Source organism: Candoia aspera, chromosome 2 (genome assembly GCF_035149785.1).
Source record: "Candoia aspera isolate rCanAsp1 chromosome 2, rCanAsp1.hap2, whole genome shotgun sequence".
In the NCBI taxonomy this organism is placed as follows: domain Eukaryota; kingdom Metazoa; phylum Chordata; class Lepidosauria; order Squamata; family Boidae; genus Candoia; species Candoia aspera.
The window spans coordinates 173,779,406-173,910,025 of record NC_086154.1 but is presented as its reverse complement, the minus strand read 5'-3'; the positions used below and the strand labels follow the sequence as shown (position 1 = coordinate 173,910,025).

The 130,620-nt window shown below is 45.5% G+C and overlaps 5 protein-coding genes and 5 long non-coding RNA genes across 10 annotated transcripts; all 10 read left to right on the top strand.

Annotated features, from left to right (window-relative positions):
• Positions 1-19,365: 19,365 nt before the first annotated feature.
• Positions 19,366-23,276, top strand: LOC134492465 (uncharacterized). Its single transcript, XM_063296637.1, has 11 exons — positions 19,366-19,505; positions 19,642-19,789; positions 20,542-20,705; positions 21,236-21,358; positions 21,479-21,596; positions 21,937-22,020; positions 22,200-22,376; positions 22,504-22,647; positions 22,759-22,878; positions 22,986-23,094; positions 23,173-23,276. Exons 1-11 carry the CDS (start codon positions 19,366-19,368, stop codon positions 23,274-23,276), a joined length of 1,431 nt encoding a protein of 476 aa, XP_063152707.1.
• A 134-nt stretch (positions 23,277-23,410) lies between these two features.
• LOC134492523 (uncharacterized) lies at positions 23,411-24,361 on the top strand. The gene is made up of 3 exons (XR_010067454.1): positions 23,411-23,477; positions 23,663-23,854; positions 24,116-24,361. It is a non-coding gene; the product is annotated as an uncharacterized LOC134492523 (long non-coding RNA).
• A 17,244-nt stretch (positions 24,362-41,605) lies between these two features.
• On the top strand, positions 41,606-45,690 carry LOC134492461 (uncharacterized). Its single transcript, XM_063296634.1, has 11 exons — positions 41,606-41,919; positions 42,056-42,203; positions 42,951-43,114; positions 43,650-43,772; positions 43,893-44,010; positions 44,351-44,434; positions 44,614-44,790; positions 44,918-45,061; positions 45,173-45,292; positions 45,400-45,508; positions 45,587-45,690. Exons 1-11 carry the CDS (start codon positions 41,780-41,782, stop codon positions 45,688-45,690), a joined length of 1,431 nt encoding a protein of 476 aa, XP_063152704.1. The 5' UTR covers positions 41,606-41,779.
• Positions 45,691-45,824: 134 nt separating this feature from the next.
• LOC134492522 (uncharacterized) lies at positions 45,825-46,768 on the top strand. The gene is made up of 3 exons (XR_010067453.1): positions 45,825-45,891; positions 46,069-46,260; positions 46,523-46,768. It is a non-coding gene; the product is annotated as an uncharacterized LOC134492522 (long non-coding RNA).
• A 17,255-nt stretch (positions 46,769-64,023) lies between these two features.
• LOC134492456 (uncharacterized) lies at positions 64,024-68,108 on the top strand. The gene is made up of 11 exons (XM_063296628.1): positions 64,024-64,337; positions 64,474-64,621; positions 65,369-65,532; positions 66,068-66,190; positions 66,311-66,428; positions 66,769-66,852; positions 67,032-67,208; positions 67,336-67,479; positions 67,591-67,710; positions 67,818-67,926; positions 68,005-68,108. The coding sequence occupies exons 1-11, from the start codon at positions 64,198-64,200 to the stop codon at positions 68,106-68,108; spliced, it is 1,431 nt and encodes a 476-aa protein (XP_063152698.1). The 5' UTR covers positions 64,024-64,197.
• A 134-nt stretch (positions 68,109-68,242) lies between these two features.
• Positions 68,243-69,185, top strand: LOC134492521 (uncharacterized). Its single transcript, XR_010067452.1, has 3 exons — positions 68,243-68,309; positions 68,487-68,678; positions 68,940-69,185. It is a non-coding gene; the product is annotated as an uncharacterized LOC134492521 (long non-coding RNA).
• A 17,250-nt stretch (positions 69,186-86,435) lies between these two features.
• On the top strand, positions 86,436-90,520 carry LOC134492454 (uncharacterized). The gene is made up of 11 exons (XM_063296627.1): positions 86,436-86,749; positions 86,886-87,033; positions 87,781-87,944; positions 88,480-88,602; positions 88,723-88,840; positions 89,181-89,264; positions 89,444-89,620; positions 89,748-89,891; positions 90,003-90,122; positions 90,230-90,338; positions 90,417-90,520. Exons 1-11 carry the CDS (start codon positions 86,610-86,612, stop codon positions 90,518-90,520), a joined length of 1,431 nt encoding a protein of 476 aa, XP_063152697.1. The 5' UTR covers positions 86,436-86,609.
• A 134-nt stretch (positions 90,521-90,654) lies between these two features.
• On the top strand, positions 90,655-91,602 carry LOC134492520 (uncharacterized). Its single transcript, XR_010067451.1, has 3 exons — positions 90,655-90,721; positions 90,902-91,093; positions 91,357-91,602. It is a non-coding gene; the product is annotated as an uncharacterized LOC134492520 (long non-coding RNA).
• A 17,237-nt stretch (positions 91,603-108,839) lies between these two features.
• On the top strand, positions 108,840-112,923 carry LOC134492451 (uncharacterized). The gene is made up of 11 exons (XM_063296623.1): positions 108,840-109,153; positions 109,290-109,437; positions 110,190-110,353; positions 110,884-111,006; positions 111,127-111,244; positions 111,585-111,668; positions 111,847-112,023; positions 112,151-112,294; positions 112,406-112,525; positions 112,633-112,741; positions 112,820-112,923. Exons 1-11 carry the CDS (start codon positions 109,014-109,016, stop codon positions 112,921-112,923), a joined length of 1,431 nt encoding a protein of 476 aa, XP_063152693.1. The 5' UTR covers positions 108,840-109,013.
• Positions 112,924-113,057: 134 nt separating this feature from the next.
• On the top strand, positions 113,058-113,993 carry LOC134492519 (uncharacterized). The gene is made up of 3 exons (XR_010067450.1): positions 113,058-113,124; positions 113,294-113,485; positions 113,748-113,993. It is a non-coding gene; the product is annotated as an uncharacterized LOC134492519 (long non-coding RNA).
• The last annotated feature ends 16,627 nt before the right edge of the window (positions 113,994-130,620 follow it).

Below are 130,620 nucleotides of genomic sequence, written 5' to 3'. Positions count from 1 at the left end.
TATATGTTCTCTTAGCATGTTCTAAGCTTTTGGCTAGTTTATGATTCAGGGTATCACTGAGATGTTTGGCCAAACTTTCCAAACAACTTTCCAGGCTAACCTCAGGGCTAGGTGACCTGGCAGACTGGGTTTGAGAAAGCTGCCACTATTCAACCAGCTAAAATCTGCAGGGGAGATGATTCTGCATCCCCCATTACATGTAATTTTACGCAGCCTGATACTTCCAAGGTTTCTGGAATTGAACCTGGTTGTCTGGATGGTGTGAAATAATTCTCCCACCTACCTGGCTGTTTGAGTTTTGTTACTGGCTTTGGGACATAAGTAAGAGTGAATAAGATTTCTTTAAATCAGGCATATTTTCATTCTTTAAAACCATAATATGACTATATTATCTGACAATTTATTGCAAAACTCCTATCGGTGTTGAAAAGAAATGCAGGTGAGGAGAGAAATTTCAAACACAGGAAGCACCTTCTATTCGTTATTACCACTTGAAGTTGTCCTGGTGATAAATTGAAATAAATGACTCTTTTGGAAACTACCATTTACTCTGATTGGATGCCATTATGTCTAGAGCAAATGTGAAGAACCTCACTGAGCATTAGGATTTCTTCAATAGTGAAGTGAAAAAGAACAGATTGAGGCCCTGGGCACAGTGCAATATCTGATTATATGCCTCCTGGGAATGAACTAGCATTAAAAAAATGCTGATCCCAAAACAATTACTGGACTTTGTACATTTATTTGGAAGCAAGATGCAGAAAGGAAGAATGGATGTGGTGGGTTGGACTGTCTGACTTGAAAGCCAAATGTACCAAGCTAACTCAAGACTCATTGCTATATCAAAATAAATCCCAACTCATTTTCAATGGTGTCAATTATTGTGAAGATTCTTTGCTGGATTAGTGCAATGCACTCTGTGCAGTAATGTCTTTGAACCATGTCCCAAAACTGCACATGATCCAGAAAGTTGCAGTTTGGTTGATGTTGTACTTACCAAACAGAGCACCTAATGTCTATTATGAGTGAATTGCACTGATGACTGGTTTATTGTCTCTGGACTCAATTCAAATTACGTTTTCCCTTACAAATCTGGTTCACCTGATTTTCAGAAGATTAGTTAGGTTGGTCGTGTTTTGTTTTCTTTTTTAATAGTCAAGTCAGCAGTCCCCTGCACATCATTTCTGGGGGCTGGAATAATCCTGGGTCTTGATAGGAAGGAATCAAGGACAATTTTCAGTTAAGACGCATGTATCTTTTCCTCTCCTCCTCCTCCTGCTGTCTATACTTTTCTACGTTGTGTTTGTCCAGTGAATTGTAAAAATGCACAGTTGAATCTGGAGAATGGTCAGATCCATATGGCTGTTCTGTTCTTGCATATAATGTTGAAAGCTTTTTATTCAGGATGGCTCTTGGAAAACCAGTGGGCAGATGGCTTCAGTTTTAGTTAGTTCTGCTTCTGACCTTTAATTGCTGTGCGTTGTTAACACTGAATTTTCTAGTGCCATTTCTAAACATTGGATGGGTGGGTTTACACATTGCACTAAGCCATAATAAAGTCAGTTGACTTCTGCTTAGCCTATTAGGAGCACCAAGCCATTTTAATCTATTTGGCTAGCCATGATTAAAAGAAACCCCAAATTAGGCTCCCTAAACTTGGCACTTTGCCCCTAAATATTGGTAATGCAGTCTTGGAAGTTGATGACAGTAGTGGGGCTGGGGCATACATGGCTTTGCTCTGTCCTGCTTTGCAAGTAACAAAGCATTTAAGTGGTTAGAAAAGAATGAATTCAGCAAGACTTTTTTTTCCCTAGCCATCCTTCTAGCTTTGCAAGACAGACAGATGCACTTGCCCAGCTTCAACATTCCCTTACCAAACTAAAAAAATCTTTCTTAGGTTGCTTCTGTAGTAGAATTGCTGCTGCCTCTTCACTAAGCTTACTTTGGTAGTATCCTGTCAAAGATTCAGTATGACACACACTAAGTTTGTCGATATGACTCTACTTGCTCTAGAAAGGCTGGAGAAGGAAGAAGAAGACATTGAAGTTTCACTTATTTTCCAGGTTCCCTAATTAGGCCCAAATAATCCATGCATCCCTTCACAACTGTCTTCCACCAGCTGAGGGAAAAGACCTCTGAAAGCTGGTCAAGATTCTTATCTGTATTTCTCTTTGAAATAAAACTATATTGTAAACACTGTTACTAGAGCAGGGTTTCTCAACCTTGGCAAGTTTAAGATGTGTGGACTTCAACTCCCAGAATTCCCCAGCCAGCAGTCCACACATCTTAAACTTGCCAAGGCTGAAAAATTGTGTGTGTGTGTGTGAAAGAGAGAGAGAGTGAGAGAGAGAGAGATTTTCTACTACCAAGCTGGATACAACAGCATGTAGGTCATAGATACAGTGGCCATACCTCCTTTATTATAAAGGACAGTCCTTTATTTCAGAAAGTTGCCCTTTAGACTGATTTATTTTTCAAAAATTCACTTTTGTCCTTTATTTGGTTTTTTTTTATCATATGCCGTAGTTTAACTTTTATCGTACAAATGGTACCACAATGCACAGTCTTTCACATTCATGTGAAAAATATGGAAATGGAATTGTCTTTTTAAAATAAGTTTACATGTACTGTTTAATTTTAGATCTTTTTATTAGAACATGCATTTTTGCAAACTTGGTTTTGCTCTTGAATTTTCATTTGTAAAGCAAAGTTATAAACATAAATGTTATTTTTTTTATCCTTACAAATCTCTTTCAGATTTGCCCCTTTTTCAGATTTGTCCTTTATGTTTTCCAAGAAAATATAGTCACTGTAAACATGGAGCAATAAGGTGAGAGTCCCACTGACATTAGCTCATTAACCCTTGCTGAATTTTACTGGCTGTAAAGCAAAGTTGCGATGTTTAGGGAAATGGCTGTATTTCTGCAAGGGAATAAATAATTCAAGGGAAAACAAATCTGAGCACCCTGAGAATTTTCTTATTAAAGGGGAGAAGGTTACCATATGTTTGGCACAAAGCCTAATAATGTGGTGTTCAACGAGGCTCTTACTGTCAGGTTCACTGTTTCAATGTAGTTTATATCACCCTGATCTGGTTGCTGCTTTGGAACTGCCTAGTTTCCCCCTCCAGCATCCTTTGATCTTCACACAGTTGGATGGTTCAATGGCAGGGGGGTGGGGGCAGCAACCCACTTCACTGGAACTGTGGCAATGCAAATGGGCAGCCACAGTGAGACTTTGAAATTCATTGTAGCCTCTGTTGGCAATCCCTTGGTAATCCTGGGGATCCCCTGGTTGACCTATCGAAGCCCCTATATAAACTGGGAGCACAGAACTGTGACTTTTAAAGATGGATTTTACCAGACTCCTACAGCGGAGATAGTTGCATGTGCAGGGGTTGGAAGGGCAGCGATTGCCATGCCGCGCCCTAACTTGCCACATTTAGAAGGCTTGCCCGATCAATACCAAGACTTTGCAGATGTATTTGGGGAGATGGAAGCAGATCAGTTACCCCCCCACCGGAAAACTCACTGTGCAATAGAGTTGGTCCCCAATGCTCAATTGCCCAAGCCAAAAATTTATCCGATGACTCATAAGGAGCTCGAGGCATTATGGGACTTCATTGACAAAAATCTGTCAAGGGGGTTTATTGAACCTGCTAATTCCCCAGTTGGGGCTCCTGTGTTATTCCGGGAAAAGAAAGATGGCATGCTTCAACTTTGTATGGACTATCACGAGTTGAATTGTGTCTCTACTGCCCCTCATGAAGGACATGTTAGCTCATTTGGCAAAGGGCAAGATTTTCTCCAAGCTCTATCTTCACAAAGCCTACTTCTGCATTCGCATAAAAGCTGGGGATGAGTGGAAAACTGCTTTTAATTGCCCACTAGGATTGTTTCAGTACAAAGTCCTCCCTTTTGGGTTGGCAGGGGTGCCTGGAGTCTTCATGCAATTGGTTAATGAAGTATTACATGATTATTTTTTTAAAGGGGTCCTGGTTTATTTAGATGATGTTCTCATTTACACTGAAACAGAAGAGGAACACAAATGCCTCCTTAGACAGGTGTTACGCAAACTTAGAGATGCCAAACTCTATGCCAAACTTTCCAAATGTGAGTTTCACAAAACCCAACTTGACTATCTGGGCTATCGAGTGTCTGACCGGGGTCTACAAATGGACCCTGCAAAAATTCAGGTGATTCTAAGTTGAGAACGTCCCCGCACCTGGAGGCAATTACAAAGTTTCCTAGGATTGAGTAATTTCTATCAGCAATTTATCCAGGAGTTTGCTGAGATTGCTCTGCCCCTCACTGATTTACTCCGTACCAAGGGCTTGGGGGAGACACGCAAAGTAAAAAACCCTTGGGCAGTGCTGAAGTGGACGCCTGAATGCCAGGCAGCATTTGAGAAATTAAAAACCCTTTTCACTGCTGAACCTATTCTACAGCATCCTGATCTTGAATGCCCCTTTGTGGTCCAAGTTGATGCTTCTGACTCCTCTATTGGGGCTATTTTGTTACAAAGGGATTTAGAAAATCGCTTAAAACCCTGCGCTTATCTATCCAGGAAATTCTCTGAAACAGAATGCCATTGGCATGTTTGGGAAAAGGAGGCGTTTGCTGTAAAAGCAGCTTTAGAAACCTGGCACCATCTCCTTGAAAGTGCTAAATGCCCTTTCGAGGTTTGGACTGATCACAGGAATTTAGAAGCCCTCCGCACCCCATGACATCTCAGCCCTAAACAGATTCGCTGGGCTCAGTTTTTCAGCCGCTTTAACTTCCAGTTAAAATTTATTCCGGGAAAGAAAAACTTTCTGGCCAATGCTTTGTCATGTTTACCTCAGGACCTCGACCAGGTAGCAGATGTGGTTGGGACAGTTCTTACTGAACCACAACTAGGCTTGGTTGCGCTCACTCGGAGCCAGACCCATGCGCAGGCAACCCCGCCCCCAGCCCAGTCTGGGAAGTGGAAAGTGCTAGTTCCTTGTCAGTTACAGAAGGACTTTCTCCAGGCACTGAAATCTGACACTTGGTTGCTAGCTAATAGAGATAATGTTTCTTTTGAAAACGGTCTGGCATGGGTGGAACACCACCTTTATGTGCCTGAAACTTTAAGAGCTGATGTTTTGCAGCGTTCCCATGATGATAAACTTGCTGGACACTTTGGTTTTGTCAAAACCTTGCATTTGGTTCGCCGTCAATTTTGGTGGCCGACCTTAAGACATGATGTAAAAGACTATGTTGCTTCCTGTCCTGTTTGTGCCATGTCAAAACAAAAAGGGGGGAAACCACAGGGGTTTCTACAGCCTGTGGCCTGCCCATCCTGCCCCTGGGATGAGATTTCTATGGATTTCATTGTGGACCTACCTCCCAGTAAGAAGAAAACTGTCATTTGGGTTGTAAAAGATTTTTTCTCTAAACAAGCTCATTTCATTCCATGTGCATCCATCCCATCAGCCCCACAGCTGGCGCGCCTATTTCTCCACCACATCTACCTCCTCCACGGTAGCCCCTCCTCTTTGATCTCTGACCACAGCACACAGTTTACTTCCCAATTTTGGAAATCATTTCTAAAATTGATTGGCACAAAACAGGCACTGTCCACATCATCCCATCCTCAGACTGACAGTTCTACCGAGATTTTAAACTCCACTCTTGAACAGTTGCTAAGAGCATACATTAACTACCATCAGGACGATTGGGTCAAGTTGTTACCTTTTGCTGAAGTTGCTTACAAAAATGCTGTGCATCAAAGTACCAGACAAACCCCTTTTCGTGTGGTTTCTGGTCACGACTTTGTTTCCATCCCTGAACTGCCACAGCCCCCTTCCCAAACATGTTCTGCATCTGACTGGGCTGTTAAACTGTCTGATTCCTGGCCAGTAATTCAACAGGCTTTAGCTGATGCCCAGGCTGCTTACAAGTTTCAAGCTGATAAGCATCGCTCTTTACAACATGACTTCAAAGTTGGGCATCAGGTGTATCTATCTACTAAATTTATCAAATCTCCACAACCCTCTAAAAAACTTGCTTCCAAATTCATTGGTCCTTTCCCTATTGTTGGTCTTGTCAATCCAGTTACTGTTAAATTGGAACTGCCTCACAATTTGAAACACGTGCACCCTGTTTTCCATTGCAGCTTGCTTAAGCCTGTGCACCACTCACCGCGTTGGCACCCTCAACCTCCTCCTCCTGCTCCAATTATGATTGACAGCCAACAACACTTTGAAATCAAGGACATCATTGATTCTCGCAAGCTTCGGGGCACCCTTCAGTATCTGGTCCGATGGAAACACTTTCCTCATCCTGAATGGGTGTCTGTTCACCATGTTAACGCTCCTGATTTAGTTCACTGTTTCCACCTTGCTTACCCTTTGAAGCCTGCTGCTTAATGTATTCTTTATTTTTGGGGGGGCAGTATGTCATGTTCACTGTTTCAATGTAGTTTATACATCGTAACATTTCACATGCCACGGCGCTGACACGCATTTCTGTTTGGGAGGGAGCTGCTGTGAAACCTTGTGCCAAGCTCTGTATGTGAAATCAGTACAATGGAATGTGTTTAGGTTATTTTCTCTGCTCAAGGACTTTTCCCGCAGACCATCAGAAACCATTAGGAGCACCTGTGGCTGTGGACTTGAGAAGATTCTATGGGGGGAGGGATTTCGTTTGCACCGAGGGTTTTTAGTCTGAATTTGGCGCGCTTTCATCATTCTCAGCTTTCTCTATGATCCTGCATACTATTCTTCAATAAATCAGATATCTTTGAATTCCTGCTCATGAGTCTGATGGTGTTTTAGAATAGGCAACCATTACACTTACATGCTCTTAAATAAAAGATGCAATGGGAAAAATGGCTTGAGTGGAGAATCCCCCCTTTCTTTTATCTTGCTGTTGCAGACATCATAAAGGAATTGCCGGCAGCCTCTCTAAGGATCAGTTTTAAACAGCAGTCTGCTTCATTAGATAAGGTTATTGAGCCAGTGGAGAAATTTTGCAGAGGTACTGGCCTGAAATGCTTTACTTTATCTTAATCAAAATGTTTATAAGCTTCCTCAACCCAAGAGGCCGACAGCCAAAGATTTGCACCTGGTGTTCCCCCCTCCGCTCAAACCCCTCTGCTGTGAAATTAAATAAAAATTAAGAGTACAGTTCAAAAGTGAGCAACCCCTTACATCCTTTATTAAATGAAAATCAGAGGTATCCATCCAAGTGAGACATAATTCACTTCAGAAACAATGTTCTGCATCATGCTTCAGATGCTTCCATGATAAAACTGGGTTTGGCTAAAGCCAGTTTGAAACATCAGCTCTTTTGAAATAGTTGAGAATAAGCCAAAACATTTTCCTCGGTTGCTTTGGAAGGGTAGGTGATTTTTCTGGAAAGCATGGTTGAGGTTGGAGGCTGGACATCCACACAGCAGCCAGGTGGGCTAAGAAACAAACCATCGGTGGCCACTCTAGGTGATCTGTACAATTGATCTGGGACTCTGCCAATCACACATGCATATATCATAAGTGGGAAGCTTTGGAGACCTCAAGTTAATATCATTATTTAAGAGCATCTTGCAAACAGAGACTGCATGTTGGCAACAAAGCCAATGTGCACACGGCCTTCTTCTCCTTGAGGAATAGTTAGTAGCTGCTCCTTCAGGGGTATTCACTGAGTAGAGGTGCCCAAAACATTCTGATTGTGAAACCAAATGTCCATGTTCTGAATTTTGGCCAGATATACAGGCTTCGTACTGAACTTGGGACAAAGCATAGACAGCATTCTTCCAAGAGTTCCAACTATTGTGATTGGTTTCTTGCTTGCTAACTTGTATTGCTGTTTTTAAATTCCTCCATCACTTGATGTGTTAACTAATAAATAGCAAACCGCATTTCCACCCGTGCAACTATTGGCTGGGACAGATGGGGTGAGGTGGGGGGGGGGGGTCCATAGGACAAAGGGAACAAAGGGAGAGTAATAGAATCACATGCTCAGATTGCAAGGAAAATGTCATGTTGCTGTCTTATTCCAGGTCTGCTTTGTGCTTTAGTAGGCACTGCAAGTAGACAAACATAAACATGTATAGTGTGTGCACTATAAGTGTTGTTAATGGTGTTGCTCAGGTTTTTGATTGGTAAACTCTGTACTTGCTTTTCTTTGTTGGGTCATAGCAGATTGACATTGTGAAATGCAAAAGCATGTTGCTGATGCTATTCAGTTTTCCTTTGGACAGAATTAGTGCATTGCCAGACTGGGCTTTTGTTGTTTACTGAGTGCTGTTGCAGACAGGCCAGGTTCATAATGCAAAAAGCATGGACTTATGCATTAGGGAGAAGTCTCTCTATAGCCAGAAAGATGTGTATCTCTCTCTCTTTCTTGTGTGCATTTGTGTGTGCATGTACAAACACACACACGTATTAGGCTGAAATGATTCCAATTAATCATTGCTGTTCTTGCTGGGTTCAGGCCAAGTTCATAATGTAAAATGAATGGCATACACTTGTTACATTAAAAATACACTTTTGCAAACCTATAGTCAGTGTATTTTGTACTGTTGCTGTTCATAGGCAGCACTGAAGTGAATCTAACTGCTATTGGTTGTTTCTTTCTGGAGGGACTGTGGTTTTGGTTTATGTACTGCAAAAACCCACATCTTTTAAATTCATTTATATTGCTTTCTAGCTGAATTTTTTAAAGTTTTCATAATATGTACTGTATAAAGTCATAATCTTGAACAATCTTTTTGTAAGTCTGTTGGTAGGCAGCACTCAGTATAGCTATTAGGCAACAAAGAAGGGAACAGAGGCTTATTTTGAGTCCCCATTGTCCTCTATGATGGAACATTCAAAATGGTACATGAAACTTAAGGCATTCTGAGTTTTGTTCTATCATAACGCATGGCACTTGGAATGTTCTCATGTCACTGAATGGGATTGTGTTGTCTTAAGCAAAAAGCAAGGTACTTTTTATGTTTTATGTTCACCCCTAGTGGTAAGTGATTGGAGTCTTCAGGAACTATAGATCATTGGCACTATTACTTTGAACTATGTATCAAAGGCACTGGCTCCAGACATACTGATGTACTCTCCATTCTCATCAGGCGAGTGGGGAATAAGAGGGGTTCCACTGTTACTTTACCAAGATGAAAAAGAGAGGATGTGACCTAAATGTGGCTCTGGGTTGGAGCTTTCTCAAAACAGAAAACTCTGGAGGTGGGGTAGTGATGCTTGTGATATTAGAGCCATTCCCTGCTTAAGTCTTATCTCTTCTGTTTCTTCCCCATTGTCACTTTCTCCCCAGCTGGCTCCTTCTGTGAAAAGTTGCAGGATATGGAGAGAGGATAAGGCAAGCTCAATTGATAGCCATCAACAGAAATATTGCTTTTTTTTTTTTTTGTATCTGGCATCTGTTGGTTCTCCCAAGTGCAGTGTGAATATTGGTAAACAAAATAAAAATTATGTTGTGCATGATAACTCTCAGCAATCTGTCACCTCATGAAAATGAAACCTTACAGTTTTTTCCCCAGCATGGCTCCCCTTCAGTCAATAGAGAGTTCATCCTTCTTTCCTTACTGCTTTCACTTGTGATTCCCCCTATGTGATTACAAGGTCCTTGGTTAAGGCAAGATCTTTAAGAGCCATGCAGACTGATGCCATTTTATTAAGTATGGGAATAAGTGTGTTATGTAATAATACTGCCATATATTATAGAATGCTACTCTTTATTTTGTGACTGTTTCTCTGAAGCTGTCTTCTGTCCCTGCTTTTGAGGTAACCTGATTATATATCATAAACATTTACATTACTTCATTCCAACATTTCAGTTCCTACTACACCTAACTATCGTGAACTGAGAATGCTTTTGTAACGATATATTCCACAACCAGCACTGTGGTGAGGAAGGTTGTAAAAACGCTTAGACAGAATTTTGGATGCCGTTTAAGACCAAGCATCCAAATCACAACTTTGGATCATCAATATTTTTTCCACTCAGAGACACAACAGCACCTTCAGATTCTTCTATAGTTTGAGTTTCCGCAAGAATCTCTATCTCTGGCTTGTTTATCTAACAGCCAGCATTTTTTGGGTTCCAGAGAGAGAAAACCTCAGAGTTACAAACAACTCTGCTGCTCCTTTAGAGTCAGAACTCCTGTTTGGGTCAATGCTAGCAGTGTACAGATTTTTGCCTGCAGAAAAAGCAAGAATCACATAGCTGTCAAAATGTCTACCTTGCCAAGAACAGAAGAGAAGTGTTCGACACTTGTGAACTTCAGACATAGGAGGGTGAAGAAAAGATGAGCATTGTGGGAACACTATCAAGTTTCCTTCATGGCCTCTGTGAGGACATTACAATGAGCTTTTGATTTTCTTGCAACATTGTCTGTGGGGTTCTCAGTATGAAAACTGTAGTTTCTCTCTGCTTTGTTTTACTATGTACAAAGGGAATCTAAAATCATTTGTCTAGGGGAGATGGGTTTCAAGGAAGGCTTTATATTTTCAACCATTGTTTATGCCTTTATCCTGGCAATCTTGGAAGAACGATAGTGGGATGCAAAACACGACTGAACATCTAATAAAGCCTAATTGGAATGTCTAGAGCAGGGCTTCTCAGCCAGGGTTCTGTGGAACCCTGGGTTTCTGCGAGAGGTCACTAGGGGTTCCCTGGGAGATCATGATTTATTTAAATAATTATTTCAAATTCAGGCAACTTCACATTCAAGAGGTAAGTTTCATTCCTTATTTTTAGTTTAAGAACACTGTTAATGCATATATTCAGGCCTACACATGGAACAAATATAATAATTTTGTAAGTTGTGGCCTATATTTGAGCCTGAGTGTGCAGGGGTTCCCCGACACCTGAAAAATATTTCAGGGGTTCCTCCACGGTCAAAAGGTTGGGAAAGGCTGGTCTAGATTGTTCAGACAGCAACTCCCAGAATTCTTAGCCAGCATAACCTCTATAATGCCAGGACTGAGAAAGCAATGAACGGTTTTGGGACCAACATCCTATTGTATTTGTGTCCCATCAGTTTTAAAAAAGGAAACTCAGTATCCCATCCCCTGAGCTGCCACAGCTTCTGGAGTAACAACACACACACCCTTGCCCTTCTCCACACAAAGGGAAAATAAATTGCTAGCACTGTATCAGTCCACATTTTTAGTTCAGGTTGTATGTAGTTTTTGAACTACGTTGGTGGAAGGGAGGGAGGGACGGAAGGAAGGAAGGAGGGAAATTGTGAAGGGGAAATCCACCCTGCTGTGAAGGAGCCCTTGCTTTTATTTCTTTAAAAAAGATTCTGCTAGCTGTGATGCTAGAAGAATTGCATGCACACGTGTGCAACATGATGCTTTTCATGATAGCTTGATTATGGTTGTAATTTGAAGTCTAAACATGTGTGTGTGTGTGTGTGTGTTTCTGAGAATAGGGAGGAAGGGAATGAATCAAGCTGGCCAGTTTTTGTCAGAGATTATGAAATTGACCAGAATCTGTCTAGAACAACTGAGGTTGGATTCAAGTGCCTGTATTCTTTCCCTAGCATAGTTAGGTTGCAAAAGATGTTGAGCAAGAGCTTGCTTGCGCTCTGAAACTGGAGGATGAGATAACACAGAGGCAAAGCCAACCAGCTATGAGCCTCAGCAGTGGAAAATAATAATAGCAATAGCAATAATAATAACAATAATATTTGTAATTATTATTTTAAAATCAGCTTTGCTCTGGTTTCACTTAAACTTCTGTGGAGCTAGTAAAACTTCATGGGGCTGAGGCTGGGGACAGGAAAGGACATGTCTGGAGCCACACCTGGGTCCTGCAAAAGATGGATATGGAAGGCTGCATAGCACAGGGCTTTCCAAGGAAAAAGTCCCAGAACATGGGAATCGTAGTTAGTAAATAGGGAGTTAAACCAGTTGGATCTTTTGTCTTTTAATAGAAACGTATTTGTGAAAAGCAGTGTATTTATTCCCTGTACATCCCCCACTTTTTCCTTTATGACATTTATTTTTCCCTCATTTGGCTGCAACTTCCCCCCAAGGGAGCGCTATTCCATATGTCTCCATTCCCAAGGGAGATACAGGGTGAGGTCGTGATTCAACAATCTGCCACTAATTAGGAACAGTGGGTAGCAAGGGCATAGAAGGACAGGCAGCCTAGAATCAAGATTTATTCCTTAAAAAGCAATTCCACAGGAAATAACTGAGTAATTTCCTTGCCAGATGAAAAGCTGCCTTTGTACCAGAATACCAGGGGCCAGAATAGGAAGATGAGCCTTTTGCAGCAACGGGGTATTCAGACAGGAAAGGTGCCATGTGCATATAACTCCCACTGATGTGAATGTCAGCTGGTTGTGCCTAAGGCTTGATCAAAGCACAAAGGTCAAGGCTCTGATTCAGGGAGAGTGGCAGGTCTGAAATGATGTTGAAAGGCCATGAAATGTGAGCATGGCTTGACATTTCTGGATAAAGCTTAAGTATATACAAGATACGATCAGCTTACTGTCTGTACGTTGTATACATTTGAGCTCCACGTGATTGAAGTGTCACATGTACCTCTTAATATTTCACAGCCTTTTGATTAGCACTCCCTGGATCATTGGAAGGGAGTGCCAATCCATAAATGTCCATGCCTTAGTGAATCTTTATCCTTATGGTGCTACACCATTCCCCTTGGAGGACAGTTTTGTTTATGTTTATTGTATCCTAAGAGATGCCACTTGGTTAGTTTGAGTGTGTCAAATTAGTCTAAAAAAGAAAGAAAAGGAAATAGTGCTAAATTGGAACTGGGCAGGTGGGAGGGGGGAAGATGGATTCTTTCGCACTGTGATTCTACCCCTTCAGAACTGGGGACCTGCTATCCTCAATGGGAAAGCAGCTTTTCTATAGGTCAGAACTGGGCTATATTTTAAGGACTGGGGAAGGATGCACTTTAAAAAGAAAAAAAATCACCTCCAAAGTTGCAGAGGGTATGATATCAATGTGATGACCAAATCAGAGGCCAAATGTGAAAAAGTCCAACCCTTTGTCCTTTTGGGTAGGATTTAGAGGGTTAAAGCAAAACAGATCCATTAAATCAGGCAGAGGCTTAATAAATCTATTTTGCTTCTCATCCTGGTTTAACAAACCTGAACTGAAAAACTGCTTCACCTAAAGCTGGCAACTGGATTCTTAATTTCAGTGGCGGAATGAAAGGGCTACATGGGGTGGGGCCCACAAAAACCAGCCCGTTGTCTGTAGGCAGAAGGCTGCCTATCTGTCCTCTAAATTTCCTCCTGTTGAGAATAACAGACACACTCTGATCAGGAGCAGGGTGGAGGCCCATCCTCCATCATCCTGAATTTTCCCCCCAACACCAGCAATGTCTTTTTAGAAAGGGCACACAAAGAAACGTTTGGAGGTAAAGCTCTATGGCTCTAGGAGAGCAGTGGAGCTCAAGCCCAGAGCACTTGTCAGTTATTTGTTGCCACAGTCAGAATAAACTATCCTTTCAAATAATGGCTTATATAGCCACATTTATTCCACCTGCCATTTGGGTTTTTGTGTGTTAAATCTTCCTTGGTCAAGGTTATCAGTGATACAAAGGCAGTATATGTGCTACAGTGATACCTAGGAAGTGGAACAAGAATGACTTCTCATGGTACAGGGAAAAGTTCCCCATTACCATATTATTTTTGTGAGAAGGAGTGGGAATCCCACTCTGCTGGCATTCTGGAGGGTTATAACGATCCCTGTCTGTTCTCCCAGGCCTTGGACCAGGGTGGCTGGAACCCCTCCACTGAGTGTGAGATGGTGGGGTGTTTGGAGGTGTCTGTCAGGTTCACCATCTTGTTTTTCTTTCTTGCTCTTCTGTTCTAGTTTGGTTTTGTTGTTTGTTGCTACTTATATTATTTTTATATTGTCTGGTGCATTGTGAGCTGCCCAGGGTAGTATGGAGCTGAGGAGCATCAAAAACAAACAGACAAAGCCTACTCTATTCCAGCTTCATGTCCATCCACAGGCTACTTCCAGCTGCTGCTGATAACAAGAACAAAGCTCATTCATGATCCATCAATCTCTCCTGCTTCACCCTCCACCCTTTCTCTGTGTCTGTGACCAGTCAGACAGGCTATTTTGGGGCATGAGTTTAGCACTCTTTCAGAAAAGCACTAGACCCATGTTCAGAAATAGCCTGACTCACAAGTCATAGCAACTTGACAGTGTTAAGCAGGCCATTCCAAGCACCTGTCTATGCTCACCCAACTCTTCCCCATCCCAAATTAGGGAGAGTGACTGGGAATTGTTTTCTTGTTGTTGTTTATTTGTTCAGTCACTTCCGACTCTTTGTGACTTCATGGACCAGCCCATGCCAGAGCTTCCTGTCGGTTGTCAACACCCCCAGCTCCCCCAGGGATGAGTCCGTCACCTCTAGAATATCATCCATCCATCTTGCCCTTGGTTGGCCCCTCTTCCTTGAGCCTTCCACTCTCCCTGGCATCAGCATCTTCTCCAGGGTGTTCTGTCTTCTCATTATGTGGCCAAAGTATTTCAAAGACATGCAATCACATGGAAATGACAAGCTAGGTGACTTCCGGTGGGGACATGGTGGACTGAACAGTTGTGCCCGTGGGCTCAGAGGACAGAAACGATAATGTGGCAGTTTTTTCAGGCTCAGGCAGGTTTTTGATTACAGGTATTGTTACCTGGAATTGTTAGGCTTCAATATTAGCTTTTAAGGAAAGGTGATATTGGCATTTCTAACATGGCAGTCTAAGGCCTCTTTTCTAACTTTAGGAAAACATGTTTTTCTTCTGGGCCAAGGTTATTTCTTCTGGTATGTGATAACTTGCCTTTTCAGCAACTAAACAATAAGAAGTGTATTCTGAAAGTCCTTGAATACACTTGCAAGTTTTAAAAGATTTTAAAACAAACCCCGCTGGGAAAGGGATTGATGTAACTTGTAAATTTGCCATTTGTGGAATGTTATCTAGAATCAATGTTTTCTATTGTTCAATTGTCACATCAATGCCTCTTATTGTTTGATTACTTGCTTTCTGAAGTGTCACATATACTGAATGTATGTATCATTTGTTTCTGTACCCTATAAAAGATTTTGATCCCCCTTAATAAAGGCTTTCTGCTTTTGCCTGAAATACTTTGTGATTCATGTTTTCGGGTAGGCAGAAAGCCACCTTTGCAAAGGTTGTTTCTCTTCCAAATTCAGGGAATAGGTCTTCAGCTCCATGCCACTCAGGCTGCCTGAGTTTTAAGGCAACAGTATCTTTCTGAAAAGGAGGCAGATGGGGCCTTAATTTGGGTTTGAAACAGCCTTGGATCCATCTGAGAGTTGCTAATTCTATGGGCATAAGGACAAAAAGATTCCCTCGCCCAGAATATTGAAGGGCATTTCCCCATCTCACGGTCCTCACTTCCCATTGTTACCTGGAATCTCCCATCTCCTCTGCAGCCCCCACCAGCCATTGCTCTGTATCTATGACGAGTGACTACTGGCCTTCTTGGGCTTCCTACATGACCACCAGCACCTCCAGGCTGGCTGGCACAGAGGGAAGGTGGCTTTGAATGACATTGGAGAGGATGCCCTGCCCCTGTTGTATGCCCCCCAAACTCTGTCGCCATGTTCAGACCCCAGGCCCCCACACCAGAAGAAAGAAGGGAATTCTCCTCTGAGCAGACAGGACTCAGACCCCGCTAAGTGGAGGGTGGGAGATACCAGGCTGTGCTGGCCTAAAGGAGAAAGGAAAGTCAGATTGCCCGAGAGGCCCCACAGAGAAGCAAGTCAGCCTCTCTGGCCCCTCTCTGTGCTTTGTGCCACGTGTGATTGTGTTTTTGCACTGCTCACGAACAGACAGCTTCCCACACAGAAGGCAGAGGCCAAAGGCCACCAAGAGAGTCGGCCACTGGGCTGCCCAGCCACTCCTGGCCCCGAGAGAGCTGCCATCCTTGTGGAGGTTCAAAAAGTGGCTGTGGGGCTGTTTCCCCAGTAGCTCAGGGAACGATCTTCCAAGCCTGCCTATAGGTCCACCATCATTGTGTAGGTTCAAAAGTGGCCCTTGGGGCTGTTTCCCCGGTTGCCGAGGGAACGAGCTTCTGAGCCTGCCTATAGGTCTGCCATCGTTGTGTAGGTTCAAAAGTGGCCGTTGGGGCTGTTTCCCCAGTTGCTGAGGAAACAAGGTTCCGAGCCTGCCAATAGGTCCGCCATCGTTGTGTAGGTTCAAAAGTGGCCGTTGGGGCTGTTTCCCCGGTTGCTGAGGGAACGAGCTTCCGAGCCTGCCTATAGGTCCGCCATCGTTGTGTAGGTTCAAAAGTGGCCATTGGGGCCGTTGGTTGCCAAGGGAACGAGGTTCCGAGCCCACCTATAAAGCCACCAGCCGATGCCCAGGCAGCTCACTCCCTTTCTGGACTCGCCCGCTGGCTGGCCGACACTCCCCTGAGTCTCTCCTGCTGGTGCCCTCTCCTCGTGCCATCCAGCCCCTACTATGGCACTACGACGGCTGTTCAGAGTAAGCCAGACCCCCCCAGCTGCCAAGAAACCATGAAGGGGGGAGAAAGTCAGGGCCCCCGACTCTCTCTCCCTGGCTCAGGCCTCTTTCTCTGCTCCCCTCTGCTCACAGAATGTCTTGAGAAGGTGTCCATTTTGTTGCTACGTGGACAACAGAGTAGAAGACCTTCCTGTGCCCCTTGCCAGGTACCAAGGCCTTCTCCCAAACCTGGGCTGGGCTCGGCGGGGCCCCATTGACAGGCCGCATGAGTCTGCAGGAGCACCCAGCCCCCCCAGGCTGCTTCCTGTCCACAAGGGGCTTGCAGGGGAACGAAAGGCCGACTGACTGACCGGCCGGTCTGGGAAAGGGGAGGCGGAGCTGGCTGGATGTTCTTCCACGCCTCACCTCCTTCCTCCGGTCAGGACCCGAGAGGCACAGGAAGGAGTCGAGGAGCAGGAGCAGGACAACTCTCGTGATGGGGACAGCTCTGCCACCTCAGGGGTAAGGAAGGTCTGGCAACGAGGCCAACTCTCTTGCTCCATCTTCTCAGGCTAAATACCATATATTATTTCAGTACAATAACATTTCTATGATAAACTGAAATTCTTAATCTTCTGGGATTTGGATGCCTTAGAATAATGTATATCGATAAGTGAATACTCTATCAATATTAATTGTAATTTTGGATATTAATATTACAAGCATTAGTTATTTAACCCTTTCTTCAAAATTAAATATAACATTAGGAATGAATGAGAAAATAAAGGAAGAGCATAAGTCAAGATATTTGTTTTCTGATAAGGGCTTGGAACTTAAGCTGAATTAAAGTCTCCACATTGTTAATTGGTGTATGTGTATGTTTGTATGTATATATGTATGAGTATGTATATATGTGTTTTTATACATGTTGACAAAGGAAAATAAGTGAACCAAATGAAACAAATCTAGCAAATTTGACGTACTAAAAAAATAAAAGAAGAAAGTCAAAAAGAAGAGTAAAAAATTGAAAAAAGGAAAAGAAAAAAGAACAGTTGGGTTTCTGACCTGCCCCCTTTTACACATCTGCTGGTTTGCAATACGCACAAGGGTTTATGGCCCCTTAAAAACCAATCTGTAGATGATTATATATCCTCTTGACCTTCCAAAGGCTCTCTTCCTGTCGGCACTGGGGCCGAACCTTGCGCCCAAGGCTTTAGCCATCCCGTTGGGATGCAGAGGGCTTTGGATTTATGTCTTAATAGGAACAAATGCCATTTGCAGGATTCGATGGAAGCCCAGGGGGGCTCCTTAGACCAGAGCTTTGAAGACGCGGAGTCCATTCCGGATTCGGCAAGGTACTGCTCTCAGCTGAGGGATTCTGAAGCCCCCAAGAAGACGGCTGCGGTACCGTCCCCAAGAAAAAAAGCTATGAGAAACATCTGCTGAGGGGAGGGATAGACTTCTATGGGATGTTTGCTCAACCCCCTGGCCAGGAAGCTTTCTCTTCTCTCCTTAATCAATGGGATGAAGGGCCATTTGGGGCCAAGGGGGAATTAGACAATGAAGGCACCTGCCCATTGCTAGTTTTGATCTTGGCCCTTCAATCTCTCCCCAGGGATGAGGACCTGGAGAAGAAGAGGCAGGGGACCTACACAGTTGAGGAGCTCTCCAGCAACATCTCCTCCAGTGCATGGGTAAAGAAGGGCAAACTGTTTTCTGCTGGGGAGGCCCATGGGGAGGGGGGGGCATCAATTCACTTCTCCCAGCCTGAGGGTACCATGCAGGGCTGCTGTGGGGAGCTGGGGTGAGAGAAAGCCTGACCCTTGGGGCAACTTACACAGGCTGGAAATGGGTACCCAAGCTCATGCAATTAGCTCATTCTCTGCAAAGCAGCAGGGACGGGCCCTTTGCGGCTGACTGGTGGCCTAAATGGGTGTGGCCCCCTGCCCATGCCTTTTCTGCTTCATCCTCTCCAGCTCCCCGCTGCTTCTAGACAGGGCTTTAACAGGTGAAGTGTAGCAAGCCTACTTTTCTGGGGGAGGGCAGGGCAGGGCGGGGGATTCCTCCAACTTGGGAGATGTGTCATGCAAGAGAAGCACCGTCCTGGTCAGGCATCCTGCATTGGATAGGCCTTCTCTTTATTCTGGAGCCCACAAGTTCCATGGAATTACCAATTCTGGGTCACTTTTCCCTTTGTGGACACAGAGGAGTCATTGTCATTCACAGGATTCCCCCGAAGAAGCCCAAGATACCCTGGACGATGTCAGCAGCCTGCAGGACGAGACCTGGGACCCCAGTCTCAGTTCAAACAGGTGCCCTATTTTCACCTCTACAGCCGCTGAGGGACTGCCACCCCTTCCCCACAACACACGGCTGAAAAGCATGAGGTCTTCTCCGCTTGTTTATTTAATCTATTTGGTGGAAGCCTTGCAAGATGGTGGCTATTGCGGATAGAAATGTTTCTCTCTTCTCTTCTCACAGTGGAGCGAAGGACCTACGGCGATGCTGGTGCGCTGTGGGTGTGAGGCAAAATGCCACCCGACCAGTTGATGGTGGAGGGACCTCTCCAGGGAACAGAGGGGCCCTTGGTTGGATCCTGCACGGTTCTATCAAAGCTCTACTTCTCTGTCCTGCTTCAGAACCTCAGTTATGACTCCTTTTCCACAAACTGACCCCTAATCTAGATCTAATCATCCTGTATTTCTCCTCTCAACAGCACATCCCCGGAAGAAGAGGGGAATACAACAGGGACCCAGACGCAGTCAACATCTCTGCAAGAATGTCGAGTAAGGCTTGACACCCAGGGTTAAACTGAAGGCTTCCCCAGAAAAGGACCTATTCCTGCAACCTCCAATTCCTTCAGCTCTCACCTGGAGGAATCGACCTTTCACCATCCCCTTCCGTTTCTTCTTTCTTTCTCTCTTGTGTATGCAGGAAGTCCTGGATAAGATCTGCCGCCTGGCCTCTCCTCCCTCCCTCGGAGCAAGTCAGGTTGTGCACCGCCTACAAGTTGTGGCCCGGAAGAACTTGGAAATGGTCACGTACCGCCTGTTAGAGCTCCCATGGAGGTAGGCAGGGCTGTGGGTTCTTCCTCCCTTGAGTTCCAGGGAAGTCTGGCATCAGGCCGACCATTCCATATTTCTTCTAGTGGACCTGAGACAGGCAGAGGGCTCTGACTTGGTCTCCTCTCGATTTTCTTCCCAGCACCTGCGGCGAGCTGCTCTGGGACATCATCACCTCGCCGTACTGCAGCGGGGATGCGGTCCTGTTCCTGCTCCTGGCCAAGGAGAAGGAGGGCCCTTGGCCTCCTCAAGGAGAGGAACAGACCACCCATCCTCTTCCCGCAGCTACGGTAAGGGGTAGAGCTCAGAAGGAGGTGATCCTCTTGTACGCCAAGACTTCAGCCTCTCCCTCTGGGAGATGCCATTGTGACTTCTGTGTCTATGGGCTCCCCATGGGCAAACAGGAAGGCATTTCTTGAATTCTGCTGAGAAGGAGTTTGGGAAGGAAGCGGGGGAGAGAGGGAGGAAGGAAGGTCCTTTGGGTGGTGAGGGTTGGCAGAGAGAGCGATTCTACCAAGAGGTAGGGTGGGCTCTGTTAGCCAACTTGCCTAAGGAGCTCTGTGGGTGAGTGTCAGGGCCAGCCTCGTTCCGAATAAGACACGGACTCACTTAATAGGGATTAAGGATTTCCAGTTTATTGAAACGGGTCTGACAGAGAGAAAAACGGGAATGGGGGTGCGGTGGTGAGGTGTCCTGTTTATACCCCTCTTGCGGGGTCCCGTGCTTCTCCACCCTCCATTGTCCCCATTCCCCTTGATGGGTTTCTTGATGGCTGTGTGGGTGTTTTCCCGGTTGCTGTCCTTGTCCTCTTGGTTCAGGTGTGTCCTCCAGGGCACCAGGTGCGGGCTATTGCTGCTTATCTGAAGTCCTTCTATTCATCTGTATATGAGTCCATGGGTGTGGGTGCTTTGGGTGCTTGGTTGAAGCGTTGATTTGATTATCTGCTTCCTTTCTTTCTTAATGATCATGCTCCACGTTGTGAGGCTCTTTGTGCCTTGCAACGGGGTCATGACAGTGAGGCAGACTCTCCTTCCCTCCTCAGGCCAGAGCGATGAGGCTCATCAGGAGGATCGTCCGGTCCGAGGAGTGCCCCGTGATGCTGGAGGCTTGGTTCCCCGAAGTTCTGCTCTGCCTGGTGGATACCATCATCACAGGCACCAGGCAGCAGAATACATCAGGCCAAGGAGGGGACCATCTGCCTCTGGAGTAAGCAGTGGCACTGGGAAGGAGAAGCCTCCTCTTTTTCTTTTTGCACGTCCAAGCAGCATTTCTGATTTAGCAATGCCCCTCTGGCCCTGCAAGTCCTCCCCTTAGATAGGCCAGGTGTTATATAGTCCCCAGGAAAAAAAGCTCTCAAACACGCAGTGCTCCCAGCTTGGGCGCCTTGCTTTTCTCATGAGGTCTGTCCCAAAGCTTTAAGGAAAAGAAAGAAAATGGAATCTGGCATCCATGATGTTTCCAGAACACCCTTGGGGTGGGGTGGGGTGGGGTGGGGTGGAGGGACATACTCACACAGATGCAGCAACTCCCATTTGGTGGTGAACAGCTGCAAGGGAGAAGAAAGGCCCCTCTGGAGCTCCCTCCCTCTTTGCTCTTCTCGTGGGTGGTGTTAGCAGGGAAAGGAGGGAAAGAACGTGCAGAGGGATGTTTCCCTGTGGGCGTCGCCCAAAGGGTTTCTTCTGCCCCTCAGACTATGGGTTGGTGCCTTGGTGACTCTGGCCTTCTTTTCCCTGCAGGGAGACGGTTGACACCATCCAGGTGCTGCTAGCCAGGGTGGCACACCTGACCCTGGAAGAGAGCTGCAGGGAGATGTTGTGCCGCCCCAGCTGCTGCCTCCAGGGCGTGGCCATGTTGGTGACGTAAGTCAGAGGGCAAAGGGCAGCTTTTCTCTCCACAGAGAACCTTTCTTCTGCTCTTCTAGCCCAGCATGGCCTGTCCGTCTGATGTCTTTTTCTCAAAAGAGCCTTGGTGTGTTGCAGGGCCCTCACGGAGACCTCCCCCTCTGCCACGTGCAGCCTCCAGAGACATCTGAGTTCTGTCCTGGAGAAGGAAGAGGCAAAGGAGCATTCAGCTGCAGTGGTGGCCTTCTTTGTTGAGGTGGGAAAATCCCCCCCACCCACACCCACCCCGTCATAGGATTCTGAGCCAGGGAGCCAATGGGACCTGGGCGAGCAGGGTGATGTGGAGGAGAAAATGGGAGTCGCCCCAGACCACCTTTAGGTCCCGTTGGGAGCAATCAAGCTCCAAAAGCCATTTCTCTTGCTTTCCCTGCAGCTAAGGGAGAGCCTAGAGGCATGTTCCTGCTTCCCCAAAGAACGAGGGTGAAGCATCTTCCCTGGGGGTCTTTTGGGCACCTTCTCCCCAGTGCAGCTGGCTCACTCCTTCTCTTTCCTCCTCCGGCCACTGACGGGCCTTCGACTGCTCTGCTCTCTTTCAGCTGCTGGCTAATTACAAGAGCCAAGCCCCCATGGAGAAGACCTGGAAACTGCTAATGGCTTGGATGGAACACCGCAGCCAGACTGTTCACCAACTGAGCAGGAAGGGTCTTCTCCATCTCTGCAAGAACTACAAGGTGGTAAGTGGCCCTCGCCCACAGGGGATAGACAAATACCGAGCTCCTCCGCTTTGGTAGAGAAGATTAGGCTTGTCCTCTCTCCTTCATTGGAGGAGAGTTTTTCAGATCTCCCATTTTCTCTGCAGATGATGAGCCCCGAGGAGCTCTGCCATGCCATCCTCGGTGGGCTCAGCAGTGACAGCTCCGCCATCACCTTGGAGTTCTTGGGCTTGGCGGAGCAGCTCGGCCTCCAGACAGAAGGGGAAGTCTGGACACCCCTGAATGCCTCCTTGGCTGCCCAGTACCACTCACTCTTCCACCACGTGAGTCCTCAGCTCCTCCTTGCTTGGAAGAGGAGGAAAAGGTCAATGGGAACCTTAACTGTGAAGCCACACGGGACCCATTTCTTGCAGGGCAAGGGAAAAAAACCTTTTCCTTGGTCCTTCATAGGAGGCGGTAACCATCCGAAGGGCAGCCTTGAAACACATCTGGCCTCTTCTGCAGCACCGGAAAGATCTTGAGGGGATAGCAGCCATCCACACCCTCATTGCGGTGCTGATGCACGTGGAGGATGTTGAGGAGGAGGTGGCGAAGGTGAGGGCCTGGCTTGCCTGGGAAAAGAGGGTGGCGGCTTGGCTAGCCAATTCACTCAAGGAGAGCAGTAGAGGAATGGCCCCAGCTTTTTTCTCTCCTCTTTTTCTGAAGGCAGCAAAGCTTACCCTGCGGCACCTGGCACAGGCCCTCCGTTGGCACCTTGGGGGCACCCTCCTGGCGGGGGGGACTTACAGCCTGCAGGAGCTACTTCATAAGATCACCAAGCGCCTGGTAAGAGCCCTTGTCTGGCTCCCATTCCCCTCTAGAGGTGAGAGGCATGGGTGGGGCGCGCAGCACTTGGGAATCTCCCACTTCTGCCTTTCTGCCTCATCTCCTAGATTCGGTTCCCCATCCCGGAGTCGCAGTTGGAGATGGAAGTGTTTACCTGCCTTTGGTACTTCAAGAGCAAGCAGGCTTCAGTGAGGAGAACGGCTGCGATGTTCATTGGTAACGAAAAGAGAAGGCTCTTTGTGGGCAATCAGGCGGGAGGTCTCATCCCCCAGGTTCAGGGTTTCTTCTGCCCAGGGATAGCCACGTTCCAGCCAGAAAGGCACGGCCCCCTGCAGCCTTTCATGGAGTCACTCGCCTGTTTGGGCCATGGACCTTCCTTTAGCCCAGGCCAGGCGTGAGCCTGTAGTCCACTTGCTGAGTTTCTCGTTATCCCCAGGATGAAAGGTGCAGAGAATTCTGGAGTTAGGGCTGCATTCAGTCGAGAAGCAGGTTTGAAAGAGACAATGGTGTGTTTTTCTCCCTCCTTTCCTCTATAGGTCACCTACTTCATCAGAACGGCAGCCTCCTCACTGGAGGGACGCTTCCTGTCTACCTTGCTTGTAAGCAATGCCTGTGCAAAGACAAGAGGAAAAGCTTTGGGTTAGGAGTGTGGGAGAGGAAGGAAGGAAGGAAGGAAGGAAGGAAGGAAGGAAGGAAGGAAGGAAGGAAGGAAGGAAGGAAGGAAGGAAGGAAGGAAGGAAGGAAGATGCATTTCAATGCTCTGGTCTAACTTTTGTCTTTGCAGATGTGGAGAAGCTTCTGGGTGACCAGGACCCTGCAGTCAGGCGAGTCGCCCAGAGAACAGAAGCTTTGGTACAAAAGGCCTTCTCCCTCCACTCTGCACACGGGCTGGTGGCTGCCCTGCGGCGCTTGGCGGCAGGCTGTAGGAGACAACGTTATCCCCCCGAGTATGAAGGCCTTTCCGCCTGATGGACCGGTGAGGGAAGCTGGGAAACTCTGCCCCAGGTGTAGGATGGAGGCCAATGGCGGGAAAGCAGGGGAAGAAGGCCAGGGTTGGGTCTGGTGGGAGGGGACTTGCCGTGGCCTGAGTCGGCTCTCTTAGGGGGGGGGGCAAAAGCAGAGGACCTTCCCGTGAAGGGAGGAATGTCCACTGATGGGCTTCCTCCCAGTGAAGGTTGAGGCAAGGCTTGCGAGCGAGCGGAGAAACTAACTGCCTGATATCTCTGTGTCTTTTCAGGGATTCGAGCCCTTCCTCCTGTGCCAGTGAACACCTTGCAGCACCGCAGGAAAGACCACTAGGGTGCGTACCATCTCCTTGCTACGGACGAAAGTCAGTCGCCGGTTGACGGGGCTGGGAAGGAATTTTACCCCTAATCTGCCATTGGAGTCGGCAAGTGGGGTTTTTGCCTTCCCCGTAGCAACGTTCACCCTATGTTGGAGGTTTCCAGTTAAAATTGTTGAATAAATGGTAACATGTTACTTTTGACCTTGTGGCTTAGGTTATTTCATGTGTCTGCTCGTGTCAGAAGACCCAGGACCCTTTCCTCTCGCCTTGATCACACGGAGCGCTTTCTCCCTCTCTCGCTTTTGAGTGCCTTCTTATCGGTTGTTGGGATGGTTTTGAAAGGAGAGGGAGACAGGGGAGAGCAGGCAAAGGCCGTGAGCCCAGATGCAGCAGGCTTTGAGCCATGGAGGAGAGAGGATGGTGGCTTTTGGAAGAAGCTGCACCCTTTTCAATTTTCCTCTCTTATACAGCAGCAGTGCTGCATTCCCCAGCATCCAGAGAAGGAAAGATGGGTTTTACCTAGTTAACATCTGCCACCAAAAGAACAGCTGCTCTCTGGGATTAAGTCTCCCTAATGCCAGGAAGCTGCTCACAAAATCTGGAGCAACAGACTTCTGAGCATGGAGGGTTAAGATTTAGTGCCTTTTAAAAACCTTTCCTCTGTTGTAACTCAGAAACCAGTCCTCGGTTTTAGAGTGTCTCACTCCAAAGAATCTCAGAAGAAGGGTCATTTTCATATTTTACAGAATTTATTCTGATCAAACCTACTTCCAAACTTCTAGGAACAGAGATGTTCTAAGGAGCAATTTTCCTCCCTCTGGAGCATCAAAAAAGACATATATATATTTCCTTTTTCTCCTGATTTGGGTTTGTGTGAGAGGGTTGCCTCTGAATCGATATGTCCACAGTTTTTTTCTTTTCCCAACTCTGAGTCCCACTCCCTCCACCTTTCTGGAGGTCTTCAGTTCTTATCTCCTTGCGGGCTCCACAAATTAACTTCTTTTCCTGCCAACCCCTACTTCTCTGTATCAGATCTATTTCCAAACTCTCCTGCCTTGTTCTGGGTTATATTCCCTGCCATAGGATCTACTCAACTATCTGGCAATACCACTGTGGAATGGTTCAAGTTTCCAAACTCTCTTCTTGCATTGCTGTTTTGAACATGCTCACCGCATTGACTAACCTCTATATTCTTAATTATTATAATTGTTTTTAAGTATGATGGAATGGTTTAGAAAAACATTAAAAGTTCTCAAGTGAATAGACAGGGCAGAATTTCAATTAAAGAATCAATGCACGAACAATCTGCTGTTGGCTATGTTTTGGAGCTGACCACCTCACAGAGTGCATGTCTTGCATGTGGAAAATTCCTGTTGACAAATCTGGGCATCTCCATTTTAAAAAAAGGATCTCTGGTGCAGTGCTAGGGAAGTTTTTCATAGTAAAGTTCTGTCAGACAGCAAAAAATGCATCTTGAAATCCAATGCATCTGAAAGGTATCAGGGCAGAATGCCTGTAATGACCACCCCATTCCAAATGTGGATATTGTGCAGGATTTCAATCATTTATTTTTATTTTACTTCATTTTTATTTTGGAATGAGTGAGAGATTGATAGCACTTAACTCGGAAAGGTTACTCAGCTCTGATGCGATGCAAATAGACGATTAGGAAAAGGTAGATCATGGTTTAAAAATTACCTTGCAACATCTTGTCTTTGACTTTGCTAATCAATGCTGCATCAGCCACACTTCAGTTGGAAGAAGGACATAGAAAATACTGGGCTGTGATCATCTGACAATGACTTCAAAGACTGTATACTCTTACACTTTGCTATTCTGCAATTATTAAAAGTGGAATTAAAATGGATGTTCCCTAAAAGATTGATAATGTATACTTTATAAATCTTTCTAGAACTGTTTACTGAAAGACACAGGAGTCTTCAAAGCGTTGGTGGTGTTTTGCATATTCCTGTTTCCTCCCTGCCCCCACCACCCCAAGATGCCAAACATCCAAACTGAAGATACCTAAGAGGAGAGGTGTAACGATTGCCTATCCTAATGGACTCAGACTCACAAGCAGGGGCTTAAGAATATCTGGTTTATTAAAGAATAGCATGCATTTACAGAGAAAGCTGAGAATGAGCAAAAGCGCGCCAAATACAAACTAAAAACCCTCGGTGCAAACGTAATCCCTCCCCTCGCCCAGCTGTCTCAAATTCCCCACCCCAGGCGCTGGTAACGGGTTCTGCTGATCTCCTGGGAAGAAAACCTTGAACGCACTGGATAACCCAAACACATTCCATTCCCCTGAATACAGATAACAACCCCAGCAGAAGGAGTCCGCACAGCCCCTCCCAGACAGAACACGCACCAGCAATTGACATGCGAAACGTTACGATGTACAATGCACATTGGAACGGTGAACATGACATACCGCCCCCCCAAAACAAAGCGGAAATACCAAGGAGCAGGTTTCAAAGGATAAGCTAAATGAAAGCGCCTAACCAAAACAGGAGCGTTAACATTGCGAGCCGACACCCATTCAGGGTGCGCGAAGTGCTTCCAGCGGATAAGGTACTGCAGTGTGCCACGAAGCCTGCGGGAATCCAGGACATCCTTCACTTCAAAATGTTGCTGCCCGTCAATCATGATTGGGGCGGGGGGGGGGGGGAGGCGACAGTGACAAATCGAGAGAAGGGCTACCACAAGTAATGCCCAGCCAAACTGCATGTAAATTCCATGCAGCTGCCCACCAGGGGCTTGTCAGAAGAGCAAGGTTGCCGCACATGATAGATGGGTTCTTAGATGGACCATTAAGTCGTTCCCTTCTCATTTCAATAGGCCATGAATTTTTCAACTGCCCTGTCCCTAAGCAGGCTGTTGGTGCCCTTTATTGCAGAAATCTTTCTGGTGAGTTTTTTTTTGGGGGGGGGGGTTGTTACTGGTAAAACCTCAAGAGCACAAAAGCTCCTGCATGGCAATGCATTTTGCATCTTTCAAATGTCACAAAGATCCTGATGGGACCACTGGCTTTGTTCATCTCCAGCATCTCAGATTCCTTTGTGGAATACTTGCATTACTGTCCCCTTAGCATCTTTCCCCTCCCTTTTCCAAACAGGAATACCAGTCAGTGGGTAGGTTTTGGAATCTGAAATACACAATTGTGTCCTAAAGGTCTACATCATTTTTCATTCCAATGCTTCTCTCTTGAGGGATGGCCCAAACAGTCCAAGAATCTATTTCTTCATCTGAAACCTTTGTCCTCTGCAGACAGCAATGCCCTTGATAAAATACCCAGTTTAGTTGGGCCATGCCAAACATGCACCTGTCATCTCAGTGGTGTATTTCAGTTATGATTAGGCTATAATTAACCCATGAGTTTCCCATACTTTTCTTGCATTTCCACGCTTCGTTCTTTGACTTTCCTTATGAGAGTGCCCTTATGAGACCGATTTAAGTATGCATAGATTGGCAGCTGGGGGTGGGGGACACAACCAGGCCATGCAAAACCATGGCATAACTAAAATTCATCCTAGGTTATTCAGCTACCTTCCAAATCTCTTTCTTTTTTTTTCCTGGGCAGGATCCTTCTCATTTGCTATTGCTTTTTGTTTGAGGCAACATCTAGTGGCATGAACTTTTTTGAGCTTGATGTTCTACTAGTAACTGAAAAGACTGCTTGAATAATCAACACTGTATCTGACCCTGGAAAAAGGCTAATAATGTTCTGTTGCCCCTTTATTGCTGCCCCTTGGTTTGCATTTTGCCTATGAATAAAATAGTTGCAGGGCATCTGAGAGGCCGGCTGTACAAGAGGAATGAAATAACACTGGTCAAAATCAGCTTGGGTAATATGAGTACAAACTTGAGAGTGACCTAGTGATATTTATTTTGACCAAATAATAATTCTCAAATCATTTTTTAAATCCACAATCATGATGCCACAGTGGTCTGTAACTAGAGCTAATGCATCTGAATAGCAAAATGTCACATTACCACTAGGTGGCAGGAACAAGAATTGTGTTTTTTATTGTTGCCATCTAGTGTTCATTCAGTTTTTTGCAGCTCAGATAAATATCCCCACCATAACAAAGGAAACCTTTGGGCCAAGTGGCTGGGGTTCATACAACCTGCTGAATCATAAAGCTGGGTTAACAATGACTGGGTTCATATAACGTATTCTCCCAAACATAATTTATATTATGGTGTAATGTAAAGGCTTAGTGCATAAAACATGCTAAGAGAATAGTGGGGTCCCTTCAGCATGACAAACCACAAATCACCCAACCCTGTTTGAATCTAGCCAAGCATGCTGCATCTTCTAAAAGCTCATACTGATGTGACAGATTGTTTTAGACCTTAGAAGTCACATCAGAAGATAGGATAAGGGTAGAAGTATATTTATATTAGAAAACAAAACAATTTTAAACACAAGGGTGGAGTTGTATCATTTTCCTGGATTAATTTGCTTGCAGGAGACGTATCTTTCCCTAACTGATAGTTGTTTGGCTCAAATAAGTATATAGGAAGCAATTTTTTTCCTCATGAGTTAGTCTGTTGGTTCACCTAGCTCATTATTACCTACACAGGCAGAAAGCATAAATCTGGAAATGCAGAGGGTGATTCTGTTTCTAGCTGGGGCCTGAACCCAGGTTCTATTACACTTAAATTGTTCCCAAATGCTTTCCAAAAATGTACTTCCTTCTTTGTGTATTTTATAACACAAACTTCTATTTGCACAGGAGCACTAGCGCTTGAAGAGGTTCACAGGAAGCTGTTAATATCTTGTAATATTTGTGGTGAGGCTGGGATGCCCACAAGGTATGGTTAAAAAAACAACAGCAAGATGGTGGCCATGACAGTGCAATTGAAGTTCCACATGTTTTTTAATAAGCAGCATACTGTTGTGAGTGCCATCTTGACATTTTTTTGACCTGCAGCCATCCTTATGTGTACAAAGCTAGAGGTTCAGAGTTTAAAATGGTTCCATGCAATGCTGTTTCCCCATCAGATTTTCTGAGGTGAGAGTTGGGGCTCCCTGAATCTTCAGATCTGATAAAGTGTTCTAGTCTCTTCTGAAAAACATGTGAGTTTTCCCTTAACTCCACACCAAAGAAAGAAACAAGCCTTACTGCATTCCTTAGGTCATAGAATAGGGAGAAGACACTTCTCATTGACTCATCAGTCTTACGGCTACCATATCTGAGCTACAAAAAAATCCAGATGACCAGTAGATGGCAGCAAAGTGATATAGAAAACATTTTAATGCCATCGAGTGGATGTCCAGATGTTTGCTGCCCAGTTCCAGTAACTCTAATCAATCTGCTAATTTATTTGTCAAGTTGAAATGCCTAGGTCAGATTAGGTTCTCATTAACTTTCTTTAATAATCAGGAACTAAAACTGAGAAACAATTGAGCTAAAAAATTAGTAAGCAATTCAATCTGCTTACTCATAGGTTGAACAGAGACCAAGAGTTTTCACAGTACATGTCTTAAACAGTTCATTAATGTAAAGATGCTAGTATCATACTAAACAACTGTTTCTGAATTACCACTACTTGCATGTTTCTGTTACCATCCACCATCACCACTGCATTTAATTTCTTTCTGATGTTACTGTTTACTATCTTTCCCACCTCCAAACTATGGAAGTATATATTTCTCACTTAAGATTAAGCTCCATCATCTATCATCTATCCGTTAAGTTGGAATCCACAACATCTTATCCCATAATAATTTATTAATCAAGTGTTGCAAGACAACTATTTTTGAGTTGGCAGAAATCTTGGGGGAATCATTGTAAGTCCTCAAATTTTTAGCAACATATTCTAGGGCAAAAAATATTGGAAAGCAACAAGCTGTTGATTCTCTTCTGAGCTTGTCTGAATACACAACTACAACTATACCTTGATTTCCTAGATGTTCAGGCGCCAGATATGGTAAAATAAAAAGGAAGGATGACTAATGTAACTCAACTGCATCCAGTGTATTTTTTTCAAGCAAACATAATCAGGCTGGAACATGTTTTTTCAAGCAACTGCATCAGGGTTAACCACAGTTTGTTATGACTATGGGCACTTGATAGTGATAAGTTATCTCAGAAGTGAGACGCCAAAACAGCGGCACTGACTATACCATTGATTTGTATATGATTGGAGTATGTTTCAGGGTTTTCTTTCTCTAAGAGTTCCTAGGTTGATCAATGGTATTGATGCCAACAGGAGGTTACAGTGTCAGTACTGGCTCTTATTTATTTATTTATTTAAATTTATTGGCCGCCCAGCCTCAGTGGACTTGAGTTAATTTGATGGTCTATGCACAAACCCACCTTTGTAGGTCATCAGGGCTTGGAACATAAACCCAAGCAGTTAATTTTCCATATCCTTGTCTCTTGAAAGGGAGAAGTTACCTCCTGATCTCTGAAAATGTGCAGATGTTGGTAATATTTAAAAGGGAGAAAGGAGTAACCTCTCTCACCAGGCTGCTCTTGGGCTAAAACAAGACACGCCTTTAGCTTTATTTCTAAATGCTGTCATTTTTGTTACACCCTATTAATTCCACGACAAAGGTGAGCAGTAGGGCTCAGCTAATAAATAACTAAACAGGTGAGTTTACATCCACATTTTCTGTTCCTGGACTCGTGAATATGTTCTAATGAAGACTGCAGGTAGGGAATGGAAGTGAATGCATTGCAGATGCATTCAGGATAGTCAATAGAAAACTTGTGGTCAATTGAATGAATACTAGAAATTGTTTAGGAGATGCTTCTGGATTTTACCCTCAGTGTATTTTTATACACTCCCAAATTCTCCAACGTAGAAGATCTCCATATTACTCAAAATATGGAGACCTGATATGGTAATTATTGAATTTATTTACAAATACAGACTTGGCATAGCATTGAGCCACAACTAATATTGCTCCTTCTATCAGATGTCCAGAGAAGCATCTGTGCCATGGTATTCTTGCAAAGAGCAACATAGCTTCCTGTGTCTCCCCCAGTCCATCCCCAAATGGCAGACTGATCCTTTTGCTTCCTATTTGCATGTCGACCAGCTTCTTTAGTACGTGCAGGTAACGATAAGTCTGTGTCCAGTACATTATTTAAGCTTTCTTGAGCTATTTTCCCTTCCATTCAGAACCACCTGACTAATTCAGGCCGACAGCAGCGCTTTCCTAGTCTATCCGCAACAAGGTCAGAATGGATCCTAAGAGGCCATTGAGACTTTACTGCCTCTACAGCCCCAACTTATAACTGTATTATATTATCATCTATCTCAAGTTTTTGGGACAAGGCAGGTAGTGAACACTAATAAGTTTCCCTTTATTGGATTTCATTTTGAAAACTGGCATTTGCATTGGCTTCAGGGAAGCTAATCTGATGGTGTCTGTCTGGATAAAGCTGTCTGATTTGCGATCATCCAGCAATTCTCCACTATCTTTGTTCTGAATTCTCCTGCTAACTTCAGCTCCCGGTTGCTCTTCACCATTAAAGATGCACCATGACCGCCTCTTCAAGTTAAGCTGCCTGCTGAAAAAGCATCCAAAGAATTCATCTTCCTCAGGCAAACCTTGGAGGATTTTTTTCCAAGTGCTGGTCCAGGCACAGTTGCGCCAACATTGAAAATTCAGAGGCGCTGACTGCATGTGAAAAGCGTTCGCCCAAGTGGAACATGTACATATGGTACACCCTGCACGGTTCTGGACTTTGCTAAGCACTGCACAGTAAAGAAAGAAAGAAAGAAAGAAAGAAAGTGTACATATAAATGTATTTTAAGGGAAATGTGCACAAAAGAAACCACATTAGGATAAGCAGGCGTAGAAATGCGTATAATAGAGGAAGACATTGAATCATCAAATTGGAAGGGGCTTGTACATGAAATGCACTGGGGAAAACTGGCAAACATGCATATAATTAGGACATGAATGAGCCAAGAGCTGGACTTCAAATTTTTGTGAGGATTGAAGACTCAGAAATGGGTAGAGGGAATGACTATATCGTTGCCATGCAGAGAGTGGTGGTGATAGTGCTAGTATTTTTTTGTTTTTAGTAATACACTGTAGTTTTTATGTATTCCCGTCTCAAAATGTCCATGTATAATTTTAGGGCTATCAGATGGGATTTAGGGGACCATAAGTTGCTCACCCTTGAATTGGGACACATGTGTATCGACATGTTTATATTAGAAGAACATGCAGCAAAAATGCATACAGGTGTTTCTGCAGACTCTCCATTGTTACTGAGTATGCTGAATTCATCCTACTGGCCACAGCTGAAGGTCATCAAACCCCCCCCCCCCCGTTTATTGCTGTAAAATCTTTGCCCAAAACTTTTTTTCTCCCACTATCTCAAATCTTCTCAGTATCTGCACAAAGGCACCAAAATGATAAGATGAAAATGTTCTGCTGAAATCATTGTAGCAGTACTTTCCTGCAAAAATGGCTACACCCCCCCCCCCGCCGCCAGTAATAGGAATGGGGGGGGGTGTCAACACTGTGTGCAAAATAAATATATAACCTCCCCAGCTGGATGAACTGGTGGTAGGGGAGAGGGAGAGGTCACACACAGAGTAGTGGTATTGCACAATATTGCTCTCTGCTAATCCTTATAGAATAAAGCAAATTGTGCAAAATAACAAGAAAGTGAGGATTGTGTAAGACAGACATGTGACATCTTTTTTATACCCAGCACTAACTAATCAGAGATCAGAAGCAGCTGAGTACAGGACCAAGAGTTGGGTCAGTTCCAATGTGAGAAAAGCTCTATTTCTAAATGATTTGGGTTATAACCAACTTACCTTCATGCCACTGGAACAGCTTTTATTTGCAGTGTGAAATAGATGCAACCCGTCATAACTTTGTACAAATGCTTGCTGAGGTGCATACATTTCAGGCTGGTCCAGCTGATGAATAAGAATTCCAGTTTTTTTTTTTCCTCCTCTTCCCTCCTCATCCCATTTTCCTTTTATGTCCAAATCATTTAGTTTGTAAGTCTATGGCCAGGGGAAGAATAGCTTTTCTTGATGATATTTTAGGAACTGGTTAAAATTCTGTCCAAAAATGTCATGACAAAGCATTTATAGGAGAATCACTTAGTGACATATTATATTTGCTAATTAGAGTACAATGTAATCTGTTGAGACAGAGGTTTTCAAGGGGAATGGGGTAGTCTGCTCTTGAATGGTGATATAGCCACTGTCAAGAATCTTACCCCAAGTTTTATTAGGAGTGGCATCCCCAGTTTATCCTATAATTTTGCTAGAAGAACCAATAAATCACAGGTCCTGTAGAGTTACAAAGAAAAAAGGCATTTTATATTTTCTCTTATTGATCCAAAAAGAAACTTCTCACTGTTGGTTTTTCTCTCTGAGAAAACTATTAGCTTTTCAGGCTTAGGCAAAATTCTTCAGGCTGTTGGAGGCTTCTGACTCTTACACATCAGCTACAAAATGTTAGGGTGGGGAGTCAGGTTATGAACGCCATCCTTATTTACATGAGAGCCCAAGCTGAATTTGTACCTCAGTGCCAAAGAAAATAACAATTGGCTGTAAAAATGCAGTCACAGAAGAAACTCCCCTAAAGAGGATCTGGCTTGAAAATGTGCAATCATATCATCTTTGAGTTAGAGGAAGAGAAAGAAAACGTTGGTGGGCCTCTCATGCATTCAGCTCCATAAATAGCATGGCTGAAAGCCAGCAGAAATGTGTAGGATTCCTTGGCTTACACAAAATGCAACTTTGGGGAAGAAAGAACCAGGAAGCAGGTGGGCAACAGTATGTCAGATGGAGCTGAGGTTGCAGAGGCTTTGCCCACAAACTCACCGATTCACTGCCGTGTGAGCAGAGACACTGATTCTTGGCTCCTTTCTCTCCCTTTGCTGGTGAACTGCAGTAGATCCTTTGGAAGAGCTTCTCCTTTTGGACACATCTGAATCACTCAATCAGAAAACTGTTTATGAAAAGCAGGTACATTTTTATGTGGTCCAGAATTAGAACTAAGGCAAAATTATTTACTGTTGCCTAAGAATAGGCTTTGCAGGTTTGAAAAACGTAATTCATTTTCTGGCAGTGCCTTAAAAATAGCTATAATTGGTCTTTCTTTCTCAGCTTTAATTGATTTCAGTAATTTTAGTACCCAGCCCAATCTGATTGACTATGTAATGTCATGACATCAATCCTTCCACTGTGTGATCCTATCCTGTAACTAATACCAGAAGGACTGTCCTTATTCTCCATTGACTTCACATGGAAACCATATCTGCTTGACTAGAGTATTGTGATGTCATTTTGTTTGCTATAATATTATCAGTTGGGTAGAGTTGCCCATATACCATAGGAGGAAGGGAGAAGCAGTAATCCAGAGGGGTAAAAAGGCACTGAAGCAGCCATAAATATGGAAGACTCCCCCAATATGAACAGCCTCCCCCAATCTCTTACCCTCCAGTTCTGTTAGAACTACAAGTCTGGGAACTGACATTTGGAGTACTCCAAATTGGGAAAGGTTGTGATAAAATAATAGAATAATACTGCTAGGTGGATTTGGGGCAGTCAATTTCCTTTAATAGTCTGCTCTAGAGCATCAGCTTTCTGTTCAGGTAAATTTTTGTTCTGATTTTTAAATTGAAAATCCACAAGAAAATTTGTGAGATTGAATCTGGGGATGAGTGGAGCTTGAATTATTAATTTCCCATTTTAACAAGATGGCTCAATTTCTCTCTCTCTCTCTCTTTCATGTTAAAAAGCCTAGTGAGGAGCTCTTTGAAAAATAAGCCCATTTCCTTGGACTTCCTGAACTGACCATGTAAAGTTGTATGATCACAAGGCAAATCACAGAAGAACCAGAAAGAAGCTTTTACTCTTCAAAGAGCTAGCTGCTCCTGGATTTCTTTTTTAAAACGTTTGTTAAGAGACTCTCTGTCATCTGTAAAATAACCTCCTCCTCCTCCTCCTCCGTGGAATCTTTCCAGGATAGGATAAATACTATCTGATTTTTATTCTGGCTAGCATTCACCCTACTGTGAATCAGTTATAAATCCTCTGCAGCGAAATTGCTAAAGTTGTTCCCAACAGGATCTGTGGTAGAATTCTTTTTAAGCCCTTCTAAAAGAATAGGAAAGAAAAGCCAAAGTTTTTTTTTTCTTTTTTAAAGAAACAATTTCCCCTTCCAGAACATACTTCGCCTTTCCAACTTGATTTTTACTCTCCAAATCCAAAGAGGAGAATATGTTCTGTAGCTTTATTGGCATTAGATTTTAAATTTTTAACCAATATGCACATGTGCATACTAGAATGTGAATGCTATAAAAGACACACACACACACACAAATAAAGTTCCCAGCTGTGCTACAGGTTGCTGATTTGTGAATACTCAGAGGATGTTATGCAGGTCAAGGACGTGTTGAATGCGATGCTGTATTTCATAGTAACATCAATTCTATAACACACCTTTCAATTCTCTTTAAGAAACTGCTGTTCTGCCACTGACTGAGGCTTCTGAACTTGCAGTTCCCTTATGGACCTCAGCTACTCAGTCCTATTTATCTGTTGGATCACATACAGATGTGACAGCGAAGGCATGCAGGAAAGAAGGGTGAAACATTCTACTTTGCCAGTGGTAATTGGGATCTCAGTCACTGAGACATGCTTCTGAATGGACATGCTTAGAACTGTGCTGTCAAGCTAAAATATACTGTATGACAGAAGACAATTCATTGAAGTCAACTGGTTTTATTTTGGAGTAGACTATAGGGCTGCACTGTAGGACCTCTTGCTGTATTTCAGAGTGAAGGGAGGAGAGACATTCAGTTGCGTTTTCTGTATGAGTGTTGCAGTTTCATTAAGATGTAAAAGATACCCCATAATATTGGGATCTATCAGGAAACTTCTTGGCAAATAAGGTGCTGCTTGCCCAGTCTGAACCTCTAGGGAGGGCCTATTGAGGGTCCCACCCCCACGAGAGGTACACGGGGTGTGGGAGAGATAGGAGGTCTTTTCTGTAATAGACCCCCAACTTTCGAATATGCTCCTCCAGAGGTACGTTTGGCCCCAATCCTCCCTGAATTCCTCAAGGCTGCAAAGGCCATCCTGACCCACTATGATTGTGGGTAACCATCAATTCATTGCACTTATTGGAGTAGTAATGGGGTTTGTAATATGGGGATGCTTGTTGTTCTTCCTTGTTGGGCATTGCTTAGAATCTCATAATTAGGGTGGAATCCATATAGTTTAAATAGGTTTGTTTGTTTGTTTAAAAGATTTGTATGGCTGCCTATCTTAAAACACAACTCTGGGAAGCTCACAACAATAATAAAACCCAGAATCATAACAAAAAAAACCCCATTAAACATAAAACCATAAACCAAGACAAAACCCACTGCCTCAATCATCCCCTTGGATGATGACCAGTTCCAGACATCCTCACTCTACTCCAGTGCCTGGGTAAAAAGCCAGGTCTTGGTGGCCTTCTGAAAGGCTAAAAGGGATCACTGGTGGGAAGGTGTTCCATAAGGAAGGGGCAGCCGTGGAAAAGGCACACTTCGGAGGTCCCACTAGATGGCAAGATTTCAGGGAACGGACCTGGAGCATGCCTACCCTATTTGATCTGGTAGGATGGACAGATACTCTCAGGAGAGGCAGTCCCACAATAGTTGAATAGTAACTCTGACAAAGACATGCAATCACATGGAAATGACAAGCTAGGTGACTTCCGGTGGGGACATGGTGGACTGAACAGTTGTGCCCGTGGGCTCAGAGGACAGAACCGATAATGTGGCAGTTTTTTCGGGCTCAGGCAGGTTTTTGATTACAGGTATTGTTACCTGGAATTGTTAGGCTTCAATATTAGCTTTTAAGGAAAGGTGATATTGGCATTTCTAACATGGCAGTCTAAGGCCTCTTTTCTAACTTTAGGAAAACATGTTTTTCTTCTGGGCCAAGGTTATTTCTTCTGGTATGTGATAACTTGCCTTTTCAGCAACTAAACAATAAGAAGTGTATTCTGAAAGTCCTTGAATACACTTGCAAGTTTTAAAAGATTTTAAAACAAACCCCGCTGGGAAAGGGATTGATGTAACTTGTAAATTTGCCATTTGTGGAATGTTATCTAGAATCAATGTTTTCTATTGTTCAATTGTCACATCAATGCCTCTTATTGTTTGATTACTTGCTTTCTGAAGTGTCACATATACTGAATGTATGTATCATTTGTTTCTGTACCCTATAAAAGATTTTGATCCCCCTTAATAAAGGCTTTTTGCTTTTGCCTGAAATACTTTGTGATTCATGTTTTCGGGTAGGCAGAAAGCCACCTTTGCAAAGGTTGTTTCTCTTCCAAATTCAGGGAATAGGTCTTCAGCTCCATGCCACTCAGGCTGCCTGAGTTTTAAGGCAACAGTATCTTTCTGAAAAGGAGGCAGATGGGGCCTTAATTTGGGTTTGAAACAGCCTTGGATCCATCTGAGAGTTGCTAATTCTATGGGCATAAGGACAAAAAGATTCCCTCGCCCAGAATATTGAAGGGCATTTCCCCATCTCACGGTCCTCACTTCCCATTGTTACCTGGAATCTCCCATCTCCTCTGCAGCCCTCACCAGCCATTGCTCTGTATCTATGACGAGTGACTAGTGGCCTTCTTGGGCTTCCTACATGACCAGCAGCACCTCCAGGCTGGCTGGCACAGAGGGAAGGTGGCTTTGAATGACATTGGAGAGGATGCCCTGCCCCTGTTGTATGCCCCCCAAACTCTGTCACCATGTTCAGACCCCAGGCCCCCACACCAGAAGAAAGAAGGGAATTCTCCTCTGAGCAGACAGGACTCAGACCCCGCTAAGTGGAGGGTGGGAGATACCAGGCTGTGCTGGCCTAAAGGAGAAAGGAAAGTCAGATTGCCCGAGAGGCCCCACAGAGAAGCAAGTCAGCCTCTCTGGCCCCTCTCTGTGCTTTGTGCCACGTGTGATTGTGTTTTTGCACTGCTCACGAACAGACAGCTTCCCACACAGAAGGCAGAGGCCAAAGGCCACCAAGAGAGTCGGCCACTGGGCTGCCCAGCCACTCCTGGCCCCGAGAGAGCTGCCATCCTTGTGGAGGTTCAAAAAGTGGCTGTGGGGCTGTTTCCCCAGTAGCTCAGGGAACGATCTTCCAAGCCTGCCTATAGGTCCACCATCATTGTGTAGGTTCAAAAGTGGCCCTTGGGGCTGTTTCCCCGGTTGCCGAGGGAACGAGCTTCTGAGCCTGCCTATAGGTCTGCCATCGTTGTGTAGGTTCAAAAGTGGCCGTTGGGGCTGTTTCCCCAGTTGCTGAGGAAACAAGGTTCCGAGCCTGCCAATAGGTCTGCCATCGTTGTGTAGGTTCAAAAGTGGCCGTTGGGGCTGTTTCCCCAGTTGCTGAGGAAACAAGGTTCCGAGCCTGCCAATAGGTCCGCCATCGTTGTGTAGGTTCAAAAGTGCCCGTTGGGGCTGTTTCCCCGGTTGCTGAGGGAACGAGCTTCCGAGCCTGCCTATAGGTCCGCCATCGTTGTGTAGGTTCAAAAGTGGCCATTGGGGCCGTTGGTTGCCAAGGGAACGAGGTTCCGAGCCCACCTATAAAGCCACCAGCCGATGCCCAGGCAGCTCACTCCCTTTCTGGACTCGCCCGCTGGCTGGCCGACACTCCCCTGAGTCTCTCCTGCTGGTGCCCTCTCCTCGTGCCATCCAGCCCCTACTATGGCACTACGACGGCTGTTCAGAGTAAGCCAGACCCCCCCAGCTGCCAAGAAACCATGAAGGGGGGAGAAAGTCAGGGCCCCCGACTCTCTCTCCCTGGCTCAGGCCTCTTTCTCTGCTCCCCTCTGCTCACAGAATGTCTTGAGAAGGTGTCCATTTTGTTGCTACGTGGACAACAGAGTAGAAGACCTTCCTGTGCCCCTTGCCAGGTACCAAGGCCTTCTCCCAAACCTGGGCTGGGCTCGGCGGGGCCCCATTGACAGGCCGCATGAGTCTGCAGGAGCACCCAGCCCCCCCAGGCTGCTTCCTGTCCACAAGGGGCTTGCAGGGGAACGAAAGGCCGACTGACTGACCGGCCGGTCTGGGAAAGGGGAGGCGGAGCTGGCTGGATGTTCTTCCACGCCTCACCTCCTTCCTCCGGTCAGGACCCGAGAGGCACAGGAAGGAGTCGAGGAGCAGGAGCAGGACAACTCTCGTGATGGGGACAGCTCTGCCACCTCAGGGGTAAGGAAGGTCTGGCAACGAGGCCAACTCTCTTGCTCCATCTTCTCAGGCTAAATACCATATATTATTTCAGTACAATAACATTTCTATGATAAACTGAAATTCTTAATCTTCTGGGATTTGGATGCCTTAGAATAATGTATATCGATAAGTGAATACTCTATCAATATTAATTGTAATTTTGGATATTAATATTACAAGCATTAGTTATTTAACCCTTTCTTCAAAATTAAATATAACATTAGGAATGAATGAGAAAATAAAGGAAGAGCATAAGTCAAGATATTTGTTTTCTGATAAGGGCTTGGAACTTAAGCTGAATTAAAGTCTCCACATTGTTAATTGGTGTATGTGTATGTTTGTATGTATATATGTATGAGTATGTATATATGTGTTTTTATACATGTTGACAAAGGAAAATAAGTGAACCAAATGAAACAAATCTAGCAAATTTGACGTACTAAAAAAATAAAAGAAGAAAGTCAAAAAGAAGAGTAAAAAATTGAAAAAAGGAAAAGAAAAAAGAACAGTTGGGTTTCTGACCTGCCCCCTTTTACACATCTGCTGGTTTGCAATACGCACAAGGGTTTATGGCCCCTTAAAAACCAATCTGTAGATGATTATATATCCTCTTGACCTTCAGGCTTCCAAAGGCTCTCTTCCTGTCGGCACTGGGACCGAACCTTGCGCCCAAGGCTTTAGCCATCCTGTTGGGATGCAGAGGGCTTTGGATTTATGTCTTAATAGGAACAAATGCCATTTGCAGGATTCGATGGAAGCCCAGGGGGGCTCCTTAGACCAGAGCTTTGAAGACGCGGAGTCCATTCCGGATTCGGCAAGGTACTGCTCTCAGCTGAGGGATTCTGAAGCCCCCAAGAAGACGGCTGCAGTACCGTCCCCAAGAAAAAAAGCTATGAGAAACATCTGCTGAGGGGAGGGATAGACTTCTATGGGATGTTTGCTCAACCCCCTGGCCAGGAAGCTTTCTCTTCTCTCCTTAATCAATGGGATGAAGGGCCATTTGGGGCCAAGGGGGAATTAGACAATGAAGGCACCTGCCCATTGCTAGTTTTGATCTTGGCCCTTCAATCTCTCCCCAGGGATGAGGACCTGGAGAAGAAGAGGCAGGGGACCTACACAGTTGAGGAGCTCTCCAGCAGCATCTCCTCCAGTGCATGGGTAAAGAAGGGCAAACTGTTTTCTGCTGGGGAGGCCCATGGGGAGGGGGGGCCATCAATTCACTTCTCCCAGCCTGAGGGTACCATGCAGGGCTGCTGTGGGGAGCTGGGGTGAGAGAAAGCCTGACCCTTGGGGCAACTTACACAGGCTGGAAATGGGTACCCAAGCTCATGCAATTAGCTCATTCTCTGCAAAGCAGCAGGGACGGGCCCTTTGCGGCTGACTGGTGGCCTAAATGGGTGTGGCCCCCTGCCCACGCCTTTTCTGCTTCATCCTCTCCAGCTCCCCGCTGCTTCTAGACAGGGCTTTAACAGGTGAAGTGTAGCAAGCCTACTTTTCTGGGGGAGGGCAGGGCAGGGCGGGGGATTCCTCCAACTTGGGAGATGTGTCATGCAAGAGAAGCACCGTCCTGGTCAGGCATCCTGCATTGGATAGGCCTTCTCTTTATTCTGGAGCCCACAAGTTCCATGGAATTACCAATTCTGGGTCACTGTTCCCTTTGTGGACACAGAGGAGTCATTGTCATTCACAGGATTCCCCCGAAGAAGCCCAAGATACCCTGGACGATGTCAGCAGCCTGCAGGACGAGACCTGGGACCCCAGTCTCAGTTCAAACAGGTGCCCTATTTTCACCTCTACAGCCGCTGAGGGACTGCCACCCCTTCCCCACAACACACGGCTGAAAAGCATGAGGTCTTCTCCGCTTGTTTATTTAATCTATTTGGTGGAAGCCTTGCAAGATGGTGGCTATTGCGGATAGAAATGTTTCTCTCTTCTCTTCTCACAGTGGAGCGAAGGACCTACGGCGATGCTGGTGCGCTGTGGGTGTGAGGCAAAATGCCACCCGACCAGTTGATGGTGGAGGGACCTCTCCAGGGAACAGAGGGGCCCTTGGTTGGATCCTGCACGGTTCTATCAAAGCTCTACTTCTCTGTCCTGCTTCAGAACCTCAGTTATGACTCCTTTTCCACAAACTGACCCCTAATCTAGATCTAATCATCCTGTATTTCTCCTCTCAACAGCACATCCCCGGAAGAAGAGGGGAATACAACAGGGACCCAGACGCAGTCAACATCTCTGCAAGAATGTCGAGTAAGGCTTGACACCCAGGGTTAAACTGAAGGCTTCCCCAGAAAAGGACCTATTCCTGCAACCTCCAATTCCTTCAGCTCTCACCTGGAGGAATCGACCTTTCACCATCCCCTTCCGTTTCTTCTTTCTTTCTCTCTTGTGTATGCAGGAAGTCCTGGATAAGATCTGCCGCCTGGCCTCTCCTCCCTCCCTCGGAGCAAGCCAGGTTGTGCACCGCCTACAAGTTGTGGCCCGGAAGAACTTGGAAATGGTCACGTACCGCCTGTTAGAGCTCCCATGGAGGTAGGCAGGGCTGTGGGTTCTTCCTCCCTTGAGTTCCAGGGAAGTCTGGCATCAGGCCGACCATTCCATATTTCTTCTAGTGGACCTGAGACAGGCAGAGGGCTCTGACTTGGTCTCCTCTCGATTTTCTTCCCAGCACCTGCGGCGAGCTGCTCTGGGACATCATCACCTCGCCGTACTGCAGCGGGGATGCGGTCCTGTTCCTGCTCCTGGCCAAGGAGAAGGAGGGCCCTTGGCCTCCTCAAGGAGAGGAACAGACCACCCATCCTCTTCCCGCAGCTACGGTAAGGGGTAGAGCTCAGAAGGAGGTGATCCTCTTGTACGCCAAGACTTCAGCCTCTCCCTCTGGGAGATGCCATTGTGACTTCTGTGTCTATGGGCTCCCCATGGGCAAACAGGAAGGCATTTCTTGAATTCTGCTGAGAAGGAGTTTGGGAAGGAAGCGGGGGAGAGAGGGAGGAAGGAAGGTCCTTTGGGTGGTGAGGGTTGGCAGAGAGAGCGATTCTACCAAGAGGTAGGGTGGGCTCTGTTAGCCAACTTGCCTAAGGAGCTCTGTGGGTGAGTGTCAGGGCCAGCCTCGTTCCGAATAAGACACGGACTCACTTAATAGGGATTAAGGATTTCCAGTTTATTGAAACGGATCTGACAGAGAGAAAAACGGGAATGGGGGTGCGGTGGTGAGGTGTCCTGTTTATACCCCTCTTGCGGGGTCCCGTGCTTCTCCACCCTCCATTGTCCCCATTCCCCTTGATGGGTTTCTTGATGGCTGTGTGGGTGTTTTCCCGGTTGCTGTCCTTGTCCTCTTGGTTCAGGTGTGTCCTCCAGGGCACCAGGTGCGGGCTATTGCTGCTTATCTGAAGTCCTTCATCTGTATATGAGTCCATGGGTGTGGGTGCTTTGGGTGCTTGGTTGAAGCGTTGATTTGATTATCTGCTTCCTTTCTTTCTTAATGATCATGCTCCACGTTGTGAGGCTCTTTGTGCCTTGCAACGGGGTCATGACAGTGAGGCAGACTCTCCTTCCCTCCTCAGGCCAGAGCGATGAGGCTCATCAGGAGGATCGTCCGGTCCGAGGAGTGCCCCGTGATGCTGGAGGCTTGGTTCCCCGAAGTTCTGCTCTGCCTGGTGGATACCATCATCACAGGCACCAGGCAGCAGAATACATCAGGCCAAGGAGGGGACCATCTGCCTCTGGAGTAAGCAGTGGCACTGGGAAGGAGAAGCCTCCTCTTTTTCTTTTTGCACGTCCAAGCAGCATTTCTGATTTAGCAATGCCCCTCTGGCCCTGCAAGTCCTCCCCTTAGATAGGCCAGGTGTTATATAGTCCCCAGGAAAAAAAGCTCTCAAACACGCAGTGCTCCCAGCTTGGGCGCCTTGCTTTTCTCATGAGGTCTGTCCCAAAGCTTTAAGGAAAAGAAAGAAAATGGAATCTGGCATCCATGATGTTTCCAGAACACCCTTGGGGTGGGGTGGGGTGGGGTGGGGTGGGGTGGAGGGACATACTCACACAGATGCAGCAACTCCCATTTGGTGGTGAACAGCTGCAAGGGAGAAGAAAGGCCCCTCTGGAGCTCCCTCCCTCTTTGCTCTTCTCGTGGGTGGTGTTAGCAGGGAAAGGAGGGAAAGAACGTGCAGAGGGATGTTTCCCTGTGGGCGTCGCCCAAAGGGTTTCTTCTGCCCCTCAGACTATGGGTTGGTGCCTTGGTGACTCTGGCCTTCTTTTCCCTGCAGGGAGACGGTTGACACCATCCAGGTGCTGCTAGCCAGGGTGGCACACCTGACCCTGGAAGAGAGCTGCAGGGAGATGTTGTGCCGCCCCAGCTGCTGCCTCCAGGGCGTGGCCATGTTGGTGACGTAAGTCAGAGGGCAAAGGGCAGCTTTTCTCTCCACAGAGAACCTTTCTTCTGCTCTTCTAGCCCAGCATGGCCTGTCCGTCTGATGTCTTTTTCTCAAAAGAGCCTTGGTGTGTTGCAGGGCCCTCACGGAGACCTCCCCCTCTGCCACGTGCAGCCTCCAGAGACATCTGAGTTCTGTCCTGGAGAAGGAAGAGGCAAAGGAGCATTCAGCTGCAGTGGTGGCCTTCTTTGTTGAGGTGGGAAAATCCCCCCCACCCACACCCACCCCGTCATAGGATTCTGAGCCAGGGAGCCAATGGGACCTGGGCGAGCAGGGTGATGTGGAGGAGAAAATGGGAGTTGCCCCAGACCACCTTTAGGTCCCGTTGGGAGCAATCAAGCTCCAAAAGCCATTTCTCTTGCTTTCCCTGCAGCTAAGGGAGAGCCTAGAGGCATGTTCCTGCTTCCCCAAAGAACGAGGGTGAAGCATCTTCCCTGGGGGTCTTTTGGGCACCTTCTCCCCAGTGCAGCTGGCTCACTCCTTCTCTTTCCTCCTCCGGCCACTGACGGGCCTTCGACTGCTCTGCTCTCTTTCAGCTGCTGGCTAATTACAAGAGCCAAGCCCCCATGGAGAAGACCTGGAAACTGCTAATGGCTTGGATGGAACACCGCAGCCAGACTGTTCACCAACTGAGCAGGAAGGGTCTTCTCCATCTCTGCAAGAACTACAAGGTGGTAAGTGGCCCTCGCCCACAGGGGATAGACAAATACCGAGCTCCTCCGCTTTGGTAGAGAAGATTAGGCTTGTCCTCTCTCCTTCATTGGAGGAGAGTTTTTCAGATCTCCCATTTTCTCTGCAGATGATGAGCCCCGAGGAGCTCTGCCATGCCATCCTCGGTGGGCTCAGCAGTGACAGCTCCACCATCACCTTGGAGTTCTTGGGCTTGGCGGAGCAGCTCGGCCTCCAGACAGAAGGGGAAGTCTGGACACCCCTGAATGCCTCCTTGGCTGCCCAGTACCACTCACTCTTCCACCACGTGAGTCCTCAGCTCCTCCTTGCTTGGAAGAGGAGGAAAAGGTCAATGGGAACCTTAACTGTGAAGCCACACGGGACCCATTTCTTGCAGGGCAAGGGAAAAAAACCTTTTCCTTGGTCCTTCATAGGAGGCGGTAACCATCCGAAGGGCAGCCTTGAAACACATCTGGCCTCTTCTGCAGCACCGGAAAGATCTTGAGGGGATAGCAGCCATCCACACCCTCATTGCGGTGCTGATGCACGTGGAGGATGTTGAGGAGGAGGTGGCGAAGGTGAGGGCCTGGCTTGCCTGGGAAAAGAGGGTGGCGGCTTGGCTAGCCAACTCACTCAAGGAGAGCAGTAGAGGAATGGCCCCAGCTTTTTTCTCTCCTCTTTTTCTGAAGGCAGCAAAGCTTACCCTGCGGCACCTGGCACAGGCCCTCCATTGGCACCTTGGGGGCACCCTCCTGGCGGGGGGGACTTACAGCCTGCAGGAGCTACTTCATAAGATCACCAAGCGCCTGGTAAGAGCCCTTGTCTGGCTCCCATTCCCCTCTAGAGGTGAGAGGCATGGGTGGGGCACGCAGCACTTGGGAATCTCCCACTTCTGCCTTTCTGCCTCATCTCCTAGATTCGGTTCCCCATCCCGGAGTCGCAGTTGGAGATGGAAGTGTTTACCTGCCTTTGGTACTTCAAGAGCAAGCAGGCTTCAGTGAGGAGAATGGCTGCGATGTTCATTGGTAACGAAAAGAGAAGGCTCTTTGTGGGCAATCAGGCGGGAGGTCTCATCCCCCAGGTTCAGGGTTTCTTCTGCCCAGGGATAGCCACGTTCCAGCCAGAAAGGCACGGCCCCCTGCAGCCTTTCATGGAGTCACTCGCCTGTTTGGGCCATGGACCTTCCTTTAGCCCAGGCCAGGCGTGAGCCTGTAGTCCACTTGCTGAGTTTCTCGTTATCCCCAGGATGAAAGGTGCAGGGAATTCTGGAGTTAGGGCTGCATTCAGTCGAGAAGCAGGTTTGAAAGAGACAATGGTGTGTTTTTCTCCCTCCTTTCCTCTATAGGTCACCTACTTCATCAGAACGGCAGCCTCCTCACTGGAGGGACGCTTCCTGTCTACCTTGCTTGTAAGCAATGCCTGTGCAAAGACAAGAGGAAAAGCTTTGGGTTAGGAGTGTGGGAGAGGAAGGAAGGAAGGAAGGAAGGAAGGAAGGAAGGAAGGAAGGAAGGAAGGAAGGAAGGAAGGAAGGAAGGAAGGAAGGAAGATGCATTTCAATGCTCTGGTCTAACTTTTGTCTTTGCAGATGTGGAGAAGCTTCTGGGTGACCAGGACCCTGCAGTCAGGCGAGTCGCCCAGAGAACAGAAGCTTTGGTACAAAAGGCCTTCTCCCTCCACTCTGCACACGGGCTGGTGGCTGCCCTGAGGCGCTTGGCGGCAGGCTGTAGGAGACAACGTTATCCCCCCGAGTATGAAGGCCTTTCCGCCTGATGGACCGGTGAGGGAAACTGGGCAAACGCTGCCCCAGGTGTAGGATGGAGGCCAATGGCGGGAAAGCAGGGGAAGAGGGCCAGGGTTGGGTCTGGTGGGAGGGGACTTGCCGTGGCCTGAGTCGGCTCTCTTGGGGGGGGGGGCAAAAGCAGAGGACCTTCCCGTGAAGGGAGGAATGTCCACTGATGGGCTTCCTCCCAGTGAAGGTTGAGGCAAGGCTTGCGAGCGAGCGGAGAAACTAACTGCCTGATATCTCTGTGTCTTTTCAGGGATTCGAGCCCTTCCTCCCGTGCCAGTGAACACCTTGCAGCACCGCAGGAAAGACCACTAGGGTGCGTACCATCTCCTTGCTACGGACGAAAGTCAGTCGCCGGTTGACGGGGCTGGGAAGGAATTTTACCCCTAATCTGCCATTGGAGTCGGCAAGTGGGGTTTTTGCCTTCCCCGTAGCAACGTTCACCCTATGTTGGAGGTTTCCAGTTAAAATTGTTGAATAAATGGTAACATGTTACTTTTGACCTTGTGGCTTAGTTTATTTCATGTGTCTGCTCGTGTCAGAAGACCCAGGACCCTTTCCTCTCGCCTTGATCACACGGAGCGCTTTCTCCCTCTCTCGCTTTCGAGTGCCTTCTTATCGGTTGTTGGGATGGTTTTGAAAGGAGAGGGAGACAGGGGAGAGCAGGCAAAGGCCTTGAGCCCAGATGCAGCAGGCTTTGAGCCATGGAGGAGAGAGGATGGTGGCTTTTGGAAGAAGCTGCACCCTTTTCAATTTTCCTCTCTTATACAGCAGCAGTGCTGCATTCCCCAGCATCCAGGGAAGGAAAGATGGGTTTTACCTAGTTAACATCTGCCGCCAAAAGAACAGCTGCTCTCTGGGATTAAGTCTCCCTAATGCCAGGAAGCTGCTCACAAAATCTGGAGCAACAGACTTCTGAGCATGGAGGGTTAAGATTTAGTGCCTTTTAAAAACCTTTCCTCTGTTGTAACTCAGAAACCAGTCCTCGGTTTTAGAGTGTCTCACTCCAAAGAATCTCAGAAGAAGGGTCATTTTCATATTTTACAGAATTTATTCTGATCAAACCTACTTCCAAACTTCTAGGAACAGAGATGTTCTAAGGAGCAATTTTCCTCCCTCTGGAGCATCAAAAAAGACATATATATATTTCCTTTTTCTCCTGATTTGGGTTTGTGTGAGAGGGTTGCCTCTGAATCGATATGTCCACAGTTTTTTTCTTTTCCCAACTCTGAGTCCCACTCCCTCCACCTTTCTGGAGGTCTTCAGTTCTTATCTCCTTGCGGGCTCCACAAATTAACTTCTTTTCCTGCCAACCCCTACTTCTCTGTATCAGATCTATTTCCAAACTCTCCTGCCTTGTTCTGGGTTATATTCCCTGCCATAGGATCTACTCAACTATCTGGCAATACCACTGTGGAGTGGTTCAAGTTTCCAAACTCTCTTCTTGCTTTGCTGTTTTGAACATGCTCACTGCATTGACTAACCTCTATATTCTTAATTATTATAATTGTTTTTAAGTATGATGGAATGGTTTAGAAAAACATTAAAAGTTCTCAAGTGAATAGACAGGGCAGAATTTCAATTAAAGAATCAATGCACGAACAATCTGCTGTTGGCTATGTTTTGGAGCTGACCACCTCACAGAGTGCATGTCTTGCATGTGGAAAATTCCTGTTGACAAATCTGGGCATCTCCATTTTAAAAAAAGGATCTCTGGTGCAGTGCTAGGGAAGTTTTTCATAGTAAAGTTCTGTCAGACAGCAAAAAATGCATCTTGAAATCCAATGCATCTGAAAGGTATCAGGGCAGAATGCCTGTAATGACCACCCCATTCCAAATGTGGATATTGTGCAAGATTTCAATCATTTATTTTTATTTTACTTCATTTTTATTTTGGAATGAGTGAGAGATTGATAGCACTTAACTCGGAAAGGTTACTCAGCTCTGATGCGATGCAAATAGACGATTAGGAAAAGGTAGATCATGGTTTAAAAATTACCTTGCAACATCTTGTCTTTGACTTTGCCAATCAATGCTGCATCAGCCACACTTCAGTTGGAAGAAGGACATAGAAAATACTGGGCTGTGATCATCTGACAATGACTTCAAAGACTGTATACTCTTACACTTTGCTATTCTGCAATTATTAAAAGTGGAATTAAAATGGATGTTCCCTAAAAGATTGATAATGTATACTTTATAAATCTTTCTAGAACTGTTTACTGAAAGACACAGGAGTCTTCAAAGCTTTGGTGGTGTTTTGCATATTCCTGTTTCCTCCCTGCCCCCACCACCCCAAGATGCCAAACATCCAAACTGAAGATACCTAAGAGGAGAGGTGTAACGATTGCCTATCCTAATGGACTCAGACTCACAAGCAGGGGCTTAAGAATATCTGGTTTATTAAAGAATAGCATGCATTTACAGAGAAAGCTGAGAATGAGCAAAAGCGCGCCAAATACAAACTAAAAACCCTCGGTGCAAACGTAATCCCTCCCCTCGCCCAGCTGTCTCAAATTCCCCACCCCAGGCGCTGGTAACGGGTTCTGCTGATCTCCTGGGAAGAAAACCTTGAACGCACTGGATAACCCAAACACATTCCATTCCCCTGAATACAGATAACAACCCCAGCAGAAGGAGTCCGCACAGCCCCTCCCAGACAGAACACGCACCAGCAATTGACATGCGAAACGTTACGATGTACAATGCACATTGGAACGGTGAACATGACATACCGCCCCCCCAAAACAAAGCGGAAATACCAAGGAGCAGGTTTCAAAGGATAAGCTAAATGAAAGCGCCTAACCAAAACAGGAGCGTTAACATTGCGAGCCGACACCCATTCAGGGTGCGCGAAGTGCTTCCAGCGGATAAGGTACTGCAGTGTGCCACGAAGCCTGCGGGAATCCAGGACATCCTTCACTTCAAAATGTTGCTGCCCGTCAATCATGATTGGGGCGGGGGGGGGGGGAGGCGACAGTGACAAATCGAGAGAAGGGCTACCACAAGTAATGCCCAGCCAAACTGCATGTAAATTCCATGCAGCTGCCCACCAGGGGCTTGTCAGAAGAGCAAGGTTGCCGCACATGATAGATGGGTTCTTAGATGGACCATTAAGTCGTTCCCTTCTCATTTCAATAGGCCATGAATTTTTCAACTGCCCTGTCCCTAAGCAGGCTGTTGGTGCCCTTTATTGCAGAAATCTTTCTGGTGAGTTTTTTTTTGGGGGGGGGGGTTGTTACTGGTAAAACCTCAAGAGCACAAAAGCTCCTGCATGGCAATGCATTTTGCATCTTTCAAATGTCACAAAGATCCTGATGGGACCACTGGCTTTGTTCATCTCCAGCATCTCAGATTCCTTTGTGGAATACTTGCATTACTGTCCCCTTAGCATCTTTCCCCTCCCTTTTCCAAACAGGAATACCAGTCAGTGGGTAGGTTTTGGAATCTGAAATACACAATTGTGTCCTAAAGGTCTACATCATTTTTCATTCCAATGCTTCTCTCTTGAGGGATGGCCCAAACAGTCCAAGAATCTATTTCTTCATCTGAAACCTTTGTCCTCTGCAGACAGCAATGCCCTTGATAAAATACCCAGTTTAGTTGGGCCATGCCAAACATGCACCTGTCATCTCAGTGGTGTATTTCAGTTATGATTAGGCTATAATTAACCCATGAGTTTCCCATACTTTTCTTGCATTTCCACGCTTCGTTCTTTGACTTTCCTTATGAGAGTGCCCTTATGAGACCGATTTAAGTATGCATAGATTGGCAGCTGGGGGTGGGGGACACAACCAGGCCATGCAAAACCATGGCATAACTAAAATTCATCCTAGGTTATTCAGCTACCTTCCAAATCTCTTTCTTTTTTTTTCCTGGGCAGGATCCTTCTCATTTGCTATTGCTTTTTGTTTGAGGCAACATCTAGTGGCATGAACTTTTTTGAGCTTGATGTTCTACTAGTAACTGAAAAGACTGCTTGAATAATCAACACTGTATCTGACCCTGGAAAAAGGCTAATAATGTTCTGTTGCCCCTTTATTGCTGCCCCTTGGTTTGCATTTTGCCTATGAATAAAATAGTTGCAGGGCATCTGAGAGGCCGGCTGTACAAGAGGAATGAAATAACACTGGTCAAAATCAGCTTGGGTAATATGAGTACAAACTTGAGAGTGACCTAGTGATATTTATTTTGACCAAATAATAATTCTCAAATCATTTTTTAAATCCACAATCATGATGCCACAGTGGTCTGTAACTAGAGCTAATGCATCTGAATAGCAAAATGTCACATTACCACTAGGTGGCAGGAACAAGAATTGTGTTTTTTATTGTTGCCATCTAGTGTTCATTCAGTTTTTTGCAGCTCAGATAAATATCCCCACCATAACAAAGGAAACCTTTGGGCCAAGTGGCTGGGGTTCATACAACCTGCTGAATCATAAAGCTGGGTTAACAATGACTGGGTTCATATAACGTATTCTCCCAAACATAATTTATATTATGGTGTAATGTAAAGGCTTAGTGCATAAAACATGCTAAGAGAATAGTGGGGTCCCTTCAGCATGACAAACCACAAATCACCCAACCCTGTTTGAATCTAGCCAAGCATGCTGCATCTTCTAAAAGCTCATACTGATGTGACAGATTGTTTTAGACCTTAGAAGTCACATCAGAAGATAGGATAAGGGTAGAAGTATATTTATATTAGAAAACAAAACAATTTTAAACACAAGGGTGGAGTTGTATCATTTTCCTGGATTAATTTGCTTGCAGGAGACGTATCTTTCCCTAACTGATAGTTGTTTGGCTCAAATAAGTATATAGGAAGCAATTTTTTTCCTCATGAGTTAGTCTGTTGGTTCACCTAGCTCATTATTACCTACACAGGCAGAAAGCATAAATCTGGAAATGCAGAGGGTGATTCTGTTTCTAGCTGGGGCCTGAACCCAGGTTCTATTACACTTAAATTGTTCCCAAATGCTTTCCAAAAATGTACTTCCTTCTTTGTGTATTTTATAACACAAACTTCTATTTGCACAGGAGCACTAGCGCTTGAAGAGGTTCACAGGAAGCTGTTAATATCTTGTAATATTTGTGGTGAGGCTGGGATGCCCACAAGGTATGGTTAAAAAAACAACAGCAAGATGGTGGCCATGACAGTGCAATTGAAGTTCCACATGTTTTTTAATAAGCAGCATACTGTTGTGAGTGCCATCTTGACATTTTTTTGACCTGCAGCCATCCTTATGTGTACAAAGCTAGAGGTTCAGAGTTTAAAATGGTTCCATGCAATGCTGTTTCCCCATCAGATTTTCTGAGGTGAGAGTTGGGGCTCCCTGAATCTTCAGATCTGATAAAGTGTTCTAGTCTCTTCTGAAAAACATGTGAGTTTTCCCTTAACTCCACACCAAAGAAAGAAACAAGCCTTACTGCATTCCTTAGGTCATAGAATAGGGAGAAGACACTTCTCATTGACTCATCAGTCTTACGGCTACCATATCTGAGCTACAAAAAAATCCAGATGACCAGTAGATGGCAGCAAAGTGATATAGAAAACATTTTAATGCCATCGAGTGGATGTCCAGATGTTTGCTGCCCAGTTCCAGTAACTCTAATCAATCTGCTAATTTATTTGTCAAGTTGAAATGCCTAGGTCAGATTAGGTTCTCATTAACTTTCTTTAATAATCAGGAACTAAAACTGAGAAACAATTGAGCTAAAAAATTAGTAAGCAATTCAATCTGCTTACTCATAGGTTGAACAGAGACCAAGAGTTTTCACAGTACATGTCTTAAACAGTTCATTAATGTAAAGATGCTAGTATCATACTAAACAACTGTTTCTGAATTACCACTACTTGCATGTTTCTGTTACCATCCACCATCACCACTGCATTTAATTTCTTTCTGATGTTACTGTTTACTATCTTTCCCACCTCCAAACTATGGAAGTATATATTTCTCACTTAAGATTAAGCTCCATCATCTATCATCTATCCGTTAAGTTGGAATCCACAACATCTTATCCCATAATAATTTATTAATCAAGTGTTGCAAGACAACTATTTTTGAGTTGGCAGAAATCTTGGGGGAATCATTGTAAGTCCTCAAATTTTTAGCAACATATTCTAGGGCAAAAAATATTGGAAAGCAACAAGCTGTTGATTCTCTTCTGAGCTTGTCTGAATACACAACTACAACTATACCTTGATTTCCTAGATGTTCAGGCGCCAGATATGGTAAAATAAAAAGGAAGGATGACTAATGTAACTCAACTGCATCCAGTGTATTTTTTTCAAGCAAACATAATCAGGCTGGAACATGTTTTTTCAAGCAACTGCATCAGGGTTAACCACAGTTTGTTATGACTATGGGCACTTGATAGTGATAAGTTATCTCAGAAGTGAGACGCCAAAACAGCGGCACTGACTATACCATTGATTTGTATATGATTGGAGTATGTTTCAGGGTTTTCTTTCTCTAAGAGTTCCTAGGTTGATCAATGGTATTGATGCCAACAGGAGGTTACAGTGTCAGTACTGGCTCTAATTTATTTATTTATTTAAATTTATTGGCCGCCCAACCTCAGTGGACTTGAGTTAATTTGATGGTCTATGCACAAACCCACCTTTGTAGGTCATCAGGGCTTGGAACATAAACCCAAGCAGTTAATTTTCCATATCCTTGTCTCTTGAAAGGGAGAAGTTACCTCCTGATCTCTGAAAATGTGCAGATGTTGGTAATATTTAAGGGAGAAAGGAGTAACCTCTCTCACCAGGCTGCTCTTGGGCTAAAACAAGACACGCCTTTAGCTTTATTTCTAAATGCTGTCATTTTTGTTACACCCTATTAATTCCACGACAAAGGTGAGCAGTAGGGCTCAGCTAATAAATAACTAAACAGGTGAGTTTACATCCACATTTTCTGTTCCTGGACTCGTGAATATGTTCTAATGAAGACTGCAGGTAGGGAATGGAAGTGAATGCATTGCAGATGCATTCAGGATAGTCAATAGAAAACTTGTGGTCAATTGAATGAATACTAGAAATTGTTTAGGAGATGCTTCTGGATTTTACCCTCAGTGTATTTTTATACACTCCCAAATTCTCCAACGTAGAAGATCTCCATATTACTCAAAATATGGAGACCTGATATGGTAATTATTGAATTTATTTACAAATACAGACTTGGCATAGCATTGAGCCACAACTAATATTGCTCCTTCTATCAGATGTCCAGAGAAGCATCTGTGCCATGGTATTCTTGCAAAGAGCAACATAGCTTCCTGTGTCTCCCCCAGTCCATCCCCAAATGGCAGACTGATCCTTTTGCTTCCTATTTGCATGTCGACCAGCTTCTTTAGTACGTGCAGGTAACGATAAGTCTGTGTCCAGTACATTATTTAAGCTTTCTTGAGCTATTTTCCCTTCCATTCAGAACCACCTGACTAATTCAGGCCGACAGCAGCGCTTTCCTAGTCTATCCGCAACAAGGTCAGAATGGATCCTAAGAGGCCATTGAGACTTTACTGCCTCTACAGCCCCAACTTATAACTGTATTATATTATCATCTATCTCAAGTTTTTGGGACAAGGCAGGTAGTGAACACTAATAAGTTTCCCTTTATTGGATTTCATTTTGAAAACTGGCATTTGCATTGGCTTCAGGGAAGCTAATCTGATGGTGTCTGTCTGGATAAAGCTGTCTGATTTGCGATCATCCAGCAATTCTCCACTATCTTTGTTCTGAATTCTCCTGCTAACTTCAGCTCCCGGTTGCTCTTCACCATTAAAGATGCACCATGACCGCCTCTTCAAGTTAAGCTGCCTGCTGAAAAAGCATCCAAAGAATTCATCTTCCTCAGGCAAACCTTGGAGGATTTTTTTCCAAGTGCTGGTCCAGGCACAGTTGCGCCAACATTGAAAATTCAGAGGCGCTGACTGCATGTGAAAAGCGTTCGCCCAAGTGGAACATGTACATATGGTACACCCTGCACGGTTCTGGACTTTGCTAAGCACTGCACAGTAAAGAAAGAAAGAAAGAAAGAAAGAAAGTGTACATATAAATGTATTTTAAGGGAAATGTGCACAAAAGAAACCACATTAGGATAAGCAGGCGTAGAAATGCGTATAATAGAGGAAGACATTGAATCATCAAATTGGAAGGGGCTTGTACATGAAATGCACTGGGGAAAACTGGCAAACATGCATATAATTAGGACATGAATGAGCCAAGAGCTGGACTTCAAATTTTTGTGAGGATTGAAGACTCAGAAATGGGTAGAGGGAATGACTATATCGTTGCCATGCAGAGAGTGGTGGTGATAGTGCTAGTATTTTTTTGTTTTTAGTAATACACTGTAGTTTTTATGTATTCCCGTCTCAAAATGTCCATGTATAATTTTAGGGCTATCAGACAGATGGGATTTAGGGGACCATAAGTTGCTCACCCTTGAATTGGGACACATGTGTATCGACATGTTTATATTAGAAGAACATGCAGCAAAAATGCATACAGGTGTTTCTGCAGACTCTCCATTGTTACTGAGTATGCTGAATTCATCCTACTGGCCACAGCTGAAGGTCATCAAACCCCCCCCCCCCCGTTTATTGCTGTAAAATCTTTGCCCAAAACTTTTTTTCTCCCACTATCTCAAATCTTCTCAGTATCTGCACAAAGGCACCAAAATGATAAGATGAAAATGTTCTGCTGAAATCATTGTAGCAGTACTTTCCTGCAAAAATGGCTACACCCCCCCCCCCCGCCGCCAGTAATAGGAATGGGGGGGGGTGTCAACACTGTGTGCAAAATAAATATATAACCTCCCCAGCTGGATGAACTGGTGGTAGGGGAGAGGGAGAGGTCACACACAGAGTAGTGGTATTGCACAATATTGCTCTCTGCTAATCCTTATAGAATAAAGCAAATTGTGCAAAATAACAAGAAAGTGAGGATTGTGTAAGACAGACATGTGACATCTTTTTTATACCCAGCACTAACTAATCAGAGATCAGAAGCAGCTGAGTACAGGACCAAGAGTTGGGTCAGTTCCAATGTGAGAAAAGCTCTATTTCTAAATGATTTGGGTTATAACCAACTTACCTTCATGCCACTGGAACAGCTTTTATTTGCAGTGTGAAATAGATGCAACCCGTCATAACTTTGTACAAATGCTTGCTGAGGTGCATACATTTCAGGCTGGTCCAGCTGATGAATAAGAATTCCAGTTTTTTTTTTTCCTCCTCTTCCCTCCTCATCCCATTTTCCTTTTATGTCCAAATCATTTAGTTTGTAAGTCTATGGCCAGGGGAAGAATAGCTTTTCTTGATGATATTTTAGGAACTGGTTAAAATTCTGTCCAAAAATGTCATGACAAAGCATTTATAGGAGAATCACTTAGTGACATATTATATTTGCTAATTAGAGTACAATGTAATCTGTTGAGACAGAGGTTTTCAAGGGGAATGGGGTAGTCTGCTCTTGAATGGTGATATAGCCACTGTCAAGAATCTTACCCCAAGTTTTATTAGGAGTGGCATCCCCAGTTTATCCTATAATTTTGCTAGAAGAACCAATAAATCACAGGTCCTGTAGAGTTACAAAGAAAAAAGGCATTTTATATTTTCTCTTATTGATCCAAAAAGAAACTTCTCACTGTTGGTTTTTCTCTCTGAGAAAACTATTAGCTTTTCAGGCTTAGGCAAAATTCTTCAGGCTGTTGGAGGCTTCTGACTCTTACACATCAGCTACAAAATGTTAGGGTGGGGAGTCAGGTTATGAACGCCATCCTTATTTACATGAGAGCCCAAGCTGAATTTGTACCTCAGTGCCAAAGAAAATAACAATTGGCTGTAAAAATGCAGTCACAGAAGAAACTCCCCTAAAGAGGATCTGGCTTGAAAATGTGCAATCATATCATCTTTGAGTTAGAGGAAGAGAAAGAAAACGTTGGTGGGCCTCTCATGCATTCAGCTCCATAAATAGCATGGCTGAAAGCCAGCAGAAATGTGTAGGATTCCTTGGCTTACACAAAATGCAACTTTGGGGAAGAAAGAACCAGGAAGCAGGTGGGCAACAGTATGTCAGATGGAGCTGAGGTTGCAGAGGCTTTGCCCACAAACTCACCGATTCACTGCCGTGTGAGCAGAGACACTGATTCTTGGCTCCTTTCTCTCCCTTTGCTGGTGAACTGCAGTAGATCCTTTGGAAGAGCTTCTCCTTTTGGACACATCTGAATCACTCAATCAGAAAACTGTTTATGAAAAGCAGGTACATTTTTATGTGGTCCAGAATTAGAACTAAGGCAAAATTATTTACTGTTGCCTAAGAATAGGCTTTGCAGGTTTGAAAAACGTAATTCATTTTCTGGCAGTGCCTTAAAAATAGCTATAATTGGTCTTTCTTTCTCAGCTTTAATTGATTTCAGTAATTTTAGTACCCAGCCCAATCTGATTGACTATGTAATGTCATGACATCAATCCTTCCACTGTGTGATCCTATCCTGTAACTAATACCAGAAGGACTGTCCTTATTCTCCATTGACTTCACATGGAAACCATATCTGCTTGACTAGAGTATTGTGATGTCATTTTGTTTGCTATAATATTATCAGTTGGGTAGAGTTGCCCATATACCATAGGAGGAAGGGAGAAGCAGTAATCCAGAGGGGTAAAAAGGCACTGAAGCAGCCATAAATATGGAAGACTCCCCCAATATGAACAGCCTCCCCCAATCTCTTACCCTCCAGTTCTGTTAGAACTACAAGTCTGGGAACTGACATTTGGAGTACTCCAAATTGGGAAAGGTTGTGATAAAATAATAGAATAATACTGCTAGGTGGATTTGGGGCAGTCAATTTCCTTTAATAGTCTGCTCTGGAGCATCAGCTTTCTGTTCAGGTAAATTTTTGTTCTGATTTTTAAATTGAAAATCCACAAGAAAATTTGTGAGATTGAATCTGGGGATGAGTGGAGCTTGAATTATTAATTTCCCATTTTAACAAGATGGCTCAATTTCTCTCTCTCTCTCTCTTTCATGTTAAAAAGCCTAGTGAGGAGCTCTTTGAAAAATAAGCCCATTTCCTTGGACTTCCTGAACTGACCATGTAAAGTTGTATGATCACAAGGCAAATCACAGAAGAACCAGAAAGAAGCTTTTACTCTTCAAAGAGCTAGCTGCTCCTGGATTTCTTTTTTAAAACGTTTGTTAAGAGACTCTCTGTCATCTGTAAAATAACCTCCTCCTCCTCCTCCTCCGTGGAATCTTTCCAGGATAGGATAAATACTATCTGATTTTTATTCTGGCTAGCATTCACCCTACTGTGAATCAGTTATAAATCCTCTGCAGCGAAATTGCTAAAGTTGTTCCCAACAGGATCTGTGGTAGAATTCTTTTTAAGCCCTTCTAAAAGAATAGGAAAGAAAAGCCAAAGTTTTTTTTTTCTTTTTTAAAGAAACAATTTCCCCTTCCAGAACATACTTCGCCTTTCCAACTTGATTTTTACTCTCCAAATCCAAAGAGGAGAATATGTTCTGTAGCTTTATTGGCATTAGATTTTAAATTTTTAACCAATATGCACATGTGCATACTAGAATGTGAATGCTATAAAAGACACACACACACACACAAATAAAGTTCCCAGCTGTGCTACAGGTTGCTGATTTGTGAATACTCAGAGGATGTTATGCAGGTCAAGGACGTGTTGAATGCGATGCTGTATTTCATAGTAACATCAATTCTATAACACACCTTTCAGTTCTCTTTAAGAAACTGCTGTTCTGCCACTGACTGAGGCTTCTGAACTTGCAGTTCCCTTATGGACCTCAGCTACTCAGTCCTATTTATCTGTTGGATCACATACAGATGTGACAGCAAAGGCATGCAGGAAAGAAGGGTGAAACATTCTACTTTGCCAGTGGTAATTGGGATCTCAGTCACTGAGACATGCTTCTGAATGGACATGCTTAGAACTGTGCTGTCAAGCTAAAATATACTGTATGACAGAAGACAATTCATTGAAGTCAACTGGTTTTATTTTGGAGTAGACTATAGGGCTGCACTGTAGGACCTCTTGCTGTATTTCAGAGTGAAGGGAGGAGAGACATTCAGTTGCGTTTTCTGTATGAGTGTTGCAGTTTCATTAAGATGTAAAAGATACCCCATATGGGGCTTAATATTGGGATCTATCAGGAAACTTCTTGGCAAATAAGGTGCTGCTTGCCCAGTCTGAACCTCTAGGGAGGGCCTATTGAGGGTCCCACCCCCACGAGAGGTACACGGGGTGTGGGAGAGATAGGAGGTCTTTTCTGTAATAGACCCCCAACTTTCGAATATGCTCCTCCAGAGGTACGTTTGGCCCCAATCCTCCCTGAATTCCTCAAGGCTGCAAAGGCCATCCTGACCCACTATGATTGTGGGTAACCATCAATTCATTGCACTTATTGGAGTAGTAATGGGGTTTGTAATATGGGGATGCTTGTTGTTCTTCCTTGTTGGGCATTGCTTAGAATCTCATAATTAGGGTGGAATCCATATAGTTTAAATAGGTTTGTTTGTTTGTTTAAAAGATTTGTATGGCTGCCTATCTTAAAACACAACTCTGGGAAGCTCACAACAATAATAAAACCCAGAATCATAACAAAAAAAACCCCATTAAACATAAAACCATAAACCAAGACAAAACCCACTGCCTCAATCATCCCCTTGGATGATGACCAGTTCCAGACATCCTCACTCTACTCCAGTGCCTGGGTAAAAAGCCAGGTCTTGGTGGCCTTCTGAAAGGCTAAAAGGGATCACTGGTGGGAAGGTGTTCCATAAGGAAGGGGCAGCCGTGGAAAAGGCACACTTCGGAGGTCCCACTAGATGGCAAGATTTCAGGGAACGGACCTGGAGCATGCCTACCCTATTTGATCTGGTAGGATGGACAGATACTCTCAGGAGAGGCAGTCCCACAATAGTTGAATAGTAACTCTGACAAAGACATGCAATCACATGGAAATGACAAGCTAGGTGACTTCCGGTGGGGACATGGTGGACTGAACAGTTGTGCCCGTGGGCTCAGAGGACAGAACCGATAATGTGGCAGTTTTTTCGGGCTCAGGCAGGTTTTTGATTACAGGTATTGTTACCTGGAATTGTTAGGCTTCAATATTAGCTTTTAAGGAAAGGTGATATTGGCATTTCTAACATGGCAGTCTAAGGCCTCTTTTCTAACTTTAGGAAAACATGTTTTTCTTCTGGGCCAAGGTTATTTCTTCTGGTATGTGATAACTTGCCTTTTCAGCAACTAAACAATAAGAAGTGTATTCTGAAAGTCCTTGAATACACTTGCAAGTTTTAAAAGATTTTAAAACAAACCCCGCTGGGAAAGGGATTGATGTAACTTGTAAATTTGCCATTTGTGGAATGTTATCTAGAATCAATGTTTTCTATTGTTCAATTGTCACATCAATGCCTCTTATTGTTTGATTACTTGCTTTCTGAAGTGTCACATATACTGAATGTATGTATCATTTGTTTCTGTACCCTATAAAAGATTTTGATCCCCCTTAATAAAGGCTTTTTGCTTTTGCCTGAAATACTTTGTGATTCATGTTTTCGGGTAGGCAGAAAGCCACCTTTGCAAAGGTTGTTTCTCTTCCAAATTCAGGGAATAGGTCTTCAGCTCCATGCCACTCAGGCTGCCTGAGTTTTAAGGCAACAGTATCTTTCTGAAAAGGAGGCAGATGGGGCCTTAATTTGGGTTTGAAACAGCCTTGGATCCATCTGAGAGTTGCTAATTCTATGGGCATAAGGACAAAAAGATTCCCTCGCCCAGAATATTGAAGGGCATTTCCCCATCTCACGGTCCTCACTTCCCATTGTTACCTGGAATCTCCCATCTCCTCTGCAGCCCTCACCAGCCATTGCTCTGTATCTATGACGAGTGACTAGTGGCCTTCTTGGGCTTCCTACATGACCAGCAGCACCTCCAGGCTGGCTGGCACAGAGGGAAGGTGGCTTTGAATGACATTGGAGAGGATGCCCTGCCCCTGTTGTATGCCCCCCAAACTCTGTCACCATGTTCAGACCCCAGGCCCCCACACCAGAAGAAAGAAGGGAATTCTCCTCTGAGCAGACAGGACTCAGACCCCGCTAAGTGGAGGGTGGGAGATACCAGGCTGTGCTGGCCTAAAGGAGAAAGGAAAGTCAGATTGCCCGAGAGGCCCCACAGAGAAGCAAGTCAGCCTCTCTGGCCCCTCTCTGTGCTTTGTGCCACGTGTGATTGTGTTTTTGCACTGCTCACGAACAGACAGCTTCCCACACAGAAGGCAGAGGCCAAAGGCCACCAAGAGAGTCGGCCACTGGGCTGCCCAGCCACTCCTGGCCCCGAGAGAGCTGCCATCCTTGTGGAGGTTCAAAAAGTGGCTGTGGGGCTGTTTCCCCAGTAGCTCAGGGAACGATCTTCCAAGCCTGCCTATAGGTCCACCATCATTGTGTAGGTTCAAAAGTGGCCCTTGGGGCTGTTTCCCCGGTTGCCGAGGGAACGAGCTTCTGAGCCTGCCTATAGGTCTGCCATCGTTGTGTAGGTTCAAAAGTGGCCGTTGGGGCTGTTTCCCCAGTTGCTGAGGAAACAAGGTTCCGAGCCTGCCAATAGGTCTGCCATCGTTGTGTAGGTTCAAAAGTGGCCGTTGGGGCTGTTTCCCCAGTTGCTGAGGAAACAAGGTTCCGAGCCTGCCAATAGGTCCGCCATCGTTGTGTAGGTTCAAAAGTGCCCGTTGGGGCTGTTTCCCCGGTTGCTGAGGGAACGAGCTTCCGAGCCTGCCTATAGGTCCGCCATCGTTGTGTAGGTTCAAAAGTGGCCATTGGGGCCGTTGGTTGCCAAGGGAACGAGGTTCCGAGCCCACCTATAAAGCCACCAGCCGATGCCCAGGCAGCTCACTCCCTTTCTGGACTCGCCCGCTGGCTGGCCGACACTCCCCTGAGTCTCTCCTGCTGGTGCCCTCTCCTCGTGCCATCCAGCCCCTACTATGGCACTACGACGGCTGTTCAGAGTAAGCCAGACCCCCCCAGCTGCCAAGAAACCATGAAGGGGGGAGAAAGTCAGGGCCCCCGACTCTCTCTCCCTGGCTCAGGCCTCTTTCTCTGCTCCCCTCTGCTCACAGAATGTCTTGAGAAGGTGTCCATTTTGTTGCTACGTGGACAACAGAGTAGAAGACCTTCCTGTGCCCCTTGCCAGGTACCAAGGCCTTCTCCCAAACCTGGGCTGGGCTCGGCGGGGCCCCATTGACAGGCCGCATGAGTCTGCAGGAGCACCCAGCCCCCCCAGGCTGCTTCCTGTCCACAAGGGGCTTGCAGGGGAACGAAAGGCCGACTGACTGACCGGCCGGTCTGGGAAAGGGGAGGCGGAGCTGGCTGGATGTTCTTCCACGCCTCACCTCCTTCCTCCGGTCAGGACCCGAGAGGCACAGGAAGGAGTCGAGGAGCAGGAGCAGGACAACTCTCGTGATGGGGACAGCTCTGCCACCTCAGGGGTAAGGAAGGTCTGGCAACGAGGCCAACTCTCTTGCTCCATCTTCTCAGGCTAAATACCATATATTATTTCAGTACAATAACATTTCTATGATAAACTGAAATTCTTAATCTTCTGGGATTTGGATGCCTTAGAATAATGTATATCGATAAGTGAATACTCTATCAATATTAATTGTAATTTTGGATATTAATATTACAAGCATTAGTTATTTAACCCTTTCTTCAAAATTAAATATAACATTAGGAATGAATGAGAAAATAAAGGAAGAGCATAAGTCAAGATATTTGTTTTCTGATAAGGGCTTGGAACTTAAGCTGAATTAAAGTCTCCACATTGTTAATTGGTGTATGTGTATGTTTGTATGTATATATGTATGAGTATGTATATATGTGTTTTTATACATGTTGACAAAGGAAAATAAGTGAACCAAATGAAACAAATCTAGCAAATTTGACGTACTAAAAAAATAAAAGAAGAAAGTCAAAAAGAAGAGTAAAAAATTGAAAAAAGGAAAAGAAAAAAGAACAGTTGGGTTTCTGACCTGCCCCCTTTTACACATCTGCTGGTTTGCAATACGCACAAGGGTTTATGGCCCCTTAAAAACCAATCTGTAGATGATTATATATCCTCTTGACCTTCAGGCTTCCAAAGGCTCTCTTCCTGTCGGCACTGGGACCGAACCTTGCGCCCAAGGCTTTAGCCATCCTGTTGGGATGCAGAGGGCTTTGGATTTATGTCTTAATAGGAACAAATGCCATTTGCAGGATTCGATGGAAGCCCAGGGGGGCTCCTTAGACCAGAGCTTTGAAGACGCGGAGTCCATTCCGGATTCGGCAAGGTACTGCTCTCAGCTGAGGGATTCTGAAGCCCCCAAGAAGACGGCTGCAGTACCGTCCCCAAGAAAAAAAGCTATGAGAAACATCTGCTGAGGGGAGGGATAGACTTCTATGGGATGTTTGCTCAACCCCCTGGCCAGGAAGCTTTCTCTTCTCTCCTTAATCAATGGGATGAAGGGCCATTTGGGGCCAAGGGGGAATTAGACAATGAAGGCACCTGCCCATTGCTAGTTTTGATCTTGGCCCTTCAATCTCTCCCCAGGGATGAGGACCTGGAGAAGAAGAGGCAGGGGACCTACACAGTTGAGGAGCTCTCCAGCAGCATCTCCTCCAGTGCATGGGTAAAGAAGGGCAAACTGTTTTCTGCTGGGGAGGCCCATGGGGAGGGGGGGCCATCAATTCACTTCTCCCAGCCTGAGGGTACCATGCAGGGCTGCTGTGGGGAGCTGGGGTGAGAGAAAGCCTGACCCTTGGGGCAACTTACACAGGCTGGAAATGGGTACCCAAGCTCATGCAATTAGCTCATTCTCTGCAAAGCAGCAGGGACGGGCCCTTTGCGGCTGACTGGTGGCCTAAATGGGTGTGGCCCCCTGCCCACGCCTTTTCTGCTTCATCCTCTCCAGCTCCCCGCTGCTTCTAGACAGGGCTTTAACAGGTGAAGTGTAGCAAGCCTACTTTTCTGGGGGAGGGCAGGGCAGGGCGGGGGATTCCTCCAACTTGGGAGATGTGTCATGCAAGAGAAGCACCGTCCTGGTCAGGCATCCTGCATTGGATAGGCCTTCTCTTTATTCTGGAGCCCACAAGTTCCATGGAATTACCAATTCTGGGTCACTGTTCCCTTTGTGGACACAGAGGAGTCATTGTCATTCACAGGATTCCCCCGAAGAAGCCCAAGATACCCTGGACGATGTCAGCAGCCTGCAGGACGAGACCTGGGACCCCAGTCTCAGTTCAAACAGGTGCCCTATTTTCACCTCTACAGCCGCTGAGGGACTGCCACCCCTTCCCCACAACACACGGCTGAAAAGCATGAGGTCTTCTCCGCTTGTTTATTTAATCTATTTGGTGGAAGCCTTGCAAGATGGTGGCTATTGCGGATAGAAATGTTTCTCTCTTCTCTTCTCACAGTGGAGCGAAGGACCTACGGCGATGCTGGTGCGCTGTGGGTGTGAGGCAAAATGCCACCCGACCAGTTGATGGTGGAGGGACCTCTCCAGGGAACAGAGGGGCCCTTGGTTGGATCCTGCACGGTTCTATCAAAGCTCTACTTCTCTGTCCTGCTTCAGAACCTCAGTTATGACTCCTTTTCCACAAACTGACCCCTAATCTAGATCTAATCATCCTGTATTTCTCCTCTCAACAGCACATCCCCGGAAGAAGAGGGGAATACAACAGGGACCCAGACGCAGTCAACATCTCTGCAAGAATGTCGAGTAAGGCTTGACACCCAGGGTTAAACTGAAGGCTTCCCCAGAAAAGGACCTATTCCTGCAACCTCCAATTCCTTCAGCTCTCACCTGGAGGAATCGACCTTTCACCATCCCCTTCCGTTTCTTCTTTCTTTCTCTCTTGTGTATGCAGGAAGTCCTGGATAAGATCTGCCGCCTGGCCTCTCCTCCCTCCCTCGGAGCAAGCCAGGTTGTGCACCGCCTACAAGTTGTGGCCCGGAAGAACTTGGAAATGGTCACGTACCGCCTGTTAGAGCTCCCATGGAGGTAGGCAGGGCTGTGGGTTCTTCCTCCCTTGAGTTCCAGGGAAGTCTGGCATCAGGCCGACCATTCCATATTTCTTCTAGTGGACCTGAGACAGGCAGAGGGCTCTGACTTGGTCTCCTCTCGATTTTCTTCCCAGCACCTGCGGCGAGCTGCTCTGGGACATCATCACCTCGCCGTACTGCAGCGGGGATGCGGTCCTGTTCCTGCTCCTGGCCAAGGAGAAGGAGGGCCCTTGGCCTCCTCAAGGAGAGGAACAGACCACCCATCCTCTTCCCGCAGCTACGGTAAGGGGTAGAGCTCAGAAGGAGGTGATCCTCTTGTACGCCAAGACTTCAGCCTCTCCCTCTGGGAGATGCCATTGTGACTTCTGTGTCTATGGGCTCCCCATGGGCAAACAGGAAGGCATTTCTTGAATTCTGCTGAGAAGGAGTTTGGGAAGGAAGCGGGGGAGAGAGGGAGGAAGGAAGGTCCTTTGGGTGGTGAGGGTTGGCAGAGAGAGCGATTCTACCAAGAGGTAGGGTGGGCTCTGTTAGCCAACTTGCCTAAGGAGCTCTGTGGGTGAGTGTCAGGGCCAGCCTCGTTCCGAATAAGACACGGACTCACTTAATAGGGATTAAGGATTTCCAGTTTATTGAAACGGATCTGACAGAGAGAAAAACGGGAATGGGGGTGCGGTGGTGAGGTGTCCTGTTTATACCCCTCTTGCGGGGTCCCGTGCTTCTCCACCCTCCATTGTCCCCATTCCCCTTGATGGGTTTCTTGATGGCTGTGTGGGTGTTTTCCCGGTTGCTGTCCTTGTCCTCTTGGTTCAGGTGTGTCCTCCAGGGCACCAGGTGCGGGCTATTGCTGCTTATCTGAAGTCCTTCATCTGTATATGAGTCCATGGGTGTGGGTGCTTTGGGTGCTTGGTTGAAGCGTTGATTTGATTATCTGCTTCCTTTCTTTCTTAATGATCATGCTCCACGTTGTGAGGCTCTTTGTGCCTTGCAACGGGGTCATGACAGTGAGGCAGACTCTCCTTCCCTCCTCAGGCCAGAGCGATGAGGCTCATCAGGAGGATCGTCCGGTCCGAGGAGTGCCCCGTGATGCTGGAGGCTTGGTTCCCCGAAGTTCTGCTCTGCCTGGTGGATACCATCATCACAGGCACCAGGCAGCAGAATACATCAGGCCAAGGAGGGGACCATCTGCCTCTGGAGTAAGCAGTGGCACTGGGAAGGAGAAGCCTCCTCTTTTTCTTTTTGCACGTCCAAGCAGCATTTCTGATTTAGCAATGCCCCTCTGGCCCTGCAAGTCCTCCCCTTAGATAGGCCAGGTGTTATATAGTCCCCAGGAAAAAAAGCTCTCAAACACGCAGTGCTCCCAGCTTGGGCGCCTTGCTTTTCTCATGAGGTCTGTCCCAAAGCTTTAAGGAAAAGAAAGAAAATGGAATCTGGCATCCATGATGTTTCCAGAACACCCTTGGGGTGGGGTGGGGTGGGGTGGGGTGGGGTGGAGGGACATACTCACACAGATGCAGCAACTCCCATTTGGTGGTGAACAGCTGCAAGGGAGAAGAAAGGCCCCTCTGGAGCTCCCTCCCTCTTTGCTCTTCTCGTGGGTGGTGTTAGCAGGGAAAGGAGGGAAAGAACGTGCAGAGGGATGTTTCCCTGTGGGCGTCGCCCAAAGGGTTTCTTCTGCCCCTCAGACTATGGGTTGGTGCCTTGGTGACTCTGGCCTTCTTTTCCCTGCAGGGAGACGGTTGACACCATCCAGGTGCTGCTAGCCAGGGTGGCACACCTGACCCTGGAAGAGAGCTGCAGGGAGATGTTGTGCCGCCCCAGCTGCTGCCTCCAGGGCGTGGCCATGTTGGTGACGTAAGTCAGAGGGCAAAGGGCAGCTTTTCTCTCCACAGAGAACCTTTCTTCTGCTCTTCTAGCCCAGCATGGCCTGTCCGTCTGATGTCTTTTTCTCAAAAGAGCCTTGGTGTGTTGCAGGGCCCTCACGGAGACCTCCCCCTCTGCCACGTGCAGCCTCCAGAGACATCTGAGTTCTGTCCTGGAGAAGGAAGAGGCAAAGGAGCATTCAGCTGCAGTGGTGGCCTTCTTTGTTGAGGTGGGAAAATCCCCCCCACCCACACCCACCCCGTCATAGGATTCTGAGCCAGGGAGCCAATGGGACCTGGGCGAGCAGGGTGATGTGGAGGAGAAAATGGGAGTTGCCCCAGACCACCTTTAGGTCCCGTTGGGAGCAATCAAGCTCCAAAAGCCATTTCTCTTGCTTTCCCTGCAGCTAAGGGAGAGCCTAGAGGCATGTTCCTGCTTCCCCAAAGAACGAGGGTGAAGCATCTTCCCTGGGGGTCTTTTGGGCACCTTCTCCCCAGTGCAGCTGGCTCACTCCTTCTCTTTCCTCCTCCGGCCACTGACGGGCCTTCGACTGCTCTGCTCTCTTTCAGCTGCTGGCTAATTACAAGAGCCAAGCCCCCATGGAGAAGACCTGGAAACTGCTAATGGCTTGGATGGAACACCGCAGCCAGACTGTTCACCAACTGAGCAGGAAGGGTCTTCTCCATCTCTGCAAGAACTACAAGGTGGTAAGTGGCCCTCGCCCACAGGGGATAGACAAATACCGAGCTCCTCCGCTTTGGTAGAGAAGATTAGGCTTGTCCTCTCTCCTTCATTGGAGGAGAGTTTTTCAGATCTCCCATTTTCTCTGCAGATGATGAGCCCCGAGGAGCTCTGCCATGCCATCCTCGGTGGGCTCAGCAGTGACAGCTCCACCATCACCTTGGAGTTCTTGGGCTTGGCGGAGCAGCTCGGCCTCCAGACAGAAGGGGAAGTCTGGACACCCCTGAATGCCTCCTTGGCTGCCCAGTACCACTCACTCTTCCACCACGTGAGTCCTCAGCTCCTCCTTGCTTGGAAGAGGAGGAAAAGGTCAATGGGAACCTTAACTGTGAAGCCACACGGGACCCATTTCTTGCAGGGCAAGGGAAAAAAACCTTTTCCTTGGTCCTTCATAGGAGGCGGTAACCATCCGAAGGGCAGCCTTGAAACACATCTGGCCTCTTCTGCAGCACCGGAAAGATCTTGAGGGGATAGCAGCCATCCACACCCTCATTGCGGTGCTGATGCACGTGGAGGATGTTGAGGAGGAGGTGGCGAAGGTGAGGGCCTGGCTTGCCTGGGAAAAGAGGGTGGCGGCTTGGCTAGCCAACTCACTCAAGGAGAGCAGTAGAGGAATGGCCCCAGCTTTTTTCTCTCCTCTTTTTCTGAAGGCAGCAAAGCTTACCCTGCGGCACCTGGCACAGGCCCTCCATTGGCACCTTGGGGGCACCCTCCTGGCGGGGGGGACTTACAGCCTGCAGGAGCTACTTCATAAGATCACCAAGCGCCTGGTAAGAGCCCTTGTCTGGCTCCCATTCCCCTCTAGAGGTGAGAGGCATGGGTGGGGCACGCAGCACTTGGGAATCTCCCACTTCTGCCTTTCTGCCTCATCTCCTAGATTCGGTTCCCCATCCCGGAGTCGCAGTTGGAGATGGAAGTGTTTACCTGCCTTTGGTACTTCAAGAGCAAGCAGGCTTCAGTGAGGAGAATGGCTGCGATGTTCATTGGTAACGAAAAGAGAAGGCTCTTTGTGGGCAATCAGGCGGGAGGTCTCATCCCCCAGGTTCAGGGTTTCTTCTGCCCAGGGATAGCCACGTTCCAGCCAGAAAGGCACGGCCCCCTGCAGCCTTTCATGGAGTCACTCGCCTGTTTGGGCCATGGACCTTCCTTTAGCCCAGGCCAGGCGTGAGCCTGTAGTCCACTTGCTGAGTTTCTCGTTATCCCCAGGATGAAAGGTGCAGGGAATTCTGGAGTTAGGGCTGCATTCAGTCGAGAAGCAGGTTTGAAAGAGACAATGGTGTGTTTTTCTCCCTCCTTTCCTCTATAGGTCACCTACTTCATCAGAACGGCAGCCTCCTCACTGGAGGGACGCTTCCTGTCTACCTTGCTTGTAAGCAATGCCTGTGCAAAGACAAGAGGAAAAGCTTTGGGTTAGGAGTGTGGGAGAGGAAGGAAGGAAGGAAGGAAGGAAGGAAGGAAGGAAGGAAGGAAGGAAGGAAGGAAGGAAGGAAGGAAGGAAGGAAGGAAGATGCATTTCAATGCTCTGGTCTAACTTTTGTCTTTGCAGATGTGGAGAAGCTTCTGGGTGACCAGGACCCTGCAGTCAGGCGAGTCGCCCAGAGAACAGAAGCTTTGGTACAAAAGGCCTTCTCCCTCCACTCTGCACACGGGCTGGTGGCTGCCCTGAGGCGCTTGGCGGCAGGCTGTAGGAGACAACGTTATCCCCCCGAGTATGAAGGCCTTTCCGCCTGATGGACCGGTGAGGGAAACTGGGCAAACGCTGCCCCAGGTGTAGGATGGAGGCCAATGGCGGGAAAGCAGGGGAAGAGGGCCAGGGTTGGGTCTGGTGGGAGGGGACTTGCCGTGGCCTGAGTCGGCTCTCTTGGGGGGGGGGCAAAAGCAGAGGACCTTCCCGTGAAGGGAGGAATGTCCACTGATGGGCTTCCTCCCAGTGAAGGTTGAGGCAAGGCTTGCGAGCGAGCGGAGAAACTAACTGCCTGATATCTCTGTGTCTTTTCAGGGATTCGAGCCCTTCCTCCCGTGCCAGTGAACACCTTGCAGCACCGCAGGAAAGACCACTAGGGTGCGTACCATCTCCTTGCTACGGACGAAAGTCAGTCGCCGGTTGACGGGGCTGGGAAGGAATTTTACCCCTAATCTGCCATTGGAGTCGGCAAGTGGGGTTTTTGCCTTCCCCGTAGCAACGTTCACCCTATGTTGGAGGTTTCCAGTTAAAATTGTTGAATAAATGGTAACATGTTACTTTTGACCTTGTGGCTTAGTTTATTTCATGTGTCTGCTCGTGTCAGAAGACCCAGGACCCTTTCCTCTCGCCTTGATCACACGGAGCGCTTTCTCCCTCTCTCGCTTTCGAGTGCCTTCTTATCGGTTGTTGGGATGGTTTTGAAAGGAGAGGGAGACAGGGGAGAGCAGGCAAAGGCCTTGAGCCCAGATGCAGCAGGCTTTGAGCCATGGAGGAGAGAGGATGGTGGCTTTTGGAAGAAGCTGCACCCTTTTCAATTTTCCTCTCTTATACAGCAGCAGTGCTGCATTCCCCAGCATCCAGGGAAGGAAAGATGGGTTTTACCTAGTTAACATCTGCCGCCAAAAGAACAGCTGCTCTCTGGGATTAAGTCTCCCTAATGCCAGGAAGCTGCTCACAAAATCTGGAGCAACAGACTTCTGAGCATGGAGGGTTAAGATTTAGTGCCTTTTAAAAACCTTTCCTCTGTTGTAACTCAGAAACCAGTCCTCGGTTTTAGAGTGTCTCACTCCAAAGAATCTCAGAAGAAGGGTCATTTTCATATTTTACAGAATTTATTCTGATCAAACCTACTTCCAAACTTCTAGGAACAGAGATGTTCTAAGGAGCAATTTTCCTCCCTCTGGAGCATCAAAAAAGACATATATATATTTCCTTTTTCTCCTGATTTGGGTTTGTGTGAGAGGGTTGCCTCTGAATCGATATGTCCACAGTTTTTTTCTTTTCCCAACTCTGAGTCCCACTCCCTCCACCTTTCTGGAGGTCTTCAGTTCTTATCTCCTTGCGGGCTCCACAAATTAACTTCTTTTCCTGCCAACCCCTACTTCTCTGTATCAGATCTATTTCCAAACTCTCCTGCCTTGTTCTGGGTTATATTCCCTGCCATAGGATCTACTCAACTATCTGGCAATACCACTGTGGAGTGGTTCAAGTTTCCAAACTCTCTTCTTGCTTTGCTGTTTTGAACATGCTCACTGCATTGACTAACCTCTATATTCTTAATTATTATAATTGTTTTTAAGTATGATGGAATGGTTTAGAAAAACATTAAAAGTTCTCAAGTGAATAGACAGGGCAGAATTTCAATTAAAGAATCAATGCACGAACAATCTGCTGTTGGCTATGTTTTGGAGCTGACCACCTCACAGAGTGCATGTCTTGCATGTGGAAAATTCCTGTTGACAAATCTGGGCATCTCCATTTTAAAAAAAGGATCTCTGGTGCAGTGCTAGGGAAGTTTTTCATAGTAAAGTTCTGTCAGACAGCAAAAAATGCATCTTGAAATCCAATGCATCTGAAAGGTATCAGGGCAGAATGCCTGTAATGACCACCCCATTCCAAATGTGGATATTGTGCAAGATTTCAATCATTTATTTTTATTTTACTTCATTTTTATTTTGGAATGAGTGAGAGATTGATAGCACTTAACTCGGAAAGGTTACTCAGCTCTGATGCGATGCAAATAGACGATTAGGAAAAGGTAGATCATGGTTTAAAAATTACCTTGCAACATCTTGTCTTTGACTTTGCCAATCAATGCTGCATCAGCCACACTTCAGTTGGAAGAAGGACATAGAAAATACTGGGCTGTGATCATCTGACAATGACTTCAAAGACTGTATACTCTTACACTTTGCTATTCTGCAATTATTAAAAGTGGAATTAAAATGGATGTTCCCTAAAAGATTGATAATGTATACTTTATAAATCTTTCTAGAACTGTTTACTGAAAGACACAGGAGTCTTCAAAGCTTTGGTGGTGTTTTGCATATTCCTGTTTCCTCCCTGCCCCCACCACCCCAAGATGCCAAACATCCAAACTGAAGATACCTAAGAGGAGAGGTGTAACGATTGCCTATCCTAATGGACTCAGACTCACAAGCAGGGGCTTAAGAATATCTGGTTTATTAAAGAATAGCATGCATTTACAGAGAAAGCTGAGAATGAGCAAAAGCGCGCCAAATACAAACTAAAAACCCTCGGTGCAAACGTAATCCCTCCCCTCGCCCAGCTGTCTCAAATTCCCCACCCCAGGCGCTGGTAACGGGTTCTGCTGATCTCCTGGGAAGAAAACCTTGAACGCACTGGATAACCCAAACACATTCCATTCCCCTGAATACAGATAACAACCCCAGCAGAAGGAGTCCGCACAGCCCCTCCCAGACAGAACACGCACCAGCAATTGACATGCGAAACGTTACGATGTACAATGCACATTGGAACGGTGAACATGACATACCGCCCCCCCAAAACAAAGCGGAAATACCAAGGAGCAGGTTTCAAAGGATAAGCTAAATGAAAGCGCCTAACCAAAACAGGAGCGTTAACATTGCGAGCCGACACCCATTCAGGGTGCGCGAAGTGCTTCCAGCGGATAAGGTACTGCAGTGTGCCACGAAGCCTGCGGGAATCCAGGACATCCTTCACTTCAAAATGTTGCTGCCCGTCAATCATGATTGGGGCGGGGGGGGGGGGAGGCGACAGTGACAAATCGAGAGAAGGGCTACCACAAGTAATGCCCAGCCAAACTGCATGTAAATTCCATGCAGCTGCCCACCAGGGGCTTGTCAGAAGAGCAAGGTTGCCGCACATGATAGATGGGTTCTTAGATGGACCATTAAGTCGTTCCCTTCTCATTTCAATAGGCCATGAATTTTTCAACTGCCCTGTCCCTAAGCAGGCTGTTGGTGCCCTTTATTGCAGAAATCTTTCTGGTGAGTTTTTTTTTGGGGGGGGGGGTTGTTACTGGTAAAACCTCAAGAGCACAAAAGCTCCTGCATGGCAATGCATTTTGCATCTTTCAAATGTCACAAAGATCCTGATGGGACCACTGGCTTTGTTCATCTCCAGCATCTCAGATTCCTTTGTGGAATACTTGCATTACTGTCCCCTTAGCATCTTTCCCCTCCCTTTTCCAAACAGGAATACCAGTCAGTGGGTAGGTTTTGGAATCTGAAATACACAATTGTGTCCTAAAGGTCTACATCATTTTTCATTCCAATGCTTCTCTCTTGAGGGATGGCCCAAACAGTCCAAGAATCTATTTCTTCATCTGAAACCTTTGTCCTCTGCAGACAGCAATGCCCTTGATAAAATACCCAGTTTAGTTGGGCCATGCCAAACATGCACCTGTCATCTCAGTGGTGTATTTCAGTTATGATTAGGCTATAATTAACCCATGAGTTTCCCATACTTTTCTTGCATTTCCACGCTTCGTTCTTTGACTTTCCTTATGAGAGTGCCCTTATGAGACCGATTTAAGTATGCATAGATTGGCAGCTGGGGGTGGGGGACACAACCAGGCCATGCAAAACCATGGCATAACTAAAATTCATCCTAGGTTATTCAGCTACCTTCCAAATCTCTTTCTTTTTTTTTCCTGGGCAGGATCCTTCTCATTTGCTATTGCTTTTTGTTTGAGGCAACATCTAGTGGCATGAACTTTTTTGAGCTTGATGTTCTACTAGTAACTGAAAAGACTGCTTGAATAATCAACACTGTATCTGACCCTGGAAAAAGGCTAATAATGTTCTGTTGCCCCTTTATTGCTGCCCCTTGGTTTGCATTTTGCCTATGAATAAAATAGTTGCAGGGCATCTGAGAGGCCGGCTGTACAAGAGGAATGAAATAACACTGGTCAAAATCAGCTTGGGTAATATGAGTACAAACTTGAGAGTGACCTAGTGATATTTATTTTGACCAAATAATAATTCTCAAATCATTTTTTAAATCCACAATCATGATGCCACAGTGGTCTGTAACTAGAGCTAATGCATCTGAATAGCAAAATGTCACATTACCACTAGGTGGCAGGAACAAGAATTGTGTTTTTTATTGTTGCCATCTAGTGTTCATTCAGTTTTTTGCAGCTCAGATAAATATCCCCACCATAACAAAGGAAACCTTTGGGCCAAGTGGCTGGGGTTCATACAACCTGCTGAATCATAAAGCTGGGTTAACAATGACTGGGTTCATATAACGTATTCTCCCAAACATAATTTATATTATGGTGTAATGTAAAGGCTTAGTGCATAAAACATGCTAAGAGAATAGTGGGGTCCCTTCAGCATGACAAACCACAAATCACCCAACCCTGTTTGAATCTAGCCAAGCATGCTGCATCTTCTAAAAGCTCATACTGATGTGACAGATTGTTTTAGACCTTAGAAGTCACATCAGAAGATAGGATAAGGGTAGAAGTATATTTATATTAGAAAACAAAACAATTTTAAACACAAGGGTGGAGTTGTATCATTTTCCTGGATTAATTTGCTTGCAGGAGACGTATCTTTCCCTAACTGATAGTTGTTTGGCTCAAATAAGTATATAGGAAGCAATTTTTTTCCTCATGAGTTAGTCTGTTGGTTCACCTAGCTCATTATTACCTACACAGGCAGAAAGCATAAATCTGGAAATGCAGAGGGTGATTCTGTTTCTAGCTGGGGCCTGAACCCAGGTTCTATTACACTTAAATTGTTCCCAAATGCTTTCCAAAAATGTACTTCCTTCTTTGTGTATTTTATAACACAAACTTCTATTTGCACAGGAGCACTAGCGCTTGAAGAGGTTCACAGGAAGCTGTTAATATCTTGTAATATTTGTGGTGAGGCTGGGATGCCCACAAGGTATGGTTAAAAAAACAACAGCAAGATGGTGGCCATGACAGTGCAATTGAAGTTCCACATGTTTTTTAATAAGCAGCATACTGTTGTGAGTGCCATCTTGACATTTTTTTGACCTGCAGCCATCCTTATGTGTACAAAGCTAGAGGTTCAGAGTTTAAAATGGTTCCATGCAATGCTGTTTCCCCATCAGATTTTCTGAGGTGAGAGTTGGGGCTCCCTGAATCTTCAGATCTGATAAAGTGTTCTAGTCTCTTCTGAAAAACATGTGAGTTTTCCCTTAACTCCACACCAAAGAAAGAAACAAGCCTTACTGCATTCCTTAGGTCATAGAATAGGGAGAAGACACTTCTCATTGACTCATCAGTCTTACGGCTACCATATCTGAGCTACAAAAAAATCCAGATGACCAGTAGATGGCAGCAAAGTGATATAGAAAACATTTTAATGCCATCGAGTGGATGTCCAGATGTTTGCTGCCCAGTTCCAGTAACTCTAATCAATCTGCTAATTTATTTGTCAAGTTGAAATGCCTAGGTCAGATTAGGTTCTCATTAACTTTCTTTAATAATCAGGAACTAAAACTGAGAAACAATTGAGCTAAAAAATTAGTAAGCAATTCAATCTGCTTACTCATAGGTTGAACAGAGACCAAGAGTTTTCACAGTACATGTCTTAAACAGTTCATTAATGTAAAGATGCTAGTATCATACTAAACAACTGTTTCTGAATTACCACTACTTGCATGTTTCTGTTACCATCCACCATCACCACTGCATTTAATTTCTTTCTGATGTTACTGTTTACTATCTTTCCCACCTCCAAACTATGGAAGTATATATTTCTCACTTAAGATTAAGCTCCATCATCTATCATCTATCCGTTAAGTTGGAATCCACAACATCTTATCCCATAATAATTTATTAATCAAGTGTTGCAAGACAACTATTTTTGAGTTGGCAGAAATCTTGGGGGAATCATTGTAAGTCCTCAAATTTTTAGCAACATATTCTAGGGCAAAAAATATTGGAAAGCAACAAGCTGTTGATTCTCTTCTGAGCTTGTCTGAATACACAACTACAACTATACCTTGATTTCCTAGATGTTCAGGCGCCAGATATGGTAAAATAAAAAGGAAGGATGACTAATGTAACTCAACTGCATCCAGTGTATTTTTTTCAAGCAAACATAATCAGGCTGGAACATGTTTTTTCAAGCAACTGCATCAGGGTTAACCACAGTTTGTTATGACTATGGGCACTTGATAGTGATAAGTTATCTCAGAAGTGAGACGCCAAAACAGCGGCACTGACTATACCATTGATTTGTATATGATTGGAGTATGTTTCAGGGTTTTCTTTCTCTAAGAGTTCCTAGGTTGATCAATGGTATTGATGCCAACAGGAGGTTACAGTGTCAGTACTGGCTCTAATTTATTTATTTATTTAAATTTATTGGCCGCCCAACCTCAGTGGACTTGAGTTAATTTGATGGTCTATGCACAAACCCACCTTTGTAGGTCATCAGGGCTTGGAACATAAACCCAAGCAGTTAATTTTCCATATCCTTGTCTCTTGAAAGGGAGAAGTTACCTCCTGATCTCTGAAAATGTGCAGATGTTGGTAATATTTAAGGGAGAAAGGAGTAACCTCTCTCACCAGGCTGCTCTTGGGCTAAAACAAGACACGCCTTTAGCTTTATTTCTAAATGCTGTCATTTTTGTTACACCCTATTAATTCCACGACAAAGGTGAGCAGTAGGGCTCAGCTAATAAATAACTAAACAGGTGAGTTTACATCCACATTTTCTGTTCCTGGACTCGTGAATATGTTCTAATGAAGACTGCAGGTAGGGAATGGAAGTGAATGCATTGCAGATGCATTCAGGATAGTCAATAGAAAACTTGTGGTCAATTGAATGAATACTAGAAATTGTTTAGGAGATGCTTCTGGATTTTACCCTCAGTGTATTTTTATACACTCCCAAATTCTCCAACGTAGAAGATCTCCATATTACTCAAAATATGGAGACCTGATATGGTAATTATTGAATTTATTTACAAATACAGACTTGGCATAGCATTGAGCCACAACTAATATTGCTCCTTCTATCAGATGTCCAGAGAAGCATCTGTGCCATGGTATTCTTGCAAAGAGCAACATAGCTTCCTGTGTCTCCCCCAGTCCATCCCCAAATGGCAGACTGATCCTTTTGCTTCCTATTTGCATGTCGACCAGCTTCTTTAGTACGTGCAGGTAACGATAAGTCTGTGTCCAGTACATTATTTAAGCTTTCTTGAGCTATTTTCCCTTCCATTCAGAACCACCTGACTAATTCAGGCCGACAGCAGCGCTTTCCTAGTCTATCCGCAACAAGGTCAGAATGGATCCTAAGAGGCCATTGAGACTTTACTGCCTCTACAGCCCCAACTTATAACTGTATTATATTATCATCTATCTCAAGTTTTTGGGACAAGGCAGGTAGTGAACACTAATAAGTTTCCCTTTATTGGATTTCATTTTGAAAACTGGCATTTGCATTGGCTTCAGGGAAGCTAATCTGATGGTGTCTGTCTGGATAAAGCTGTCTGATTTGCGATCATCCAGCAATTCTCCACTATCTTTGTTCTGAATTCTCCTGCTAACTTCAGCTCCCGGTTGCTCTTCACCATTAAAGATGCACCATGACCGCCTCTTCAAGTTAAGCTGCCTGCTGAAAAAGCATCCAAAGAATTCATCTTCCTCAGGCAAACCTTGGAGGATTTTTTTCCAAGTGCTGGTCCAGGCACAGTTGCGCCAACATTGAAAATTCAGAGGCGCTGACTGCATGTGAAAAGCGTTCGCCCAAGTGGAACATGTACATATGGTACACCCTGCACGGTTCTGGACTTTGCTAAGCACTGCACAGTAAAGAAAGAAAGAAAGAAAGAAAGAAAGTGTACATATAAATGTATTTTAAGGGAAATGTGCACAAAAGAAACCACATTAGGATAAGCAGGCGTAGAAATGCGTATAATAGAGGAAGACATTGAATCATCAAATTGGAAGGGGCTTGTACATGAAATGCACTGGGGAAAACTGGCAAACATGCATATAATTAGGACATGAATGAGCCAAGAGCTGGACTTCAAATTTTTGTGAGGATTGAAGACTCAGAAATGGGTAGAGGGAATGACTATATCGTTGCCATGCAGAGAGTGGTGGTGATAGTGCTAGTATTTTTTTGTTTTTAGTAATACACTGTAGTTTTTATGTATTCCCGTCTCAAAATGTCCATGTATAATTTTAGGGCTATCAGATGGGATTTAGGGGACCATAAGTTGCTCACCCTTGAATTGGGACACATGTGTATCGACATGTTTATATTAGAAGAACATGCAGCAAAAATGCATACAGGTGTTTCTGCAGACTCTCCATTGTTACTGAGTATGCTGAATTCATCCTACTGGCCACAGCTGAAGGTCATCAAACCCCCCCCCCCCCCGTTTATTGCTGTAAAATCTTTGCCCAAAACTTTTTTTCTCCCACTATCTCAAATCTTCTCAGTATCTGCACAAAGGCACCAAAATGATAAGATGAAAATGTTCTGCTGAAATCATTGTAGCAGTACTTTCCTGCAAAAATGGCTACACCCCCCCCCCGCCGCCAGTAATAGGAATGGGGGGGGGTGTCAACACTGTGTGCAAAATAAATATATAACCTACCCAGCTGGATGAACTGGTGGTAGGGGAGAGGGAGAGGTCACACACAGAGTAGTGGTATTGCACAATATTGCTCTCTGCTAATCCTTATAGAATAAAGCAAATTGTGCAAAATAACAAGAAAGTGAGGATTGTGTAAGACAGACATGTGACATCTTTTTTATACCCAGCACTAACTAATCAGAGATCAGAAGCAGCTGAGTACAGGACCAAGAGTTGGGTCAGTTCCAATGTGAGAAAAGCTCTATTTCTAAATGATTTGGGTTATAACCAACTTACCTTCATGCCACTGGAACAGCTTTTATTTGCAGTGTGAAATAGATGCAACCCGTCATAACTTTGTACAAATGCTTGCTGAGGTGCATACATTTCAGGCTGGTCCAGCTGATGAATAAGAATTCCAGTTTTTTTTTTTCCTCCTCTTCCCTCCTCATCCCATTTTCCTTTTATGTCCAAATCATTTAGTTTGTAAGTCTATGGCCAGGGGAAGAATAGCTTTTCTTGATGATATTTTAGGAACTGGTTAAAATTCTGTCCAAAAATGTCATGACAAAGCATTTATAGGAGAATCACTTAGTGACATATTATATTTGCTAATTAGAGTACAATGTAATCTGTTGAGACAGAGGTTTTCAAGGGGAATGGGGTAGTCTGCTCTTGAATGGTGATATAGCCACTGTCAAGAATCTTACCCCAAGTTTTATTAGGAGTGGCATCCCCAGTTTATCCTATAATTTTGCTAGAAGAACCAATAAATCACAGGTCCTGTAGAGTTACAAAGAAAAAAGGCATTTTATATTTTCTCTTATTGATCCAAAAAGAAACTTCTCACTGTTGGTTTTTCTCTCTGAGAAAACTATTAGCTTTTCAGGCTTAGGCAAAATTCTTCAGGCTGTTGGAGGCTTCTGACTCTTACACATCAGCTACAAAATGTTAGGGTGGGGAGTCAGGTTATGAACGCCATCCTTATTTACATGAGAGCCCAAGCTGAATTTGTACCTCAGTGCCAAAGAAAATAACAATTGGCTGTAAAAATGCAGTCACAGAAGAAACTCCCCTAAAGAGGATCTGGCTTGAAAATGTGCAATCATATCATCTTTGAGTTAGAGGAAGAGAAAGAAAACGTTGGTGGGCCTCTCATGCATTCAGCTCCATAAATAGCATGGCTGAAAGCCAGCAGAAATGTGTAGGATTCCTTGGCTTACACAAAATGCAACTTTGGGGAAGAAAGAACCAGGAAGCAGGTGGGCAACAGTATGTCAGATGGAGCTGAGGTTGCAGAGGCTTTGCCCACAAACTCACCGATTCACTGCCGTGTGAGCAGAGACACTGATTCTTGGCTCCTTTCTCTCCCTTTGCTGGTGAACTGCAGTAGATCCTTTGGAAGAGCTTCTCCTTTTGGACACATCTGAATCACTCAATCAGAAAACTGTTTATGAAAAGCAGGTACATTTTTATGTGGTCCAGAATTAGAACTAAGGCAAAATTATTTACTGTTGCCTAAGAATAGGCTTTGCAGGTTTGAAAAACGTAATTCATTTTCTGGCAGTGCCTTAAAAATAGCTATAATTGGTCTTTCTTTCTCAGCTTTAATTGATTTCAGTAATTTTAGTACCCAGCCCAATCTGATTGACTATGTAATGTCATGACATCAATCCTTCCACTGTGTGATCCTATCCTGTAACTAATACCAGAAGGACTGTCCTTATTCTCCATTGACTTCACATGGAAACCATATCTGCTTGACTAGAGTATTGTGATGTCATTTTGTTTGCTATAATATTATCAGTTGGGTAGAGTTGCCCATATACCATAGGAGGAAGGGAGAAGCAGTAATCCAGAGGGGTAAAAAGGCACTGAAGCAGCCATAAATATGGAAGACTCCCCCAATATGAACAGCCTCCCCCAATCTCTTACCCTCCAGTTCTGTTAGAACTACAAGTCTGGGAACTGACATTTGGAGTACTCCAAATTGGGAAAGGTTGTGATAAAATAATAGAATAATACTGCTAGGTGGATTTGGGGCAGTCAATTTCCTTTAATAGTCTGCTCTAGAGCATCAGCTTTCTGTTCAGGTAAATTTTTGTTCTGATTTTTAAATTGAAAATCCACAAGAAAATTTGTGAGATTGAATCTGGGGATGAGTGGAGCTTGAATTATTAATTTCCCATTTTAACAAGATGGCTCAATTTCTCTCTCTCTCTCTCTTTCATGTTAAAAAGCCTAGTGAGGAGCTCTTTGAAAAATAAGCCCATTTCCTTGGACTTCCTGAACTGACCATGTAAAGTTGTATGATCACAAGGCAAATCACAGAAGAACCAGAAAGAAGCTTTTACTCTTCAAAGAGCTAGCTGCTCCTGGATTTCTTTTTTAAAACGTTTGTTAAGAGACTCTCTGTCATCTGTAAAATAACCTCCTCCTCCTCCTCCTCCGTGGAATCTTTCCAGGATAGGATAAATACTATCTGATTTTTATTCTGGCTAGCATTCACCCTACTGTGAATCAGTTATAAATCCTCTGCAGCGAAATTGCTAAAGTTGTTCCCAACAGGATCTGTGGTAGAATTCTTTTTAAGCCCTTCTAAAAGAATAGGAAAGAAAAGCCAAAGTTTTTTTTTTCTTTTTTAAAGAAACAATTTCCCCTTCCAGAACATACTTCGCCTTTCCAACTTGATTTTTACTCTCCAAATCCAAAGAGGAGAATATGTTCTGTAGCTTTATTGGCATTAGATTTTAAATTTTTAACCAATATGCACATGTGCATACTAGAATGTGAATGCTATAAAAGACACACACACACACACAAATAAAGTTCCCAGCTGTGCTACAGGTTGCTGATTTGTGAATACTCAGAGGATGTTATGCAGGTCAAGGACGTGTTGAATGCGATGCTGTATTTCATAGTAACATCAATTCTATAACACACCTTTCAATTCTCTTTAAGAAACTGCTGTTCTGCCACTGACTGAGGCTTCTGAACTTGCAGTTCCCTTATGGACCTCAGCTACTCAGTCCTATTTATCTGTTGGATCACATACAGATGTGACAGCGAAGGCATGCAGGAAAGAAGGGTGAAACATTCTACTTTGCCAGTGGTAATTGGGATCTCAGTCACTGAGACATGCTTCTGAATGGACATGCTTAGAACTGTGCTGTCAAGCTAAAATATACTGTATGACAGAAGACAATTCATTGAAGTCAACTGGTTTTATTTTGGAGTAGACTATAGGGCTGCACTGTAGGACCTCTTGCTGTATTTCAGAGTGAAGGGAGGAGAGACATTCAGTTGCGTTTTCTGTATGAGTGTTGCAGTTTCATTAAGATGTAAAAGATACCCCATATGGGGCTTAATATTGGGATCTATCAGGAAACTTCTTGGCAAATAAGGTGCTGCTTGCCCAGTCTGAACCTCTAGGGAGGGCCTATTGAGGGTCCCACCCCCACGAGAGGTACACGGGGTGTGGGAGAGATAGGAGGTCTTTTCTGTAATAGACCCCCAACTTTCGAATATGCTCCTCCAGAGGTACGTTTGGCCCCAATCCTCCCTGAATTCCTCAAGGCTGCAAAGGCCATCCTGACCCACTATGATTGTGGGTAACCATCAATTCATTGCACTTATTGGAGTAGTAATGGGGTTTGTAATATGGGGATGCTTGTTGTTCTTCCTTGTTGGGCATTGCTTAGAATCTCATAATTAGGGTGGAATCCATATAGTTTAAATAGGTTTGTTTGTTTGTTTAAAAGATTTGTATGGCTGCCTATCTTAAAACACAACTCTGGGAAGCTCACAACAATAATAAAACCCAGAATCATAACAAAAAAAACCCCATTAAACATAAAACCATAAACCAAGACAAAACCCACTGCCTCAATCATCCCCTTGGATGATGACCAGTTCCAGACATCCTCACTCTACTCCAGTGCCTGGGTAAAAAGCCAGGTCTTGGTGGCCTTCTGAAAGGCTAAAAGGGATCACTGGTGGGAAGGTGTTCCATAAGGAAGGGGCAGCCGTGGAAAAGGCACACTTCGGAGGTCCCACTAGATGGCAAGATTTCAGGGAACGGACCTGGAGCATGCCTACCCTATTTGATCTGGTAGGATGGACAGATACTCTCAGGAGAGGCAGTCCCACAATAGTTGAATAGTAACTCTGACAAAGACATGCAATCACATGGAAATGACAAGCTAGGTGACTTCCGGTGGGGACATGGTGGACTGAACAGTTGTGCCCGTGGGCTCAGAGGACAGAACCGATAATGTGGCAGTTTTTTCGGGCTCAGGCAGGTTTTTGATTACAGGTATTGTTACCTGGAATTGTTAGGCTTCAATATTAGCTTTTAAGGAAAGGTGATATTGGCATTTCTAACATGGCAGTCTAAGGCCTCTTTTCTAACTTTAGGAAAACATGTTTTTCTTCTGGGCCAAGGTTATTTCTTCTGGTATGTGATAACTTGCCTTTTCAGCAACTAAACAATAAGAAGTGTATTCTGAAAGTCCTTGAATACACTTGCAAGTTTTAAAAGATTTTAAAACAAACCCCGCTGGGAAAGGGATTGATGTAACTTGTAAATTTGCCATTTGTGGAATGTTATCTAGAATCAATGTTTTCTATTGTTCAATTGTCACATCAATGCCTCTTATTGTTTGATTACTTGCTTTCTGAAGTGTCACATATACTGAATGTATGTATCATTTGTTTCTGTACCCTATAAAAGATTTTGATCCCCCTTAATAAAGGCTTTTTGCTTTTGCCTGAAATACTTTGTGATTCATGTTTTCGGGTAGGCAGAAAGCCACCTTTGCAAAGGTTGTTTCTCTTCCAAATTCAGGGAATAGGTCTTCAGCTCCATGCCACTCAGGCTGCCTGAGTTTTAAGGCAACAGTATCTTTCTGAAAAGGAGGCAGATGGGGCCTTAATTTGGGTTTGAAACAGCCTTGGATCCATCTGAGAGTTGCTAATTCTATGGGCATAAGGACAAAAAGATTCCCTCGCCCAGAATATTGAAGGGCATTTCCCCATCTCACGGTCCTCACTTCCCATTGTTACCTGGAATCTCCCATCTCCTCTGCAGCCCTCACCAGCCATTGCTCTGTATCTATGACGAGTGACTAGTGGCCTTCTTGGGCTTCCTACATGACCAGCAGCACCTCCAGGCTGGCTGGCACAGAGGGAAGGTGGCTTTGAATGACATTGGAGAGGATGCCCTGCCCCTGTTGTATGCCCCCCAAACTCTGTCACCATGTTCAGACCCCAGGCCCCCACACCAGAAGAAAGAAGGGAATTCTCCTCTGAGCAGACAGGACTCAGACCCCGCTAAGTGGAGGGTGGGAGATACCAGGCTGTGCTGGCCTAAAGGAGAAAGGAAAGTCAGATTGCCCGAGAGGCCCCACAGAGAAGCAAGTCAGCCTCTCTGGCCCCTCTCTGTGCTTTGTGCCACGTGTGATTGTGTTTTTGCACTGCTCACGAACAGACAGCTTCCCACACAGAAGGCAGAGGCCAAAGGCCACCAAGAGAGTCGGCCACTGGGCTGCCCAGCCACTCCTGGCCCCGAGAGAGCTGCCATCCTTGTGGAGGTTCAAAAAGTGGCTGTGGGGCTGTTTCCCCAGTAGCTCAGGGAACGATCTTCCAAGCCTGCCTATAGGTCCACCATCATTGTGTAGGTTCAAAAGTGGCCCTTGGGGCTGTTTCCCCGGTTGCCGAGGGAACGAGCTTCTGAGCCTGCCTATAGGTCTGCCATCGTTGTGTAGGTTCAAAAGTGGCCGTTGGGGCTGTTTCCCCAGTTGCTGAGGAAACAAGGTTCCGAGCCTGCCAATAGGTCTGCCATCGTTGTGTAGGTTCAAAAGTGGCCATTGGGGCTGTTTCCCCAGTTGCTGAGGAAACAAGGTTCCGAGCCTGCCAATAGGTCCGCCATCGTTGTGTAGGTTCAAAAGTGCCCGTTGGGGCTGTTTCCCCGGTTGCTGAGGGAACGAGCTTCCGAGCCTGCCTATAGGTCCGCCATCGTTGTGTAGGTTCAAAAGTGGCCATTGGGGCCGTTGGTTGCCAAGGGAACGAGGTTCCGAGCCCACCTATAAAGCCACCAGCCGATGCCCAGGCAGCTCACTCCCTTTCTGGACTCGCCCGCTGGCTGGCCGACACTCCCCTGAGTCTCTCCTGCTGGTGCCCTCTCCTCGTGCCATCCAGCCCCTACTATGGCACTACGACGGCTGTTCAGAGTAAGCCAGACCCCCCCAGCTGCCAAGAAACCATGAAGGGGGGAGAAAGTCAGGGCCCCCGACTCTCTCTCCCTGGCTCAGGCCTCTTTCTCTGCTCCCCTCTGCTCACAGAATGTCTTGAGAAGGTGTCCATTTTGTTGCTACGTGGACAACAGAGTAGAAGACCTTCCTGTGCCCCTTGCCAGGTACCAAGGCCTTCTCCCAAACCTGGGCTGGGCTCGGCGGGGCCCCATTGACAGGCCGCATGAGTCTGCAGGAGCACCCAGCCCCCCCAGGCTGCTTCCTGTCCACAAGGGGCTTGCAGGGGAACGAAAGGCCGACTGACTGACCGGCCGGTCTGGGAAAGGGGAGGCGGAGCTGGCTGGATGTTCTTCCACGCCTCACCTCCTTCCTCCGGTCAGGACCCGAGAGGCACAGGAAGGAGTCGAGGAGCAGGAGCAGGACAACTCTCGTGATGGGGACAGCTCTGCCACCTCAGGGGTAAGGAAGGTCTGGCAACGAGGCCAACTCTCTTGCTCCATCTTCTCAGGCTAAATACCATATATTATTTCAGTACAATAACATTTCTATGATAAACTGAAATTCTTAATCTTCTGGGATTTGGATGCCTTAGAATAATGTATATCGATAAGTGAATACTCTATCAATATTAATTGTAATTTTGGATATTAATATTACAAGCATTAGTTATTTAACCCTTTCTTCAAAATTAAATATAACATTAGGAATGAATGAGAAAATAAAGGAAGAGCATAAGTCAAGATATTTGTTTTCTGATAAGGGCTTGGAACTTAAGCTGAATTAAAGTCTCCACATTGTTAATTGGTGTATGTGTATGTTTGTATGTATATATGTATGAGTATGTATATATGTGTTTTTATACATGTTGACAAAGGAAAATAAGTGAACCAAATGAAACAAATCTAGCAAATTTGACGTACTAAAAAAATAAAAGAAGAAAGTCAAAAAGAAGAGTAAAAAATTGAAAAAAGGAAAAGAAAAAAGAACAGTTGGGTTTCTGACCTGCCCCCTTTTACACATCTGCTGGTTTGCAATACGCACAAGGGTTTATGGCCCCTTAAAAACCAATCTGTAGATGATTATATATCCTCTTGACCTTCAGGCTTCCAAAGGCTCTCTTCCTGTCGGCACTGGGACCGAACCTTGCGCCCAAGGCTTTAGCCATCCTGTTGGGATGCAGAGGGCTTTGGATTTATGTCTTAATAGGAACAAATGCCATTTGCAGGATTCGATGGAAGCCCAGGGGGGCTCCTTAGACCAGAGCTTTGAAGACGCGGAGTCCATTCCGGATTCGGCAAGGTACTGCTCTCAGCTGAGGGATTCTGAAGCCCCCAAGAAGACGGCTGCAGTACCGTCCCCAAGAAAAAAAGCTATGAGAAACATCTGCTGAGGGGAGGGATAGACTTCTATGGGATGTTTGCTCAACCCCCTGGCCAGGAAGCTTTCTCTTCTCTCCTTAATCAATGGGATGAAGGGCCATTTGGGGCCAAGGGGGAATTAGACAATGAAGGCACCTGCCCATTGCTAGTTTTGATCTTGGCCCTTCAATCTCTCCCCAGGGATGAGGACCTGGAGAAGAAGAGGCAGGGGACCTACACAGTTGAGGAGCTCTCCAGCAGCATCTCCTCCAGTGCATGGGTAAAGAAGGGCAAACTGTTTTCTGCTGGGGAGGCCCATGGGGAGGGGGGGCCATCAATTCACTTCTCCCAGCCTGAGGGTACCATGCAGGGCTGCTGTGGGGAGCTGGGGTGAGAGAAAGCCTGACTCTTGGGGCAACTTACACAGGCTGGAAATGGGTACCCAAGCTCATGCAATTAGCTCATTCTCTGCAAAGCAGCAGGGACGGGCCCTTTGCGGCTGACTGGTGGCCTAAATGGGTGTGGCCCCCTGCCCACGCCTTTTCTGCTTCATCCTCTCCAGCTCCCCGCTGCTTCTAGACAGGGCTTTAACAGGTGAAGTGTAGCAAGCCTACTTTTCTGGGGGAGGGCAGGGCAGGGCGGGGGATTCCTCCAACTTGGGAGATGTGTCATGCAAGAGAAGCACCGTCCTGGTCAGGCATCCTGCATTGGATAGGCCTTCTCTTTATTCTGGAGCCCACAAGTTCCATGGAATTACCAATTCTGGGTCACTGTTCCCTTTGTGGACACAGAGGAGTCATTGTCATTCACAGGATTCCCCCGAAGAAGCCCAAGATACCCTGGACGATGTCAGCAGCCTGCAGGACGAGACCTGGGACCCCAGTCTCAGTTCAAACAGGTGCCCTATTTTCACCTCTACAGCCGCTGAGGGACTGCCACCCCTTCCCCACAACACACGGCTGAAAAGCATGAGGTCTTCTCCGCTTGTTTATTTAATCTATTTGGTGGAAGCCTTGCAAGATGGTGGCTATTGCGGATAGAAATGTTTCTCTCTTCTCTTCTCACAGTGGAGCGAAGGACCTACGGCGATGCTGGTGCGCTGTGGGTGTGAGGCAAAATGCCACCCGACCAGTTGATGGTGGAGGGACCTCTCCAGGGAACAGAGGGGCCCTTGGTTGGATCCTGCACGGTTCTATCAAAGCTCTACTTCTCTGTCCTGCTTCAGAACCTCAGTTATGACTCCTTTTCCACAAACTGACCCCTAATCTAGATCTAATCATCCTGTATTTCTCCTCTCAACAGCACATCCCCGGAAGAAGAGGGGAATACAACAGGGACCCAGACGCAGTCAACATCTCTGCAAGAATGTCGAGTAAGGCTTGACACCCAGGGTTAAACTGAAGGCTTCCCCAGAAAAGGACCTATTCCTGCAACCTCCAATTCCTTCAGCTCTCACCTGGAGGAATCGACCTTTCACCATCCCCTTCCGTTTCTTCTTTCTTTCTCTCTTGTGTATGCAGGAAGTCCTGGATAAGATCTGCCGCCTGGCCTCTCCTCCCTCCCTCGGAGCAAGCCAGGTTGTGCACCGCCTACAAGTTGTGGCCCGGAAGAACTTGGAAATGGTCACGTACCGCCTGTTAGAGCTCCCATGGAGGTAGGCAGGGCTGTGGGTTCTTCCTCCCTTGAGTTCCAGGGAAGTCTGGCATCAGGCCGACCATTCCATATTTCTTCTAGTGGACCTGAGACAGGCAGAGGGCTCTGACTTGGTCTCCTCTCGATTTTCTTCCCAGCACCTGCGGCGAGCTGCTCTGGGACATCATCACCTCGCCGTACTGCAGCGGGGATGCGGTCCTGTTCCTGCTCCTGGCCAAGGAGAAGGAGGGCCCTTGGCCTCCTCAAGGAGAGGAACAGACCACCCATCCTCTTCCCGCAGCTACGGTAAGGGGTAGAGCTCAGAAGGAGGTGATCCTCTTGTACGCCAAGACTTCAGCCTCTCCCTCTGGGAGATGCCATTGTGACTTCTGTGTCTATGGGCTCCCCATGGGCAAACAGGAAGGCATTTCTTGAATTCTGCTGAGAAGGAGTTTGGGAAGGAAGCGGGGGAGAGAGGGAGGAAGGAAGGTCCTTTGGGTGGTGAGGGTTGGCAGAGAGAGCGATTCTACCAAGAGGTAGGGTGGGCTCTGTTAGCCAACTTGCCTAAGGAGCTCTGTGGGTGAGTGTCAGGGCCAGCCTCGTTCCGAATAAGACACGGACTCACTTAATAGGGATTAAGGATTTCCAGTTTATTGAAACGGGTCTGACAGAGAGAAAAACGGGAATGGGGGTGCGGTGGTGAGGTGTCCTGTTTATACCCCTCTTGCGGGGTCCCGTGCTTCTCCACCCTCCATTGTCCCCATTCCCCTTGATGGGTTTCTTGATGGCTGTGTGGGTGTTTTCCCGGTTGCTGTCCTTGTCCTCTTGGTTCAGGTGTGTCCTCCAGGGCACCAGGTGCGGGCTATTGCTGCTTATCTGAAGTCCTTCATCTGTATATGAGTCCATGGGTGTGGGTGCTTTGGGTGCTTGGTTGAAGCGTTGATTTGATTATCTGCTTCCTTTCTTTCTTAATGATCATGCTCCACGTTGTGAGGCTCTTTGTGCCTTGCAACGGGGTCATGACAGTGAGGCAGACTCTCCTTCCCTCCTCAGGCCAGAGCGATGAGGCTCATCAGGAGGATCGTCCGGTCCGAGGAGTGCCCCGTGATGCTGGAGGCTTGGTTCCCCGAAGTTCTGCTCTGCCTGGTGGATACCATCATCACAGGCACCAGGCAGCAGAATACATCAGGCCAAGGAGGGGACCATCTGCCTCTGGAGTAAGCAGTGGCACTGGGAAGGAGAAGCCTCCTCTTTTTCTTTTTGCACGTCCAAGCAGCATTTCTGATTTAGCAATGCCCCTCTGGCCCTGCAAGTCCTCCCCTTAGATAGGCCAGGTGTTATATAGTCCCCAGGAAAAAAAGCTCTCAAACACGCAGTGCTCCCAGCTTGGGCGCCTTGCTTTTCTCATGAGGTCTGTCCCAAAGCTTTAAGGAAAAGAAAGAAAATGGAATCTGGCATCCATGATGTTTCCAGAACACCCTTGGGGTGGGGTGGGGTGGGGTGGGGTGGGGTGGAGGGACATACTCACACAGATGCAGCAACTCCCATTTGGTGGTGAACAGCTGCAAGGGAGAAGAAAGGCCCCTCTGGAGCTCCCTCCCTCTTTGCTCTTCTCGTGGGTGGTGTTAGCAGGGAAAGGAGGGAAAGAACGTGCAGAGGGATGTTTCCCTGTGGGCGTCGCCCAAAGGGTTTCTTCTGCCCCTCAGACTATGGGTTGGTGCCTTGGTGACTCTGGCCTTCTTTTCCCTGCAGGGAGACGGTTGACACCATCCAGGTGCTGCTAGCCAGGGTGGCACACCTGACCCTGGAAGAGAGCTGCAGGGAGATGTTGTGCCGCCCCAGCTGCTGCCTCCAGGGCGTGGCCATGTTGGTGACGTAAGTCAGAGGGCAAAGGGCAGCTTTTCTCTCCACAGAGAACCTTTCTTCTGCTCTTCTAGCCCAGCATGGCCTGTCCGTCTGATGTCTTTTTCTCAAAAGAGCCTTGGTGTGTTGCAGGGCCCTCACGGAGACCTCCCCCTCTGCCACGTGCAGCCTCCAGAGACATCTGAGTTCTGTCCTGGAGAAGGAAGAGGCAAAGGAGCATTCAGCTGCAGTGGTGGCCTTCTTTGTTGAGGTGGGAAAATCCCCCCCACCCACACCCACCCCGTCATAGGATTCTGAGCCAGGGAGCCAATGGGACCTGGGCGAGCAGGGTGATGTGGAGGAGAAAATGGGAGTTGCCCCAGACCACCTTTAGGTCCCGTTGGGAGCAATCAAGCTCCAAAAGCCATTTCTCTTGCTTTCCCTGCAGCTAAGGGAGAGCCTAGAGGCATGTTCCTGCTTCCCCAAAGAACGAGGGTGAAGCATCTTCCCTGGGGGTCTTTTGGGCACCTTCTCCCCAGTGCAGCTGGCTCACTCCTTCTCTTTCCTCCTCCGGCCACTGACGGGCCTTCGACTGCTCTGCTCTCTTTCAGCTGCTGGCTAATTACAAGAGCCAAGCCCCCATGGAGAAGACCTGGAAACTGCTAATGGCTTGGATGGAACACCGCAGCCAGACTGTTCACCAACTGAGCAGGAAGGGTCTTCTCCATCTCTGCAAGAACTACAAGGTGGTAAGTGGCCCTCGCCCACAGGGGATAGACAAATACCGAGCTCCTCCGCTTTGGTAGAGAAGATTAGGCTTGTCCTCTCTCCTTCATTGGAGGAGAGTTTTTCAGATCTCCCATTTTCTCTGCAGATGATGAGCCCCGAGGAGCTCTGCCATGCCATCCTCGGTGGGCTCAGCAGTGACAGCTCCACCATCACCTTGGAGTTCTTGGGCTTGGCGGAGCAGCTCGGCCTCCAGACAGAAGGGGAAGTCTGGACACCCCTGAATGCCTCCTTGGCTGCCCAGTACCACTCACTCTTCCACCACGTGAGTCCTCAGCTCCTCCTTGCTTGGAAGAGGAGGAAAAGGTCAATGGGAACCTTAACTGTGAAGCCACACGGGACCCATTTCTTGCAGGGCAAGGGAAAAAAACCTTTTCCTTGGTCCTTCATAGGAGGCGGTAACCATCCGAAGGGCAGCCTTGAAACACATCTGGCCTCTTCTGCAGCACCGGAAAGATCTTGAGGGGATAGCAGCCATCCACACCCTCATTGCGGTGCTGATGCACGTGGAGGATGTTGAGGAGGAGGTGGCGAAGGTGAGGGCCTGGCTTGCCTGGGAAAAGAGGGTGGCGGCTTGGCTAGCCAACTCACTCAAGGAGAGCAGTAGAGGAATGGCCCCAGCTTTTTTCTCTCCTCTTTTTCTGAAGGCAGCAAAGCTTACCCTGCGGCACCTGGCACAGGCCCTCCATTGGCACCTTGGGGGCACCCTCCTGGCGGGGGGGACTTACAGCCTGCAGGAGCTACTTCATAAGATCACCAAGCGCCTGGTAAGAGCCCTTGTCTGGCTCCCATTCCCCTCTAGAGGTGAGAGGCATGGGTGGGGCACGCAGCACTTGGGAATCTCCCACTTCTGCCTTTCTGCCTCATCTCCTAGATTCGGTTCCCCATCCCGGAGTCGCAGTTGGAGATGGAAGTGTTTACCTGCCTTTGGTACTTCAAGAGCAAGCAGGCTTCAGTGAGGAGAATGGCTGCGATGTTCATTGGTAACGAAAAGAGAAGGCTCTTTGTGGGCAATCAGGCGGGAGGTCTCATCCCCCAGGTTCAGGGTTTCTTCTGCCCAGGGATAGCCACGTTCCAGCCAGAAAGGCACGGCCCCCTGCAGCCTTTCATGGAGTCACTCGCCTGTTTGGGCCATGGACCTTCCTTTAGCCCAGGCCAGGCGTGAGCCTGTAGTCCACTTGCTGAGTTTCTCGTTATCCCCAGGATGAAAGGTGCAGGGAATTCTGGAGTTAGGGCTGCATTCAGTCGAGAAGCAGGTTTGAAAGAGACAATGGTGTGTTTTTCTCCCTCCTTTCCTCTATAGGTCACCTACTTCATCAGAACGGCAGCCTCCTCACTGGAGGGACGCTTCCTGTCTACCTTGCTTGTAAGCAATGCCTGTGCAAAGACAAGAGGAAAAGCTTTGGGTTAGGAGTGTGGAGAGGAAGGAAGGAAGGAAGGAAGGAAGGAAGGAAGGAAGGAAGGAAGGAAGGAAGGAAGGAAGGAAGGAAGGAAGGAAGGAAGGAAGATGCATTTCAATGCTCTGGTCTAACTTTTGTCTTTGCAGATGTGGAGAAGCTTCTGGGTGACCAGGACCCTGCAGTCAGGCGAGTCGCCCAGAGAACAGAAGCTTTGGTACAAAAGGCCTTCTCCCTCCACTCTGCACACGGGCTGGTGGCTGCCCTGAGGCGCTTGGCGGCAGGCTGTAGGAGACAACGTTATCCCCCCGAGTATGAAGGCCTTTCCGCCTGATGGACCGGTGAGGGAAACTGGGCAAACGCTGCCCCAGGTGTAGGATGGAGGCCAATGGCGGGAAAGCAGGGGAAGAGGGCCAGGGTTGGGTCTGGTGGGAGGGGACTTGCCGTGGCCTGAGTCGGCTCTCTTGGGGGGGGGGGGCAAAAGCAGAGGACCTTCCCGTGAAGGGAGGAATGTCCACTGATGGGCTTCCTCCCAGTGAAGGTTGAGGCAAGGCTTGCGAGCGAGCGGAGAAACTAACTGCCTGATATCTCTGTGTCTTTTCAGGGATTCGAGCCCTTCCTCCCGTGCCAGTGAACACCTTGCAGCACCGCAGGAAAGACCACTAGGGTGCGTACCATCTCCTTGCTACGGACGAAAGTCAGTCGCCGGTTGACGGGGCTGGGAAGGAATTTTACCCCTAATCTGCCATTGGAGTCGGCAAGTGGGGTTTTTGCCTTCCCCGTAGCAACGTTCACCCTATGTTGGAGGTTTCCAGTTAAAATTGTTGAATAAATGGTAACATGTTACTTTTGACCTTGTGGCTTAGTTTATTTCATGTGTCTGCTCGTGTCAGAAGACCCAGGACCCTTTCCTCTCGCCTTGATCACACGGAGCGCTTTCTCCCTCTCTCGCTTTCGAGTGCCTTCTTATCGGTTGTTGGGATGGTTTTGAAAGGAGAGGGAGACAGGGGAGAGCAGGCAAAGGCCTTGAGCCCAGATGCAGCAGGCTTTGAGCCATGGAGGAGAGAGGATGGTGGCTTTTGGAAGAAGCTGCACCCTTTTCAATTTTCCTCTCTTATACAGCAGCAGTGCTGCATTCCCCAGCATCCAGGGAAGGAAAGATGGGTTTTACCTAGTTAACATCTGCCGCCAAAAGAACAGCTGCTCTCTGGGATTAAGTCTCCCTAATGCCAGGAAGCTGCTCACAAAATCTGGAGCAACAGACTTCTGAGCATGGAGGGTTAAGATTTAGTGCCTTTTAAAAACCTTTCCTCTGTTGTAACTCAGAAACCAGTCCTCGGTTTTAGAGTGTCTCACTCCAAAGAATCTCAGAAGAAGGGTCATTTTCATATTTTACAGAATTTATTCTGATCAAACCTACTTCCAAACTTCTAGGAACAGAGATGTTCTAAGGAGCAATTTTCCTCCCTCTGGAGCATCAAAAAAGACATATATATATTTCCTTTTTCTCCTGATTTGGGTTTGTGTGAGAGGGTTGCCTCTGAATCGATATGTCCACAGTTTTTTTCTTTTCCCAACTCTGAGTCCCACTCCCTCCACCTTTCTGGAGGTCTTCAGTTCTTATCTCCTTGCGGGCTCCACAAATTAACTTCTTTTCCTGCCAACCCCTACTTCTCTGTATCAGATCTATTTCCAAACTCTCCTGCCTTGTTCTGGGTTATATTCCCTGCCATAGGATCTACTCAACTATCTGGCAATACCACTGTGGAGTGGTTCAAGTTTCCAAACTCTCTTCTTGCTTTGCTGTGAACATGCTCACTGCATTGACTAACCTCTATATTCTTAATTATTATAATTGTTTTTAAGTATGATGGAATGGTTTAGAAAAACATTAAAAGTTCTCAAGTGAATAGACAGGGCAGAATTTCAATTAAAGAATCAATGCACGAACAATCTGCTGTTGGCTATGTTTTGGAGCTGACCACCTCACAGAGTGCATGTCTTGCATGTGGAAAATTCCTGTTGACAAATCTGGGCATCTCCATTTTAAAAAAAGGATCTCTGGTGCAGTGCTAGGGAAGTTTTTCATAGTAAAGTTCTGTCAGACAGCAAAAAATGCATCTTGAAATCCAATGCATCTGAAAGGTATCAGGGCAGAATGCCTGTAATGACCACCCCATTCCAAATGTGGATATTGTGCAAGATTTCAATCATTTATTTTTATTTTACTTCATTTTTATTTTGGAATGAGTGAGAGATTGATAGCACTTAACTCGGAAAGGTTACTCAGCTCTGATGCGATGCAAATAGACGATTAGGAAAAGGTAGATCATGGTTTAAAAATTACCTTGCAACATCTTGTCTTTGACTTTGCCAATCAATGCTGCATCAGCCACACTTCAGTTGGAAGAAGGACATAGAAAATACTGGGCTGTGATCATCTGACAATGACTTCAAAGACTGTATACTCTTACACTTTGCTATTCTGCAATTATTAAAAGTGGAATTAAAATGGATGTTCCCTAAAAGATTGATAATGTATACTTTATAAATCTTTCTAGAACTGTTTACTGAAAGACACAGGAGTCTTCAAAGCTTTGGTGGTGTTTTGCATATTCCTGTTTCCTCCCTGCCCCCACCACCCCAAGATGCCAAACATCCAAACTGAAGATACCTAAGAGGAGAGGTGTAACGATTGCCTATCCTAATGGACTCAGACTCACAAGCAGGGGCTTAAGAATATCTGGTTTATTAAAGAATAGCATGCATTTACAGAGAAAGCTGAGAATGAGCAAAAGCGCGCCAAATACAAACTAAAAACCCTCGGTGCAAACGTAATCCCTCCCCTCGCCCAGCTGTCTCAAATTCCCCACCCCAGGCGCTGGTAACGGGTTCTGCTGATCTCCTGGGAAGAAAACCTTGAACGCACTGGATAACCCAAACACATTCCATTCCCCTGAATACAGATAACAACCCCAGCAGAAGGAGTCCGCACAGCCCCTCCCAGACAGAACACGCACCAGCAATTGACATGCGAAACGTTACGATGTACAATGCACATTGGAACGGTGAACATGACATACCGCCCCCCCAAAACAAAGCGGAAATACCAAGGAGCAGGTTTCAAAGGATAAGCTAAATGAAAGCGCCTAACCAAAACAGGAGCGTTAACATTGCGAGCCGACACCCATTCAGGGTGCGCGAAGTGCTTCCAGCGGATAAGGTACTGCAGTGTGCCACGAAGCCTGCGGGAATCCAGGACATCCTTCACTTCAAAATGTTGCTGCCCGTCAATCATGATTGGGGCGGGGGGGGGGGGAGGCGACAGTGACAAATCGAGAGAAGGGCTACCACAAGTAATGCCCAGCCAAACTGCATGTAAATTCCATGCAGCTGCCCACCAGGGGCTTGTCAGAAGAGCAAGGTTGCCGCACATGATAGATGGGTTCTTAGATGGACCATTAAGTCGTTCCCTTCTCATTTCAATAGGCCATGAATTTTTCAACTGCCCTGTCCCTAAGCAGGCTGTTGGTGCCCTTTATTGCAGAAATCTTTCTGGTGAGTTTTTTTTTGGGGGGGGGGGTTGTTACTGGTAAAACCTCAAGAGCACAAAAGCTCCTGCATGGCAATGCATTTTGCATCTTTCAAATGTCACAAAGATCCTGATGGGACCACTGGCTTTGTTCATCTCCAGCATCTCAGATTCCTTTGTGGAATACTTGCATTACTGTCCCCTTAGCATCTTTCCCCTCCCTTTTCCAAACAGGAATACCAGTCAGTGGGTAGGTTTTGGAATCTGAAATACACAATTGTGTCCTAAAGGTCACATCATTTTTCATTCCAATGCTTCTCTCTTGAGGGATGGCCCAAACAGTCCAAGAATCTATTTCTTCATCTGAAACCTTTGTCCTCTGCAGACAGCAATGCCCTTGATAAAATACCCAGTTTAGTTGGGCCATGCCAAACATGCACCTGTCATCTCAGTGGTGTATTTCAGTTATGATTAGGCTATAATTAACCCATGAGTTTCCCATACTTTTCTTGCATTTCCACGCTTCGTTCTTTGACTTTCCTTATGAGAGTGCCCTTATGAGACCGATTTAAGTATGCATAGATTGGCAGCTGGGGGTGGGGGACACAACCAGGCCATGCAAAACCATGGCATAACTAAAATTCATCCTAGGTTATTCAGCTACCTTCCAAATCTCTTTCTTTTTTTTTCCTGGGCAGGATCCTTCTCATTTGCTATTGCTTTTTGTTTGAGGCAACATCTAGTGGCATGAACTTTTTTGAGCTTGATGTTCTACTAGTAACTGAAAAGACTGCTTGAATAATCAACACTGTATCTGACCCTGGAAAAAGGCTAATAATGTTCTGTTGCCCCTTTATTGCTGCCCCTTGGTTTGCATTTTGCCTATGAATAAAATAGTTGCAGGGCATCTGAGAGGCCGGCTGTACAAGAGGAATGAAATAACACTGGTCAAAATCAGCTTGGGTAATATGAGTACAAACTTGAGAGTGACCTAGTGATATTTATTTTGACCAAATAATAATTCTCAAATCATTTTTTAAATCCACAATCATGATGCCACAGTGGTCTGTAACTAGAGCTAATGCATCTGAATAGCAAAATGTCACATTACCACTAGGTGGCAGGAACAAGAATTGTGTTTTTTATTGTTGCCATCTAGTGTTCATTCAGTTTTTTGCAGCTCAGATAAATATCCCCACCATAACAAAGGAAACCTTTGGGCCAAGTGGCTGGGGTTCATACAACCTGCTGAATCATAAAGCTGGGTTAACAATGACTGGGTTCATATAACGTATTCTCCCAAACATAATTTATATTATGGTGTAATGTAAAGGCTTAGTGCATAAAACATGCTAAGAGAATAGTGGGGTCCCTTCAGCATGACAAACCACAAATCACCCAACCCTGTTTGAATCTAGCCAAGCATGCTGCATCTTCTAAAAGCTCATACTGATGTGACAGATTGTTTTAGACCTTAGAAGTCACATCAGAAGATAGGATAAGGGTAGAAGTATATTTATATTAGAAAACAAAACAATTTTAAACACAAGGGTGGAGTTGTATCATTTTCCTGGATTAATTTGCTTGCAGGAGACGTATCTTTCCCTAACTGATAGTTGTTTGGCTCAAATAAGTATATAGGAAGCAATTTTTTTCCTCATGAGTTAGTCTGTTGGTTCACCTAGCTCATTATTACCTACACAGGCAGAAAGCATAAATCTGGAAATGCAGAGGGTGATTCTGTTTCTAGCTGGGGCCTGAACCCAGGTTCTATTACACTTAAATTGTTCCCAAATGCTTTCCAAAAATGTACTTCCTTCTTTGTGTATTTTATAACACAAACTTCTATTTGCACAGGAGCACTAGCGCTTGAAGAGGTTCACAGGAAGCTGTTAATATCTTGTAATATTTGTGGTGAGGCTGGGATGCCCACAAGGTATGGTTAAAAAAACAACAGCAAGATGGTGGCCATGACAGTGCAATTGAAGTTCCACATGTTTTTTAATAAGCAGCATACTGTTGTGAGTGCCATCTTGACATTTTTTTGACCTGCAGCCATCCTTATGTGTACAAAGCTAGAGGTTCAGAGTTTAAAATGGTTCCATGCAATGCTGTTTCCCCATCAGATTTTCTGAGGTGAGAGTTGGGGCTCCCTGAATCTTCAGATCTGATAAAGTGTTCTAGTCTCTTCTGAAAAACATGTGAGTTTTCCCTTAACTCCACACCAAAGAAAGAAACAAGCCTTACTGCATTCCTTAGGTCATAGAATAGGGAGAAGACACTTCTCATTGACTCATCAGTCTTACGGCTACCATATCTGAGCTACAAAAAAATCCAGATGACCAGTAGATGGCAGCAAAGTGATATAGAAAACATTTTAATGCCATCGAGTGGATGTCCAGATGTTTGCTGCCCAGTTCCAGTAACTCTAATCAATCTGCTAATTTATTTGTCAAGTTGAAATGCCTAGGTCAGATTAGGTTCTCATTAACTTTCTTTAATAATCAGGAACTAAAACTGAGAAACAATTGAGCTAAAAAATTAGTAAGCAATTCAATCTGCTTACTCATAGGTTGAACAGAGACCAAGAGTTTTCACAGTACATGTCTTAAACAGTTCATTAATGTAAAGATGCTAGTATCATACTAAACAACTGTTTCTGAATTACCACTACTTGCATGTTTCTGTTACCATCCACCATCACCACTGCATTTAATTTCTTTCTGATGTTACTGTTTACTATCTTTCCCACCTCCAAACTATGGAAGTATATATTTCTCACTTAAGATTAAGCTCCATCATCTATCATCTATCCGTTAAGTTGGAATCCACAACATCTTATCCCATAATAATTTATTAATCAAGTGTTGCAAGACAACTATTTTTGAGTTGGCAGAAATCTTGGGGGAATCATTGTAAGTCCTCAAATTTTTAGCAACATATTCTAGGGCAAAAAATATTGGAAAGCAACAAGCTGTTGATTCTCTTCTGAGCTTGTCTGAATACACAACTACAACTATACCTTGATTTCCTAGATGTTCAGGCGCCAGATATGGTAAAATAAAAAGGAAGGATGACTAATGTAACTCAACTGCATCCAGTGTATTTTTTTCAAGCAAACATAATCAGGCTGGAACATGTTTTTTCAAGCAACTGCATCAGGGTTAACCACAGTTTGTTATGACTATGGGCACTTGATAGTGATAAGTTATCTCAGAAGTGAGACGCCAAAACAGCGGCACTGACTATACCATTGATTTGTATATGATTGGAGTATGTTTCAGGGTTTTCTTTCTCTAAGAGTTCCTAGGTTGATCAATGGTATTGATGCCAACAGGAGGTTACAGTGTCAGTACTGGCTCTAATTTATTTATTTATTTAAATTTATTGGCCGCCCAACCTCAGTGGACTTGAGTTAATTTGATGGTCTATGCACAAACCCACCTTTGTAGGTCATCAGGGCTTGGAACATAAACCCAAGCAGTTAATTTTCCATATCCTTGTCTCTTGAAAGGGAGAAGTTACCTCCTGATCTCTGAAAATGTGCAGATGTTGGTAATATTTAAAAGGGAGAAAGGAGTAACCTCTCTCACCAGGCTGCTCTTGGGCTAAAACAAGACACGCCTTTAGCTTTATTTCTAAATGCTGTCATTTTTGTTACACCCTATTAATTCCACGACAAAGGTGAGCAGTAGGGCTCAGCTAATCAATAACTAAACAGGTGAGTTTACATCCACATTTTCTGTTCCTGGACTCGTGAATATGTTCTAATGAAGACTGCAGATAGGGAATGGAAGTGAATGCATCGCAGATGCATTCAGGATAGTCAATAGAAAACTTGTGGTCAATTGAATGAATACTAGAAATTGTTTAGGAGATGCTTCTGGATTTTTACCCTCAGTGTATTTTTATACACTCCCAAATTCTCCAACGTAGAAGATCTCCATATTACTCAAAATATGGAGACCTGATATGGTAATTATTGAATTTATTTACAAATACAGACCTGGCATAGCATTGAGCCACAACTAATATTGCTCCTTCTATCAGATGTCCAGAGAAGCATCTGTGCCATGGTATTCTTGCAAAGAGCAACATAGCTTCCTGTGTCTCCCCCAGTCCATCCCCAAATGGCAGACTGATCCTTTTGCTTCCTATTTGCATGTAGACTAGCTTCTTTAGTACGTGCAGGTAACGATAAGTCTGTGTCCAGTACATTATTTAAGCTTTCTTGAGCTATTTTCCCTTCCATTCAGAACCACCTGACTAATTCAGGCCGACAGCAGCGCTTTCCTAGTCTATCCGCAACAAGGTCAGAATGGACCCTAGGAGGCCATTGAGACTTTACTGCCTCTACAGCCCCAACTTATAACTGTATTATATTATCATCTATCTCAAGTTTTTGGGACAAGGCAGGTAGTGAACACTAATAAGTTTCCCTTTATTGGATTTCATTTTGAAAACTGGCATTTGCATTGGCTTCAGGGAAGCTAATCTGATGGTGTCTGTCTGGATAAAGCTGTCTGATTTGCAGTCATCCAGCAATTCTCCACTATCTTTGTTCTGAATTCTCCTGCTAACTTCAGCTCCCGGTTGCTCTTCACCATTAAAGATGCACCATGACCGCCTCTTCAAGTTAAGCTGCCTGCTGAAAAAGCATCCAAAGAATTCATCTTCCTCAGGCAAACCTTGGAGGATTTTTTTCCAAGTGCTGGTCCAGGCACAGTTGCGCCAACATTGAAAATTCAGAGGCGCTGAGTGCATGTGAAAAGCGTTCGCCCAAGTGGAACACGTACATATGGTACACCCTGCACGGTTCTGGACTTTGCTAAGCACTGCACAGTAAAGAAAGAAAGAAAGAAAGAAAGTGTACATATAAATGTATTTTAAGGGAAATGTGCACAAAAGAAACCACATTAGGATAAGCAGGCGTAGAAATGCGTATAATAGAGGAAGACATTGAATCATCAAATTGGAAGGGGCTTGTACATGAAATGCACTGGGGAAAACTGGCAAACATGCATATAATTAGGACATGAATGAGCCAAGAGCTGGACTTCAAATTTTTGTGAGGATTGAAGACTCAGAAATGGGTAGAGGGAATGACTATATCGTTGCCATGCAGAGAGTGGTGGTGATAGTGCTAGTATTTTTTTGTTTTTAGTAATACACTGTAGTTTTTATGTATTCCCGTCTCAAAATGTCCATGTATAATTTTAGGGCTATCAGATGGGATTTAGGGGACCATAAGTTGCTCACCCTTGAATTGGGACACATGTGTATCGACATGTTTATATTAGAAGAACATGCAGCAAAAATGCATACAGGTGTTTCTGCAGACTCTCCATTGTTACTGAGTATGCTGAATTCATCCTACTGGCCACAGCTGAAGGTCATCAAACCCCACAGTTTATTGCTGTAAAATCTTTGCCCAAAACTTTTTTCTCCCACTATCTCAAATCTTCTCAGTATCTGCACAAAGGCACCAAAATGATAAGATGAAAATGTTCTGCTGAAATCATTGTAGCAGTACTTTCATGCAAAAATGGCTAAACCCCCCCCCGCCGCCAGTAATAGGAATGGGGGGGGGTGTCAACACTGTGTGCAAAATAAATATATAACCTCCCCAGCTGGATGAACTGGTGGTAGGGGAGAGGGAGAGGTCACACACAGAGTAGTGGTATTGCACAATATTGCTCTCTGCTAATCCTTATAGAATAAAGCAAATTGTGCAAAATAACCAGAAAGTGAGGATTGTGTAAGACAGACATGTGACATCTTTTTTATACCCAGCACTAACTAATCAGAGATCAGAAGCAGCTGAGTACAGGACCAAGAGTTGGGTCAGTTCCAATGTGAGAAAAGCTCTATTTCTAAATGATTTGGGTTATAACCAACTTACCTTCATGCCACTGGAACAGCTTTTATTTGCAGTGTGAAATAGATGCAACCCGTCATAACTTTGTACAAATGCTTGCTGAGGTGCATACATTTCAGGCTGGTCCAGCTGATGAATAAGAATTCCAGCTTTTTTTTTTTCTCCTCTTCCCTCCTCATCCCATTTTCCTTTTATGTCCAAATCATTTAGTTTGTAAGTCTATGGTCAGGGGAAGAATAGCTTTTATTGATGATATTTTAGGAACTGGTTAAAATTCTATCCAAAAATGTCATGACAAAGCATTTATAGGAGAATCACTTAGTGACATATTATATTTGCTAATTAGAGTACAATGTAATCTGTTGAGACAGAGGTTTTCAAGGGGAATAGGGTAGTCTGCTCTTGAATGGTGATATAGCCACTGTCAAGAATCTTACCCCAAGTTTTATTAGGAGTGGCATCCCCAGTTTATCCTATAATTTTGCTAGAAGAACCAATAAATCACAGGTCCTGTAGAGTTACAAAGAAAAAAGGCATTTTATATTTTCTCTTATTGATCCAAAAAGAAACTTCTCACTGTTGGTTTTTCTCTCTGAGAAAACTATTAGCTTTTCAGGCTTAGGCAAAATTCTTCAGGCTATTGGAGGCTTCTGACTCTTACACATCAGCTACAAAATGTTAGGGTGGGGAGTCAGGTTATGAACGCCATCCTTATTTACATGAGACCCCAAGCTGAATTTGTACCTCAGTGCCAAAGAAAATAACAATTGGCTGTAAAAATGCAGTCACAGAAGAAACTCCCCTAAAGAGGATCTGGCTTGAAAATGTGCAATCATATCATCTTTGAGTTAGAGGAAGAGAAAGAAAACGTTGGTGGGCCTCTCATGCATTCAGCTCCATAAATAGCATGGCTGAAAGCCAGCAGAAATGTGTAGGATTCCTTGGCTTACACAAAATGCAACTTTGGGGAAGAAAGAACCAGGAAGCAGGTGGGCAACAGTATGTCAGATGGAGCTGAGGTTGCAGAGGCTTTGCCCACAAACTCACCGATTCACTGCCGTGTGAGCAGAGACACTGATTCTTGGCTCCTTTCTCTCCCTTTGCTGGTGAACTGCAGTAGATCCTTTGGAAGAGCTTCTCCTTTTGGACACATCTGAATCACTCAATCAGAAAACTGTTTATGAAAAGCAGGTACATTTTTATGTGGTCCAGAATTAGAACTAAGGCAAAATTATTTACTGTTGCCTAAGAATAGGCTTTGCAGGTTTGAAAAACGTAATTCATTTTCTGGCAGTGCCTTAAAAATAGCTATAATTGGTCTTTCTTTCTCAGCTTTAATTGATTTCAGTAATTTTAGTACCCAGCCCAATCTGATTGACTATGTAATGTCATGACATCAATCCTTCCACTGTGTGATCCTATCCTGTAACTAATACCAGAAGGACTGTCCTTATTCTCCATTGACTTCACATGGAAACCATATCTGCTTGACTAGAGTATTGTGATGTCATTTTGTTTGCTATAATATTATCAGTTGGGTAGCGTTGCCCATATACCATAGGAGGAAGGGAGAAGCAGTAATCCAGAGGGGTAAAAAGGCACTGAAGCAGCCATAAATATGGAAGACTCCCCCAATATGAACAGCCTCCCCCAATCTCTTACCCTCCAGTTCTGTTAGAACTACAAGTCTGGGAACTGACATTTGGAGTACTCCAAATTGGGAAAGGTTGTGATAAAATAATAGAATAATACTGCTAGGTGGATTTGGGGCAGTCAATTTCCTTTAATAGTCTGCTCTGGAGCATCAGCTTTCTGTTCAGGTAAATTTTTGTTCTGATTTTTAAATTGAAAATCCACAAGAAAATTTGTGAGATTGAATCTGGGGATGAGTGGAGCTTGAATTATTAATTTCCCATTTTAACAAGATGGCTCAATTTCTCTCTCTCTCTCTCTTTCATGTTAAAAAGCCTAGTGAGGAGCTCTTTGAAAAATAAGCCCATTTCCTTGGACTTCCTGAACTGACCATGTAAAGTTGTATGATCACAAGGCAAATCACAGAAGAACCAGAAAGAAGCTTTTACTCTTCAAAGAGCTAGCTGCTCCTGGATTTCTTTTTTAAAACGTTTGTTAAGAGACTCTCTGTCATCTGTAAAATAACCTCCTCCTCCTCCTCCGTGGAATCTTTCCAGGATAGGATAAATACTATCTGATTTTTATTCTGGCTAGCATTCACCCTACTGTGAATCTGTTATAAATCCTCTGCAGCGAAATTGCTAAAGTTGTTCCCAACAGGATCTGTGGTAGAATTCTTTTTAAGCCCTTCTAAAAGAATAGGAAAGAAAAGCCAAAGTTTTTTTTTTCTTTTTTAAAGAAACAATTTCCCCTTCCAGAACATACTTCGCCTTTCCAACTTGATTTTTACTCTCCAAATCCAAAGAGGAGAATATGTTCTGTAGCTTTATTGGCATTAGATTTTAAATTTTTAACCAATATGCACATGTGCATACTAGAATGTGAATGCTATAAAAGACACACACACACACACACACAAATAAAGTTCCCAGCTGTGCTACAGGTTGCTGATTTGTGAATACTCAGAGGATGTTATGCAGGTCAAGGACGTGTTGAATGCGATGCTGTATTTCATAGTAACATCAATTCTATAACACACCTTTCAATTCTCTTTAAGAAACTGCTGTTCTGCCACTGACTGAGGCTTCTGAACTTGCAGTTCCCTTATGGACCTCAGCTACTCAGTCCTATTTATCTGTTGGATCACATACAGATGTGACAGCGAAGGCATGCAGGAAAGAAGGGTGAAACATTCTACTTTGCCAGTGGTAATTGGGATCTCAGTCACTGAGACATGCTTCTGAATGGACATGCTTAGAACTGTGCTGTCAAGCTAAAATATACTGTATGACAGAAGACAATTCATTGAAGTCAACTGGTTTTATTTTGGAGTAGACTATAGGGCTGCACTGTAGGACCTCTTGCTGTATTTCAGAGTGAAGGGAGGAGAGACATTCAGTTGCGTTTTCTGTATGAGTGTTGCAGTTTCATTAAGATGTAAAAGATACCCCATATGGGGCTTAATATTGGGATCTATCAGGAAACTTCTTGGCAAATAAGGTGCTGCTTGCCCAGTCTGAACCTCTAGGGAGGGCCTATTGAGGGTCCCACCCCCACGAGAGGTACACGGGGTGTGGGAGAGATAGGAGGTCTTTTCTGTAATAGACCCCCAACTTTCGAATATGCTCCTCCAGAGGTATGTTTGGCCCCAATCCTCCCTGAATTCCTCAAGGCTGCAAAGGCCATCCTGACCCACTATGATTGTGGGTAACCATCAATTCATTGCACTTATTGGAGTAGTAATGGGGTTTGTAATATGGGGATGCTTGTTGTTCTTCCTTGTTGGGCATTGCTTAGAATCTCATAATTAGGGTGGAATCCATATAGTTTAAATAGGTTTGTTTGTTTGTTTAAAAGATTTGTATGGCTGCCTATCTTAAAACACAACTCTGGGAAGCTCACAACAATAATAAAACCCAGAATCATAACAAAAAAACCCCCATTAAACATAAAACCATAAACCAAGACAAAACCCACTGCCTCAATCATCCCCTTGGATGATGACCAGTTCCAGACATCCTCACTCTACTCCAGTGCCTGGGTAAAAAGCCAGGTCTTGGTGGCCTTCTGAAAGGCTAAAAGGGATCACTGGTGGGAAGGTGTTCCATAAGGAAGGGGCAGCCGTGGAAAAGGCACACTTCGGAGGTCCCACTAGATGGCAAGATTTCAGGGAACGGACCTGGAGCATGCCTACCCTATTTGATCTGGTAGGATGGACAGATACTCTCAGGAGAGGCAGTCCCACAATAGTTGAATAGTAACTCTGACAAAGACATGCAATCACATGGAAATGACAAGCTAGGTGACTTCCGGTGGGGACATGGTGGACTGAACAGTTGTGCCCGTGGGCTCAGAGGACAGAACCGATAATGTGGCAGTTTTTTCGGGCTCAGGCAGGTTTTTGATTACAGGTATTGTTACCTGGAATTGTTAGGCTTCAATATTAGCTTTTAAGGAAAGGTGATATTGGCATTTCTAACATGGCAGTCTAAGGCCTCTTTTCTAACTTTAGGAAAACATGTTTTTCTTCTGGGCCAAGGTTATTTCTTCTGGTATGTGATAACTTGCCTTTTCAGCAACTAAACAATAAGAAGTGTATTCTGAAAGTCCTTGAATACACTTGCAAGTTTTAAAAGATTTTAAAACAAACCCCGCTGGGAAAGGGATTGATGTAACTTGTAAATTTGCCATTTGTGGAATGTTATCTAGAATCAATGTTTTCTATTGTTCAATTGTCACATCAATGCCTCTTATTGTTTGATTACTTGCTTTCTGAAGTGTCACATATACTGAATGTATGTATCATTTGTTTCTGTACCCTATAAAAGATTTTGATCCCCCTTAATAAAGGCTTTTTGCTTTTGCCTGAAATACTTTGTGATTCATGTTTTCGGGTAGGCAGAAAGCCACCTTTGCAAAGGTTGTTTCTCTTCCAGATTCAGGGAATAGGTCTTCAGCTCCATGCCACTCAGGCTGCCTGAGTTTTAAGGCAACAGTATCTTTCTGAAAAGGAGGCAGATGGGGCCTTAATTTGGGTTTGAAACAGCCTTGGATCCATCTGAGAGTTGCTAATTCTATGGGCATAAGGACAAAAAGATTCCCTCGCCCAGAATATTGAAGGGCATTTCCCCATCTCACGGTCCTCACTTCCCATTGTTACCTGGAATCTCCCATCTCCTCTGCAGCCCCCACCAGCCATTGCTCTGTATCTATGACGAGTGACTAGTGGCCTTCTTGGGCTTCCTACATGACCACCAGCACCTCCAGGCTGGCTGGCACAGAGGGAAGGTGGCTTTGAATGACATTGGAGAGGATGCCCTGCCCCTGTTGTATGCCCCCCAAACTCTGTCGCCATGTTCAGACCCCAGGCCCCCACACCAGAAGAAAGAAGGGAATTCTCCTCTGAGCAGACAGGACTCAGACCCCGCTAAGTGGAGGGTGGGAGATACCAGGCTGTGCTGGCCTAAAGGAGAAAGGAAAGTCAGATTGCCCGAGAGGCCCCACAGAGAAGCAAGTCAGCCTCTCTGGCCCCTCTCTGTGCTTTGTGCCACGTGTGATTGTGTTTTTGCACTGCTCACGAACAGACAGCTTCCCACACAGAAGGCAGAGGCCAAAGGCCACCAAGAGAGTCGGCCACTGGGCTGCCCAGCCACTCCTGGCCCCGAGAGAGCTGCCATCCTTGTGGAGGTTCAAAAAGTGGCTGTGGGGCTGTTTCCCCAGTAGCTCAGGGAACGATCTTCCAAGCCTGCCTATAGGTCCGCCATCATTGTGTAGGTTCAAAAGTGGCCCTTGGGGCTGTTTCCCCAGTTGCCGAGGGAACGAGCTTCTGAGCCTGCCTATAGGTCTGCCATCGTTGTGTAGGTTCAAAAGTGGCCGTTGGGGCTGTTTCTCCAGTTGCTGAGGAAACAAGGTTCCGAGCCTGCCAATAGGTCTGCCATCGTTGTGTAGGTTCAAAAGTGGCCGTTGGGGCTGTTTCCCCAGTTGCTGAGGAAACAAGGTTCCGAGCCTGCCAATAGGTCCGCCATCGTTGTGTAGGTTCAAAAGTGCCCGTTGGGGCTGTTTCCCCGGTTGCTGAGGGAACGAGCTTCCGAGCCTGCCTATAGGTCCGCCATCGTTGTGTAGGTTCAAAAGTGGCCATTGGGGCCGTTGGTTGCCAAGGGAACGAGGTTCCGAGCCCACCTATAAAGCCACCAGCCGATGCCCAGGCAGCTCACTCCCTTTCTGGACTCGCCCGCTGGCTGGCCGACACTCCCCTGAGTCTCTCCTGCTGGTGCCCTCTCCTCGTGCCATCCAGCCCCTACTATGGCACTACGACGGCTGTTCAGAGTAAGCCAGACCCCCCCAGCTGCCAAGAAACCATGAAGGGGGGAGAAAGTCAGGGCCCCCGACTCTCTCTCCCTGGCTCAGGCCTCTTTCTCTGCTCCCCTCTGCTCACAGAATGTCTTGAGAAGGTGTCCATTTTGTTGCTACGTGGACAACAGAGTAGAAGACCTTCCTGTGCCCCTTGCCAGGTACCAAGGCCTTCTCCCAAACCTGGGCTGGGCTCGGCGGGGCCCCATTGACAGGCCGCATGAGTCTGCAGGAGCACCCAGCCCCCCCAGGCTGCTTCCTGTCCACAAGGGGCTTGCAGGGGAACGAAAGGCCGACTGACTGACCGGCCGGTCTGGGAAAGGGGAGGCGGAGCTGGCTGGATGTTCTTCCACGCCTCACCTCCTTCCTCCGGTCAGGACCCGAGAGGCACAGGAAGGAGTCGAGGAGCAGGAGCAGGACAACTCTCGTGATGGGGACAGCTCTGCCACCTCAGGGGTAAGGAAGGTCTGGCAACGAGGCCAACTCTCTTGCTCCATCTTCTCAGGCTAAATACCGTATATTATTTCAGTACAATAACATTTCTATGATAAACTGAAATTCTTAATCTTCTGGGATTTGGATGCCTTAGAATAATGTATATCGATAAGTGAATACTCTATCAATATTAATTGTAATTTTGGATATTAATATTACAAGCATTAGTTATTTAACCCTTTCTTCAAAATTAAATATAACATTAGGAATGAATGAGAAAATAAAGGAAGAGCATAAGTCAAGATATTTGTTTTCTGATAAGGGCTTGGAACTTAAGCTGAATTAAAGTCTCCACATTGTTAATTGGTGTATGTGTATGTTTGTATGTATATATGTATGAGTATGTATATATGTGTTTTTATACATGTTGACAAAGGAAAATAAGTGAACCAAATGAAACAAATCTAGCAAATTTGACGTACTAAAAAAATAAAAGAAGAAAGTCAAAAAGAAGAGTAAAAAATTGAAAAAAGGAAAAGAAAAAAGAACAGTTGGGTTTCTGACCTGCCCCCTTTTACACATCTGCTGGTTTGCAATACGCACAAGGGTTTATGGCCCCTTAAAAACCAATCTGTAGATGATTATATATCCTCTTGACCTTCAGGCTTCCAAAGGCTCTCTTCCTGTCGGCACTGGGACCGAACCTTGCGCCCAAGGCTTTAGCCATCCTGTTGGGATGCAGAGGGCTTTGGATTTATGTCTTAATAGGAACAAATGCCATTTGCAGGATTCGATGGAAGCCCAGGGGGGCTCCTTAGACCAGAGCTTTGAAGACGCGGAGTCCATTCCGGATTCGGCAAGGTACTGCTCTCAGCTGAGGGATTCTGAAGCCCCCAAGAAGACGGCTGCGGTACCGTCCCCAAGAAAAAAAGCTATGAGAAACATCTGCTGAGGGGAGGGATAGACTTCTATGGGATGTTTGCTCAACCCCCTGGCCAGGAAGCTTTCTCTTCTCTCCTTAATCAATGGGATGAAGGGCCATTTGGGGCCAAGGGGGAATTAGACAATGAAGGCACCTGCCCATTGCTAGTTTTGATCTTGGCCCTTCAATCTCTCCCCAGGGATGAGGACCTGGAGAAGAAGAGGCAGGGGACCTACACAGTTGAGGAGCTCTCCAGCAGCATCTCCTCCAGTGCATGGGTAAAGAAGGGCAAACTGTTTTCTGCTGGGGAGGCCCATGGGGAGGGGGGGCCATCAATTCACTTCTCCCAGCCTGAGGGTACCATGCAGGGCTGCTGTGGGGAGCTGGGGTGAGAGAAAGCCTGACCCTTGGGGCAACTTACACAGGCTGGAAATGGGTACCCAAGCTCATGCAATTAGCTCATTCTCTGCAAAGCAGCAGGGACGGGCCCTTTGCGGCTGACTGGTGGCCTAAATGGGTGTGGCCCCCTGCCCACGCCTTTTCTGCTTCATCCTCTCCAGCTCCCCGCTGCTTCTAGACAGGGCTTTAACAGGTGAAGTGTAGCAAGCCTACTTTTCTGGGGGAGGGCAGGGCAGGGCGGGGGATTCCTCCAACTTGGGAGATGTGTCATGCAAGAGAAGCACCGTCCTGGTCAGGCATCCTGCATTGGATAGGCCTTCTCTTTATTCTGGAGCCCACAAGTTCCATGGAATTACCAATTCTGGGTCACTGTTCCCTTTGTGGACACAGAGGAGTCATTGTCATTCACAGGATTCCCCCGAAGAAGCCCAAGATACCCTGGACGATGTCAGCAGCCTGCAGGACGAGACCTGGGACCCCAGTCTCAGTTCAAACAGGTGCCCTATTTTCACCTCTACAGCCGCTGAGGGACTGCCACCCCTTCCCCACAACACACGGCTGAAAAGCATGAGGTCTTCTCCGCTTGTTTATTTAATCTATTTGGTGGAAACCTTGCAAGATGGTGGCTATTGCGGATAGAAATGTTTCTCTCTTCTCTTCTCACAGTGGAGCGAAGGACCTACGGCGATGCTGGTGCGCTGTGGGTGTGAGGCAAAATGCCACCCGACCAGTTGATGGTGGAGGGACCTCTCCAGGGAACAGAGGGGCCCTTGGTTGGATCCTGCACGGTTCTATCAAAGCTCTACTTCTCTGTCCTGCTTCAGAACCTCAGTTATGACTCCTTTTCCACAAACTGACCCCTAATCTAGATCTAATCATCCTGTATTTCTCCTCTCAACAGCACATCCCCGGAAGAAGAGGGGAATACAACAGGGACCCAGACGCAGTCAACATCTCTGCAAGAATGTCGAGTAAGGCTTGACACCCAGGGTTAAACTGAAGGCTTCCCCAGAAAAGGACCTATTCCTGCAACCTCCAATTCCTTCAGCTCTCACCTGGAGGAATCGACCTTTCACCATCCCCTTCCGTTTCTTCTTTCTTTCTCTCTTGTGTATGCAGGAAGTCCTGGATAAGATCTGCCGCCTGGCCTCTCCTCCCTCCCTCGGAGCAAGCCAGGTTGTGCACCGCCTACAAGTTGTGGCCCGGAAGAACTTGGAAATGGTCACGTACCGCCTGTTAGAGCTCCCATGGAGGTAGGCAGGGCTGTGGGTTCTTCCTCCCTTGAGTTCCAGGGAAGTCTGGCATCAGGCCGACCATTCCATATTTCTTCTAGTGGACCTGAGACAGGCAGAGGGCTCTGACTTGGTCTCCTCTCGATTTTCTTCCCAGCACCTGCGGCGAGCTGCTCTGGGACATCATCACCTCGCCGTACTGCAGCGGGGATGCGGTCCTGTTCCTGCTCCTGGCCAAGGAGAAGGAGGGCCCTTGGCCTCCTCAAGGAGAGGAACAGACCACCCATCCTCTTCCCGCAGCTACGGTAAGGGGTAGAGCTCAGAAGGAGGTGATCCTCTTGTACGCCAAGACTTCAGCCTCTCCCTCTGGGAGATGCCATTGTGACTTCTGTGTCTATGGGCTCCCCATGGGCAAACAGGAAGGCATTTCTTGAATTCTGCTGAGAAGGAGTTTGGGAAGGAAGCGGGGGAGAGAGGGAGGAAGGAAGGTCCTTTGGGTGGTGAGGGTTGGCAGAGAGAGCGATTCTACCAAGAGGTAGGGTGGGCTCTGTTAGCCAACTTGCCTAAGGAGCTCTGTGGGTGAGTGTCAGGGCCAGCCTCGTTCCGAATAAGACACGGACTCACTTAATAGGGATTAAGGATTTCCAGTTTATTGAAACGGGTCTGACAGAGAGAAAAACGGGAATGGGGGTGCGGTGGTGAGGTGTCCTGTTTATACCCCTCTTGCGGGGTCCCGTGCTTCTCCACCCTCCATTGTCCCCATTCCCCTTGATGGGTTTCTTGATGGCTGTGTGGGTGTTTTCCCGGTTGCTGTCCTTGTCCTCTTGGTTCAGGTGTGTCCTCCAGGGCACCAGGTGCGGGCTATTGCTGCTTATCTGAAGTCCTTCTATTCATCTGTATATGAGTCCATGGGTGTGGGTGCTTTGGGTGCTTGGTTGAAGCGTTGATTTGATTATCTGCTTCCTTTCTTTCTTAATGATCATGCTCCACGTTGTGAGGCTCTTTGTGCCTTGCAACGGGGTCATGACAGTGAGGCAGACTCTCCTTCCCTCCTCAGGCCAGAGCGATGAGGCTCATCAGGAGGATCGTCCGGTCCGAGGAGTGCCCCGTGATGCTGGAGGCTTGGTTCCCCGAAGTTCTGCTCTGCCTGGTGGATACCATCATCACAGGCACCAGGCAGCAGAATACATCAGGCCAAGGAGGGGACCATCTGCCTCTGGAGTAAGCAGTGGCACTGGGAAGGAGAAGCCTCCTCTTTTTCTTTTTGCACGTCCAAGCAGCATTTCTGATTTAGCAATGCCCCTCTGGCCCTGCAAGTCCTCCCCTTAGATAGGCCAGGTGTTATATAGTCCCCAGGAAAAAAAGCTCTCAAACACGCAGTGCTCCCAGCTTGGGCGCCTTGCTTTTCTCATGAGGTCTGTCCCAAAGCTTTAAGGAAAAGAAAGAAAATGGAATCTGGCATCCATGATGTTTCCAGAACACCCTTGGGGTGGGGTGGGGTGGGGTGGGGTGGAGGGACATACTCACACAGATGCAGCAACTCCCATTTGGTGGTGAACAGCTGCAAGGGAGAAGAAAGGCCCCTCTGGAGCTCCCTCCCTCTTTGCTCTTCTCGTGGGTGGTGTTAGCAGGGAAAGGAGGGAAAGAACGTGCAGAGGGATGTTTCCCTGTGGGCGTCGCCCAAAGGGTTTCTTCTGCCCCTCAGACTATGGGTTGGTGCCTTGGTGACTCTGGCCTTCTTTTCCCTGCAGGGAGACGGTTGACACCATCCAGGTGCTGCTAGCCAGGGTGGCACACCTGACCCTGGAAGAGAGCTGCAGGGAGATGTTGTGCCGCCCCAGCTGCTGCCTCCAGGGCGTGGCCATGTTGGTGACGTAAGTCAGAGGGCAAAGGGCAGCTTTTCTCTCCACAGAGAACCTTTCTTCTGCTCTTCTAGCCCAGCATGGCCTGTCCGTCTGATGTCTTTTTCTCAAAAGAGCCTTGGTGTGTTGCAGGGCCCTCACGGAGACCTCCCCCTCTGCCACGTGCAGCCTCCAGAGACATCTGAGTTCTGTCCTGGAGAAGGAAGAGGCAAAGGAGCATTCAGCTGCAGTGGTGGCCTTCTTTGTTGAGGTGGGAAAATCCCCCCCACCCACACCCACCCCGTCATAGGATTCTGAGCCAGGGAGCCAATGGGACCTGGGCGAGCAGGGTGATGTGGAGGAGAAAATGGGAGTCGCCCCAGACCACCTTTAGGTCCCGTTGGGAGCAATCAAGCTCCAAAAGCCATTTCTCTTGCTTTCCCTGCAGCTAAGGGAGAGCCTAGAGGCATGTTCCTGCTTCCCCAAAGAACGAGGGTGAAGCATCTTCCCTGGGGGTCTTTTGGGCACCTTCTCCCCAGTGCAGCTGGCTCACTCCTTCTCTTTCCTCCTCCGGCCACTGACGGGCCTTCGACTGCTCTGCTCTCTTTCAGCTGCTGGCTAATTACAAGAGCCAAGCCCCCATGGAGAAGACCTGGAAACTGCTAATGGCTTGGATGGAACACCGCAGCCAGACTGTTCACCAACTGAGCAGGAAGGGTCTTCTCCATCTCTGCAAGAACTACAAGGTGGTAAGTGGCCCTCGCCCACAGGGGATAGACAAATACCGAGCTCCTCCGCTTTGGTAGAGAAGATTAGGCTTGTCCTCTCTCCTTCATTGGAGGAGAGTTTTCAGATCTTCCATTTTCTCTGCAGATGATGAGCCCCGAGGAGCTCTGCCATGCCATCCTCGGTGGGCTCAGCAGTGACAGCTCCGCCATCACCTTGGAGTTCTTGGGCTTGGCGGAGCAGCTCGGCCTCCAGACAGAAGGGGAAGTCTGGACACCCCTGAATGCCTCCTTGGCTGCCCAGTACCACTCACTCTTCCACCACGTGAGTCCTCAGCTCCTCCTTGCTTGGAAGAGGAGGAAAAGGTCAATGGGAACCTTAACTGTGAAGCCACACGGGACCCATTTCTTGCAGGGCAAGGGAAAAAAACCTTTTCCTTGGTCCTTCATAGGAGGCGGTAACCATCCGAAGGGCAGCCTTGAAACACATCTGGCCTCTTCTGCAGCACCGGAAAGATCTTGAGGGGATAGCAGCCATCCACACCCTCATTGCGGTGCTGATGCACGTGGAGGATGTTGAGGAGGAGGTGGCGAAGGTGAGGGCCTGGCTTGCCTGGGAAAAGAGGGTGGCGGCTTGGCTAGCCAACTCACTCAAGGAGAGCAGTAGAGGAATGGCCCCAGCTTTTTTCTCTCCTCTTTTTCTGAAGGCAGCAAAGCTTACCCTGCGGCACCTGGCACAGGCCCTCCATTGGCACCTTGGGGGCACCCTCCTGGCGGGGGGGACTTACAGCCTGCAGGAGCTACTTCATAAGATCACCAAGCGCCTGGTAAGAGCCCTTGTCTGGCTCCCATTCCCCTCTAGAGGTGAGAGGCATGGGTGGGGCGCGCAGCACTTGGGAATCTCCCACTTCTGCCTTTCTGCCTCATCTCCTAGATTCGGTTCCCCATCCCGGAGTCGCAGTTGGAGATGGAAGTGTTTACCTGCCTTTGGTACTTCAAGAGCAAGCAGGCTTCAGTGAGGAGAACGGCTGCGATGTTCATTGGTAACGAAAAGAGAAGGCTCTTTGTGGGCAATCAGGCGGGAGGTCTCATCCCCCAGGTTCAGGGTTTCTTCTGCCCAGGGATAGCCACGTTCCAGCCAGAAAGGCACGGCCCGCTGCAGCCTTTCATGGAGTCACTCGCCTGTTTGGGCCATGGACCTTCCTTTAGCCCAGGCCAGGCGTGAGCCTGTAGTCCACTTGCTGAGTTTCTCGTTATCCCCAGGATGAAAGGTGCAGGGAATTCTGGAGTTAGGGCTGCATTCAGTCGAGAAGCAGGTTTGAAAGAGACAATGGTGTGTTTTTCTCCCTCCTTTCCTCTATAGGTCACCTACTTCATCAGAACGGCAGCCTCCTCACTGGAGGGACGCTTCCTGTCTACCTTGCTTGTAAGCAATGCCTGTGCAAAGACAAGAGGAAAAGCTTTGGGTTAGGAGTGTGGGAGAGGAAGGAAGGAAGGAAGGAAGGAAGGAAGGAAGGAAGGAAGGAAGGAAGGAAGGAAGGAAGGAAGGAAGGAAGATGCATTTCAATGCTCTGGTCTAACTTTTGTCTTTGCAGATGTGGAGAAGCTTCTGGGTGACCAGGACCCTGCAGTCAGGCGAGTCGCCCAGAGAACAGAAGCTTTGGTACAAAAGGCCTTCTCCCTCCACTCTGCACACGGGCTGGTGGCTGCCCTGCGGCGCTTGGCGGCAGGCTGTAGGAGACAACGTTATCCCCCCGAGTATGAAGGCCTTTCCGCCTGATGGACCGGTGAGGGAAGCTGGGAAACTCTGCCCCAGGTGTAGGATGGAGGCCAATGGCGGGAAAGCAGGGGAAGAAGGCCAGGGTTGGGTCTGGTGGGAGGGGACTTGCCGTGGCCTGAGTCGGCTCTCTTAGGGGGGGGGGGCAAAAGCAGAGGACCTTCCCGTGAAGGGAGGAATGTCCACTGATGGGCTTCCTCCCAGTGAAGGTTGAGGCAAGGCTTGCGAGCGAGCGGAGAAACTAACTGCCTGATATCTCTGTGTCTTTTCAGGGATTCGAGCCCTTCCTCCTGTGCCAGTGAACACCTTGCAGCACCGCAGGAAAGACCACTAGGGTGCGTACCATCTCCTTGCTACGGACGAAAGTCAGTCGCCGGTTGACGGGGCTGGGAAGGAATTTTACCCCTAATCTGCCATTGGAGTCGGCAAGTGGGGTTTTTGCCTTCCCCGTAGCAACGTTCACCCTATGTTGGAGGTTTCCAGTTAAAATTGTTGAATAAATGGTAACATGTTACTTTTGACCTTGTGGCTTAGGTTATTTCATGTGTCTGCTCGTGTCAGAAGACCCAGGACCCTTTCCTCTCGCCTTGATCACACGGAGCGCTTTCTCCCTCTCTCGCTTTTGAGTGCCTTCTTATCGGTTGTTGGGATGGTTTTGAAAGGAGAGGGAGACAGGGGAGAGCAGGCAAAGGCCGTGAGCCCAGATGCAGCAGGCTTTGAGCCATGGAGGAGAGAGGATGGTGGCTTTTGGAAGAAGCTGCACCCTTTTCAATTTTCCTCTCTTATACAGCAGCAGTGCTGCATTCCCCAGCATCCAGAGAAGGAAAGATGGGTTTTACCTAGTTAACATCTGCCACCAAAAGAACAGCTGCTCTCTGGGATTAAGTCTCCCTAATGCCAGGAAGCTGCTCACAAAATCTGGAGCAACAGACTTCTGAGCATGGAGGGTTAAGATTTAGTGCCTTTTAAAAACCTTTCCTCTGTTGTAACTCAGAAACCAGTCCTCGGTTTTAGAGTGTCTCACTCCAAAGAATCTCAGAAGAAGGGTCATTTTCATATTTTACAGAATTTATTCTGATCAAACCTACTTCCAAACTTCTAGGAACAGAGATGTTCTAAGGAGCAATTTTCCTCCCTCTGGAGCATCAAAAAAGACATATATATATTTCCTTTTTCTCCTGATTTGGGTTTGTGTGAGAGGGTTGCCTCTGAATCGATATGTCCACAGTTTTTTTCTTTTCCCAACTCTGAGTCCCACTCCCTCCACCTTTCTGGAGGTCTTCAGTTCTTATCTCCTTGCGGGCTCCACAAATTAACTTCTTTTCCTGCCAACCCCTACTTCTCTGTATCAGATCTATTTCCAAACTCTCCTGCCTTGTTCTGGGTTATATTCCCTGCCATAGGATCTACTCAACTATCTGGCAATACCACTGTGGAGTGGTTCAAGTTTCCAAACTCTCTTCTTGCATTGCTGTTTTGAACATGCTCACCGCATTGACTAACCTCTATATTCTTAATTATTATAATTGTTTTTAAGTATGATGGAATGGTTTAGAAAAACATTAAAAGTTCTCAAGTGAATAGACAGGGCAGAATTTCAATTAAAGAATCAATGCACGAACAATCTGCTGTTGGCTATGTTTTGGAGCTGACCACCTCACAGAGTGCATGTCTTGCATGTGGAAAATTCCTGTTGACAAATCTGGGCATCTCCATTTTAAAAAAAGGATCTCTGGTGCAGTGCTAGGGAAGTTTTTCATAGTAAAGTTCTGTCAGACAGCAAAAAATGCATCTTGAAATCCAATGCATCTGAAAGGTATCAGGGCAGAATGCCTGTAATGACCACCCCATTCCAAATGTGGATATTGTGCAGGATTTCAATCATTTATTTTTATTTTACTTCATTTTTATTTTGGAATGAGTGAGAGATTGATAGCACTTAACTCGGAAAGGTTACTCAGCTCTGATGCGATGCAAATAGACGATTAGGAAAAGGTAGATCATGGTTTAAAAATTACCTTGCAACATCTTGTCTTTGACTTTGCCAATCAATGCTGCATCAGCCACACTTCAGTTGGAAGAAGGACATAGAAAATACTGGGCTGTGATCATCTGACAATGACTTCAAAGACTGTATACTCTTACACTTTGCTATTCTGCAATTATTAAAAGTGGAATTAAAATGGATGTTCCCTAAAAGATTGATAATGTATACTTTATAAATCTTTCTAGAACTGTTTACTGAAAGACACAGGAGTCTTCAAAGCTTTGGTGGTGTTTTGCATATTCCTGTTTCCTCCCTGCCCCCACCACCCCAAGATGCCAAACATCCAAACTGAAGATACCTAAGAGGAGAGGTGTAACGATTGCCTATCCTAATGGACTCAGACTCACAAGCAGGGGCTTAAGAATATCTGGTTTATTAAAGAATAGCATGCATTTACAGAGAAAGCTGAGAATGAGCAAAAGCGCGCCAAATACAAACTAAAAACCCTCGGTGCAAACGTAATCCCTCCCCTCGCCCAACTGTCTCAAATTCCCCACCCCAGGCGCTGGTAACGGGTTCTGCTGATCTCCTGGGAAGAAAACCTTGAACGCACTGGATAACCCAAACACATTCCATTCCCCTGAATACAGATAACAACCCCAGCAGGAGTCCGCACAGCCCCTCCCAAACAGAACACGCACCAGCAACTTGACATGCGAAACGTTACGATGTACAATGCACATTGGAACGGTGAACATGACATACCGCCCCCCCAAAACAAAGCGAAAATACCAAGGAGCAGGTTTCAAAGGATAAGCTAAATGAAAGCGCCTAACCAAAACAGGAGCGTTAACATTGCGAGCCGACACCCATTCAGGGTGCGCGAAGTGCTTCCAGCGGATAAGGTACTGCAGTGTGCCATGAAGCCTGCGGGAATCCAGGACATCCTTCACTTCAAAATGTTGCTGCCCATCAATCATGATTGGGGCGGGGGGGGGGGGAGGCTGGCCATGCCAATGGGAAGAGTGGCTGACAGGCTTGAGCAAACTGCAGTGAAAAACAGGATGCAAACGTTTCAAATTGTGGGGTAAATCCAACTTAAAAGTGACTGGATTTACAATACCAATAATGGGAAAAGGGCCAACAAATTTCGGGGCTAATTTTCATGATGGCTGTGGGGATTTTATGAACTTGGTGGACAAATATACCTGATCGCCAACTTTAAAATCAGGCTGAACATCTCTGCGCTTGTCCGCCTGCAATTTGTAAGCAGACTGGGCATCAGCCAAAGCCTGCTGAATCACTGGCCATGAGTCAGCCAGTTGAGCAGCCCAATCAGAAACAGAACAGGGCTGGATAGGAGGTTGTGGCAACTCAGGGATGGCCACGAAGTCCAGTCCCGAAACTACACGAAAAGGGGTGTGCCCCATGCTCTGATGGACTGCATTATTGTAAGTCACTTCAGCAAAAGGGAGCAAATCAACCCAATTGTCCTGTTGGTAGTTTATAAACGCCCTTAAAAATGGTCCAAGGGTCGAATTTAAAACCTCCGTAGATCCGTCAGTCTCAGGATGCGACGCAGTGGACAATGCCTGCTTGGTGCCAATCAATTTCAAAAATGATTTCCAAAATTGGGAAGTGAACTGTGTCCTGCGGTCCGTGACCAAACGGGAGGGGCTCCCGTGGAGCCTATAGATGTGAATTAGAAAAAGGCATGCCAATTGTGGGGCAGAAGGAATAGAAGCACATGGAATGAAATGGGCTTGCTTGGAAAAGTAATCCTTGACTACCCAAATTACTGTCTTCCTCTGGCTGGGAGGAAGGTCAACAATAAAATCCATAGAAATCTCCTCCCACGGGCGGGATGGGCTCGCCACTGGCCTTAAAGGGACACTAAGACCAGCCACCCCATTTCTAAATCACCCAATTTATATTTCTTTTAAGTATGCATACTCTAAGACAGGATTTCTATAGCAAGGAGAAATGGTTTCTCTTCATGCTTATTGTTATTTTGGGGATCAATTTTTAAAAAGTAATTCTTTTTAAGTTTTGGACTTTGTTTTCCATACAAATATTAAGGAGGATTGAGAGTAAATAATTGTCTCCCTGTTACTATTTTTGTACTAAATTTGAAGATATTAGCATTCTCCTACATCTTGAATCAGCTGTTTTGAACTTTCAGTTTTCTGCTTCTACTTTCCCTGGGGAACTGTCTGCATATCTCACTTTCGCTTATGTAAACACATTTCGGAATTCTTTCATATCTTTGACTTTCGCTGGTTAAACTCCTAGGAGGTGCCATAATCGACTGCTTGAGACATGGAGGACTTTAAACAGACTTTCCCTGACTTCCAACAAGATTTTAAACAGATTCTTTCTGATTCCTACCAAGTTTTTATGCAAGGCATTCAGGACATTGTGGAAAATATGAGGTCTAAAATATGTCATCTGGTTGGGGATGTTGTGGATGAAACTGAGGAATTTAACAGTGACAGAAATGTCTCTTCTAAGAGTGAGATCGGGATTTCTGTTGAAATGCTGGATGAAGATCGCATAGTTGAGTTGAAGAAATTAAAAGAGGAGACCAAGTTGCAAACCATAAGTGAAATTGATCTTCTGATGGAATGCCATGGAAAGAAGGGGTTATTGTGTATGGGAGGTCTCCTGAAGAGAAGTCGGAGTTTTCGAGGGGGGCAGTTGGGCTATTCAATTTTTTAAAGAAAAAAGCTCTGTGTGCATTGTGGAGATATGTAAATGCTCTGGTATATTTTGAAGTGGGATAAGGTTTAAGAATATTTATCTGGATTGCTTTTAGGGTTTGGCTGATTTCATTTATCTTTAATGATCTGGATTAAGATTATTAAGGTATAATAAAAAATAATAACTCTTTGGTTTTGGGTTTAATATGATTAAGATTATTAAAATTGTTGTATTACCAAATACAATGGCAGACAATTTATAGGTTTTTTAGTTCGATCTTTATTATAGTAGACAGAAATGTATAGAATGGTAGTAGGAAGGAATAAATGTCATCTTTGGGTGGGAAGTTGATTAGGTTTATATATTTTTTCTTTTCTTTTAATATAAGGGGAGGGAGCAACTGTACTTAGTGATTTTTATAATGTGCCAGTGGAATGATATACAGAAATAATGTGATTTTGGTTTAATATAGAGTAAGGGATTGCTTATGGAAAAAATTTTTATATCTTTGCTGTTAAAAGTTGAAGTCACCTCTTTTTGTAATTTTGAAAAATTTTCTCTTGTGTTTCTACACTTCTTTAGTTTTTTTTTCTTTGTAGTTTTTTCTTTTTCTGTAGCTTTTATCTTTGCTTGAAACTTAATAAAATTCTTATTAAAAAAAAGGAAATGACAAGCTAGGCATATGGTTAATATGCCATAATGTTGTTGTTGTTTATTCGTTTAGTCACTTCCGACTCTTTGTGACTTCATGGACCAGCCCACGCCACAGCTTCCTGTTGGTGGTCAACACCCCCAGCTCCTCCAGGGACAAATCCATCACCTCTAGAATATCATCTATCCATCTTGCCCTTGGTCGGCCCCTCTTCCTTTTGCCTTCCACTCTCTCTAGCATCAGCATCTTCTCCAGGGTGTCCTGTCTTCTCATTATGTGGCCAAAGTATTTCAGTTTTGCCTTTAATATCATTCCCTCAAGTGAGCAGTCTGGCTTTATTTCCTGGAAGATGGACTGGTTTGATCTTCTGGCAGTCCAAGGCACTCTCAGAATTTTCCTCCAACACCACACTTCCAAAGCATCTATCTTCCTTCTCTCAGCCTTCCTTATGGTCCAGCTCTCGCAGCCATATGTTACTACGGGGAACACAATTGCTTTAACTATGCAGACCTTTGTTGTCAGTGTGATGTCTCTGCTCTTAACTATTTTGTTGAGATTTGTCATTGCTCTTCTCCCAAGGATTAAACGTCTTCTGATTTCCTGACTGCAGTCAGCATCTGCAGTAATCTTCGCACCTAGAAATACAAAGTCTTTCACTGCTTCTACATTTTCTCCCTCTATTTGCCAGTTATCAATCAAGCTGGTTGCCATAATCTTGGTTTTTTTGAGGTTTAGCTGCAAGCCAGCTTTTTCACTTTCTTCTTTCACCTTCATCATAAGGCTCCTCAGTTCCTCTTCGCTTTCAGCCATCAAAGTGGTATCATCTGCATATCTGAGATTGTTAATGCTTCTTCCAGCGATTTTAACTCCAGCCTTGGATTCCTCAAGCCCAGCATGTCGCATGATGTGTTCTGCATACAAGTTGAATAGGTAGGGTGAGAGTATACAGCCCTGCTGTACTCCTTTCCCAATCTTAAACCAGTTTGTTGTTCTGTGGTCTGTTCTTACTGTTGCTACTTGGTCGTTATACAGATTCTTCAGGAGGCAGACAAGATGACTTGGTATCCCCATACCACTAAGAACTTGCCACAATTTGTTATGGTCCACACAGTCAAAGGCTTTAGAATAGTCAATAAAACAGAAATAGATGTTTTTCTGAAACTCCCTGGCTTTTTCCATTATCCAGTGGATATTGGCAATTTGGTCCCTAGTTCCTCTGCCTTTTCTAAACCCAGCTTGTACATCTGGCAATTCTCGCTCCATGAGTTGCTGAAGTCTACCTTGCAGGATCTTGAGCATTACCTTACTGGCATGTGAAATGAGTGCCACTGTTCGATAGTTTGAACATTCTTTAGTGTTTCCCTTTTTTGGTATGGGGATATAAGTTGATTTTTTTTCCAATCGGATGGCCATTCTTGTGTTTTCCAAATTTGCTGGCATATAGCATGCATTACCTTGACAGCATCATCTTGCAAGATTTTGAACAGTTCAGCTGGGACGCCATCGTCTCCTGCTGCCTTGTTATTAGCAATGCTTCTTAGAGCCCATTCAACCTCACTCTTCAGGATGTCTGGCTCTAGCTCACTGACCACACCATCAAAGCTATCCCCGATATTGTTATCCTTCCTATACAGGTCTTCTGTATATTCTTGCCACCTTTTCTTGATCTCTTCTTCTTCTGTTAGGTCCTTGCCATCTTTGTTTTTGACCATACCCATTTTTGCCTGGAATTTACCTCCAGTGTTTCTAATTTTCTGGAAGAGGTCTCTTGTCCTTCCTATTCTATTGTCTTCTTCCACTTCCATGCATTGCTTGTTTAAAAATAATTCTTTATCTCTTCTGGCTAACTCCTGGAATTTTGCATTTAATTGGGCATATCTCCCCCTATCACTGTTGCCTTTTGCTTTCCTTCTTTCTTGGGCTACTTCTAGTGTCTCAGCAGACAGCCATTTTGCCTTCTTGGTTTTCTCTTTCTTTGGGATGTATTTTGTTGCCGCCTCCTGAACAATGTTGTGGACTTCTGTCCATAGTTCGTCCGGGACCCTATCTACTAAATCTAGTCCCTTAAATCTAATCTTCACCTCCACTGCGTATTCCTTAGGAATATTAGTGAGCTCATATCTAGCTGATCTGTGGGTCTTCCCTAATCTCTTTAGTCTGATCCTAAATTGTGCAAGAAGAAGTTTGTGATCTGAACTACAGTCAGCTCCAGGCCTTGTTTTTACCAACTGTACAGATGTCTGCCATCTTTGGCTGCAAAGGATGTAGTCAATCTGGTTTTGGTGTTGTCCATCTGGGGAAGTCCATGTATAAAGTCGTCTCTTAGGTTGCTGGAAGAGAGTGTTTGTTATGTACATTGAGTTGTCTTGGCAAAATTCTATCAGCCTATGTCCTGCTTCGTTTTGTTCACCCAGGCCATGCTTACCTGTAATTCCAAGTGTCATTTGACTGCCCACCTTAGCATTCCAGTCTCCCGTGAAAATAACATCTCTTATAGGCGTGTTGTCCAGTAGGTGCTGTAGATCCTCATAGAACTGCTCTACTTCAGCTTCTTCAGCATCTGTGGTTGGGGCATATATTTGGATCACTGTGATGTTAGATGGCTTGCCCTGAATTCAAATTGAGATCATTCTATCATTTTTTGGATTGTATCCAAGCACTGCTTTAGCCACTTGGATTGATTTATCTTCTGAGCCATTTCTATGTTCCCATTTCCTCCTTATCCATTTCTCATCTTCCTTCCTAGTGGTGCTTAGAAGGCAGAGCCAAAATATCCCAGAGAACAATCCAAGCATAAGTCATCTTTGTGTGGGTGGGGGATGGTAGTGGTGGGAACCCTGAGGTTGGAATCAGTAATTGGTAAACAGCAATGAAAACTATTGTAATAAAGTATGTATGCTGAACATGAATTGGCATGAATTATTTGTGGGGATAGTTGCATATTTCTGAGAAATTGGTTTTTGAGGAAAGCATTCAAAAATGTGCTTTTGAGGGAGAACCTACAATCCTTTAACTATTATTGGTAAAGATTAGAGCTAGTTGGCTTATTTTTTAAGCTGACTTGGAACAGGCTGGCCCTAACCTTCCCTGTTCCTGATTCAAAACCATCCACAAAGGTTTGCCTTGGATATGTCAATCAATCAATCAATGTATTTCATTTATTGTTTGGATCACCTGTCACAACAAACAAGATAAAACCTGCACAGAAGTAGCCAAACATTAATAAAATAGATGAAAATGTACAGAAATCAGTAAAAACATTAAACCAGTATCATTACAGTGAATAAAATATCAGAAAACATTAAGAAGTCTTGATAAAATATTATCTTTGTTTAGCAGAAGCCCGTGCAAAGCTATGTAGTTTTGGAGCATGGTTTATAAAGTGAAAAGAAAGAGGTGACCCCTAAAAAAATGATTTTTTTTAATCTAACATTTTGCACTTCCTAGTATTTTAAAATGTTTTGCTTAGAAGAAAAGAAAGGAGAAGTGTTGAGTTAATGATAGACTAGTCTGCCTTCAAATGTTGCAAGCAAAGTTTAATTTGATTGGCTACCTTCTATTACTTCAATCACATTATCCTGGGGATGGTGATGATTCCATTCTCCCATTTTTAGCATTTTTTAGGAACCCATACTTTCATTCTCCCATTTTTAGGATGTTTTTATCTATCTGACTTGCTTAAGGACTATATTGTCTTGCATGGAAAGGGTGAGGGATGAATTTCTTATACTTCTCCAGCCCCCAGCAATCAGCTCCAGTTCATACTGGAGTCCTTCCTACCACCTTTTTCCTTTGCATAACTTTACTCAATTTGTCTGCCCAAAATTTGTCACAAATCAGATTTGTGTTTGCTGCAAATGTTTCTGCATCATGTCTCGAATAATAAAGCAAAATGTATAGGCACTTAAAAAATATTTAAATAAAGATAAGTCCAAGGCCCATGCTCCAGTTTCTGTGAGTTGGCAAGCTTCCTCTGCTGATAATGTTCTAGAATTTCTGCAAATTTCATCCTGTTCTGGTCAAAAGTAAGTGTCTGTGTGTGTCTGTCTGAGTGCCATTTTATGGTTTTCCAGTGGTAAATAATGGGAGTATGGGGCTCTGACTTTTTTCTAGTTTACACTTTGGAATTTGGATGAGTCAGGAAAAGTTACTCCTGGGGCAGTTTAAGGCAGACTGCACTACTTTCCTAACTTCCTAGCAGATGATCCAACTTCTAAACAAGTCAGGTTGTCCTTGCACTGTTCTAATAAATGTTAGGAGGAGAGTTCCAGACCTTTTTCATGGATCTAAGCAGTTTCTTTCAATGCTTTTGTTTTTTCTGGCATTCAGAAGATGCCAGCAGCACAATAACCACAGGCCCCATATACCAATCCTGAGTTATGATAACTAATTAGGCAAATGACTCCCCTAGGTAGACATAACAGTTCTCTCACTAAAAAGGCAAGGTTTTTTAATTTATCAGTAATTTTCCAAGGCAGGTCATTCAGCACAAGTCAGATAAGCAAGCAACTGCTCGCTGCTGTTCTTCTGAGCCATTTCCAGCCTTAATTTTGAATTGTCTCTCATTTGATGTTTGATACAAACATATATGAATTACAGGCACATGATGGAGGTTCATAAAGATCCAGAATATCTGAGCCCAATGTAGAGGCATATGGTTTACCAAAAATAAAACACTGACTAATAAAACCCAGTAATAATTATTTTGCAGATGAGGACATGTTTGAACTTCAACATGAAAGGATGTTGTGGATTTTTTGCAGGAATAGGAACTACCGCATGGATTTATTGCACAGGACTTTTTATTTCTTTGATTTCATTATGTCCATCCTGCATCCTGAAAAAAGCATCTTCTCCCTCTGCCCTCTCTTTTCTATATTTAAGGACATCTCCAGCTGTCATAAACATAGAAAAAATAAGCAGATAGTGTCTTCTCAGGAATGGGCCAAACAAAATGTTCCTCCAACCAGAGATGAGGTCTTTGTGCAAACTATAAAGCTACTACCATCCATGGACAGATGGTGTAATCTCTATTCCTGATTGTAGTGACTTTCTAGTCTTAGGTTCCACATTATTATACTTTGCTTGGTTCCTGATTGCCCACTACTATTTATATGAAAGATTGGAGGCCACCGGCAGGTCACATGCTTTGCCTGCCAGTTCTTGGCATCTCCTGGTAAGTCTGGAAAAACTTTCTGAAATGCTGAAGATGGATTTGTGACTCAACTCAGTGCAAAGCAGCTCTCTATATCCCTTGAAATATGAAAAACGGAAATTACTTTATAACATGGGAGACTAACTTATCCATCTAACCCAGCATTGCCTCCTCTGATTAGTTCTTAGGGCTTCAGGCAGAAAAGGGTCTTTCTCATCATATGCGGCCTTATCTATCATTGGACAGTACACCCTTAGGCTGAAGGAATGATGCTCTGTAAAAAGGCAAAGTCTCCTTTGAGTTGTTCCTTCATGGGCATCTTCCACGTAGTTTCCTAGGCAGAAGAAGTCATTTGCCATTGCTTTCTTCCAGGATGTTTTTCTAACCACCCAGTCTAGCATAGAGTTCTGGGATTCTCCAGAGATCTCCCACCCAATTATTAACCAGACAAGGTTGTCCAGTTGCTGCCACAAATTAGCGATGATAAACAGGTAAAAGAGATGTTACCGTTCTGTGCTTTTGGGGGCACTTGCCAAGAGGACATTGAATCTCTCCTCCAAGGGCAGGAAAAGAAAATTGCTCCCCCTTCCCATCAGTTATGGAAACTCCACAGCCCACATTTTCCTGATGTTAAATTCAAGAAAGAAAATCAAGGCATTATGGATGTTTATCAAGACATGCCAGGAAAAGCAGTTGGCCTTTTCTTGCTCTTTAAGATTGCCTTATGGAAAGTGAGAAGGCAGATGAGTGAGTGGCTTGACCCATTATCTCCAGATTCTTGCAAATGATTCCATCTCTACCTCTGGAGTGAGTGATAGCAAAATTTAATGTGCCTCCTGTTCACTTTATTGCAGGTTTAACGGAGCAGTTCCTGTGGGCACTTGATCACCTGCAGCACTCCCAGGGTGCCCCAAATTATTATGCAACATTGTTTTTAAGAAAGAACTGGAAGGTTGGCAGGATTTGGGTCAGAACACCAAAGTATTTTGAGATTTCAGGTGAGATTGCCAACATATCATGAGACTTGGTAATTGTGCAAGATTTGGGCCACTTTGTAAATGAGTTATTTTCATTTATTTCTTTTATTCTGACACTCCTGCTATCACCCTAGATTGCATGTAGAGTCCCCGCACCCAAAAAGATTGCCCAACCATACCAACTGCACTCTAGCTGATTTCCCAATACAGATACGGCCTAAGACAATTTATTGTAAGAACTTCATCTTACACAATATTGAGCTCTGCTTTCTGCTTTTAAAACTTCTTTTAAGCCTCAGCTGCTTATCTCTAAGAAGGGAGATGATGCAAGTATTTTGGCTCTGGATTATGGGTGGTCAGTAGCAGGGAGGCAGGAGCTGGCAGCAGGATGTTTTACAGCAGTTGCCTGCTCTAGATTGCAAACATTGAAAACAGAAAGAGCTTCAGGGTCTTTAAAACAGCTCTTAGGGTTGACAGAAACGGTATTGGAATGGTACTTCATACAAGAGTTGCAAAATCGGGGTCTATTCCATCCACCCGTACCCAAATTCACTAAATTAGGTGAAACTTGCTTTTAGAAAGCAAGTGGTAATATTTTTTTACCTTTTTTTCCCATGCTGCAATCAATTCAGTTCTTGAATCTTTCTTTGGCATCAGGAAAAAAAACAAGCCTGGGCAGATGTAATCTTTCCAACAGCTACTGTACTGTGAGTACCAATGTATTAGGCCTGTGTGAAGCAGCTTAGCTGTGCCTTGCTATATAAATAGCACTTTGCTCTGCACGTGAAGGTAACACAGATCTTGTGAAAGGGTATTCACATCCCCTTGAGCCCTCATCCGCTGCTTCCAGTACCTGGAGTGGTGGAGGGGAAAGCATTTTATGTATGCGTATGAGCGTTTCTACTCTCAGAAATCTGACCAGAGTGATGGTTAGTGAAGCAGGTTTCTACAAGGGAAAGGAGATTTCATGAAATACATATGGAGGGAGACAAAGCCTAGCACCTAGCCAACTGCACCCTACCAGAAGGAGAGTAAGGTAACATAAGTTCCTTGCACTTATGTTGAGAAGAGAGGAGGAGGGACGTGACCTAGAGTACAGTCTCTTAGCCCAAGAGCAGGCAGAGTGATAGACAAATTAGACTCCAAGTAAATCCTTACCTTTGTGTTTACACCCATGCGTGGCTGAAGAGTCAGTGCTACTGAGGTCACCCTTCCGACAGATGGGAAGAGTTTGAAAAAGTTTCCAGTGATGTGTGGAAGTCTCTTCCAGCTACCCTCACACGAAAGCCTTGTGGTGGGTAGGGAACAAAGCACACTGGCACAACAAAAAACTCTGCTTCAGTTCTAAAGCTCAGGGTGGGTTGGAAGGGAGAGGATGTTGCTTTATAAGGCATCTTTGATGTTTTGCATAGCCTCAGGATACACGTTATTACCGTGCCAAAATCTTCCTTGTTCTTCAAAATGTCTTACTCTCACTTGTGAAGCTGCTTTTCAACCTCTTTCTCAGCTTAAAATATTGTGGAGGAAGGGGGTCCTGAGCATACCTTATTATTGGGAGATGGCTGGGGGCGGATGGTTGTTTTTATGCTACCCGTTTCTCCATCTCTTAGCACCTGCATGAGCAATTCTACTTCTCGACCTGAAAAGGCCCCTGGAGAAAGGTTCCCTCCTGATGTTTGCTCCTAGGGTTGAACTGGTGCCTGACTGCAGAGACGGCTGGGCACTGAAAGATAGGACCCTTGGCATACCCCCTGAAGGTAAAAATGCAAGAACCCCGGGGGTGCCTGCAGGCCGGGGTCAAAACGCTCAGGATGGTGGGCATCACAATCTCATTACAACTTTCACTCGATGTTTCTTCAACCCTCTGAAAAGAAGGGTTGGAAATGTCTATTTCCTCAAATTGAATGAGAAGGAGATTCGGAAGGGCGTCTGTCTGTGTGCTTCTTCTTTCTCCTTCACATTTAATTTATACAGTAAGGCATTTTAAAACACACAGAATAAACAACTACAAAAAAGAATAAAAAGAGAAACATGGTGGATAAAAGAATATAGTATCGGTAAATAAACAGGAAGTTTACAATTATCACGAAATGTGGAGTTCATTATTTCGTTAATTCATTGATTGATTGTGTAGAACTAGGTTCATTGGACGTGGTGTTGAAGTGGCAGTGTCCCAGCCACACAACAACGTGATCTATAGACAATGAAATTTTCATTTGCTGACCACAACAGGTAACAAATTCGACTATCCCTATCATCAAGCAATTATGGCTATTTCAGTTCTTACCCAGCCTCATGCAGCATTAAGAGTAACAACAGAAACACCAGCACAATCACTGTAAGAAGTAAGTGCTACATCTTCCCCCAAGGGACGTGGCCTTTAAAGGGCACCCACAGGGTTCAGCCTGATTCAGCAGAACAGCAGCTCGGCCTTTGGAGCAGAGGTGGGCAATTGCCCATGGCCTGGTTCGATCTCACATGATCAGTCTTAATCTCTGACTGGTTGCAGACACCCATGACCTTTCTTGTTAATAGAATTGGCCGTACTCTAACCCTTCCAGAAGAAAGGTTGAGGTACTGAAGTTTATCTTTGCTTTCTTCTCCCCTATTAAAAAAATGAGCAAAAAGAAAAGCAAACCCAAGAGACAAGGACAAATAGTAGAAATGGGCTGTATGAGTATGCATGCCCACCCACACCCATATACATATACACATGCAATAGAAATTTGTTCTGTGTGTAGGTATACGTACAGAGAGAGTAGAGTGCTATGGCATGTGCAGCACAGTATATACAGAAGAACCCCTCTCAGTCTACATAAAGGCCAGGCCAGGCCAGGCCAGGCCAGCTTCTGAGGATTGCAGTGTTAGTGAACAGGTGGCATTGCCTGGTAGGGTGCTTTTTTTCAACCACCTAGTTTCTCCAAAAACTTTAGAAGTCTCAGGTCCCGCATTCAGGGCTACCCACCCCATCTTTGTTTCCAAGATAAGCTAAGGTTGGGTAGGTGCTGCCACCTGCTGGCCCTAAGTCTAAGCAAGTTCATGTGTAGTAAAGAGAGAGCCAGTTTGGTACAGGTAGTCCTCGATTAACAACCACCACTGGGACTGGAATTTCAGTTCCTAAGTGAAACGGCCTTTAAACAAATCTGACTGATTTTACAACCTGTTTTCCAGCAGCTGTTAAGTGAATCACTGAGGGCGTTAAGCGAACCATGTGATTGTTAAGTGAATCATGCAGTTCCCCATTGTTTTTGCTTGCCAGAAGCCAGCCAAGAAGGTCAAAAATGGCAATCACGTGACCATGGGACACTGCAATGGTCAAATTTGTGAACCGGTTGCCAAGTGCCCAAATCGTGATCACGTGACTGCAGGGATGCTGTGATGGTTGTATGTGTGAGGACCAGTCGTAAGTGCGTTTTTCCAGCACTGTTGTTAAGTCAGAACCATCACTAAACAAATGGTCATTAAGCAAGGACTACTTGTATAGTGGTTGAAGCACCAGGCTAAAAATGGGAGACCATGAATTCTAGTCCTGCCTTAGGCACAAAGTTAGCTGCGTGCCTTGGGCCAGTCCCTCTCTCTCAGCCCTAGGAACAGAGGTAACGGCAAAACACTTCCAAAATCTTGCCAAGAAAACTGCAGGGACTTGTCCAGGCAGTTGCCAAGAGTCAAAACTGACTTGAAGGCACCAAAATAAAATAATGTGTAGTAAAACTGCCTGGTGACTATAGGTGTCTGTTTCTAACTTTGATGACACTAAAATGACAGAAGGTATGTTGCGTCATCACACACAAATCCATAAGGGGTGGTGTTTGCACTGTGATGTAGCAGCTCACATTTTGCCACATGATGGAGTGTATAAGAACCTGATTTGGATGATGGTATTGGTGGATGTGATCATTAAGTTTTTGCCCCATCATATACAATTAAAATTAGAATTCCAGTACAGACGGTCAGACCCAGTTAATATGTGGTTGGGAAACCCCAGGAATCCCCAGAGCTAAAGGCTAGATGGAGATTTTATTTTTAAAAAATCCATTAAAGATGACAAACTACTAACCTTGTTTTCAACAAAACAATGTTGTGGTTGCCACCTTCTGAGTAATGCAAGCAGTGGATTAGGATGGTAACAGGGGCAAAGATTTAAACCTTTTGTCATTCATGTCACAATTTCTGTCTGACTGGGGACTCTTTGCCATAGTTATCCATTATGACACTGAAATGTTGAAACATGGGTTGTGACATCACAGTGCTCTGCCTTCCCATACTTGCAACATGACATCCCATGCAAGCAGCAATGGCCAGAATTTGCATTGTTTGGTCACTTACCCTCTGTGGACAATTTACAAAATTAGAAAGCATGATAACATCACACCTGTTTTAGTCCTGAGTTTCCTCAGGCAGAAAACAAGTTAATCTCTGCTGACATTAGCATGAGTGGTGGATAGCTTTAGCATCTTTTTTTCTTTCTTCCTCTGTGCCTCCATTTCTCCACTGAAATCACTGGTTTAATATGGACTGAGACCAGCTGGCACATCTCTCTTTAACAGCTTTCTGGGCCGATGAAATTTCCCTCATGTGTTCCTTGGTTTTTAGAATGTCTCTTATAGGAAAAGAAATTTTGAATTTATCACCCACATTAGAGATTCCTGTAACCTAATAGCGTGTGTGTATTTTCTAAATATGGATAGACATCTGGAAGTGTTTGCCTGGTGTGTTCCCAGAAAAATTGCAAGAGAATTTTCTGACATATCTGCATTGAGATGTGAGCTGATTTGAAGGGAGAGAATAAAGAAAGTCAGCTAAATGCTACCCTGAGGATACTGCACGAGATAGTTTGAGCCTTTTCTTAAAGAAAGAGAAAGACAAGACTTGAATCCTGAAGCTGAAGTGCTAAGTTAAGGTTCCTTGAACATGAAAGAAAAAAAAAATCAAAGCACCCAGGCTGTATCTGCAGTATTAATTTACTACTCCAAACCACAATAGATCCTTGGGTGGCCAACTAATTTCTGGTCATGCAAAACTGGCTTCAGAGCTTGGAAATGGTTGTGACCATCTTCTGTATTCAGATGGTTTCTTGCTAAGGTTGTCTATCCTCTAGTAGAATGTGGACTGGTGCCGTCCCACTGCCAAACCAGCCATGTCTTTTCCAGTATATTCCATTCCCTCCCAACTCCTTCCCGCACCCCAGATTTTCTGTCTTATTCCACAGCAATTAACCCACATTTTGTTGCCATTGCCTACTGCTTTGGAGGGTTCCTTACCTTAGCGATTTTCCCTCTAAAGGTATTTGTTATCCTTACAAACCTTGGGGTTTCCTTCACACTCCTGGTATCTCCCACTTGTGTGAGAACCTCTCCAAGCCCAACACCACAGACAGTCCTCTACTTATAAACTTTTGAATTACGAACTTTTGCCGACACGAAGAAACCTGTTTGCAACTCCAACCTAGAAGGTCCTGGAAGGAGGAAGAAGGCAGGAAAGGGTTAGTTTACAGCGTGCTACATACATATGCTTGGTTGGACTTACAAACAAAATGGACTTACAAACAGCCTCTTGGAATGTGACCTGTTTGTAAGTGGAGGACTGTCTGTACAGTAAAAAGGCATTCAGATCCTGTTCTGTCTTTCTTTTCTTCGTGGGTGCCTTTCAGGTAAGAAAAGCTGTGGAAGAGGTG

Excerpts from the sequence above, each read along its gene's own strand:
- LOC134492451 (XM_063296623.1), top strand. The coding sequence starts at position 109,014 with ATGCAGGAAGTCCTGGATAAGATCTGCCGCCTGGCCTCTCCTCCCTCC. Across the intron at positions 109,438-110,189 it reads ATCCTCTTCCCGCAGCTACG|GCCAGAGCGATGAGGCTCAT; the intron begins GTAAGGGGTAGA and ends TTCCCTCCTCAG. Across the intron at positions 111,245-111,584 it reads TGGTGGCCTTCTTTGTTGAG|CTGCTGGCTAATTACAAGAG; the intron begins GTGGGAAAATCC and ends GCTCTCTTTCAG.
- LOC134492454 (XM_063296627.1), top strand. The coding sequence starts at position 86,610 with ATGCAGGAAGTCCTGGATAAGATCTGCCGCCTGGCCTCTCCTCCCTCC. Across the intron at positions 88,603-88,722 it reads GGCGTGGCCATGTTGGTGAC|GGCCCTCACGGAGACCTCCC; the intron begins GTAAGTCAGAGG and ends GGTGTGTTGCAG. Across the intron at positions 88,841-89,180 it reads TGGTGGCCTTCTTTGTTGAG|CTGCTGGCTAATTACAAGAG; the intron begins GTGGGAAAATCC and ends GCTCTCTTTCAG.
- LOC134492461 (XM_063296634.1), top strand. The coding sequence starts at position 41,780 with ATGCAGGAAGTCCTGGATAAGATCTGCCGCCTGGCCTCTCCTCCCTCC. Across the intron at positions 45,293-45,399 it reads ATAAGATCACCAAGCGCCTG|ATTCGGTTCCCCATCCCGGA; the intron begins GTAAGAGCCCTT and ends CTCATCTCCTAG. Across the intron at positions 45,509-45,586 it reads AATGGCTGCGATGTTCATTG|GGATAGCCACGTTCCAGCCA; the intron begins GTAACGAAAAGA and ends TCTTCTGCCCAG.
- LOC134492456 (XM_063296628.1), top strand. The coding sequence starts at position 64,198 with ATGCAGGAAGTCCTGGATAAGATCTGCCGCCTGGCCTCTCCTCCCTCC. Across the intron at positions 65,533-66,067 it reads GGGGACCATCTGCCTCTGGA|GGAGACGGTTGACACCATCC; the intron begins GTAAGCAGTGGC and ends TTTTCCCTGCAG. Across the intron at positions 66,853-67,031 it reads TGGAACACCGCAGCCAGACT|ATGATGAGCCCCGAGGAGCT; the intron begins GTTCACCAACTG and ends TTTTCTCTGCAG.
- LOC134492465 (XM_063296637.1), top strand. The coding sequence starts at position 19,366 with ATGCAGGAAGTCCTGGATAAGATCTGCCGCCTGGCCTCTCCTCCCTCC. Across the intron at positions 22,648-22,758 it reads TTGAGGAGGAGGTGGCGAAG|GCAGCAAAGCTTACCCTGCG; the intron begins GTGAGGGCCTGG and ends CTTTTTCTGAAG. Across the intron at positions 22,879-22,985 it reads ATAAGATCACCAAGCGCCTG|ATTCGGTTCCCCATCCCGGA; the intron begins GTAAGAGCCCTT and ends CTCATCTCCTAG.